Below are 144,179 nucleotides of genomic sequence, written 5' to 3'. Positions count from 1 at the left end.
AAATTTACCAGCGATAATAGCTCCAATTTTGCACCCGAGTTAAACATATAAGTAACACTGTTAACGTCATTATACCAGACCACATAGTTGTATCGGCATTTGAAGAATTACCAAAATAACGAGGTTATTTTACATTCTTTTGTTGACTAGTAAGCAAACATACAAAAATTTGTGAATTACCAATTCATGAGTTATAATATTATCCATCCAACCTTTGAATAAGACTTACATATTAAGAAAAGGGAGAAAATAACTGAAATATCCCAAGACTTTAATATACTAATATCGAGACTAATCACAAGAGATCAGAAATGTAATTTTGAATATTTAAGGTGGCTCATGGAATCCAGTGGCAAGTTACAGCGGTTTTAGTCCCAGCAAGTCAAGTAAAATTCAATAGACTCAACAATTTGATAGGTCGAAGATCATTATAGTTTACACATTCTTTTACATGTAATACTAGCATTCTTCCACACATCACATAATTCCACAGGACAGTACAGATACCAGAAAGATCGTTAAGACCAAGAGCAGGAAAGATAAATGAACAGGGTGTACAGGGAGGTAACAGAGCAAAAAGATATTACTAAATGGAGGCAGCAGAGCACATACTGACAAACCATGTACAGAAAACAGGTAGCCCAGAACATGAAGATTAAGAAAACAGGAGACGCAGAGGCAGAAACTTTCACAATAAACACAACCATCCGCAACCATAACGTAGCAATCACATGGATAATCGACCCAGAATAAGAAGCAACGATGGCAATAACTGGAGACTTCGCATGCATTATAACAGATGGTGGGGTGTACACAATGTGTGTCCGCAAGAGATCACCATGCAACCATTACCGAGGCCAACAACCACATGACAGCCAACAATTACAGTCAGGACGATTAAGAACAACTGAGAAAAACATGGAAAAGATATTACGTCCACCAGAACCAGCTCAACGCAGCATAACAAGGGCCAAAATTCAGGGAAAGTTACCTCTCCATATAAATAATCTTTGAGTATACTGAGCACAGGTGTATTACCACAACCATCAAGTGTTCAGAAGAACCTCTGGATAACCCAGGACTAATAATATGGTGGCAAAACAACAGTCCACCCTGTGTGATTAGGCCAATCACCACAGACACCCTACCAGCCAGTCGGAATACACGGGATATAATAAAATATAAACGATGAAGAAGTGATAGGTTACACGATGATAAAGCGCATAAGTTGATGGAGAAGAACCTTCAGTCAATCAGTTGGGTCCCATACCCCAACGACGGACAAGGAATTTTAGCGACAGTGCCGGATTTATCCCAAATGATCCCATACTCACTGGAATAGAACCCAGAACAGCCAGATGACAACCAGGCAACAATATAGTGTTGCAAAAATCATGCAGGGTAGAGCCAGAAGCGACAGAGTTACAAGGGGTTACCTTACTAAACCAGATGAGGAACTACGGAAGGCACGAACAAAGGAATACCATATGTAAATAAGATAAATCGGAAGACGTTACACAGTGACAAGCACCAGGTACAAGGAAAACTTCTTGTACACAAATTTTTCACAATAACAGCAGATCACATACAGCATCTGATCCACGGATACAAATCAAAAGCGACATAAGCTCTCATACCACTAGACATCAAATGAAGACATGATCAGGACAGTGTACATTCACAAAATGACAACATTTACCAAATACACTCCCATAACCCACAGAAAATAAACAGGAAGGAAGATTTACTACAGAAGGTTAATTTCAGGACAAATTCCACAATAATTAGATAAAGAACGGCACCAGTAACAACACAACAATTGCGAAACTCACAACCAAAATCCCAACATGAAGACACAGTAAAAACGAAGGGTCGTTTAGCTATAAGCTAGCTGTACTCCACACCAGAACTCAGAAATGAACCCACACAACTGCCATGAAGTACCAGTAACAACACACAGGTAAAACGACAACAGACAAGGGCAACTAAGAATCGACACATGCAGCAACCAACCAGAACTAGCAATGAAAAATCAGGAAGAATGAAAATTCACTCAAGCACATGGCCAAAACTGATATCATTAACCAGCACCAGAAGATCACACACATGCGTGACACTAGTCACACATAGAGCAGCAGAGAATGAAACCCAGAGCAAGAGTTTAGTACACAGACACCTGACAGAAAATATGCAAGGGGAAGAAGCTAATACACAATGACTACAATTAACCAGGTCAAATAAACCACAGATTCACAAATAAATTAAGACCACACCCCATTACAACAAGACCACATGAGTGAAGTACATGCACACAGCAGAAGAAGGTGAATAAAAGGTGATGAGTAGTACCAAAAGGACAAGACATGAATAACATCAGGTACTGAAATTAATCACTCCACAACAGAACAGACAGAGCTACCTGACATGGACACATCAAATTACAAAGATAATACCATCTCAGATGAACCATACAGACGTAGCCTATCACCGTTCAATCAGGAAAAGCTTTTCAAAGTATATGACAATAAGAAGACTGCCCAAGGTTACACAAATAGCATTAAACACAACAAATTCAAGTGAGATTCCCATCAATACACCATAATCACATGACATAATCATCCACGAGTTCAATACAGACCTACAACAACACCATATCAAGAACGGGAACATGCACAAGACCACACAAGGTAAAATAGGAAGAAATCCCACAGCACATGACCCAGATATGAACCAATATAGGCCTACATAAGAAAGAATCACCATCACATGAGAACTCACCACATTAAATAAACTCAGAATAATAACACATGACACATGGACAAGGCAGAACGGTAAAAATAAAAGTGGAAGGAGAAAGTCACCATGGGTCAAGATTGTAAATCAATTTCGCATGTTCAGGCCAAACAGCGAGGTGGGTACACAGTCACTGCAAGAGAAAATTTTATTACAATACAATTTCATATCACACACTCTGGACCATGGATGAAACTGGAATAAAAACCTCACTTAGAATTTAAATCAGGGTCACCACAGCAGTTGCAAAACCCAACACAAATTAATCCAAGTAAATCCCACCAAGGACAGGCACAGCAATTTCAGCAAGACCTATAGTATACCAAGAAGCTGCAGATAACAAGGTCAAAGAACATCACATCATTAAGGTAAAATGTGGAAGAAACTTTCAATTATTAAATCAGAAAGCAGATTAAGTAAATATTTCAAATTAATTATTAATAAAAGTGAGAATGGTCTTCAACTTACCCCTACATGGCAGGTATAGAATAAGCAGACCCCAAAACCAACAGGATTCCATGACCACAGAACATGGTAAATAAAACAAGCAGCAAGTGCACAAATGCAGAGCCACGCCATACTCCAAGTACAAGAGGGCAGCAACAAGCAAGTCTCGGACAAACATGAAACATACATAGGAAGGAATTACTTTGTTCCATTTCAGTTTTACAATTTTTAAGTTTAAAAGGTTGGTCACTTTTAGCAGCCAGCAACATTGACCTGGGCAACTTATCAAGTTGTTAGAACAACAACAACAACAACCACAGCGAATGCTACCACAACACTACTGCAACCCGACAAAGATAAAAACAGGAATGATAATAAAACCCCATAAATATAACCAAATGTGCACAAGAAGCAAAATACTTACCATCGAGCAGGAGCAGTATTAACAAAACCAGCGTGGAGGGCACAGAACATAAGGGAAAGGACTGGATCGAGCTAACTACTTGAGGGGTTGCCAGGTCAAGATTGCTAAATGAAAGCAAGATTAATGTTTAAATAACTTGAACTTTACTTAAAATTATGAAAAATATAAACAGAATTTACGAATGAAAACTGCAGAGCAAAAAATAAATCTGTAAATAATGTCTTTAAATTATAGATAAAAATCAATTTTTAAAGCAAAATATACTATGAGTGCGCACTCGGATAACAACGTAAAATAATTTTTATGTAGTAATAAATAAGTAAATAGAAGAAAGATAAAAATTGTAATAATTCAACTCATTAAATTAGGAGACAAATGTCTATTTTTAGGATAAATAAAATCGTGAAAACACACTCAGATTACAAGCTACAGTTTGCCTTAGAATCAATGAATGACAAATGTTAAAACGGATCCGTGCATTAAATATTAATTACATAACTGGCCAGCTCTTCTTTGTGAGTAAGTATACTACAATCAATCACAATAAACTGGAATTTGCTTCCGGAACCAGTACACAAGGATTTCAATCACCCCGAAACACGGAAACACACTCAATATTTAAGGCAACGATAGCAGACCCAAAAAAAGGTTCCACACGTAAATAATTGAAAGGACACAAGAGAAAATCGCACGAACCCGAATAAAAATATGTGTCAAATAAACTACAAATTACGAAGGGAAACACTTAAAATTTCACAGACAACAAAACAATGGTACACACGAAGCATACAGCTTCCCAAAATCGAAGCCAACATCCGACTTAAAGAGACAATAGGCAAAGCCCACACAAAATTAGCGTACAGGAGATAAGATAAAAACATGGCACGCAATAATGAAAGAAGAAGGAAAGAAAAACGGACGCGAATAATCTGAGGAGGGCAAAAGTATCATCAAGAAATAGGGAACAAATTCCAGTTTATTATAACCAGAATATTACAATAATTATGTATAGTCTTTTAAATTTAACATTTCTTCCAACCAAAATATTAATAAAGGATTTAAATGCCGGTTACACAATTTTAATTTTAGGAGGCCTTGGAAAACGGTAATGGCCGAATAAGACCGGAAATAAACTATCCCATTAAGTAATTAAACAATGAGCCATTACGAAAACAATACTAGTACATAACGTCTTTCAAAACGTTGTCAACAGTCCATCGGATGCCACAAATATGAACCAAGAAATGTAAAAAGTAATCCACCAACAAAATTAATAATAATAATTTTAAGAAACAGAAAAAGGCAGCACAACGATAATCTCAGTTAAGTTAAAGTAATGGAATAATAGGTCTCCCACCCGCGCATATGCCATGTTCCAGAATTACTCCATAAGAATAATTTGGATATAGAACATTACCAAAATCACGTTAAGTTACATTTTAATATTTAGCAGATACAATTTATATCATTAAAATGTCCGATGAAGAAGAAAGTCCAGCTTAATTTAATGAATAAACGGTGGTCGCCAGGTCCATAAACTATAGGCCTAATTTCAATTACAGTAGCGGAGTAGAGACGAAGTAATATTAACAGCGTTGCCAAAACATTTCTTCTAATATAATAGTTGTCGCAGATAGCTTGATACACACGTTCTTCTCCAAATAATCCGGCAGCAGAACAGTTTCGAAACAATTAAGTAGATACTTGTACTTACATTTTTGGGTGTCCAATTTAATATACTGTAATCCAATAGCTTACATTCTAGCTCATTTTGTAATGAAGAACCCTCCTTCAGATAGTTCGGTCACACTAATATTAAAAAAACTGTAAATATGAAACACACAACATTATCGCGCTTCAATTAAGGCAATGCCTTAATTAACGAGGCTATTATCCTGGTTTATCAAACTCCACTCCAACAACTTTCAATTGCATTTTGTACACAACTTCTCCAAACGCGTCCATCTTGGCGATCTGCCGGGAACAGACTGGCGTTCAGTCCAGTCAAGCCGCGCGTCGCTCAGTTGAACATCGACACTGCGCACGCTCAAGTCAAAAATTTGGTTATTGAGCCAATCAGAATTTCGAAGCAACCGACGTAACAATGGCAAGAAGATACATTTAAATCGCCACAGTTTCAGGCACATAATTTAACGGCAATGCAAACAATGGCCGAGAATTGCAGATAAAAGTCCTCACACACAAATGTACATGTCCAACAAATGAGGGTATGGTAAATTATTGTCTCACATTACCATAGCCACTGTGACGAGTGAAATCATCGGAACATTAAGTAATATTCATTCATTTGAATGACTGGTGCGGTCAGCATCTTAGAAGAAAATAACAGTCAGATGAGTTCGTGACTGTATTGCTCTGTGCAAATAGTATTGTCTAGATATGATAGGGTGTCTTCTCTTTCAGGAGTGTATTAAATGGCAGAAATAGGATAACAAATGCTTAGCTGATTCTTTCTCGTGTCATTTAATTAGTTTCATGGTCAACCCACACTGCAATGTAAATATGAGGTCAGCAACCTTAGAGGAGAAAGGCACCTTGGGCCCTTTCAGAACAACATCTTGCTTACAGTATCCAAGCAAATTGCAACTGAGTAATTAAATCACTGAAAAGACCTCTGTAAAGTGTAATTAAATAAGATTGCAAATGTAAAACCTTAGACTGTAAGGCATTTATTTAGTAGCTGGGGTAAAATATCTGCGAATCATGCAGACCCGATCGGATTAAAAACTTTGGTGTGTAAAATGCTAATATGTAAATGTTAGGCTGGTCTGTTCATCTGATCTAGAGGAAATATTAAAAATAAATTGACACACAGAATCCATGTATACAACACAGTGTTTATAAGTGCACATAAGTGTTCATAACTTGCTCATATACAAATCATTTAGGCTGTGATAGCTCGTATTCAGTTCATATCCAACTCAGGTCGATTATGTATCGTAATAAGTTGATGTGATTTTGTTCGAGTATCCATCCGATACCAGGTCATTAAAGGTCAGTTCAGGCCATATGTTATTTTATCCTAATTTAGATAAGGAAGATATAACAGGGAGCAGTGAACTACCAAATTGATGTGTGTTCTGAAGGATCTGCTGACATTTATTGGAGCAGTTTCAATTCATACATTTCAGTGTAACATTTATTTTTATTTTATTTTTATTATTTTTGTTTTGGTAACTTTCAATTTAATTAAAGATAACTTTAACCCTGCTCAGAGTTACCTTATGTAACTAATGATGCATTTGACGTTTTAAAATGAAATATAGCTAAGGTTACGTCATACTTAATCAATAAACTAGCAATAAATTTCAAATTAGGTAACCATTATAATTGATGGTGATCTAGTAAGAGTATTCAGTTAAAGGATTTATGGAGAATTGTTGCTTATGGAGTAATCTAACTATTGGTTGTTGTTCTACAATTTGAGTAAGTTTAACGTTTTTTGTCCACTTAAACTTTCAGCATTTAATTGATTTCAGATTATAATAAATGTAATTAGTTAAAAATTTAATCTGGCCCACTTTCATTTAGTAGCGATAGTACCAGTAGGATTTAATCCCTCGCGAACTGATCACGTCCCAATCAGATGAGAGTCTCCGAGTGGTAAGTATATTTTATTACAGAGCGCCGTGGCACAAACCTAGGCAGATTACGGCCGATTCAACGTTTCCAACGATACAGTACTTCGATCACATTTTCGGACAAATGTATCGGCTTTAACGTGCAGCGTTGACCTTCTGTTTGTTACGTAATTGGGGATTACTGACAATAATGTAACACTTAATGATTTAGATTTCAAATCATTCTGTTGTATAGTCAAGGCAGGCATCGCTGTGAAGATGTCACAAAGGAAAATGAAACTGCTAATATTGAAGGAAATTACACGCATATAGCGATTATGAGTTGTGGAAACAAATGTCAGCTTCGGAAAATTGTAGATTGTATCACACTGAACGATTTCTAAAATTTGGAAGGACAAAGAGAAAAAACAGTCTCTTTTCGAGAAAGAATCTGTAAAAATCAAGCAGTCCATACCTTCTGAGTACCGTAACTTTCCTAAGTCGCTGACTAACTTTTGAAACATATATAAATCTGAATATCTGCATTTAAAATGGAAAATCTGAAAATTAACATTCATTAAATAAAATACACACTCGTCAGACCTTGTACTCACACTTACTTGTTACCTGCTTACTTACACATACGTTATTTGAAGGGCGCCAGCTGCCACTCAGTGCAGCAATAATAGAATGAGACTCTTGACTATCTCTAGGGTGTGGGGTAATAAGCTTACTTTTGACAACATACCATATAAGTTCTGGGAAAAGGAGATTGGCGTTCGGTTTCCCCATTAATTTTGAGGTTAAGATATTTTACTGTCAAAGAAATGAAACTATGAATTCGTTTGATAGAACAATATATATTCTTTAAATAATATATCAAAAAATAGTGAGTCTTGTTGCGATAAAACAGATGAGAATATGAAATTATGACATTGCAAATGAAAGAAACTAGGCATGAATTTGAATTCTTCTTGACCGGACATTTAACAATTTATACGAAATATTTCCCTCACTGATTCACTTGACTGTACCTTCAACACTTTGAGTGTAATTACGACGTATTCCTTTGATCTGGTGTTTACTGTAGATGTGTCACGCCTAACTTGGTGATGCATCCTTGTGACTGCTTCCTCTCCATATCATCTGACTTCTTTGTAAGTCAGTATGGTATTACCTCTTGGCAGGTCCAGGGTTGCCCTCTCTGACTTCATGGTAAGCCCTTGCGTCCGTGTCTTCCACTAAGTGACGGACCAACTAACTTTTGGCCTCACTCTCTCAATGACCAATGATTAATGGCTCACTGAGTCTTCTCCATCTCTCGTTCATACTCGTTCACTGACCAACTAAGGCCTCTTGATCTAGTAGACTTCTTCACTGTACTGCATCCGTATAACTAATGACTGACGCTACAATATGCACCCACCTTTTATAGACGTTGGTTGACACAGCTACGTAATCTCCAGAAATAACAATGACATACTCCCACCTACGCGAAAGATATTACAGACAGTGGTGAAATAGCCCGGAGCGGCTGACTCTCTGAGCGCATATTCTAAATAAATACGATGACATAGCCATGGAGTGGCGATGACTTGGCAGAATCGCCAACAATATTGCACAATGCCCCAACGTCACATCCAATCTCTGATATATGCAACTATTCTCACTGTACAGGTATTGAGTGTTATTCTACACATACGTATATATGCCTACATCTAAGTACAATCTTGCAAGCAACAGGCAATTGCAAAATCGAATTGAATAAAACGGATAATTACAATAATAGTTACAATATCACAGATAACATAATAATACGGACATAATAATAATAATAATAATAATAATAATAATAATAATAATAATAATAATAATAATAATACAGATAAAATCATACAATAATAAAAATACAGATATCATCTTGTAACGGGATTTGAACCGTTACAGTACAAAGATATTGAAGAATCTTTACTTATATGGTTTAAGAAGCAATGAACAAATGATGTCTCGATTAACGGATCTACTCTTCAAGCGAAAGCCATTTAAATTCCTCACAGTCCTACTCCACTAATACTGTACTGTAAAATAAGTACTTATTTCAGTTACCAGTATGCGTTTTGAAGTTTTAACTTAATTCGGTTTTAACTATGTAAGTGTGCAGTCTAAAATTTACGTATATGACACTTGTAGCAAAATATAAAAAATCGGTCTGTGTGGCTTTCGCCTATAATGATCGTTGATTGGTGGCCCCTTTGCGGTTGTTATAACCGATTTCTACTGTACATACTTTATTCAAACATACAGCAAAAATAATCGCCCAAACGGCATTAATTGTTAATGTGTTCACTGAAATATTTTGTTCCTTTGTGGCACTCAAACTTTAAAGTACAAGTGTTACAGGAAGGTGCATGGGAATAGTTTATACATGAAATTCCTTTAGCTGATCGTTAGATGATACTTCGTACAGCTTTGAGAACAAGTACAAGTGTTATAGGATGGTTCAAGAGAATAGTTTACATGTTAAATTACTTTAGCTGATCGTTAGATGATACTTGATACACCTTTGATAACAAGTACAAGTGTTAGAGGATGGTGCAAGAAAAAATAGTTTATACATGAAATTCCTTTAGTTGATCGTTAGGTGATACTTGGTACACCTTTGACAACAAGTACAAGTGTTAGAGGATGGTGCAAGAAAAAATAGTTTATACATGAAATTCCTTTAGTTGATCGTTAGGTGATACTTGGTACACCTTTGACAACAAGTACAAGTGTTAGAGGCTGGTGCAAGAAAAAATAGTTTATACATGAAATTCCTTCAGCTGATCGTTAGGTGATACTTGGTACACCTCTGATAACAAGTACAAGTGTTAGAGGATGGTGCGAGAAAAAATAGTTCATACATGAAATTCCTTCAGCTGATCGTTAGGTGATACTTGGTACACCTTTGACAACAAGTACAAGTGCTAGAGGATGGTGCAAGAGAATATTTGGTATATGATATTCCTTTAACTGATCTTTAGATGATACTTGCTGCATCTTTGATAACAAAGTACCCATTTGTTACTCGGGTTGTGGAATGTTCTGACTGAACATATTGTTGAAACCATGAACGCTGTGTCTCGTTATTTTTTAGTTACGATCTTGACTCTCGTTGGTCCACGTTCTGTCCATCATGGCGTTAATAATGTCAAAGTATGGATCGATTTCTCTTCTCTTTGCTTGTCTTCACTCTAATAGGTGTGTAGATGGTCCTGTAGTTGGCAATGATAATTTAATACTAACGTCCTCTATGTAGAAGGATTCTTTTGCTAGCTCGTAAACAAATCTTGTAGGGGCCACTTTATCAAATCATTGCGCACATTTTAAGCAACGTGACTTGACTCTCCCTATTATTTCTAGATCATTGATTGTCAGGTGATCCCAAATTATTTCTATAGCATATGTCACAATGGGTGATATGGACGTATAGAAATAGTGTCAAAGCTGTTGTGAGAGATAGGGCTGTTATATTTTTGCTCTTATAGGTGTTTCTGATGGCTTTTGCTGCTGACCGCTCTTTTACGTAATAGCTGAATGATCTTGCCAAGTCTGTAGTGTTCTAATGGCTAATGTTTTAATTTTTGTTTTTACAATAACGATATTGAGCTAGGTGTTTTAAACTATTATTAATTTCTTACTCGAACTTAATAAATTATCTTTATTCCTTCGACTGTTTGTAGTATATTCTTCATAGCTATTACTGATTAGTGACCTTTGCTGAATGATTGTGTGATAGGGAGTTGGTATGTTGAACGGATTTGCTAGCCCCTTCCTATTTAATCAATGTCAAAACTGTTCAGATTAAAACGTTGTATCTCTGAAACATGACCAGTAGAAACTTCGAAATAGATCTGTGCGTACATTTCTTATACGTTTATTGATCTAGAATAAAGTGACATTTACGATATTGTTAAGATTGTTGATTTCCTTATTAAGAGAGAGAACAAAGGATACAAAACTCTATAGCACAACAGCTCTGACGGGCTTTAGCCTACCAATCTCGGATTTTATTCTTGATTTCTACACCGGGGTCACCGTCAGATGACATCCCAATTGTTCTCATGCTGATTGAGTGAACCTCAAACCATCTCTCTGATCCACGGAAAGATCCCTAAACTGGTCGGCAACAGGACCCGGGGCCTCCGGGCAAGACACACACATGGTACCCATTGACCACGCAGACGGAGATTTCTTTATATGTAGAGCTTTATTTTGAAAGGAACATGTGTTATATAGATATGTATAATTCAGGTGATGAGTGTTCCCGATACAAATTTGGTTCAGTGGTTATCTTATATATCATCCGGAACTGATTCGTTTTCTAATACTCTCCATTCGTAAGTTTGTTTGTTGTATTTACGAGCCATATATTCGTTTTCTCCCTGGAGATATTATTTGTTCGTATCGGCCCACTAAGGACTACGTTATTCCAGCAGTCTTCTCTGGGCTCTGATCTTTTCCCTGTGCACATTAATTAGTTGCCAGTGTTGCTCTTTTCTTTCCTCTATCCACGTATTTCCCGTCTTTAAATTTGGAATTTCTTGAAAATTCTGGTGGTATTTAAGTTTCTTCCTGAGTGTGTTGCGTTCTTGTGTATCTTCATAAGTGATCCCTATCTACTGTAGGACTCTTTCCGTCTTCTTGACCGAAGTTGGAAGGGTCTTCCTACCTTTAAAATAGGTAAAAATCTGGTTCGATAATCGTGTTGGCTTCAAACTTAGCAAGTGGCCACAAAATGCAATTCTCCTTCTCCGCATGACATCAGAGACCTTCTTGAGATGAATATAAAGCTCATGGTTATGCCGAAGTCTGTATTCATCCTTGTCTTCAAATGAGCTAAGAATTTCCCTCAAAATCTTCCTTTCCAATTATCTTTCAAGTGTTTCTCGTTCATAGCAAGGCATTCCGATACATACAAAGCCTCTGGTCTTATGACAGTACAATAATGTCTGAAATTATTAATAATAATAATGTTATTTGCTTTACGTCCCACTAACTACTTTTACGGTTTCCGGAGACGCCGAGGTGCCGGAATTTAGTCCCGCAAGAGTTCTTTTACGTGCCAATAAATCTACCGACACGAGGCTGTCGTATTCTAGCACCTTCAAATACCACTGGACTGAGCCAGGATCGAACCTGCCAAATTGGGGTCAGAAGGCCAGCGCCTCAACCGTCTGAGCCACTCAGCCCGGCTCCGAAATTATTATTATTGTTATTATTATTATTATTATTATTATTATTATTATTATTTTTATTATTATTATTGAGTCTTCTAGGAACCACTTGATAATTCCAATGCTTTATTCTTTGTTGTTCTTTCTTCTTCTTCCAATACTCCTTCATCTGCTTACTATATCTCCTTTTCCTCCCCTCAGATCATTTTGAACATGTTCTTTACTTCCCTTCCGACCTTGGAATCATTCAATTTTTGACACTTTCTTCCTAAAATTCTCTCTCTCTCTCTCTCTCTCTCTCTCTCGCTCTCTGTTGCTACTTCTTCCATTAAATTGTTTCTTTCCAAATATTTCTTGACTTCATGAATCTAGGCTATTGTTCACTTCATGTTCCAAAGATATTTGAAGATCTGTTTGGTTAACCTGTTGTCATTCATTCTGTATAATGTCCAAAAAATATCTATCGCCTCTTCCGCATTGTTTTTGTTATGTTGTATATGTTCCGGCATATTTCATCATTAGTTCTTGATTTCTATAGTTCTGTAGTTCTTAGAGCACCGATTATTTTCCGTGCCTATACTTTTTCTTTTCAGTACTTCTAATGTATTCAGCTTCTAATTCAGTACTAGACATTCACTCACGTATAGGCAGTCTGGTTTGACAATTGTCATATAGTGTATTCTTCTTCTTCTTATTCTTCTTCTCCTTCTTCTTCTTCTGCTTCTTCTTCTTGCGTTCCGGCCTTCTAAGGACCACGTTACAATTTCAATTGTTCCTCCTTAGTTGTTCTTTTCTTTTCTTCCAGTATTCTTTCATTTTTTCACCGTGTTTCTTTTTCCTGTCTTCAGTCCACTTTGTGCCTGTTTTCTTTTCCTTCCTCCCTTGGAATCCTTCCATTTGTAAGACTTTCTTCCTAAAAATCTTTCTTTCCAATAATTCTTCTTTTCGTATGTTGTTCCTTTCCAGGTCTTTCTTGACTTCTTGAATCCAGGTGGTAGTTGATTTCTTTTCCCAAAGGTACTTGAAGATTCGTTTAGTTAGTCTATTGTCATCCATTCTGTAAATGTGTCCAAGAAATAGCAATCTCCTTTTTCTTATTGTTTCTGATATGTTTTCTACGTTCTGGTAAATTTCATTGTTACTTCTTAATTTCCAAAACTCTGCAATTCTTGGAGGACCTAATATTTTCCTTATAATTCTTCTTTCTAATATTTCTAATTTATCAAGCTTGTAGTTCAGTGCTAGACATTCGCTGGCATAAAGGCATTCTGGTTTCACTACTGTGTTGTAGTGCTTTATTTTAAGTTTTCTTGATAAGCACTTTTTGTTGTAAGTATTCTTAGTTATACCGTATGCTCTTTCCATCTTTTGTATCCTCTCCTCTATAGCAGATTTTTCTAAACCATTTTCTTGAATTGTCTCACCCAAATATTTGAATTTCTTTACCTTTTCTATTCGACCGATATCCGTTGCTAAAAACTTTTGGGCACTTTTTATATTCGTCAAAAATTTTGTTTTCTCGGCAGAAATTCTCAAGCCTGTCATGTTGGCTATCTTTTCAAGGAGATTGACTTGCATTGCTGCATCTGTAAGGCTTTCTGAAAGTATGGCAAAGTCATCTGCAAATGCTAGGCAATTTATTGCAACACCTTTGTTCTTCTTCCCCAGCATTAGTGGCAATATTTTAGATTCTTTCAGTTTTTCATTCCAAATTCTTACAATTTTCTCCATGACACAATTGAAAAGGAGTGGAGATAGACCATCGCCCTGCCTGACACCTGTATTTATTTTGAAAGGTCGAGATACTTCACCCATAAATTTTACTTTCGAGATAGTGGCTGTAAGTGTTTCAGGAATTAGGTTTGCCAATTTAGTTTTAACTCCAAATTCACGGATTACTTTATCTAGGGTTTCCCTATCAACAGAGTCAAAGGCTTTTTTAAAGTCAATAAATGTTACAACTATGTCTTTGGAGTTTATTAATCTGTGTCGAATTATAGATTTCAGGTTGGAAATCTGTTCGGAGCAAGATCTTCCTTCTCTAAATCCTCCTTGATATTAACCCAATTGACTGTCCAGTGTCGATTTTACTCTATTTAGTAGTATTGTTGAGAATATCTTGTAAGCAACTGGCAAGAGAGATATACCTCTGTAGTTGTTGACATCCTGCTTGTTACCCTTCTTGTGTAATGGGTGTATTAGAGCCACTTTCCAATCTCTGCGATCTTTTCTGTTTCCCAAATTTCTTCAAAGATTATTTGTACATCTTCTATAATTTTTGGTTCAGCCCATTTTAAAAGTTCAGCTGTTATGGAGTCTTCCCCACTAGCTTTTTTATTTTTAAGATTTTTTATTGCTTCCTTTATTTCTTCCGCTGTTGGAGGTGAATCAGCTTCTAGATTTTCCTGAATTTCTGAAAATTCTAATTTATGATTTGGCTCAGGGCAGTTCAGCAGGTGTTCGAAGTGTTTTGCCAGAATCTCACAATTCTCGGTATTGTTAAGGCCAATATTACCATTTGCATCTCTGAAACAAATGCTCCGGGACTGATAACCTTTCAGGTTATTCTTAAAGGTCTGATAGAAATTTCGGGAGTTATTCCTTACAAAGTTATTCTCAATTTCTACTAGCTGCGATTTTTCAAAAGATCATTTAACCTGCCTTATTATTCTTGTTGTTTCCTTTCTTTGTTGTTTAAATAGCTCATAGTGTTCATTCTTTCCGGAACATTTCCATTTTTTCCACTTTTTCACTCTTTCCACGAGTGCTTCCTCACATACGTTATTCCACCATACATTCTTTTTAGTTTTAACTGATCCAAATACTTTCTTCGCTGCACTATTAATCTGTTTAGATAATTCTGGCCATTTGCCATGCTGAGTTATTTTAATTTCTTACTGAAAGTTTTCTATAGTTGCTTGTGTAATGTTGAGCCTATCTATGTTGTATTTCATTAATTTTCTCGGCCTTCTTTGATTCCTGCGAGGTAGAAGCTTTAGCTTAATTTTAGAGAGGCAATGATCGGAGTCAAACTCCCCACTTCTTATTACTTTAACATTCATAATTTCCTTAATACTTTCTGGAGAAATAGCTACATGGTGCAACTGAAACTCACCTAACATCGGATTTGGGGACACCCATGTTTTAGCCTTTCTTGGAAGTTTCTTAAAGAAGGTCGACATTAATTTTAGGTGAAAGGATTTACAGAGATTAATTAGTCTCATGCCATTTTTGTTTGTTCTTTTGTGTGCAGGATATGCCCCTACTGTTTTGTTGAAAACTTTTTCTTTGCCTACCTGTGCATTAAAATCACCGAGTAGAATAATAACATTTGATTTTGGAATTTTTGACATTTCATCATCTAGAAGACTCCAGAATTTTCAGTTTTACTTGGGTTCTTGCTATTATCTTCATTTATTGGTGCATGACAGTTAACAAATGTATACTTTTTGTTCTTGCATTTAAGTGTGAGAAGAGATAACCTTTCTGAACTAGATTTGAATTCCATAACATTATCAACTATCGCTTTATGGATATAAAAGGCGGTACCTAGTAGTGGCATTCCTTTCATAATTTTGATTGCTGGTTTACCTTTAAACATTCTATAATTTTTGGTTTCTGTTACATTCTCATCCATAAACCGTCTCTCGAGCTGCTAAGATCTGGATTTCATGTCTATCTAAGAAAATTTCCAGTTCTTTCTGTTTGCCGGTTTTTAGTAAGGAATTTACATTAAGTGTGCCTGCAAAGAATTTCCTCTCAAATTTAAGTCTGAAAGGATTCCAAGGATGCTCCGACTCACCCTTATTGCAGATGTTGGGACTCCCCAGAACCCTAGGTCCCGATGCATTGCATAACGCAATGGTGGATTTCTCTTCCGAGCTACCATCTGGGGTAGTGCTTTCATTCAGCGGACTTTCCATTCTGCAATTGAAATTGTACATTGTACAAGGTAGAAAATTAATTCCAAGATAAGATCGGATTGTTAGTCCGAAATGATTTTTTATTCGTGCTTTACTCCACTAGGTTCTTCCGCTCTCTCCGCCGTTGGGACATTAAATTCCTCATCCGCCTTCGAGACCGTTGACCAGGTTTCACCTGTAACCCTAGGCAGGGGCCCTTACAGGGTGCTACCATCCGGAGCCAGATGGACCCAGGTTTTTTTACGAGGTTGTTACTCCTCCCCCTCCTCCTTCCCCATCACTTGCAAGATGGGGCCCCGGGCTTGGGACCAGCAATGGCGGAGTTATAGTGAATTATTATTATTATTATTATTATTATTATTATTATTATTATTATTATTATTATTATTAATCGGATCCATGTATAAATGGTTTGCGTACTGGCTTTTGGTCCAAACGGTCCCAGGGTTCGATTCCTGGCCAGGTCGAGGATTTTAACCTTTATCGGTTAATGCCATTGGCTCGGTGGCTCGGTGTGTGTGTGTGTGTGTGTGTGTGTGTGTGTGTGTGTGTGTGTGTGTGTGGTTTTCATCATTATAATTCATCGTAGGTAGGGCCCCATTCTCACAGATGCGCAGGTCGCCTGTACGGCGTCTACTCAAAAGATCTGCACCAAGACTCTTCGGAGGATGCACGCCATTACTATTATTATGATTATTATTATTATTATTATTATTATTATTATTATTATTATTATTATTATTATTATTATTATTATTATTATTATTATTATTATTATTTAACTTATGGCTTCTGTCGTGTCGGGAGTGTCCGAGCATACGTTGGGTTTGCCTTAGGCGGGTCTTTCTATTTGACTCCCATGGGTGACCTGCGCCTCTGAGTGTGGGAAGATGATGATCTTGATGGCAACGAGACAAGGAAAGGGTGAAACTGCTGTCAGAACAATCCAAGGATTTTGCTCAAGGCTTAAATTTTCCATCCTAAGGACGAATCATCATCAAGAGCAACAAATGCTCCCCTACTACATGAGTAGGCCTACTGTGCAGAGATTTGATATCACTCTATGATTTTGGCGTGCAATCTGATGATTAGACATTTTGTACCACCATCTCTCCTAGCTTAACGGCAACATTCTGTTGGTGACAATTTCTTCCACCAACAGGACTCAAACTGGCTAACCTCGGGGTCATATCGTATCGAGTCCAGTTTTTAACGATCATGGCTACCACTTGTGTTTTGGGATCGGTGCTTCATGTGGCTTTAGTCGGTTGACCTTGCTAAAAAATGCAGACAATGACGTCTGTTGCGTATACTATTTCCACGGTGATTGTAGTGCGTTGAGATGTGTTATGAGAGTCCTTAAAACTTCAATGCGCAGAGCGATAGCGTGTTTTACTATCCACTAAATTTATTCAACTACTATATACATTTACTTCCAAGTTCATTCGCGTTCGAAACAGTCCTTACTCGCACACACAGTCGAACACCCAGCCTTCTGTCAAGTCGAACTCCTGCTCTTCATATGATCTCCACAGCACAGTGTCATTCCAGAACTTTTCAGTTCTGAACGAACAAGCCGCACAAGTAATTATTAAAAAATACGTATAGAAAATGTAAAGTGTGGAAGCTTCCCACGGGTTTAGTAATCTGCGAACTCATGTCTTCAGATTCGGCTTCTTAAAATCGAATACACCGATATTATCAGCGAATTATGAATAAATTGGTAAGATGGAAATTTAAAGCTTTATAAATGATTGAAAATGAAAACCTACAACCTGTTTTTCAGTCAATGACCGGGTGAGAGATGGAATGAATGAAGCCCCCATCTTTCGGCGAGGATATTAATTGTGCTGGCTGCCGTGGCCTGCCTCACTCCTCTGGGGCAGTAATTAATGACTGACAGATGAAATGAAATCATAATGGAGAGCGTTTCTGGAATGAAAGATGACAGGGAAAACAGGAGTACCCGGAGGAAACCCTTTCCTGCCTCCGCTATGTCCAGCACAAATCTCACATGAAGTAGCCGGAACCCAGCGGTGAGAGGCCGACGCGCTGCCGCCTGAGCCACGGAGGCTACTTAGAAATGATTATTTATTTATTTATTCAGGATCAGCAACAGCATAACGCCGAATTACAACGATCCGAACAATGCACGAGTGTTGTTAAACTAACATAAAAGATACATAAATATTTACGAAGGACACAATTATAACACTCGCAAACCTCCGTGGTTCAGACAGCAGCGCGTCGGCCTCTCACCGCTGGATACCGTGGTTCATATCCCGGTCACTCCATATGAGATTTGTGCTGGACAAAGCGGAGGCGGGACAGGTTTTCCTGCGGGTACTCCGGTTTTCCCTGTCATCTTTCATTCCAGCAACACTCTCCATTATCATTTAATAGCATCTATCAGTCATTAATAAATCACTTTGGGAGTGGCGACCCCATCGTACTAATAGCCTATATATGAATCATTCATTACATCCCTGACCCGGTCAAAGACTGGAAAACAGGTTGTAGGTTTTCACAGTTATAACACAATAAAAACTCTACAATCCTCTAGAATACATATTTATATAAACAACGATATAAACAAAGGAAAATATATTTAAATACAAGAGCAGAGAAAGGAAAGATCAAGAAAGAAAAATAATGTTAGAAATATCATAACAGAAGAAACGAAGATGGTACGAAGATAGCTAGGTTCTTGTTGAGAGATAAATTATTAAACTTGCTGTAATACGTGCAGAAAAGGACTTAGGTGGGAAAAAGTCGGGAGAACGGAACAAGGAATAGGGTATTCATTCTGATACTACAAAATGGGACGTGGAATGGGAACAAGGAAACATGGAGTAATTCTGGAGACCTAAATAAACCATTAGCTGCTCTGTATAGCAGCTCTAGGTCGGCTACTTTCCTCCGCACAAAAAAGTGTGAAAACGGAAAACCACGGAAAACCACCTTCTGCAATGCCGTCGGTGAGATTCGAACCCACCTTCTTCCTAATGTAAGTTCACAGCTAGGTGACACTAACAACACGGCCAACTCTCTCAGTGAAGTAGAATTTACTGATGTCACCCCGCAGTATGCCGCTCAATGATTACAAAGTTAACACTGAACATTTAGGGCATATTGATTGGATTATGATGAATATATATGCCGGGCTGTGTGGCTCAGACAGTTCAGGCGCTGGCCTTCTAACCCCAACTTGGCAAGTGCGATCCTGGCTCAGTCCGGTGGTATTTGAAGGTGCTCAAATACGAGAGCCTCGTGTCGGTAGATTTACTGGCACGTAAAAAGAACTCCTGCGGGACTAAATTCCGGCACCTCGGCGTCTCCGAAGACCGAAAAAGTAGTTAGTGGGACGTAAAGCAAATAGCATTATTATTATTATTATTATTATTAAGATGAATATGTGGGTATTTGTTTAGAATTTTCCAGATATCAAACGACCGACCTGGATAGCTGCAGTCGGTTAAGTGCGGGCAGTATCCAGTATTCGGGAAATAGTTGGTTCGAGCCCCACTGTCGTCAGCCCTGAATATGGTTTTCAATGGTTTCCCATTTTTACACTTTTCCATTTCAATTATTGAGACGGTCGCTTCGGTCCAACAAAAAACAGCCATTTCCTATCCCATCGTCGCCATAAGATCTATCTGTGTCGGTCCGACGTAAAACAGCTTATAAATAATACTTTCACTGATATGAATGCACTTACTAGAATTTAAAAAAAACAGTTTTAGTTGTTCATGAAGATTTTCATTTGTCTGTGAGGCAGACTCATTTTGTTTAGCACTGCTCTCTTTTTCTCAAACTTTAAATGATTTTTAAATTGGTCTATGTATGTACCATGTACTACCTTTAGTAATTAGTCGCAGCTTCTATAAAGGAAAATGTTGAAATAAATAATTAAATAAATAAATGATCAAAGTACTAATGGTCAAATAAAGCAATGAGCTACTTTCGTTTTTATTTTAATATATTTTAATCATATGAATATGAAGAATGGAGATGTTATTGTAACTGCAGCGATTCATCCAATAACATTCCAGATTTGATATTCCTTCGACATCATGAAAGTTTCAGATTCACCAGTGGCCGTAAAATCTCTCAGAAAATTAGAGAAATGTCTGATATATACTTCCACCAATAAATTACTGCTTCAGAGGGAGCAAAAAACAATTATAAAACGCTCTGGGTTGTAAAGAATTCTACCATTTGAGCAAGTTCCAAATAATTCCGGGCTTAAAAGGAACAATACACTGTGCCAGTTATAGAAGCTTCGATTGTAAGCCCATTCCACCCTTCCTCCACAACTGAGTTGTTTAAAACATATGAACAAGAGGAAAGAGCCCGAGAATTCGACACGACCCAATTAAAACGGAACGAATTTCTCTAAGTCCTATTGATCGTTACGTTTGTAGAGCCTCACATCGTACGAACCGCTTTATTGGAAAGTGGACCGCATTCTGCGTGCTACTTGTGAAATTCTAAAATAACCACTGCCACATATCCATTGTTATAACGTCGCAGTCGTTCGCCGCACGTACTGTATTCTAATATAAATTATTAACCATAATAAATTGTCCGCCTCTGTGGTGTAGTGGTTAGTGTAATTAGCTGCCATCCCCGGAGGCCCGGGTTCGATTCCCGGCTCTGCCACGAAATTTGAAAAGTGGTACGAGGGCTGGAACGGGGTCCACTCGGCCTCGGGAGGTCAACTGAGTAGAGGTGGGTTCGATTCCCTGGAAGTGGTTTTCCGTGGTATCCCAATTCTCCTCCAGGCAAATGCCGGGATGGTACCTAACTTAAGGCCACGGCCGCTTCCTTCCCTCTTCCTTGTCTAACCCATCCAATCTTCCCATACTCCCGCAAGGCCCCTGTTCAGCGAGGCCGCCTATGCGAGGTACTGGTCATCTTCCCCGGTTGTATCCCCGACCCAGAGTCTGAAGCTCCAGGACACTGCCCTTGAGGCGTAGAGGTGGGATCCCTCACTGAGTCCGAGGGAAAAACCGACCCTGGAAGTTAAACAGATAAAGAAGGAGAAGAAGAAGAAGAAGTAGTTTCAACCGTGTGTTCTTTATACGTAGACAACAAAGTAGGTTATACCAATTTGGGTCTGAAAATGTCTACTTTCCCAGTTAATTGTGTTTCATGAATGATTTAGTGTATTAAAATAGGGTTATTAGGTTATTACCTAAAATTATAGTACATTCTTTAGCCATTCTTTAAATCCAGTATCGTCTCCGAAGACCGTAAAAGTAGTTAGTGTGACGTAAAGCAAATAACATTATTATTATTATTACTATTATTATTATTATTATTATTATTATTATTATTATTATTATTATTATTATTATTATTATTATTAAATCCAGTATTCAAAGTATCTACTACCTGTCAGTATACAGTCTTCGGTTATCACCCTGTAGATGTCCGTTTTCGTAGCGTAACGGTTAGTGTTATTAGCTGCCCTCCTCGGAGACCTGGGTTTGATCCCCGATACTGTCACAAATTTAAGAATGTCAGGAGGGCTGGTATGTGGTTGAAATTGTACATGCAGATCACCTCCATTGGGGGTGTGCCTGAAAAGGGATGAGGACACGAGTTTACTTCCTCTACTTTTTTTTTTCGCATTATAGATTTGTCAACAATCTTCCACATTCCTCACAGAGTCCTTACGGTCTGATGGACTTGACAATTCGCTTCCAGACAGCTAACTTAGCGTTGCTCATTTCGACCAAGATTGATAATTGATAACACATTAGTGACTCCGATGCAGTTCAAGACAATAAATGTATAGCAGACACCATAAGTACATTAACTTATACGTTTAGGCCTTAGTTCTGTGTCTTAACACGGGGCCGGAGATGAGGTGAGATGAAATGATATGGCATTTTACCGCCGGATACCCTTCCTGACGCCAAACTCAGTTGAGAAGCTAATGGAGGTGAAATGAATGATGGTGAAATGGTGAATGAAATTGAGTAAGGAAATTGAAGGAATCGGCTGTGGCCTATGAGTAGAATCTGTTCCGGCATTTGCTTAGAAGTGAAAATGGGAAACTACAGAAAAACATTCTCAGGACAGTCGACGTTGGGGTTCGAACTCACGATCTCCCGAATGCAGAGCTTAGCTCCGCAGCCGTAGGGCGGTACACGAATTTCATACTAGACAAACTATTAATTCAATAATGAAGCATTTCATCGCCATATTAATAAGACTCAGTTTTCCTTACTAAATGTGAGGAACCTATTCCGGAAAGTTTGCCCGGGAGCTTTGTTATGATTACATAACTAATGAAAGATTTCACCAGTACCTATGTGAAGTCCATACCGAAGAACTGTAAAACACATAACAAGACAAATGATTAGGTCAGTCTGAGGCTGATGTAATGACCTGCTGCTGAACGTCAAGAGGAATTTGGCGGGTTCGATCGCCGCTCACTACGGCGATATTAAAAGGTGTTCAAATACACCAGCTTCGTGAAAGTAGATTTCGTGGTACGTGGAGGAACTCCTTGGCAGCAAGATATCTTGGAAAATCGTAAATAAATTGTGTGGAACGTAGGGCCAACCGTTTCATTATTTGAGAACGTAATAATATTGTTGCGATGGAAGATTTCAGTGGGAGGATTGCAGACCGAATCCTATTGAAAAAAAAAAAAAACAGAAGAAGTTAGGTTAGGTTAGGTTAGATTAGGTGAGGTTTGGCTAGGCTACAATGGGCAGGTCATTACATCAGCTTAGTCTGCGACCAGTTAGATATACTGTGCTTCAAAGAGGTACAGGAAAAGAATAAATCACTGGAGTCAATGGGGTCTAGTGTTTGAGGCCGGGTGCCCTTCCTGACTTTTGAGGTGAAAATATCAGTGTAGTATCGACTGGGATTCGAACTTCCACCTTCCGGATGGTAAGCCAGCAATTAGGCCTCCGGGATAAGTGCCACATCACTCTCAGTTGTAATTTTCTTACATGTACGCCTATAGATTTTTGTGTGTGATCGTCTCCAGCAAGCTAGTAAACAATCCATAATCTGAAGCAGTAAAATAATAATACTCTAGAAAATGGCTGACATAACGAATTCATAGATAACTGAAAATATGGTTGTTAAAGTAGAAGATTCGCTTGTGGAAAGAAACCAGTCATATTGGAATTTGTTACCAGAATATCATAGTTGTAAACTGACTGTAGTAAACGAGAGTAAGAACAAGATAATCAACTATGAAACATTAAAAGACTGCTGTCTGGGTTTCTATTGTTTTCGGGCAGCCAAGATTGATAGTAGAATGTTATAATGCATCCATTAACTATGAAATAATTACTACTCATTATTAGTAATTTTATGAGCATGCTCTCAAAATATCAGGTAAACTGCTCTTATCATATCTGAATTACTGAATATTTAAATGAAATACGGTATATTGCTACGTTACTCAAAAATTTCCTGGTGTAACAATTTTTATTGTAATTTCCTCATATCTCCGGCTCCTTGGCTGAATGTTCAGCGTACTAGCCTTCTGTTCAAAGGATCCGAGTTTGTTTCCCGGCCATGTACGTGATTGTAACTACATATAGTTTATTACTCTGACCCGGGGACTGGGTGTTTGTATTTATGCCAAAATGCATCTTTATCTACACACAACCCATCACATTACATAACACCACAAAAACATGCAGTGGTGAATACTACCCTCTACATAGGTTTGGCGTCAGAATGCATCCGGCCGTAAAACTGTGCTGAATCTATGCAATGTGCCGACCGCAGGTAAATAGGAGAAGGACATGAAGAAAACTGAATTTGAAATATTTTGCCCAAAAGTTCACATTTCATATCAGTTTGCAATTTTCATTTGGCTAATTATTGTTATTCGTTCGGTACCGACCATCTAATGACCACTTTAAACAAATATGTTAGTTTTCTTCTACCTCCACCAATCCTTTATTCTTTCACTTGCTAGTCTTTTCCTCCTCTCATTCAAGATGTTGTTTCTATCTGCAGTCTTCTGGAAACCCTTTCACACGTTGAGTTGTTGTGAACAATTATGATGATGATGATGATTATTATTATTATTATTATTATTATTATTATTAATAATAATAATAATAATAATAATAATATACCAAACTCCATGGCACGGCAGGCCCGATGATCGGTGGTTTGCCAAGTGACTGCTGCTCAGCCCGAAGGCCTGCAAATTAAGAAGTGTCGTGTGGTCAGTACGACGAATTCTCTCGGCCCTTATTCTTGGCTTTCTAGACCGGAGCCCCCATCTCAACGTCAAATAGCTCCTCAATTGTAATAATGTAGGCTGAGTAGACGCTGAACCAGCACTCAGGTCCGGGTAAAAATCCCCGTTGTGGCCCGGATTCGAAACCGGGTCCTCCGCGTAACAGGCAGGCACTCTACGCCTACACCTTGGGACCGGCTATTATTTATTGTTATTATTACTATTATTATTATCTGTTGCCTGGGGCCATCGAAGAAAACATTGTTACAACATTGACAGTAATGAAATGGCGTATGGCTTTTAGTGCCGGGAGTGTCCGAGGACAAGTTCGGCTCGCCAGATGCAGGTCTTTTGATTTGACGGAGGTAGGCGAGCTGCGCGTCGTGATGAAGATGAAATGATGATGAAGACGGCACACATACCCAGCCCCCGTGCCAGCGAAATTAACCAATTAAGGTTAAAATTCCCGACCCTGCCGGGAATCGAACCTGGGACCCTTGTGGCCAAAGGCCAGCACGTTAACCGTTTAGCCATGGAGCCTGACGATATTGACAGTTATACTTGCTTTCATTCAAGCCCAAAATTCCCTAATTTTTTTTGTGAGTGGGCCTGCTTGCGCTCCTCTGTCCAAGGGACACATTGTCTTCTTTTCGGTTGTTCATCTCGGTTCATCCCGTTTTTCGTCACTGTCTTTCTTCAGAAAAGATCTCCATCAAAGGCGTCTTCGGACTGATTTGTAGCATTTGGAAGTCTTCTTTGGATTTTCTAAACCAAGGCATCGTGGTTTTGGGTTTGGAAACAGAAAGTGAAAGATCTCATTGGCCAACCAGTATCCATCCATTCGTTTGAGGCGACTACAAAGCCGTGGTTGTTATTTCTTCATATTTTTTTCTTCTTATTATTATTATATAAAGTGACCGGGGGTGACAAATAAGCACACTACATATAAGAGTATTTATTTACTTAAAAGCTATGATAAAATTATTTACAACTAGGCCTATATACATATCTGTGTAGTCTTAAAACGTACAGAATGAAACTTAGATCTCATGATTTAGCAGTGTCAGTGTTGAATGTCCAACATGCTTAACCAATTTACAGCTTCGCCAGTGATCACGGATGTCCTGAATTGTTCTTTTGAACCTTTTGAGAGGGTATTCCATATTGTTTTATTCAAATCAAAACATAGCCTTAAATGCAAGGGTTATCTATATTCATAGCAACTGATTTTCTCTGTATGTTGATCGACATCTGTACCGAATTTTCAATCTTACAATACTAGAGCAGAGACTCAAGGAACTATTCGAAATAAGGGAAACGTACGTTTTGTTTTGGATATTTTGTAGCCGTATGTCATTTTTGAAACTACCCGGGCGCAAACTTGGGCATTTCTGCTGCGCTTTTCACTCAGATAGTTGTGATAAACATTTATGCAAACCCAACGTGGACTACTAGGTGATATCAGTATAAGGAAATCATCAAATCCACCCTAGACACAAGTAGGTGTGACCTCATATAGACAAAGGTGTTATCCTCGTGTGGATCATAAAATATACCCCCATTCTATCCAAACATTTGAAATTAACGCAAAGTGAAGAAATTAACATATTTCTTGGGAAGAAAGGTGTGCGGAATTTGTTTTACAAGCTGCTTTACGTCGCACCGACATAGGTAGGTGTTATGGTAACGATGGGACAGAAAAGGGCTAGGAGTGCGAAGGAGGCGGACGTGGATATAATTAAGGTACAGCCCCAGCATTTGCCTGGTGTGAAAATGAGGAAACCACGGAAAACCATCCTCAGGTTTGCCGACAGTGGGGTTCAAACCCACTATCTCCCGAATACTGGATACTGGCAGCACTTAAAGCGACTATCAAGGTCGGTCTAGGAAGGTCTGGTCACGCTACCACAATCATTTGCGGTGACGACCATATTGAGTCTTAAGCAAGATGCATTCAATGTTTGACAGTATGCTGGGTTAACCTTTCAGAAACGTGGTACCGGTAACTACTCTCTTAATAAAGGATTTTTTTTTTACATCTTGCTTTACGTCGCATCGACTCAGAGGGGCCTTATGGTGACGATGGGATAGGGAGGGCCTAGGGGTGGGAAGGAATCGGCCGTGGCCTTAATTAAGGTACAGCCCAAGCATTTTGCCTGAAGAATGCTGGAGGTGAGATGGATTGATAAAATCACGAATGTAGAGATAATGAATCGAAGAAGTGAAAGGGGATCGATTTCGCTAAATTTGATCACAAGAAGAGATAGAATCATAGGACACATCTTAAGACATGCAGGACTTGTTCAGTTGGTTTTTGAGGGAAGTGTAGGTGGTATGAACGGCAGGGGTAGACCATGATATGAATATGACAAGTGAACATCAATTTTATTTTGGACATTTTGTAGCAGTATATCACTTTTGAAACTACCTGAACGCAAACTTGGGTCTTTCGGCTGCTGTTTTCACTCAGTGAGTTATGATAAACATTCATGTAAAGCAGAGCAGATGCAGGATGCAGCAGTTACATAGAAATGAAAAGGTTAGCACAGGATAGGGTAGCATGGAGGCCTGCATCAAACCAATATATGGATTGATGATTCATACAACTATGTACATCTATAGGATACCCAATAAACGTGACCATATTGAAAGTCATGGGGATATTATCAACTACGAGTTTCGTGAGTGCCGGGCTGAGTGGCTCAGACGGTTAAGGCGCTGGACTTCTGACCCCAACTTGGCAGGTTCGATCCTGGCTCAGTCCGGTGGTATTTGAAGGTGCTCAAATACGACAGCCTCGTGTCGGTAGATTTACTGGCACGTAAAAGAACTCCTGCGGGACTAAATTCTGGCACCTCGGCGTCTCCGAGGACCGTAAAAGTAGTTAGTGGGACGTAAAGCAAATAACATTATTATTATTATATTATTAGATTCGTGAGTCTTCAGGGGCAGTGCCGCGCCATTGTTGAGGGAATTGCAGAAGCCTGTGTAACTGAGAGACGGAGACAATTTCGAACGAATTTGGACAAGGGAATGTACCGTACTCTAAATTCGGAAATCTTCATCATTCTCTCTCGACATTGCTCAGTTTTATCGTACTTCGCATTATTTCCGCGTTCTTCCTGAGAATAACATCAGTTTAACATATGGTATTAGTTGAATAGAGCCACAAAATTTCTCATAAATTCATATAGAAGATTTAAAATCCATTGCGAAATGCCATCCGAAGAACTAGTACAAATCCTAGTCTTTAATAAATGTGTAAATGATAGAAGAGTATCTCCATTGCTACGTATGAGCGAGTGAAACATTGCCGCGTATAACAGTCCAGATGAGCCTTGCCGGAGAGTAGGAAATGTGATAAGGACCACAGCGAGACAGCTGATTCAAATCTTGATATCCAGCGTTACAGAGGTCATGTGTGGGGTTAAACTGTGTCAGTCTGAACCTCGGAGAGACAGGAATATTCCAGATAATGTGAAGGATAGTGTGTTCAGCGATAATAGAATAGAAAAGATAGAAGAGAGCCATGGTAGTGAATGTAAATCTATGCACACGTAAGAAGAACGTTACTTCGGTCATGAGCCTATTCCTGTTTAAAATGTTTAGGGTAACATAGTACTTCATGGTTAATTTTAAAATCACAGTATGTTAACACTCTGAATATAGCCAGATATTGATTATTATAAGGAGAAGTTCATACAGAGAAATACGACCTAAAGAAAGGTCACAACAGGAACAAACGTTACGTAGCTTCTATACGTTCGTATATCAGATCAGTTCATAAAATGCTCTAGCGGAAGAGAACAGACGTGTTATGCTTGCTGTGAAGTCGAGGCGTTTAATTCTTTTCATCCATGGACAGTACCGTTCCGGTAACTTTCTCCATCTGCAATTATACAGAAATCTCTCTTATGAACTAAGACCGAATGTACGGTGTTTGTACTCTGTGCTACGTTGCGAGACAAATCCAGTCTTAATCCTTCCTTAACGAATTAACATGGCAATGGTCACGAATTGCGGTGTTGCCGGATTCGTATTTTTTCGGATATTCGGTCAGTAAATCGAAGCCAGTTGATCGGGGTTTAGGTTTCGTGGAAAAACTTCAAAGTGGTAGTGAGACAGGAATCAGCTGATGGTGTTCTGCGACAGCAGAATAATAGCGGTTTCGAGTCTTTGTTTTAATTTGGTTTTCTACAAAATGAGTGATATATCCACCAAAGAGGCGAGAGGGCCTAATTTTTCATTGAATTAAGGGCCCTATGACATATAATAGTAGAGGGATACATTGATATTATTAAAAACAATAAACATATGCTGTGTGGGCAATGCAGAAAGGGGGAACATGGAAGAAAATGGTTTGCGACTTCAGTGAAGCCAGTTGCGAATAATTGACAACACAAAACGCACGAGTCCTTACCTAACTTAAAACTTTTGAAAAATTTAGTTTCATTATACGTCAGAGAACAGTTCATGTCTATCATGAAAATTTCTTCTTAGTATTATTTCTTCATATTGTTAGAAGGTTCCTTCATCAGAAGAATCCATATTAATAAATTACTCTACTTTAGTTTATGAAGTACTTACTCTCAAGGAGAGGCTGCGTTGCGACAAAGTATACTTTTTGCAAAAAATTTTAGAAAGGAAATAGATATATTTGAGAAATGATCAATCAGACTGGCAAACAGGCCGTGGAACACTGCACGCAACGATCGGATTGCTGTATGAGAATGACACAAGTGAAAACAAGCATGCTTCAGACAAATTAGTTTCATGTTTTGTCACGTTGGCTTATTAATGTGTAATTCATTTCAAGATTGCGAGTAATTTCGTTGATAAAAAAAATTCTATTTCCTTCAAGCCAATTTAAGATTGAGGTTATATGTGAGACTAATGATTGCATAAATCATAATGCTATGTCATTCAAATCACACCTTCTGCACGAGCAACAATTTATTATCATTGAATCCATTGATCTTGCTGGTCAAATCTTATGGAAGATTGATCGTCGATCAAACACCGATTGCTGTTTCTACAACTCAAATAGAATGATTGCCACTCGAACCAACACTGAATGCTCGCGAATCAACAAGTAACATTAATCTCCTTCGCTGTCTGTCCGAGTACGTACCCGGGCTTGTGCAGCTTTGCCTTAATTGCTTAGATTGCAGCCAAAAAATGAACACAAGTGCCATCGTCTCACATCATAGGAATCACGAAGATATTCTCTTTTCAATAGTCCTGCTCTAAATTTGACCGACCTAGAGACAAAAGAATGACGCTAGGCGCCGTTTGTTTACACGATAACTTCCTCATGGCTTGGTGTTTCTTTTTCTTTGGTATATGATGATATTGAAAGAGAATTGTGTCGGGATAATGATTTATTTAGCGAAAGTGAGAGTTCGAGTGAACCTAGTAATGATGACAATACCAATCGTGATGAGGACGACTGAGGTATTCTCGATACTTTTATATCGACAACATTTGGTGGTGACGGAATTTCACGCTACCGTAAATGAGTCGCCTAAAAGCAAAACGGATATAAAGTCCACTTTTTACAAAAAATGAGATAATGGTAGAAATATATCGGTAAAAGATGTGTCTACTGAAGCATGAAATAATATACTAGCAAAATCCATAACATCCCTAAGTATTTCGCCTTTAAAAACTCAGGTTAGATGCAAAACAGATAAAGTCCACTGCGTTTTAAAAGCAAAATGAGTAAAGGGCACTTCAACCAACCAGAACCTGACTTCTATGGCATGTGACAACAACATATAACATAGCTACGATTATGCTAAAGCTGTATGCTTTCTACTAGTGCTTTATTCCTAGTTTTATATCAGAGATTGCCTGATTTCCATTTTTGAAAATGGAAGTATCACCTTCTGCAGTGTCTCCATCAAAGGTGAGAAAGAAAAGAGTCAATCTCAGTGCGACTAAGAGAGCTTTCGTACAAGAGAACACACTAATGTTGACGATAGGACGATGATAGCTATGCTCCGAAGGTGGCTTCTGCAAGCACCAAGAGACGTAGAGGAGGTACAGTTAATTTTTCCAGTAAGAGGTCATTCCTTCATTCCCCCTGATCGGGTATTCGGTCTCTCTGAAAAAAATTCAAGAAGAGAGAAGAATCGAAGATTCACAAACCTACATTAACATCATTGAAAGATTTTTAACCATTCGTCAACCAGGGATTGACATGAATATATTTAACTGGAAACAAGAGGCAACAGAGCACATGAAACCTATTCAACAATGGCACTTTAAATGCATGCCTTGCAAGTGCTACTTTTTCAGACGATTAAAAACGTCTCATCACATGGTCCTTGTGGATGGGGAGCCGTTTTACTATCATAGAACTGGAACCTACAGATCCCTGATGAAAAGTAAGAAGAATGTGTTGGCTATAAACCCTTCACCTGTTATAAAGAACACTACTTCAGTCAACAAGAATAAAGTGTCAGATGTGAAAAGGTTTATTGAATTGCACTTTGGCTCTGACTGGAAGTTGAGCCCATCACTGAAATTCTATTTTGACTTCTTCGACTCTTGGGAGTGTCATCAGTCGTCAACGAAAATGCTGATAATGAACTTTGCAGTGCAAAAGAGGAAGCTCCTGAACTGTGTGTTTAAATATCTACCCAGGGCACTCTTAAACCATAGTGAATGAAACATGGATATTATGTCTTCTTGTATTTTGTGCTTTTAATAAATAATACCAAAACGAGTAAAATCCATACTGCTAACATGCAAAATGAATAAAGTCCACTTCTTAGAAGCAAAATCAATAAAGTCCACTTTTAAAACAACAATAACAGTCTAAATAATAACACTACGAGTATTATTACTTGCTCTAGTAATCAGTGAACGTTTTTGTGATTTTATGCTTAATTTTTGTAAGCAACTGCCTTAATGGATGGTGGTAGTGGTTTTTTGCCATTTTCTCAAAATGTGCTGGAGTGGACTTTATCCGTTTTGCTTTTAGGCGACTCAAATTGTCCCGAATTTATATATTCTGGTCCTTTTTTCGAATGACTTTTATAGTATTTAAGGAAACAAATTTATATCTATATCTTCACTTCTTGATTATGTGCAGTAGCGTTTAGAACACTGTGGAGAAAGCAAGGCAATATGACTATGACAGTGAAGAAGATACGAATAGTGCCTGGATACATCTACGAGCCATTTTCATAGGGAAAATGCGAGAACAGCTCCAGGTACCTGACATTCCACTTGGTGAGCTAAATACGTATTTCACGTAAGAGATATTTCAAACTAATCCGCTTAGCAGACCACGTGAAGATAATAGCCCATCACTTAACACACAAAATGGCCCCTGCATTGCTCTCGTACCAATGAAATTAATATTAGTACTGTACTAAATACAGGAGAACTGGTGTAAATGATATTTGTGAACTTCCCTACACAATAATAGTGGCCCTATTGTCCCTATTCTCATCCATATTTCAAATGATTGCCTCAAGAATGACAAGTAACCAACATTTTGGAAGAAACCTAATGTAATTTCACTTTCTAAAAACTGAGGTTCCAAACTCCTATCAACTTAAACACTTTACATTCTGCGTGCCTTTTCCTAACCGCAGAAACTGATGGTACGTGCTCACATACTGGAACACTTGCACACTCATTCTCTTCTGGATCCGTTGTAGTCTGGTTCCAAGAAGGGTCATAGCACAATGACTGCCTGACTCAAAGTGGCCGAGGAAATCGGACAGACAGTGGACGACAGCCAAGTGACAACACTCACGTTACTTGTTATCAGCAGTGCGTTTGACACAATAAATATTCAGCAAACATTTGAATCCCATTTATAAAGAGAGGCTTTGACATTTTTAACTACATATCTTACAGATCGTATGTAGATCTTTCCTACGGATTTTATTTTTACTTATGGATCTTAGTTCTTAAACTCAGGCCAAGTGAATATGAAACACATGCATTAATGGGCCGTCTAAAACCCAAGATCGCTTCGACAGGTGGTCCATAAAAGTCAAAGGAGATATAATTTCTGGTGTGGGATGATTGTTGATAAAGTTATAGCCTTTATTTTGTTTGTGGTAAAGAAAACGGTAAGGGAGGATAACAACTTCATACTAAGAATTATTTCTGATCTTCTTAAGGAGATACCCCTTAGGAACATAATCATTCTGTGGTACAAGCGGGATAGATACCCAGTGCATAATGCAGTGAATGCACGCCGTGCATCACAATGAATACATCTCATAACATGAACATTAAATACGACTAAAAATAATGTGTACTGCCCGTGTGTGGTACTATCCCTAATAGTACTGCCAGGAGTACAACATTCACCTTAAATGTTCAATGTGCTGACCATTGGCAGTGATATACATGTTCTGTCATCGCCATCCATCGCCTTCTAAGGTCATCCTCAACACCCTTCCGTAGCGGAAGCAGTCCAGTCCTCTTACTCTCACACATTGTAGACCTCTTCTCTAAACGTCACCATACAACCTGAGCCCTGCTTCTTTGATTTTATTAGCAAATATCACCAAGCTAAGTCTGCTCCTACACACTTTATTTCTCTCTTTATCAAATCGTGTATATCCTTGTGCCTACATAAGAATTCGTATTCCTGCCACGTCAATATTTCTGTCCATCTTCTTGTTACTTGCCAAATTCATACCAAATAGCTGATCTCACCATGGACTCATTTACCCCTCGTATTAACTTTTCAGCTACTTCCTTGCCGTAGAGTAATTTCGTTTCCTTTCTCCAGTACAGCCATTGAAACTACATTCTACTATTTACCTCCTCCTCTTCCCAGCCATCTTGTTGGTTAACTCTACCAAGGTATTTGTCTCAGGAATAAAAAAGTATGTAACTGAAATAAATACATAAATACGCATCAGAAACCCTCACCATTAGAGGCACATCACTAAGAAAAATTTTGAAAAACAAGAAAGAATATTCTTGAGAAAATATTTGGCCCTGTATGCATAGGAGTATGGATGAAAACAAGTCTCCTGAGTTATACCATCTTTCTGAGAATATACCAGAATATATTACAAAAAGTCGATTGAAAATGTATGCTTAATTTCAAAGAACGAACAATGAAAGGCTCAGGAATAGAATGAATGAAGCCCCACCTAGCGGCGGGGATAGGAATTTTGCCAGCTGCCGAAGCTTGCCGAACTCCTCTGGGGCAATGATTACTGAATGACAGATAAAATAAAATGATACTGGAGAGTATTGCTGGGATGAAATATGACATGGAAGACTGGAGTACACGGAGAGAAACCTGTCCCGCCTCCGCTTTGTCCAGCACTAATCCCACATGGAGTGACCGGGATTTGAACCACGGAGCCCAGCGGTAAGAGGCCGGCGCGCTGCCGCCTGAGCCACGGAGGCTTAATGAAAGGCCATTTAATTATGCCTTGCCACGACAAGTAAAGACTAACTGGGTAATCTAAACTGAAAAGACCTTCAAGAAATCATCATAAATCATGCCTCGTCGTTAAAACTCAAGAATAGTTGGAAAATAAAAATTGAAAAATTAGCATAGCTTTACAACATTTGTGAACAAACATTATTTTACTGAAAAATCCAAGATGAGAACTAACATTGCATGGACGGAAGAACGAAAGAAAAATCATAGCGAGTTGATGAAGTGTTTCTGGGATGAGAATAAAGTGAATTAATCTACTAAATAAGTTAAATCACGAACCTTTTTCAGCATAACGTTGTGAAAAAGTATTTTAAATAAATAAATAAACATATTATCTTATTAGGTCTAGCAAATATAACCATGCGGTATGCATATCTCTCCTCTTTTTCAATGTGTGAAGGATAATAGACGGGAAATGAAATCAAAGAGGAATTTGGAAATGGAATCACAATCCAAGGAGTGGAAACCAAACTCTGAAATTTTCCGATGAATCGTTATTTTATATGAGTTTGTAGAAGATCTACATAAATCGCTGAATGGCATGGAGATATTCTTGGAGAAGGAGCACAAGATGGAAATAAACAAATCCAAAACAAAATTAATGGAGTGCAGTCAAATGAAGTCAGATGATGTAGTAAATATTAGATTAGGAAATGAAGTATTAAAGAAAGTAATTGAATGCTGTTACTTGGGTAGTAAAACAACTAACAATGGAAGAAGTAAAGAGGACATAACGTGCAAGCTAGGCCAAGCAAGGAAGGCCTTTCTTCAGAAAAGAATTTCCTCAATTCGAAAATTGATTAAATAATTAGAAAGATGATTTGGAAGACATTACTCTAGAGAGTGGCATTCAATGGAACTGAAACATGGACGATAGCTAGCTGAGAAAGAAAGAGAATAGAAGCTTTCGAATTGTGGAGTAGCAGAAGACTGCTGAAGATGAGATGGGTAGATCGTATCACGAATTAAAAGATAGTGAACAGAATTGGTGAAAGGTGATTGGTTTCACTAAATTTGACGAGAAGAATAGATAGAATAACAGGACTCATCTTTAGACACTCAGGACTTCTTCAGTTAATTTTTTAGAGAAGTGTAGGCGGTAAGAACGTTGGGGGGGGGGGTGAATAACTCAAGCAGGTCAGAGCAGATGTAGCATGAAGTATAGTTATGTAGAAATGAGAATATTAGCACAGGCTAGAGTGGCATGCAGAACTGTATCAAAACCAGTCTCTGGACTGATCGCTCAAATAACAACGATCATGGAGATCCCCAGACTTCATAGAGACCAGTCAGAGAGACGGAAATCCTATATGGACATTGCTACACAAACGTGATTATTCAGTTACGTTTGAGTACTTATGTGTACATTTCCGGTACATACGATCTAGTGTATGAGCTAACATATTTCTGCACCTTGTCCAACGTGCTCTAATTTCCAGTTCGGTGCAGACAATCTAAACACAAGAATCCAATGATCCCATGTAAATTAATGGTGCACATTTACCGCGGTGCAGTGTAGAACACAACAAAGCGCATTTAAGCATCAGTGATTCACCGCTAAAATAAACAAGCACATCAGTCGCCATAGAATGGAATATAAGAGACGCTGTAACGCATAACTTCTCTGACTGAATTTCACGAGCATACAACTGGATCATTTCCGTACTAACTGTAGCAATATCCGTGCTGCATTGTGAGGAATATCTTGTGGTCTGAGTTCAATAAGACTTTTGTAAGCTACCTCAGTGGATAATTTTTGTGGGTCCTATTAATGACGTAAATTTTGCTCGTTCGAACCAGGCTAAAGTAGGAAATTTTGGAAGACCAGACCAGACCCCAGACCCCATGGCGCAACAGCCCCGAAGGGCCATGGCCTACCAAGCGACCGCTGCTCAGCCCTAAGGCCTACAGATTACGAGATGTCGTGTGATCAGCACAATTTATTTTATTTATTTATTAATGTCTTTCTGTACATGGCGGGGCTCAGGCTATGAAGCCTGCTATTATGCCAAACCATATAATTATGCACCTGCATAAACATAATATACTGAACATTATAACTACTTAAAAAATAAGTTAATTATAATTTAAAGTTAATGTGAAATGTAATTTGTATGAAATGTAAAGCATCATAAAAATCATTTTAACATTTTAAAATTAATTTATAATATTTACTATTATTAAAGCTATATCTCGAAAAATATAAACTATAATGTTTCTAACCTTACATTGACATTTTATTCATTTAACTTAATAATCTAAAATTTAAGGGTACTTCTAAGAGTAAATCAATCTGAGTGTAGGTAAAATTTCCAGCACATTCTTCTGAATAGCTTTAGGTTGCTTATGTCTCTAATTTCAGCCGGGAGAGAATTCCAGGAACGTATGGTCCCCAGTACAAATGACTTGTTATACGTACTACTGTGATGAGTGGGGATGGACAGCAGGGTTTGTACTGATGACCTTGAGGGTGTTCTGCCTGAGGGAGAGAGGTAGTTGAAATCTATTCTCAGATAATGTGGTTTACCTGTTCGCAGTATTTTGTGAAGAAGAGAAACAGCATGGTATTTACGTCTATCACATAATCTTAACCAGGACAGCTGATGGAGGAATGGGCTGATGTGGGAATGGAGCGGAACATTTAGAATGAATCGAATGCAGGCATTATGCGCCTGTTGAAGTTTAGAACCAAGTGAACAACTTATGTTATTATAGACTACATCACCATAATCAAATATTGGTAGTATTAGTCCTTGAATGAGCAGTTTTCTGGTTTTGACAGGTAGAAAATCTCTCAGTTTGTATAGTGAGTGTAATGAACCGAATACACGTTGACAAATTTTTGTTACGTGCTCTGACCAACTTAAATAGCCTACTTATCAAAAATTATTCCAAGGTTCTTAACGGAGTCTTTCAGTGCTATAGGTGTTTCATTGATCTTGACAACCGGTACATTGATGCTTTCAAACTTGGCATGCGCTTTTCTAGATCCTATTATGATGGCTTGCGATTTTAATGGGTTTACTTTCAGGCAGTGGCTACTAGTCCATTCGTTAATGTTAAATAAGTCATCGTTTAATTTCATGGTTGCTTCTTGTATGTCATTCGGCTTGGAATGAATAAACAATTGGATATCGTCAGCGTATAAGTGATATTTACAGTTCGTCAGTTGTTCTGATAGGTCATTCATGTATAGGGAGAACAGAAGTGGTGATAACACCCCACCCTGTGCTACCCCCATCTCAGTATTTCGCCACCTAGACACATTGTCTCCCACTGACACACATTGTTTACGTCCACTGAGATAGGAACGTACCCAGCATAATACATTATTAGAAAATTTCATCATTTCTAATTTAGCTAGTAAAATGTCTTTATCTACGCAATCAAATGCCTTTGTAAGGTCGAGAAGAATAAGAATTGTCATTTGTCCGTTATCCATTGCTAGCTGAATGTCGTTAGTTACTTTTACTAATGCTGTGCTGGTACTGTAGTTCGATCTAAACCCTGATTGATATCTGTCGAGTAAGTTATGATGTAAGAGATAGGCTGTCATTTGTTTGTGTACTAGTTTCTCCAGTACTTTTCCTAGTACAGGGAGAATACTAATAGGGCGGTAATCGTCAAGGGTTGTGGGGGTACTGTTTTTCTGCAAGGGTCGGATGATGGAATTTTTCCAGTTCCCAGGAAAGATTCCCGTCATAAGAGAGGTGTTAATAATATGCGTTATTGTAGGAAGAATGATGTCTAGAATTCTTGTTAAAAGGGACAGGTTTATTCCATCGTGTCCAGTAGACTTTGATTTTATGTCATTAAGGGCGCTCTTTACATCACCTGGAGTCACGTGAGAAAAGTAGAATGTTTCACCACCATGCTTTCCCTTTGAAGATATTTTGTCAATAGTGGCTCTCTTGGTATTTCCGTTCGTCTGGACGTTTCTTGAGCTAAAATACTCATTCAGATCATCCAAAGGTACATTACAGTTACTGTCCTTTGTCTTCGTTTTACTTAGACCCATATCTCGGAGAGTCTTCCATGCAACAGCAGAGTCATGTGTATTAAAAATTTCGTACGAGTAGCGTATTTTAGCGTTTCTTATCATCTGCGTGGTTTTATTTCGAAGTTTTTTATAATTCTCAAAATTTTCCTGCGCTGGATGTTTCACATAGTAGCTATAGGCTGAGTCCCTATCTTTCATTTTATCACGAATTTCTTGATTGAGCCACGGGTTAGAGGGTCGCTTTACTCGAGCAGTACGTAATGGGGCATGTCTGTCGTATAAAGTTAAGAGAAGTTCGTTAAAATGAGATACTTTGTCGTCAATGTCCTTTATATACTGAATTGTGTGCCATGGTGTGCTCAGAGCGTCCTCAATGAGAGCTTCGTCGTTCAAATTTTTGAAATCCCTGTATTTGATTATCTTAGGCCAGTATTTTGGACATTTTAAAGAGTATGCAGCGTAAATCATGTCATGGCGGGAAAGGCCTGGCACAGGCATCTGTCCATGTGTCAATATACGGTCATTATTGTTTGCAATGATTAGGTCGAGGAGTGTGTGCGAGGTTGCAACATGGTGTGTGGGTTGCAAGGGCAGAATTGTCATATTAATTGATTCAAACGTGCATGTTAGTCGCCTAGTCTCAGTGGTTTCATTTTTCAGGTCAGTGTTGAAGTCTCCCATTAAAATCATATGTTCATACCTGAATATTAAATCCTGTAGCGCTTCTTCTAAATCTGTGATGTTTCCAGTCTTCGGTGGGCGGTACACTACACCGAGTAAACACTTCGTACCACGAATTTCAATTTCTACAAACAACAACTCCGCTCTGTGAGAGTATTCACTTGGCGATTTAAATATTACCTTGTATTTCAAATCATCGCGTATAAATATTCCGACTCCGCCTCCAGGCTTTCCCTCTCTGTCGTTCCTAATTAAAGTGTATCCACTCATTTTAACCAGCGCTGAAGGTATAGATTGACGCAGCCATGACTCTGAAATCATTATAGCATGCAGATTACAGGTTGAAAATATTTCGGAGAATTCTGAGAAATGTGGGACAATGCTCTGTGTATTGACATGTGCTATTTGTAGAGAAGTAGGGTAGGGCGCAAGAATGTCTTTGAGACGGTTAGCGGTATTCTGCGAGGGGGCTGGCACGACGGGGTAATGACCTGCCTGGGACAGTGGTGAAAGGAGGCTGAAATTAGAGACATTTGTTACCTGGTTGCTAAATGTTGCCAACTTGAAAGTTAAATGATGACAACTGATAGTAAGAAGTACCAACTACAACTATAAGATTATCACCTAATCAAAACTACAACTATGAGGAAAATTAACTTAAGTGAACTAAAATAACTATGGCGGTCCTTATATTACACAGAGTCTGCTCGTGACTAGCGAATACTGTTCAAATCTGAACGATTAGTTATGGCTATTTTATGGTTCCCTTGTTTTACGTATATGATCCCATCTCTAGACCATACGTTCTGGACGGTCAATTTTGCGACAGCGTCCTGAAGAAGTCGGAGTCTTGCTGGAGTTAGGTCCTCGCGGATGGTTTTATTCGTGCCCTTAAGTTTCTTTTTGTTCGTGAACATAGCGTTCCTCTTACGGTATGACACAAACTTGACGATTATAGGTCGCGGACGCCCATTCTGGTTTTTCCCAACCCTGTGAGACCTATCAATGTCATCCACAGAAAGACTGGCCCCGATTTCTTTCGCAATGTCAAGAACTAAATTGTCAGTGTTCTCGTCCGCAGTTTCCGGTATACCGAACACACGTAGGCACTGCCTTCTCTGATACTGTTCTAAACAGTCAGTTTTATCCGGCAGTTCAGTTCTTAAATCACTGCTTGTTTTGTTCCGCTCCTCTAGAGCCCTCCTAAGTTCTTCAATTACACTCGTATTAAAATTGATAGTTTCTTTTAATTGGTCAACAACTGACTTTGTTACCTGGTCCTAGATAAGGTTGGCAAGCGTGCCAAGTGTCTCCTTGCTGCTCAGCGCTTCCTGTACGGCCTGCTTAACTATGGCTTCCATTGGCACTTGCTTCACCTTGCGTGGCATTATTAATTTATTGGATTTCTTGCCTTTTACTTTCACCAATCACTTCACTAACACTCACTCAGAACCACTGCACTGGTAGAGATAATGTTATACACTCTGAGCTGCCACACTACGAATATTCACCTGCTAAATCCACGTTCGCCACGAGCCTCGTATTCTGCGTCTATGCACTGTCCGCCATTATCGACGGATCCTCTCGGCCGTTATTCTTGGCTTTTTAGTCCGGGGCCACTATCTTACCGGCAGGTACCTCCTCAATTTTAATCACGTAGGCTGACTGGACCTCGAACCACCCCTCATATGCAGTTAAAAATCCCTGACCTGGCCAGGAATCGAACCCGGGGACTCCGGGTAAGCGGTAGACACGCTACCCCTATACCGCGAGGCCGGCTCAAATTTGGAAGGGCGGATGAAAATCTTGGCATTCCATGCCATTATTGTTGACATAAACCTTTGACAGACGGTAGTGGTATATCGTAATACTAGACCTGCTGGATCTTGAGTCGACACCAGGCTGTAGCTTGCATAACGGCATTGTCTTATTTTAAGATATCTGGTTACGTAACCTAACTAACAGGTATCATTTGCCAATAGTGCCCATTGCCATAGTTCTAGAGTTTCTATTTAGTTTGTGCTAACGGACCCGAGCCTTATTTTGTTCTTTAGACACTCATTCTGATTTTGGTTCGTTTTTTCCTTATAGTTTATACTAAACGATTGTTCAGTTCATTGGCTTTGAGAACATGTAATTTGGGCGAAGAGCCTGTAATGTTCGATGTTTAAATAAATAAATAAATAAATAAATAAATAAATAAATAAATAAATAAATAAATAAATAAATAAATAAATAAATAAATAAATAAAAATCTCTGGCAGTGTACTCAGTGTTCGGCTCAATGGCTAAATGCATATTCATTTTTTATTACCGTCTTGTTTTCTATGGCGTGTCTTAGTCTATAGAGTCTGTTGTTATGCCCACCCAGAATACACTGTTTAATTTATGCTACATTCACAACTACTACAATTTGTGTAACTAATAGGATAACTTGAAAAACTTATCGTCTAGTTCCTACGATTAATATTTGCATGAAGAAAGTACATTATCGTAATGTTTGCAACACCTCCCTTTGAAGTACTAGGAATGTCTCTAATTTCAGCCAGCAGGGAATTCCACAGGCGGATAGTAACGGGGATGAATGGATCACTGTAACTAGTAGTGTGATGGGTAGGGAAACTTTGCAGGGAGTTAGTTACTGACTTTGTTTGGTGATTATATTTCTGGATGATGCCTTTGCTGGCGAGATGTAGTGTTTACAGTGCACTATGTCTTCTGTTATGGGCTGTATCAAATTTGTTACTTTCATTGACCTGCCTCAGTCTCATCCTTGGCTTTGACAATATGAAAGTGACTGAGGTGTGAGTGATGCTAGTAATACCATTGCTTATGCAGACAGTCCCTGTTATGAATGGTGTGAAAATATCGCTCATAGGGTCGGTTGGTGCATGCATTTCAGTGGGCTTGGCAGACTGATATGTAATAGCCGCGGCTGGCTGATTGAGGAAAGCAACGGGAAACTACCTCACTCCTCATTTCCCTAGTACGCCTCTTCAGTGACGCCTAGGCTATTTATGACAGCTGTTGGCGGAGCTGCAGAGGATCAAACCAGCCGTTGGGCTGAATACCGAACATACACACACATATATTTCTGGATGATAGGTACTGAAGATAATCCCTCGTGTAAACAGGTGTTTATTTAGTTCTTTTTCCGAGTTGAACCATGTTGTTGTTTTCTGTACGTTCTGGTGTTTGGTCCATAAACACTAAGAATACAGAGAGTGCAGATTTCGTCTCCTTTAAATATAGCCAAGATAACTGACTGAGGTAGGGTGAGATATGGCAATATCTCGGGCTTTAGGCCCAAGATGTCCCAGGTTCGATTCCCGGCTGGGTCGGGGGTTTTAACCTTCATTGGTAAATTCCAATGGCTTGGAGGCTGTGTGTGTGTGTCTTCATCAGCATTAGAATTTATCATAGGTAGACCTCCATATTCACAGACACGCAGATAGCCTATACGGTGTCAACTTGAAACACCTGCACCAGGCCACACCGGAGGCTACACGCCATGAAGTACAATCAGTGTCTCCCCCTTCAAAATTATTTTTTTGCTATTTTGCTTTACGTCGCACCGACACAGATAGGCCTCACGGCGACGGTGGGATAGTAAAGGCCTAGGAATGGGAAGGAAGCCTTAATTAAGGTACAGCCCCAGCATTTGCCTGGTGTGAAAATGGGAAATCACGGAAAAACATCTTCCGGGCTGTCGATAGTGGCATTCGAACCCACTATCTCTCGGATGCAAGCTCACAGCTGCGCGCTCCGAATTAAGTTAACTCAGCCATAGAAGCCATCAGCCGGCCCCGTGGTGTATGGGTAGAGTGCCTGCCTCTCGCTCGAAGGCCTCGGTTTCGATTCCCGCCCAGGTTACGGATTTTTCTCTCGAACTGAGGGCTGGTTCGAGGTCCACTCAGCCTACGTGATTAGAATTGAGGAGCTATCTGACAGTGAGATGGCGGCCCCGGTCTCGAAAGCCCAGAATAATGACCGAGAGAATGCGTCGTGCTGACCACACAACCCCTCGTAATCTGCAGGCCGGGGGGATAGAAGCCATCCAATAGATTGCGGTTTCATTGTTAGATAGGAGCACATTCAGAAAGTTGAAATGGGTAGGCAGGCCGCCTAAATCGCACTGGTTGAGAAGGTTTTCCACATTGGTGGGTGAGTCCACACGTTTATTGTTTATTATTCATGTGCAATATCCACAGATAACTAACTACGAAAAAGTGATGTCGAGAGACCTGAAACAATGTGCAACCATCTTCCTTAAGTTCACAGAGAACGTGAGTTCTGACATGTGTCTATCCAGGGTCAACTCAGTCTTCGAGTTCTCCACTACGCTAACCTAAGGCTGGCGCCTATTTAGAGAACATTAGCATATCTCCCCTATTACTGCCGATGTTGCAAAAAGACCTCGAAAATGTTGTGAGATGGACAGCAGGCAACGGTACCCTGGTAAACGGGGTTAAAAGTTAGGTTATGAGTTTCATTAATAGGAAATATCCTCTCAATTACAGCTTATATGGGGGTGAAATTTCTTTATTGGAATCAATATAATTTCCTTCGTGTTAATATAAGTGAAAGATCTTCAATGGGGTAAACACATAGGCAGGACCTTAAATAAAGGGTATGTATCTATATACATAGTTATGAGAATATGTAGGGGTTGTAGTAAGACTGTAAAGGAGAGAGCATATAAGTCTTCGGTAAAACCCCAACTAGAGTATGGGACCCCTCACTAGAATGGCTTGATTCGAGAACTGCAAAATAATCCAAAGAAAAGCAGCTCGATTTGTGCCGGGTGATTTCCATAAGAAAGAGTACCGTAGCGAAAATATTACAAAGTTTAGGCTGGGAAGAATTTGGAGAAAGCAAATGAGCTCCTCGACTAAGTGGTTTGTTCCGAGCTGTCACTGGAGAAATGGCATGGAATGACATTAGTAGTCGAATACGTTTGAATGGTATTTTTAAAAGTAGGAAAGATCACAATATGAAAATGAATTTGGAATTGATGAGGACAAATTGGGCAAATATTCGTTTACAGGAAGAGGGGTTAAGGATTGGAATAATTTTCCAATGGAGATGTTCAATAGGTTTCCAAAATTATTTTCAACTATTTAAGAAATATCCAGATAAAACACAGATAGGGAATCAGCCACCTGGGCGACTGCCTTAAATACATATCGCTGGTGACTGATTGAGTGATTGGTAGGTTGATTGACTGTTGACGATTTGCAGTTATTTTATGATAATTGAGCAGCGTTTCTACGTTTCCACTTGCGGTAGGTGGAAGTACTGTGGGTTAGAACAGTTAATGGATTGTGATCTAACCTGATTTAAATAGGCAGAATTCAGTTATATTATTAACTTAATACCATATTTTAAATAATGAGAAAGTAAGCAATAATAATAATAATAATAATAATAATAATAATAATAATAATAATAATAATAATAATAAACAATAAGCAGAGTTCGAGAAGTGTGCAGAAACGCAAATAATTCAAAATTAGGATGTGAAAAGAATCGATAACAAGATCAATATCAATTGTATTTTGAATTAATTACAAACAACAAGTAAGAAGATCTATATACTAACGTAGCAACAAGAACCTCAATTAAGACTTGAGAAAAGTATAAAATATCAGTAACTTGAACTGGCCACAAAACCTTGATTACAATAATGATATTTCAGATGAAATGAGATAACGAAATACAATCAGACAATATAAAGCTCCTAGAAAGAAGAAAAAGAAAGTCAAAAATTTTAAGAAACCATATTTTTAATTCACAGGGTGCACATGGCCCTGAGGTACACTCAGCCTACACCACAAATGAGTACCAGATTAATTACTGAGATCAAAGGCATATAAAGGTAAAGGTGGCCACGCGTAGAGCTGACAACTCTACCCCACTTAATGCTGAGGTTACGGATAGTGTTAGCCTTTACCTTCCTCCCCTCCCAGGGCCTTTATGGCCTGTATGGAGATGACTTTAATTTGCTTGAATAAATTACCGCACTAGTGTTGATTTTCGGTCCCAGCCACCCATCACGCTTATATGCGATCTTCCGTCGTATTGTTCCAGTTTTGAGCAGCGTGCCCTTGAAGCTTCTGCACAGTAACTGAAAGAGCTCATATGGTAAATACTGAGTACATTTTTTTTTTAATTTTTAGATCATCATCTTCTAAATACTATCACTTAAGATTGTGAAAAATCGTCTTGGTCTTATGTAACATGCAGCAAGTTTGAGATGTAGATCAAGTCCTGGGATTAGTAATTATCTAATGGGTTAAGCTTGTACAAGACAAACACATAGGTTTCCTTTAAACTTGTCGCTTCCGTGAGATCATGAGTGAGGGCTGTTATTTAAAGTTTGCTGTGCTCAGTGGCTGAAATAATTGAGCACTGGTTCTCTGAGCACAAGGTGATGTGTTTGATCCCGTCTCAGTTCGGTGGTATTTGAACTGACCGGTAGATTTACCGGCGCGTAAATCAACTCGCGCGGAGTAAAGTAATGGAAGCTTCATTATGTAGGCTAGCGTGACATCTTGGTCATCTGTATGTGTATGTGCATGCTATTATTATAATATTTTACTGACACAAACGAGGTAACTTCCGTATTCCTGTTCAGAATCACTCAAATCGCCATCTGATGACAGCAGGTGTAACATCGCCGAGCGTGCAGCGGTTTTCTGATCTCATAGCTGAACAATCCACTAAGTTTCGTTGCAAATGACTCTAAAATATCCAACGTTCCATTTCAAAACTGCAGCAAGAAATACTAATTTTTAAGAATTTATAACTATAATTTTAGAGCAGAATTTCTACAGGGTGGGCCCGATTCATTCAGCAGTTTGTTTTTTGGTTTTATTTTTACTGATAAGTGTTAACAATTCCTATGGCTAACAGAATGGAATTGCAAGTGCATAAGTCATCGATGTTCAAGATTGTGCTCAACCTGAGCACCATCTAAATCAACAAAGGCTTGCAGACGCAAGGCAATATTTTCACACGCCTTTCTACACAATATTCACCGGAAAATCATTGAACTCCTGCACAATCACCCCACACAGATGTTGTACGTTGGTAATGGGGTTAGTGTACACTTTGTCTTTGTGATAACTCCAAAGGAAAAGTCAGGTGTGTTAGGGCTGGCTACTCCACAGGCCCTCGACGGCCACTCCAGCGTTGAAGAACAATGTAGGCTAAATGTGGTGGGACACCCTCCTGTCTCCACCAGAGTTCATCAAATTTCTACCTCCTCTGAAGTTCTTGGATGACACCTTCAGCAACTTCACGTAGGTTTCCCCCGTGATGCCACCTTCAGGGATGATTGGGCCAATCAGTCTTTCATATGTCACGCCGTCCGACACCATCGCACCCGGAAACTAGAAATCATATGCAATGGTGACATTGGGGTCCTCTGGCCAGTGAAATACGCATTTTTGTATCTTGACTGAACCTGATATTTGAAATTTGGACTCATCAGTCCAGGGTTCTCCTGAAACTTGGTCATAATCAAGTCGGCAGTCTCAATTTTCCCGACGAAATCTTCCTCCTTAAGAGCATGAATAACCCGTGAATGATATACCATCAAGCTCATGCCACTCACAACTTTCCCCAAACTTGTCCTTGAAATGTCAAGTAGGGCCGACAAACGGCGGGTAGACTTCGATTCTGAGGTGTTTCATCGCCACACGCAGCAACACGCGCTTATGTGTCGGCAGTTCGGACAGTTGTCGGCTGACCAGTGTGCTTGGAACTCAGAGCAATGGCAGTTTCATTAAACGGTTCATTTAATCTAGCGTTGTGTCCCTGTGGACTGCTGGCGGTCTAAACTCTTCCAGCTTCCTGCGTTGGACTTCTGATACGTTATTAGTAACTGAGAAAAGGCGCACACATTTTATACGCTGCTCGATAGTCAACCGTCTTCCAGCCATAATGTTTCCTCAATGCGCACTAAGCAGGCAAAGTATACATCTCGTTCGCAGCATACCTTATGATGCTGCGATCTATCAGCAACGAAAGTTACTTTCCAATTTTTTCGTTTGATGTTGAGTTGATTGGTTATTAAAGATCAAAAACTGCTTAATTGTGTCTGATCCACCCCGTATGACGATTAACGTTACGATGTCTTAATTGATCATCACCATGTTTCATCGCAGTTTGTCGGGTTTAACTTGCAACCGCATTCTGTTTGGCCAGTGACGTTGTTCTCGTCGTGGGTGCCATTGTATAGGGAGCGTGCATGGCCGCTCTCAGCGCCTCTAGCGGAAGAAATCGGTAACGTTTCGGTGATCTTGTCTTGAGCGGTCAGTCCAGGCTGTGTAACTGTGGGTGTGAAATTGTGGTAGTAGTAGTGTATCAAAATGCCTAAATCAAATAGAAACTGTTGTGCAGTGAACTGCCACAACACACAAAGAAACACGCATGGAAAAGGAATTACATTTCCTGGTCGTCCATATGAATCGGGCAGATGCAGGAAGTGGATTTCGGCTGTGGGAAAGATACAGTAAGTACGGTAGGCTACCTTATTTCATTTGTGACGTAAATCACACATTTCACATCACACATTTCAAACATACCAGGTATGCCAAGTCAAGAACACGTTAATTTAAGTACACTTTGAAATAGTACATTTCATTTCAATTATGCATTGCAGCAGGTTCGTTTGTTTACATTCATGTCCTTCCAAGTGCACGTGTCTTGACTACTCCGAATAATAATAATAATAATAATAATAATAATAATAATAATAATAATAATAATAATAATAATAATAATAATAATAATAATAATAATAATAATAATAATAAAGGTTTTCCTGCTTTTCAGTGCAGATGGAACTCTATCGGAACCCACCAAATGCTCCGTTATTTGCAGTGAACATTTTGTTGGAGGAAAGCCAAGTCATATTGAAAATCATCCATCATAGATACCATCTGTGTTTCATGAGAGCTATAAGAAGAAACCGAAAAGAGAATGTGATATATCCCGGTTTTAAGAGCGAGTAAACGAATGAAATGCTCAAATATACATACGTCTTCTAATCAGGAAACTCATGAATTTATTGTTAAAAATGAGTGTGTGAAAAACTACACAAGTCGGTGCAAGCAGCATTTGAGATTGAAGTGGGAATGATGCAGGCACACAGTACAACTCAAGCACAGTACCTCCAAGTATTTAGGAGAAGGTGGATGAAAGTTGTGGTCCCAACACTCCCTGGACATATGCAGAGGATTTCATGGATACCAGCGCATAAAAAGTGAGGCACAGTTGAAGGATTTAACAAGTGTTTCATTTGTAACATTCAGTTTTTTACTTTCTTTATTTATTTCTAAAGTGTCTATAAATTTAAGTAATAACGATGTTTGTTTACTCTTTTTAATGAAAATGAAATTGGACCTTTGCTTCATTGGTAGTCATATTTGGTATACATCGGACTACTGGTGCGCGAATATTTTTTACTCCTCTTGGAGTAGTCAAGCAACTCACTTCAAATTTTATTTTCTGGCCTAGCAAACTATCTGTGCAAAATACTTTGCCTCGCGCTTTTAAAATATTTTATCCTGACGCACGAGTTATAATAGATTGCACAGAAATGAAATCAGAAACGCCAGCAAGAATAGATGAGAGATGTTACATGTATTCTTCATACAAGTCATGTTATACAATTAAATTTTTATTACCTGTGGCCCCAAACGGAACTATTGTTTTTGTTTCCCCTTGTTATGGTGGAAGAACTAGTGATACTTTTATTGTTAACAATTCAGGCTTCCTAAATCTTTTGAGTGAAGGGAACGTTATATTAGCCGACAAAGGATTCTCAGGTTTTAAAACACAGTCAGCTCATTCTTTACTTGTTATGCCGCCTTTTCTTCACAATGGGAGATTTACAGAAGATGAAGTGTTACAAACTCAGAATGTAGCAAGTGTGCGAATTCATGTTGAAAGATGCATGCAGAGGGTGAAATTTTTCAAAATCTTGAAAAATATTCCGTATATCAGCGACATTGTTTACGTAGCTTCTGTGGTAGCAAATTTCTTGCCACCAATAATAAAGAACATAACCCACTGGTATAAATCTATCTTATCAGAACTTGACGTGTTATCTACTTAATCCAACTGAACTCCTGTTTATTCGCTTACCGGATGCTGCCTGTCGATAGCTTGTCAAAAGCACAGTCAATTTCACCGGAAATCTCACTCGCGAAATTTGAGTTTTCACAGATTCATAGATATGAGGTAGTTACAATATTGTTATTAATTTCGCCCTGTGACAACTATATCAGGTTTAAATGTATTTTTATATGTACAGCACTACAACTTCCATAGTATTACTTCATATTTATTATGACGACGAGATGCAACGATATTTTTTTGCCGTAACTATGAAGCAAGTCTTCCAGCGGAACGCACCCTCACCCTATTAATTCTCGGAACTCCGCCAGAGCGCTCTGTTACTAGTACCGTGCACGCTCCCTATAGTAAGTTCGAACACTGTCCGGAGTCATATAATGTTTTCCATGTAGGCAATTGGCATGGATACAACTCTCAACATTCTCGTAATTGGAGCATGCTGAGTTAAGAAGTGTTTAAATATATATTTGAGTCTTCCTTAATTTGTTCTGCACCGGGCGAGTTGGCCGTGCGCGTAGAGGCGCGCGGCTGTGAAGCTTGCATCCGGGAGATAGTAGGTTCGAATCCCACTATCGGCAGCCCTGAAAATGGCTTTCCATGGTTTCCCATTTTCACACCAGGCAAATGCTGGGGCTGTACCTTAATTAAGGCCACGGCCGCTTCCTTCCAACTCCTAGGCCTTTCCTATCCCATCGTCGCCATAAGACCTATCGGTGTCGGTGCGACGTAAAGCCCATAGCAAAAAAAAAAATTGTTCTGCATCTTTCGCCGACTTATTTATATCTGAACTCCTCAACATGAACTAAGCCACGGCGAAAGTTATGTTGTTATGAGAGTCATCATGTTATCGCTACAAGGAAACGGAATTTTTCAACCAGCAACAGAACAGAAAACATGGTAGGGAACGTGAATGTAGACGGCACATAGGAAGATAAGAACCAAGGACAATAGAGTGACGTGATTAGTAGAAAATATACACGACACAACTATTCTGGAAATATACACGACACAACTATTCTGTCTTGTCGAAGAAAGGCATTGGTATGAGTACAATAAAACTGTTTTTAATGAGCGTTACATTTCATAATGTCCCAATTGATTTATTTTATCGTAGTATAAATTACATCAAATATTGCACCATATAAAACCTTCCGTAGTAGCCATAGTTCATGCGCCTACCCAGTTTTTATCGATGTTAAGGTGTTGTAGGTAAGGCTTACTTAAAATAATAATATATCTGTAGCTTTTGTACTCGAAATAGGAAGAGTAATTTCAAGTTTTTACCATTCATAAATATTATTATTTCAGTTTTTACAAAATATTTGAGGAATTCTTTGATGAACTCTTGGCGCCCATTTACCAGGAATTTTGGAAACCTATTAATACTATCATTTATATAATTTTCAATAAAGTAAATTTCGATTAAATTACTATGAGAAATTGATAACCTCGACTAGTTACAATTATTACCAAACTGTGGGACAAGTATGCTCATAAAATTAGAATTAACGCAAGAGCGTGGGGTGAATTTAATATTAGTATGTACTTAAAATCTCAAGGTGATGATGATTTCGATTATGATAATGATGATGATGCTGATGTTGATAAACGTGCTCAGGAAACGGAAACTCAGTTCTTATACCTTGCTTCCCTTGATACTTAACGAGATCAATGATCTACTACCCACCAGTACCTAACCAACACAGTCTTATTGTAGCAGATACACACAAACAACAGAAGGAAATAGAGGCCTGCATAAACTGGTTTAGACTTGTTTAGTCTTCGACCAGTCAGTGTATAATGTGCACTAGTTTTACTGGGCCAAACATTGCATAGCTGATCGGCCTGGCCTCTGAGTAAACTACCGCTTAAGGTAAAAACCAATGTAATTAATATAATACAATCAAATGCAGTGTTTCATTATCATGTACAGTACGTACATGAATGATGTCATTTTCTCTTACTTACTGACAATCTTTTCAGTTTATAATGTTGCTTTTCTCCCCATAAACTTCAATCAATCAATCAATCAATCAATCAATCAATCAATCAATCAATCAATCAATCAATCAATCAATCAATCAATCAATCAATCAATCAATCAATCAATCAATCAATCAATCAATCAATCAATCAATCAATCAATCAATCAATCAATCAATCAATCAATCAATCAATCAATCAATCAATCAATCAATCAATCAATCAATCAATCAATCAATCAATCAATCAATCAATCAATCAATCAATCAATCAATCAATCAATCAATCAATCAATCAATCAATCAATTACGTATCTGCATTTAGGGCAGTCGCCTAAGTGGAAGATTTCCTATTAGTTGTTTAACTAGCCTCTTAAAGAATTTCACAGAATTTAGAAAATGCTCTTTTAGTAGGAATATAAATCTAAGTCCATTGACGGGAACTTTGACTTTCCAAAAGAAAAATCACGGAAGGAATAGTCCCTCGAGCTCTTATTATTAATCCTATCACTTTAACGTCCTTCAGTACAAATTTTCCTTTATAATCATTTATGGCCGGTTCACAGACAAGCTTGTTTTCCCTATCAACGTCTTCTGGCTGGTCTGTGGAGATTTCCAAACGAACTGTGGGGTATATTATATATCCAAACCTTTGATTCTTTGTAGGCTATGATGTCAATTCTCCTACTGCTACCGTTATCGCAAGTCTGGATACCTGTTCAGCAACCGTATATTTTTTTTTTCTATCTGAGGCAATTTGCTGTAAAGGGCCGAGTCCTGCTATGCCTGGTGTTCCGCAGCATCTCTCCATGAGAGCAAGGTACCAAAATATGAGCAAGTGTTTCTATCTCTCTTCGACAATGCCGACAGAAATTTCCGTTCTGGGACCTGCCAGCACACATATAAGCAGTAATTTTTATTCCCTCACCCCATTCACTGACTGATAAAGCAGTATGACTTCTAATGCAGTTATTTGCGGTTTTACATTGTTCAAATAGCGCCACACCTTTTCATTTATCAGATAATTTACACCATCTCTTGAAGTCATGATTTCTACGCTCAACTCTGATTTTGGAAGCCAAAAGTAAATGGGTACGTTTATCCAAAAGGTTTTCTTGTTTCTCTAATCCGAGCTCTGTGAGACATTTGTTGTATTCTTTAACGACATCTCTTGTTACAGATATGTATGTGTTCCGTTTCTGTGCAAGCAATTTACGATTATTGATATGTTGTAATTTTGATTGCTAAGATGCGTAAAATGACCTTGACTTTCTTTCTAGAATAAACAATGAAATTTATGGCATCTAATCAACCACATAGCTTTTAAAAATGAAATTGGTATTCAGGATAGACAAAATAAATTCTTTATGATCATACCACAATGTTTTAGAAATTCTCTCCTTTTTTTTGTTCGACATTAAATTGTAATTTTATTTACGCTTAGTTGTAACACCATTATTTTTATGTTTAAATAACTGGGGGTATATATTAAGATAATTATTTTACGGAGATTAACCGGGCAATAAAGCAGACGCGTTGGTATGAATCATTTGATGTCAATGATTGTTCCACGGCTTGTTAAAAAGCAGAATGCATTTTATCTGAAGTGCACTTGGCTCACTCCATGGGCGTTATAATCCCTTCCAAGGGGATGTTAATACTAGTTTCATTAGTTGTAGCTCCATTGATAGTAATGGCGACAAACAATGGTTAACATACACAGCACATTCACTGTTACACCATTGGTCATTTCAACTTTGTTCGTTCAACTCGTCATGGGATGAGATGAAAACAATAAAATGGCAAACTCTCAAATGCTTGTTAACATTGATGCTTTCACGGCTCGTACTTGTAGACATAATATGGGCTTTTCGGCTTATGCCATGTCAAGAAAACAAGGTGAAACACTTTACGTTTCGCAGGGAACTTTGCTTCGCGTCTTCAGAATAAAATGTCGACTGTACACGAGGAAGACTTCTACAATAATGAGGGTCTGAATTTAAGGAGGCTTTACCGTTAGAGCTGTAGTGGTACGCTCATCCGTCACCAGGTGGCTCGCTGTATGCCGACACAGCGCTCCAAGCGGGAGCTGACGACAACATTGGGCTCCAATTAAGATGTTCTATCACACCGAGTGTGCGTAAGAAGTAACAGAGAGGTCATCAGACAGATCAGGGACGAATGTGGTAGCAGAAATAATGGACACTAGTAAAATAAAATGCAACGAAAACACCAGGATAGAATAAACTGAGGTGAATAATGGAAATAAAGGGTGTTGAGAAAACCAGAGGATATTAATGTTGTCAGACAGTGTGAGAGGCGGGGGGGGGGGGGGGGGAGGGAGGGAATAACAGACGTACACTCGCTATGAAAGTACGATACATAGTACATGGCTTGGAATGAACTATCTGGTGATGACTAACGTACGAATTTGGAAAACACCGAAAGGAAATGACAATAGAGAAAGGACAAGGAATAGAACTATCTACGTAAATCCTTAATGGCTGGCAACCCAGTATTACCAGTAATGAGTGTACCACTACAGCTCCAACGGTAAAGCATTCTTGAATTTAAGCCCTCATCATTGTAGAAGTCTTTCTCGTGAACAGTCGAGATTTTCCTCTGAGGACGCGGAGCAAATTTCTCTGCGAAGCGTAAAGAGCTTCACCTCGTTTTCTTGACACGGCTTAAGCCCCAAAGCCCACATCATATCTATTTCAAATGCTTATCTCAGACTTAGTTTTATTATATAACACCATGTATTGTGTTGAGACGGCGCTGGTATAAGGCCCGTAGGAAGGCATAGATCAGAGGAATAAGTGGGGGCGGATCGAAGGTAGGAACAACCAAAAGGCAATTTACCATCTCTGATTTCAGAAGGCATCGATCAATCACCATTGATCTGCATTTAGGTCTGTACTCAAAGTGGCAGATTCACTGTCAGTTCCTTACCTAGTCTATTAAATTATTTCTAATAACTTGAAAATGTATCAATCATCTCCTTCTATAAATTATCCCATTCCCTAATTCCTGCTCCTATAAACGACTATTTGCCCAAGTTTGTCCTGTTGAATTTCAACTTTATCTTCATTGTATGGGCTTTCCTACTTTTAAATACTCCACTCCAGGTTATTTGTCTATTAATAGATTCTCTTTACTGACAAATCGAAACATTCCGCTTAGGCCAGCAGCTCGTCGGCTTACACCCAACTCTTTCCAGGCCAACATTCTGCAACATTTTCGTAACATTACTCATTTGTCGGAAATCACCAAGAAAAAAATCGTGTTGCTTTCCTTTACCGTAACCCAATTATAATTTCAAAGACTTTACAAACAGCAAAACTTGTTACAAACGTAACTTTATCTGGTAAACCACATAACAACAAATAAAATACAAATATAACTCTTCTGAGTTCACAACGAAGCTATAGCGCATACATGTAAGGAGTATAGAAGATGAAACCCATGTTCCCAAGGAAAATTCTCTAACAAGAGATTATCGCTTCAACCAAATACATAACACATGTCCACGGTGTTTCTACCATTTTGAATTTTTGAGTAATTTTGAAGTAAAATGCATGTCCTGATGCCAAATATGATATCCGTTTACTTGTATCACACACTACTTTTTTAAGCCTTAGTCTTAATTTTTTGTCTTAGTAACGTTATTGCATACTACACACTTAGTTTTAAAATAATCTTTTGTTCCAGGAATGCTATTTATTGGACCTAAACACCTGCAGAATGTTGTTGAACTCTTTGCCAGATGGCAGCACTTAATCCTTTGTGATGTGAATTCAGTTGAAAGCTCTAAGTGACCAACTAGATTTCCAAACGAAGAAGTTTACTTTGAATACGTGTGCATTTATTATTAGTTTCTGTTTTGTGATTCCGTAAGTACGGAAAAGCGACAGTGTTTGAACAATCCAAATGTGTTTTGTTTCATTTGTGGTAGTTTTGTAGTGAAAAAGCAGAGACAAAGCATAACCTCATTTGTCGCTAAAGCTTATAAAGCTTATTTTGGAATAAAGTTAGGAGATCAAAACAAATCATGCGCGGCTAGTTCAGTGTGCAAAATTTGTGTTAAAGATTTGAGAAAATGGACAAAATGGAAGAAAAAAGCGCTTCGTTTTGGTGTACCGATGGTTTAGCGTGGACCAGAAAACCACATCAGTGACTGCTACCTTTGTACTTGTAAGGTCAAAGTTTTCAATGCTAAGAATAAAAAAGTCATAACATACCCCAACATTGAATCTGCCAGGAGACCAGTGCCTCATGGCCCTGATATTCCAGTTCCCACACCTCCTAAAGACGATATTGAAGTTTCTGTTTCTTCAAGTAGTGAAACCTCGGAAACATCTGACATTGACTTTACCCCTGAAAAATCTAATGTATCAGTACTCTTCACACAATCCATGTTGAATGACTTAATGAGAGATTTGAAACTCCCCTAAAATGCAGATGAACTTTTTAGTTCCAAGTTAAAGGAACAAAATCTTCTTGCTGATGGTACTTCAGTGACTTCCTACAGAAATAGAGAAAAAGATCTTGCGCAGTACTATAGTCATGAAGAGAGACTGGTTTATTGCAACAACATTCCAGACCTAATGAACAAGGTAGGTGCTACCACGTATGACCCAAACGATTGGAGGTTATTTATTGACTCTAGTAAGAGAAGTATGAAAGCTGTGTTACTGAACAATGGCTACCAGTTGGCATCAATTCCAATAGCACACTCAGTTCACTTAACAAAGAATTCTGATAACATGAAGCTTATCTTGGATAAAATACAATATAACAGACATCAGTGGACGGTCTGTGGAGATCTTAAAGTAATCGGTACTTTGTTAGGTCAGCAACAGGGATATACGAAATTCCCATGTCGCTTGTGTGAATGGGATAACCGAGCAAGAGGTGAGCATTTGTCTTGGAAAAATGGCCTGATCGAACCACCTAACTCCAGGATGTAAATATGTTGTTCAGAAAATCTTAGTGGATCGTAAGGAAATACTATTACCACCTTCCCACATCAAGTTGGGTCTGATGAAGCAGTATGTGAAAGCTCTTGACAAAGAGGGCAATTATTTTCAATATAATTACAACAAGCTCTCACAAGCAAAAATAAAAGAAGGTGTTTTGTTGGACCATAAATCAGAAGTCTAATGAAAGATGATTAGTTTGAATATACAATGATTCCTGAACAAACAGAAGCCTGGCAAGCTTTCAGAGATGTAACCAAGAAGTTTTTAGTAAACACCGAAGTACAGAAGTAGTAGCCACAATGCTTGAGAAATTCAGAATTATGAGTTGCAAAATGTGTCTTAAGCTAAACTTTCTTTTTTCACATTTGGATGTATTTCCTGAGAATTCGGAGACTGTGAGCGAGGAACAAGGCGAACGCCTCCATCAGGATATTCGGAAGATGGAACGACGGTACCAAGGACGATGGGGTATATCAATGATAGCCGATTACTGCCGGATGCTTCAAAGAGAAGACTCTGCAGCAGCTCATAAGAGAATTTCCAACATAAGATCACTGGAAGGCAAACGAAAACGTTATTATTGATTAAATAGCATTCTAGTGAATAGTGAAAGCACAATATTGAAGGTCTAAAAATGAGGAATTGCAAGAGAAATACAAAAAGAAAATGGCTGAATCTTTGGAAATAAAAAGGGAATTATGGGAGAAAGGAGAAGTGGAACATAAATGGGAGATACTGAAAACAACTATCAGTGAAGTTGCAGATAGTACCCTAGGAAAGAAGAAATTGGTAAAGAGAGCAGAATGGTTTGATGATGAATGTTCAACATTAATCCAAGAGAGGAATGATGCTAGGAACAGAATGCTTCAAAGGAGAACAAGACAAACAGTAGAAGAGTATAGAGAGAAAGGAAGAAGAGCAGATAAGATATGTAGATATAAGAAAAGAGCTTTTGAAAGAAAGAGAATCGAAGAACTGGATGAAATGAAGGATAGAAACGAGGTACGGAAGTTCTATGAAAGAACAAAAGACCTTAAGAGAGGATTTCAGCCAAGAGCTGTTTTCTTCAAGGATAAAGATGGAAACCTTCTGGGTGATAAAAGCAAAGTGCTTGGAAGATGGCAGGAGTATTTTTACGAGTTACTCAATGGAAATAATGAAGATGATAGAGAGGAGGAAAATATAAATGTTGATGGGGAAGAAAGAGAATTGGAAGAGGAATCAGTAAAACAGAAGTGTTCGTGGGCGTTCTATTCCACCACAGACTCTCCAAGACCTCGAAGAGACTCTCATTGAAGAGTGGGACTTGTTACCGCAATATGATCTCCGTCGACTTATACGGAGCATGCCACGTAGGTGCCAAACTGTGATAAATGCTCGTGGAGGACATATACTACAAACTCTCCAACTGTGATACAAATCCACCCTGGAGGACTGTCATAACTTTTTTGACCAAATTTGGACATTTCCGTTTGTGTTCTGAAAATGAACCCGAATCCTTCGATGTTCTTTCGAATACTGAAACGGTAAAGAATAAATATTTAGTTGGTAATATACCTGGGTGTGAGGTAATTTTTAGTGGAGCATGGCATATGTTCAAAAATATGTTCCCCTAATTGTTTTGAACTGTGTATAAATTTGCACAGTAGCCCCACATTTTTCTACTCATTACTTCAAAGTTTCTATTGTAATCTGCAAATTTCGAATATAAGAACAATATCCACTACATTAAGTGACCGTCGGTTCATGTGAATCATCCTAACATGTTGCAAGGATTATGAACTTAATTTCAATTTTTGTAGAGTAGTGAGTTCTCCTACGGCATCAAACAGCTTACAGATGAATTTGCAGGTCATAATTTAACTTATAACCCGAAATTAGTAAGTGGTTCTATGAATTACATACATATTTATTCACCTCGAACGCCAGTTCTGTTCTTCCAAACAAGTGGGATTTAATAGATGCTCCTACTTACTTCATAAATCCGTGTTTAATATTCCCAGTACGTCTCCTAGCTGAACGGTCAGCGTAGTGTTATTTTATTCAGAGGGCCCCGGTTTCGATGTCCAGCCTTTTCGGGAATTTTAACTTTATATGGTTGATTTAATTGGCCCGGTTGCTGGGTATTTGTATTGACTCTGCAACCCACACACCACATACAATGCTATCCTCCATTACAATAAACGGCAGTTGCTCCCCCCCCCCTCCTCGTCGGAAAGTCTGCCTTACAAGGGCTGCACCAGATAGGAAAGAGCCACATGAAATAAAGTATTATAATTTTCCCTGCCATTCCTAGTGAGAGTGCGATACGATACGATGCGTTGGCATGCTCCCTTCAAGGACGCAACCCGTCCTGCAGAACATGCAGATGATTTGCCTATATGCGCCATATCACGGGGAACAGCTCGTTCAAAATGTGAATTCATCGAATCGCATTATCTGTGTATTAACATAAGCAATTCTAATTACTGGAATATTTTGATTTTGGTTTTATAAAACTTCTAAAATCCTACACTATTCGTTATATAGATATACGTCCACACAAACGACATCAGAATAGATAATCGTCTCTTAATTTTATCTTAATATTCATTCTATACCATTTTTGTTAATAGCTGAACAAGTTTTTAGTTTCATCTCACTCATAAGGTAGTGATTTTTAGCTATCATACCTGTACTAATAATATATGATTTTTTAATTTCAAGAATCCTGCATGCATTTGCCAATATTATAACCTTAGCTACCTTCGTGAGAAACCAGAGACTTTGTCACTCGTTTCATTTTTAGACGCTGGACAAATTGGTTTGACAAGTTTTCAGGAATTCATAAACAGATGTTGGTTTTTGGATTCGAATGTAGTACTCTCGTGTCGGAATGTGAAATGCTTCTCTGTTATATCATCTCACAGCTACCGGCATGAACTGTAAGTCCCAGTAGGAGTGTGTTCAGGGCAACGTGGCTGTTCGACTGCATGTTGACGTAGTATTCAGTGTAGAGATTGCACATATGATAACGAATATTAAAAATTTAACATTTCAAATGATAATGCACGCGTTCATCTTGAATGAATCTCCAGGGAAGCGTTGCGATATATTACAACATTACAACAGTCAGCAGCTCCACGGACATAAGCCCTAGGGAATATGTGCGGGAAACGTATCAATTCCAGTTGCAGAAAATCTGTTCAAGAATCCTGAACCATGATTGCACAGACAGAAAGCCATCATCCTTTTAACTCAGTGTGGCCACATGTTGTACTGAACTTTGTCCAAATAATAGCTCCGGAGAATTTAAAAATGTTATCATGTATAATTGCCCAGTCTTCATAGTGCAAATTCAATTGTTACTTTGCGGGCCTACCCTTCATAATGTTGCAGTTTCCACTTTGATTAGTGTAAATTATTATCACAATTTCCCTTAAACTATTCTAGAAGAGATCTGAAGGACGTCCTAAAGTTTAACTTTAAGAAGTGTCAAACTGACATCGGCAGCTGGGAGGATGCAGCACCAATTGATGGTAATGAAGTGTAGTGCAGGATGGTCCACAACATAGTGAACAACAGCCTGATTAAATTTTTCGTGGAAATGAACCTGAGAATCAGTATGAAAGGACTACAACGCAACACAAAATTAATAAGTATTAGTGGATTTTGATGTTCGTTGAGTGCAGTAGAGCTTCAAGTTCCAGAATTGTTCTTTTCTTCTATCTAAGCTTAATCAGCAGTAATGATGCATTTGGAGGCTAGTCGCTATGGTATAGGGTTAACGTCCCTACTTCTCATCTGGAGGCCCCCAGTTTATTTTCCGACCACTCCACTGATTGTAATTCTGGACTGGGCGAAGGAACAGAATTCACTCTACCTTGTGAGATGTCGAGTACGAGGTAAGCGTATCCAGTTAAGAGTTCCAAATAATAAAGCTAAGGACGTAGTAACGCTGGTAAATGACCACGTGGACTCTGTAGAACATCTGAATGGGAGCCAATCGTATTGGCAGCCTATGTTCTGAGAAGGCTGTTCGTTTGATGCATTCGGAAAACAATCCCTATACTCACCAGCAAGTGAATTACTGTGATGGTGATTATGATGATGATATTAATCTAGAAGGGAGTTACCCTTGTGAACTGATCCACTGTTAACACTATAAAGTCAAATGAACCCCTAAGGTTAACATATCACCCGTGGGCTACAGAGGACACAACAGAAATAAATATGAACTGATACTTTGAACAATATTAAAAATGGTACACACCAGGCGAGTTGGCCATGCGGTTAGGGGCGTGCGGCTGTGAGCTCACATACGGGAGATAGTGGGTTCGAATCCCACTGTCGGCATCCCTGAAGATGGTTTTCCGTGGTTTCCCATTTTCACACCAGGAAAATGATGGGGTGTACCTTAATTAAGGTCAAGGCAGCTTTATTCCAACTCCTAGGCCTTTCCTTTCCCATCGTCGCCATAAGACCTAACTGTGTCGGTGCGACACAAAAGCCACTAGTAAAAGCAATGGTACATATATCGCTATTTAAGCCACGGAGGGAACATAATGGGACTACAGTGATATAATGAATTCAATTCGTGAAATTACGATTGAATATCAATACTTTACGTAATATTTCATGGAACAAGATTTGTACCTACAATGCGATTTGATACGGTTCTACCACCGACTGTCATATATCATCACAGTGATACAAGTGGTCCTTGCGTGCCAAACGAGTTACTTCAAATACAACTGGGTATATTCGCTTTAAGTTGAAGCTCTTTCATTTATTTGTGAATCTATTCTCATGGAGCAAGATAATGTGCAGTCAAGGAACATAATTTAATGTTTCTACAGATGAAATATGACTCAGTTGGTTTAAATAGGGCAAGAAATCTCATGGTAATTTAGTTAGCGCTTTAATTTGTTTTATAGCGTCTGGTCTTGGGTTCATAACCTTTCCGGCACTTTATAGCTATTACACTTTATCTTGTTGACACCAAAAGTAGGTGCTATTTATAATCCTTTGGCTGTCACGTTATTTCTTGCTTTCGCAAATAGTTCACCTAAACATCTTTGCAAAAGTGTTTAGTTATGCAGTGCGTTATAATAGCGCAAGTGTGAATAATATATAGTGAAATCGAAGATAGCACGCGAATATATTATTATTTCTTAGGTCAATATATACAAATGAGTTGATTAACGAAACGTAAATCGACTTTCACAGAGGGATGCATTAATTCTTACACCATGAGAGAACTCACTAATTCGCGTATATGTATAGCATTGGGGAGACCTGAAAGTCAAACTATCCCGAACTACCTGCTATCCTGGGTGCGTTCGTTCCCGAGTTTGTCTCCATACACACCTAGGAGTGTTATGATATTTTAAATTCTAAAGTATTTCTCTAACTAAACCTGCCAACGGCCGTAGCCGTGTTGAAACACTGGATCCCGTGAGATCTCCGAAGTTAAGCAACAATGGGCGTGGTCAGGAGTTGGATGGGTTGCCACGCGCTGTTGGTGGGGGGTAAGGGAATGGAGGAGCGGAAAGGAACTGGCCACCCTACCGCACGTAAACTTCGGCTCAGGAACACCTCTGCGGAGGTTCGGACCTGCCTTCGGGCAGAATAACCCTTACCTACCTAACTAAACCTGGTGATTCTGTTCATCTGCTGATTTTCTCACACCCTGATAAAATTACCACACGTGATCTTGGCCCACTTTTACAACCAGATGCCCGTCCTGACTCAAAACCTATATGAATAATATTGTGTGTTTGATAGTGCGCTTTAGCCGCTGTTACAGTGAACTGATGTCACCACAAGCCTCTCAACAAGGCGGCCATGATTCTAATCCCAATCAAAATTAGCGAGATTTTTGAAATAAAATGTCACGTCGCTATGGTTCGGAATTCAATCTAACAATGGAGAACCCGTGGCTATGAACATGATATCAACACTCATGTAAAGATTCATCATCTTGTAGAGTGTTGTGTATTGTGTTAGACTAAGAGTTTTATATTACGGCAGACATAAATAGCATGACTCCCGTGCCAGAATAATTAAGCAGACGCAGCTAAAATCACAGATGCGTTCTGAAATCGAACCTGGGACCATCCTAACTGAAGACCGCGGCGCTGTGTTTCACTGAAGAAGCCGGAGTTTTTCCTATATCTAAACAATAATAATGTCATTCATTTTAACACCCATTCTATTTTATCAACTGTTCGATCCACACACTGATAACCAAGAGTGGAATCCCGCTAACTGTACGAGATGGAATTTACACTCGTCAAACACATAATTATAGACCGAACTAGTCGACCGCGTGGTTGGAGTCGTATAGCTGTTAGTATTCACTTGATAAATGGTGGGCTCTAACTTCACAATCGTCATTTTTGAAGATGGGTTCTAGTGGTTTCGCATCTTACTAGGAAAAGTCCTAGGCATTTCTGATCTCAACGTCGTCACGGACGTTAAACTGCAAAGAATAAATCGGGAAAGATTCCCTGCTTTAAATTAATGTTCAGTACCACAAACAATCTAGGGATAAGGTGAGTTTCCTTTTTTGCCTTTTAATACCTCATAATTAATTATTTTTCTTAAATATCCATTCGATTGCTATTATGGAAACGTTCATGTTGCTAGAATTCTGGTTCACATGCTTTCTCAAATAGGTCACTTTTATACACCCTAAAACACCAACATCCTCAACCGGAATTAAGTCATCAGCTGTTTTCCACAATGACTTCGGGATGACAAATGTATATTTTGTAAGCTTTCAAGGGGAGTCGATATGATATCGCCAGCCAGTCTTTCGCGTCTTAACCTATGTACAAATCTATTTTCCGAAATATGCCAAATTAATTCCAATAAATTACGACATACTCCGTGACCTACCACGTTAGACGTTCCTCGTATGATCAATGATGTCACACCGGATCGGATGACGACCTAAAGTGCTTAGTACAAGTACATTTACAGGCACATTACATAGCTTTACAGTGAAAAACACCAGCATCTCTTAATACTGATCTCTTTTGGAAGAACACAAAATACAAAGTATAATTATTTTGTAGGAACATACTGAGGTTTTGGCGACCCCTCTTCGATTAGTCGTTAGGTGTCGGCCGCTGAATCACATAAACTCATGTTCAATTTTTAAGTATGGGGAAAATTTCACTAGAAACTCCAAGTCGTTTGTTGCTGGCATGTAAAATACCTCTGGTGCTATAATGAATTCAAAAAATAGCTATTTACGCACCTCATACGGAAATGGATCTTCTACGTTACGACTGAGATGTTTACGGAATTTGGAATCGTGTAACGTAAACTTAACGTTTTAGAGGCTGTTGTGTAAAATATTTTATTTCATACTGTGGTGAGTTTACTTAAATTAAATGAAATGAATTATGAATAATTTTGATTCGTCGCAAAGGAAATCCTCCACGTTTGGTCGATGCATTGACGTTTTTCTTGTTTTGTTGCTATGAGAGATATAAGAGGTGTGTACTTGGCGTTAACTTGTACTAAAACATCTATATATATTAAGAGTTTTATCTTTACATTACTCAGAACTAAAAAAGGATTGTATTTCTGTACAGGACGTGTCCACAGTAACGAGGAAATGCACTTTTTCATTTTCCGTATTTCTGTCTGTCTGTATGTATGTCTGTATCCATGCATGTATGTATACGTACAACGAGAAAATAGCTGAAGAAATTTTAATGAAAATCGGGATATAGAGTCGGGGAATAAGAAACTACAGTCTAGGCTACAAATAATTTTATTCAGTCTGGATGAAATGGTAATTTAGGGGAAGGCGCCTACAATGTACTTTTTTTGTTGATTTGTAATTGATATTATATGAAAATTAGCCTCTCGAAGACTAAATTGATGTCAGTAGGTAAGAAATTCAACAGAATTGAATGTCAGATTGGTGATACAAAGCTAGAACAGGTCGATAATTTCAAGTATTTAGGTTGTGTGTTCTCCCAGGATGGTAATATAGTAAGTGAGATTGAATCAAGGTGTAGTAAAGCTAATACAGTGAGCTCGCAGTTGCGATCAACAGTATTCTGTAAGAAGGAAGTCAGCTCCCAGACGAAACTATCTTTACATCGGTCTGTTTTCAGACCAACTTTGCTTTACGGGAGCGAAAGCTGGGTGGACTCAGGATATCTTATTCATAAGTTAGAAGTAACAGACATGAAAGTAGCGAGAATGATTGCTGGTACAAACCGGTGGGAACAATGGGAGGAGGGTACTCGGAATGAGGAGATAAAGGCTAATTTAGGAATGAACTCGATGGATGAAGCTGTACGCATAAACCGGCTTCGGTGGTGGGGTCATGTGAGGCGAATGGAGGAGGATAGGTTACCTAGGAGAATAATGGACTCTGTTATGGAGGGTAAGAGAAGTAGAGGTAGACCAAGACGACGATGGTTAGACTCGGTTTCTAACGATTTAAAGATAAGAGGTATAGAACAAAATGAGTCCACAACACTAGTTGCAAATCGAGGATTGTGGAGACGTTTAGTAAATTCTCAGAGGCTTGCAGACTGAACGCTGAAAGGCATAACAGTCTATAATGATAATGTATGTATGTATTATGGTCCTATCGAAAAGTACTACGTAACAAAGGTTATAGAGAACGGCATTTCCGATCATTTATGTTTTATTCAGTTTTAACGTACCGATTATAATAATAGTAGTATTTCGGAGTTGGAAGGAAACTAGATCTGAAAGCCTGCAATATCGAAATCTCATAAAATTTATCACCAATAACATTACCTGGATCATTGTTTGTTGTGAGGTTTTGTCTCTTATGCTGCCACTCATCTCAGATATATGGGGTTACTGCTGCGTACCGAGTAAAATAGCCTGCCTGAACATTGGCAGGAAGTAGCTGGGGAGATAGATAACTTTCTTCTTTAGCGAACCATTCCTCTGGTTCATACATTTTCTTATACACTTGTACGTAGCACACTGATTCATCACATTATTCCAGCTATTCGATCCCTAGCCTGAAGCGCTGAATGGCATGAGCAGTGTGCAAACTTAAGAGAATAATAGCGTAGAGTGGCAGCGTAGTACGGGCCTATTGTTCGTTAAACATGTGTTTTTGCATTTAGTCGCAACATTCATAGTAATGACCTGTGCTGATTTCAGTTTTGTAAACCAAACTTTCAGAGGTTGGAGAGTGAGTGTCTGTCATTATAATGAAAATTATCCAACTTGATTGTGACTGATGGTAGGCAAGAGGACCTACCATTTCAAGGAAAATCTCCTAACCCAGTCTTCACCAGAGAAAAGACGTATGGTGACTTCCCCGTCTCGTTTCTGGGGTAATGTTAAGGACTATGCAATTTAATAGAATCTCACTCACAACTTGCACACTACCTGATCTAGAATTCCGTAGCGAAGCACGGGTACATCAGCTAGTAACAAATAAAGTAACGTTATTTGAAGTAGCGAACAGTCCTTTAAGTTACCATATTCGTAAACATGGCCCTTTGGTCCTGGAGTAATGAAGGGCTGTGGATTTAGACCCGGATTTCGAGATCCGTTTATGAATATAAATGGCTCGTACTAGCTTTCTGAAAATGAGGAAACTTCTGTGTGACAGAAACCTCATCTTGAAGGCACATCACAACCTGGTCAGATGCTATGTATATTCAGTGCTTCTGTACGGAGCTGAAACATGAACTCTGAAATGTAGCACCATTACAGAATAAACGCCTTTGAGGAATGGATGTTCCGAAGGATGTTACGGATCTCGTGAACTAACCACATCTCCAATACTGCCGTGCTCAAACGCACGAAAATGGAACAAATGTTGATGTGTACAATCAAGAAAAAGTCAGCCTACCTCGGGATTATCATGAGGAATGAAAAGTACAACCTAATTAAATAGATCATGCACGGTAAAATTGTTGGAGGTAGTAGTCGCGGTTGAAGGAAACAGTCTTGGCTGAGGAACTTACGGGATTGAACAGGGCTGGATTCTAGTAGACTGATGTGGACAGCTGATCATCGTGCAGAAATCACTGTGATGCGGCCACCCTTCAGTAATGGAGAAGGCACTACCTATTGTGATATATACCATGTGTACTTGTTGGAGATGTATTAACCTATACATTAGTCAGTATTGCGATGGCGACAGATTATTTGTGCTAGGAATACAGATAAACTAGTTTTTATGTAGATGGGTATAGAATCAGGGTGCTGCAATCTAGGTGGAGAAACAATCGAACTAGGTTAAACTTGGTGTTCCTTGAGTTATGATCTCTATGATGCGGAGTTCAAACAATCAGAGAAGATTTGTAATAGAACTTCAGGGAAAGTAATTACAGTACGGTAAAGTGTCGCTTTCCGTACTCTTTTGAGACTAAAAGAAGGCAATTACGTTATCGCATAAAATTGAGAAATTACAAAATTTGGTAAGTCACCAAATATAGTTCTTGTTTCTCAGCATCTAATGACGTAAACCAGAAATTTGAAATTGACGTGCAAGCTATCGAAGTGACGTGAAACAGTACACACTAGAAGATATAATACGATTATTATTCGAAACCGACTTTCAACCTATTAGGTCGCGTTACGTACATTTAATACGTGTTGAAGAGATGTTAAGTACAGAACAAAAATGGCCAACCAGACACCAGTGGGGTCCAAATCCACAACCTCTCGATTTCGCGTCGTTTGCTCTACCGATTGTGCTATGGTGGCCTAGGCCATCTTTGTTCTGTTGGAAAGGATCTAAGCTACAGGTCTGGTACTACTACCATCACACTGTAGAGTGCGTTTTTGAATTGCCCGTTGAGGGCCAAGTCAATGAATATTGAATTTTCACGACCGCGTTGTAATCGAAACCGACTTTCAACCTATTAGGTCGTGTTACGTACATTTAGTACGTGTTGAAGAGATGTTGAGTACAGAACAAAAAAACCATCAAGTAAAATAATAATAATAATAATAATAATAATAATAATAATAATAATAATAATAATAATAATAATAATAATAATAATAATAATAGCAAAGCAAAAAAGCAAATTCATCTCCGTACAGGCAACGACGGCCCTTGGAGGGGTGGAAGGTAGATGCTTCCACTGGTGTCTGGTTGGCCATTTTTGTTCTGTACTTAACATCTCTGTCCGCCTCTGTGGTGTAGTGGTTAGCGTGATTAGCTGCCACCCCCGGAGGTCCGGGTTCGATTCCCGGCTCTGCCACGAAATTTGAAAAGTGGTACGAGGGCTGGAACGGGGTCCACTCAGCCTCGGGAGGTCAACTGAGTAGAGGTGGGTTCGATTCCCACCTCAGCCATCCTGGAAGTGGTTTTCCGTGGTTTCCCACTTCTCCTCCAGGCAAATGCCGGGATGGTACCTAACTTAAGGCCACGGCCGCTTCCTTCCCTCTTCCTTGTCTATCCCTTCCAATCTTCCCCATCCGCCGCAAGGCCCCTGTTCAGCATAGCAGGTGAGGCCACCTGGGCGAGGTACTGGTCATTCTCCCCAGTTGTATCCCCCGACCAAGAGTCTGAAGCTCCAGGACACTGCCCTTGAGGCGGTAGAGGTGGGATCTCTCGCTGAGTCCGAGGGAAAAACCGAACCTGGAGGGTAAACAGATGATGATGATGATGATGACTTAACATCTCTTCAACACGTACTAAAGTATTGGTGCGGTTGAAAGTCGATTTCGATTACAACGCGGTCGTGAAAATTCAATATTCAACGATTATTATTATTATTATTATTATTATTATTATTATTATTATTATTATTATTATTATTATTATTATTATTATTATTATTATTATTTCCGACTCGTTGGCTGAACGGTCGGCGTCCTGGCCTTCGGTTCAGAGGGTCCCGAGTTCGATTCCCGGCCGGGTCGGGGATTTTAACCTTAATTGGTTGATTCCAATGGCACGGGGGCTGGGTGTATGTGTTGTCTTCATCATCATTTCATCCTCATCAAGACGCGCAGGTCGCCTACGGCAGTCAAATAGAAAGGCCTGCACCTGGCGAGCCGAACCCGTCCTGGGATATCCCGGAACTAAAAGCCATACGACATTTCACATTTCATTATTATTATTATTATTATTATTATTATTATTATTATTATTATTAGGGGCTGCCTGGCCGAGGCGGTAAGGGCGTGCTCGGTTCGCCCGGATGGACGTGGGTTCGAATCCCGTTCAGGAAGTCGTGAGATTTAAGAAAAGAGATTTCCACTTCCGGAGGTGCACATGGCCCTGAGGTTCACTCAGCCTACACCAAAAATGAGTACCAGGTTAATTCCTGGGGGCAAAGGTGGCCGGGCGTAGAGCTAACCACTCTACCCGAAGAAATGCCGAGGTTACGGATAGTGGAAGCATCTACCTTCCACCCCTCCAAGGGCCTTCGTTGCCTGTACGGAGATGAATTTGCTTTTTTGATTTGCTATTATTATTATTACTATTATTATTATTCAGGCTTATTTTACTTGATGCTTAGTGATGGAAACTCCTTTCTAGCGAATGATTTTGGTAGATTTATCGGTTCGCAGAATTAGGACGAGATATATCTCATTCTATTCACCATGTGAGGGTGAAGATGATGATGATGATGATGATGATGATGATAATGATAATGATACTGAAGTTGAACATTTTTATGAATCACTCAGTGACATCGTAATCGAGGTCAAAAGCACGGAGAGGTTAGGATATGAAAAGGTGATGGGTAAATCAGTGGAAGATATGGAAGCTAATAGGAATGGGAATCGCTTAGTCGGATTCTGTGCTAGTATGGGATTAGCATAAGACTATCCACCGCTACACGTGCGACTGACCTTAAATTCAGGAAATGCCAAACATCAGACAGGCTCAGGATACAGAAAGAGAATGTGTGGCATACGGGGATGTTGTAATAGAAACAGCAAGGGAATGCCTGGGAACATCTGGTTGTATGAAAGGGAAAAAGAGAATATGCCAGTATTTCTATGATAAAGACAACTGATATGATCTATAGGTCTTAAACCAGAAACAGCCAAACCCCACGGCACTTAACGCTCTTGAAAGGGCTCTGGCCTGCCCAGCGACCGCTGCTCAGCCCGAAGGCCTGCAGATTACGAGGGGCCGTGTGGTCAGCACGACGCATCCTCTCGGCCGTTATTCTGGGCTTTCGAGACCGGGTCCACCATCTCACCGTCTGATACCTCCTCAATTCTAATCACGTAGGCTGAGAGGACCTCGAACCAGCCCTCAGGTCAAGAGAAAAATCCCTGACCTAGCCGGGAATCGAACCCGGGGCCTCCAGACGAGTGGAACACACGCTACCCCTTCACCACGGGGCCGGCTTATGTATAGGTCTAGGATAGAGGAAATGAAATCATTCTGTAGACGAACAAGGTTAGGGAATCTCTGGGATGAGGAAGTTAGACAAATATACATGAATATTATTAGTGAAAAATGCCAAACATCAGACAGTAAAGAGGTTCAGGATATAGAAAGAAAATGGGTGGCATACGGGGATGTTGTAGTATAAACAGCAAGTGAATGCCTGAGAACATCTGGGTGTATGAATGGGAAAAATAGAACAACGTAATGGAATTATTAATTGAGGGCAGCTTGTAAACCTAAAAAGAAGGCGTAACCTAAATTGCTTCAATAAAGCTCTGATACAAATACAGACAGGGAATTGTGCGTAGAAGAAAAAAAAAACAGAGACAAAGAAATAATTGCTGGATCCAAGAAGAAGTCATGGAATGATTTCGGTACTGACCCGCAAAGGCTTGGTCAAGCGGGCGGTGAAACCATTCTGATCGGTTAAAGAGATTCTTAGAAAGCCAGGAAGAAATGAAATGAATAGTGTTTTGGGTAGTGGAACCCAACGAATCTCTGGATAGTTGGGAGGAATTTTTGAAAATCTTCTCAACATTAAAGGAACACTCTCTGTAATAGACAGAAAAATAGAGTTCATAGAAAGGAGAGCTATTGATGGCAGTGAAATATCTCTCAAGCAAGTAGAAACGATAATAAATAAACGACTTTATCAAAAGGCGGCATTAGTAGATAGTAGTAGTAGAGGGTATATAGTGGGAAGGCATGGATTAAATGGGTACGAGGGATAATAGTATTAGTGCGGAATGTGAGCAAGGTGCCTTCTCTTTGGTCGAAATCAGTACCCCAGTAACGCCCCAAATTATTATACCGGGTTGTCCAGTGACCAGTGTCTTCCTTTGAGGATACTTAGATTACAACAACAATTATTCAACAACAATGGGGAAATAAAAGGAAACAGTGGGTTTACAACAAACTAAATGATTTGTCTGCAAGAATCTAGCTGAATAGAAATCGCACAGGGAAATAATAGAAAACAATACCTTAATTTATGAGAACGTGTAAAACACTGCAGACCATGAAAAAACTTCATTGATAATTTTAAGTGTTCGGATATCTCAATATTTACTTCAAAATTATTGAAAGAAGTTACCATAATCTGCCAACTCCACCCACCCTCGTTGAGGTAAACCTGGTAATATGTTTCTATAACAAGAGTACTGAGGTGTCGAATGCAGTTAATTTTAATCACAAAATCTTGGTGTTCTCATATGAGGACACTGGGCGTTAATGGGGTAATTGCCTCTATAAGGGAACTGGAAGAATTGTAACAGCCATCATTGATTTCTACATCAAATAGATGTTGACAGGCATTTTGTAAAGGATGGGATGATCAGTAGTGGAGGGTAAGTTGGATGAGAACCAGTGTGGTTTCAGACCACAGAGAGGCTGTCAGGATAATATATTCAATATGCGTGAAATAATAAAAAATGCTATGAGAGCTGTAGACAGTTTTTTTTTTTTGTTTCATAGATCTGGAGAAAGTGTATGACGAAGTCGAAATGAAAATATCATAGCCGTACTCTAGGATTATGGCGACCAGGCGAGTTGGCCGTGCGTTAAGGGCGCGCAGCTGTGAGCTCGCATCCGGGAGATAGTGGGTTCGAATCCCACTGTCGGCAGCCCTGAAGATGGTTTTCCGTGCTTTCCCATTTTCACACCAGGCAAATGCTGGGGCTGTACCCTAATTAAGGCCACGGCCGCTTCCTTCCCATTCCTAAGCCTTTCCTGTCCCATCGTCGCCATAAGACCTATTTGTGTCGGTGCGACGTAAACCAAATAGCAAAAAAAAAAATAATAATAATAATAATGGAATATGACGAAATTACTTTTTTCCTAAAATGGCTTTTCTTTCTAGCGTTAGTTTACCTTCTTCTACCATGATTGGTTATTCAGTTTTTATTTACTTTCATGTCCACCGCCCTAGCTAAATGGCCAGAGTTTTGGCTTCCGTTGGTCAGGGTCCCAAGTTCGATTTCGAGCCTGGTCGAGGAATTATCATCACAAACGGTTAATTTTTTTATGTTCATTGACAAGGTATTTGTGCTCTCTACAACATCCATTTAACCCATACACCACATACAACACTATTCTCCATCGCAATAACACGGATTTCCAAAATTCTGCCGGTTCTGCCTACAATCGTTGAGTAAAACCGGGCTAGCAATAGCCACATGACATTCATATGACGGTATTTCCCAAACTGTTGAAAAGAATGAAAATCCACAGCCTGCTTCCAGTCATTCGACTGGGCCAGCAATAGAATAACTGAAGTACCCTTCTAGTGGCGGGGATAGGAATTGTGCCGGCTGCCGAAGACTGTCGCATTCTTCTGGGGCAATGATTAATGACTGACAGATGAATGAAATGGCAGTCCGTCTCGCTGGCTGAATCGTCAGTGCACTGGATTTCGGTTCAGAGGGTCCCGGGTTCGATTCCCGACCGGTTCGGTGATTTTAATCCCTTCTGATTAATTCTTCTGGCTTGGGGACTGGGTATATGTGTCCGTCCCGGCACTCTCCTCATCATATTCAGACAACATACCACACTACTAACCGTCACAGAAACAGGCAATAGTGATTATATAGCTCCAGATTGGGTTGGCGTCAGGAAGGGCACCTGGCCGTAAAATAGGGCCAAATCCACATGTGCGGCGCAGTTCGTACCCACGACCCCACAGGAGAAGGAAAAGCGGTTGGAATAGACGAAGATTAAATGAAATGGCGTTGTTGCTGGAATGGATGATGAAAGGGAAAACCAGAGTACCTGGAGAAAAACCTATTCCACCTGCGCTTTGACCAGCATAAATCTCACATGGAGTGACCGGGATTTGAACCACGGAACCTAGCGGTGAGAGGCCGGCACACTGCTGTCTGAGCCACGAAGGATTCCAAATCTGGTACTAGTTTCATTGCCTGACTTATGTCAGGCTCCTTGGCTGAATGATCGGTTCAGAGGGCCCCGGGTTTGATTCTTGGCCGGGGCGGAGCCTTTAACGTGATGACTAATAGTGGACTACATTCAGTAATACATTATGCTGACTTCCACATTGTGGTGTTAGTTTACTTGCAATGACTCCCAAGAAGACAGTAGCATGTTTTCTAGAATTATACTGTTCCTTTGATGTGCAGGTCATGCAAACAAAGAAATGAAACTAATGAACCTCTGTACCTGAGGAGGACGGATAATTAACAACAGAGTAGCTCATTACCTACTGCTCGAGTATGGCGACCTGAAACCATAGACAACTATGAAAGACTTCCAGCAGACAGGAGTATATTCGCCAGATTACTTGTCAACGTCAGAAGGGCGTGCCCGGAATAAAGCAAGGAAGTACATAAGTAAGAATATGGTTATGAACACAGGTCCTTACATTTTTCTAATTAGAACTGTGAAATTTATGGATTATACTGTTATTATAACTCAATGTAATGCGGATTTGGAGACAATGCTGCTGATTTATATAGACCAGAATTCGAGAGACGTGCTATATACAGGGTGATCGGAAATAACTTTAACCGGGTATATGAGCGTTAGATGGTTGTCATGATGATTAATAATTTGAAAGAAATAATTCGATATCTTGCAACGTTGTCATTTTATCAGTCCCTCAAATTGGCCAATCATGTCGCTTCGTGGGTGAATTAAGATGCGAGGCGGTGTTGCTAAGTCTGTACGTGTCTTAAGACCGGCATGAGAGTACCAATCGAATAATGAAACCGCCAGAGAAGGGGTATGAATATAGACCTCCGAGCTGACGGAATCGCGCCAAAGAGGGTACGCTACGATGGCAGTTGGATAAAACCAACAGTGTGTTGAGTTTGATTCTGAGGTCTTGTTTGGGACCTGACCATGACCGATCTAGTATTGTATTCGTGGCGTAAAATTCCGGCAATATTGTTTTCCTCTTCTCCCGTCTTTCTTGTACAACTTTTACCTAGTTAGTAAGAAATCAAGTTCCAGGTGACGAAGGTATTTAGTTTTTTGTTGTTGTCTGAATATCTATTCAAATTTACTATTCTAAAGAACTGGGGACTTGATAACATACGAAAATAGCTTTTTTCGATTATTAGCAGCTGGATGAACACTTCAGTTTCTCCCTCGGGGAGTAGGGATCATCAGGTTAGCGTGGGGAATAACTGCAGTAGTATTCTATTGAATGTTCCGAATGGATAAAGTGGGATGTAATTTCTTATTTTTGGAAATAAATGCAGTCGATGTAGAAACGGTATTGGTTCACAATCGAGTACCATAAAGCTGCATTTGCTTTGGATGCGAGTTTTACAAATCCTTTTATTCTAATAATGTTGTCTTCTGTCGAAGCTATTGAACAACACTTACAGGAATATATATGTAAAATCCTTTATTTACCAAGCTAAGCCTCAAGAGGATTGACATAAGTCACAGTATTTTAAAAAATATATGTCTTGGAATATAAAAGGTTCCTAAAAAGAAGCACGGGCCCACGCAGTGCCGCCTCGGCAATCGTGGCTAGGTAGCTTTCCTTGAGGGCAAATCTGTTCTAAAACTCGGCTATCACCCACGGTATGGTAACTTTTCACCCACTAAAATTCCATAAATGGTGACTGAGATTACATTTTATTTCTCCATGATGTAATTTGATCCTGGAACGTAGATTGCCTACTTCTCGTGCGGCTGTTGTTCACCTTATTCTATATGTACTGTTGGGTCTATTGTTACAAAACGATCTCTCTGTTTATCGATGGCTAGAATATCTACTGTTTTCATGCTTCCATTTTCCGCTAATCAGTTCATTTCGACATTTGCATACCATCCGTTTTAGGGTATTGTTCCACCGATTTGCAATCCTCTCCGAGCATCCTTAATTTTCACAAAAGCGTACTTTGTAATTTATGATGCATCTGATCCAGAAAAGTATCATTATTGGACATAATTTAGACTCAGTATTTTGTGAATTCATTGAATCCATACTTTTTTGAAGGTAGAAATTTCTTTGTTGTTATGAATTTTACGAAGGCATCTTGTTGCAATCCCTTACGTATTTCTTTAAGTATGCAGTAGGACAGGGCCTCACAGGGTGCATGCACCGGTGCGTTGCACAATGCAAGGTGCAAAGGACGATTTTGCTAGGTTGACCAGAATGCAGACCCCCACTCCTCTATTTTGTGCAATAGCGCTGTCTCTCCCTATCCCTACGCCTGCCTCGTTCGTTCATTCCTTCTACCCCTTCCTCACTGGCTCGGCAGCGCTCCATCATCCGAGTAGAATTGAGCCGAGCTTAGCCGAGTCGCCCCGAGACAAAACGCTGGTTTGGACCGAGCCCTCTCGGACTGATGCACGGTGCACACAACCTCTCTGCCTCAGTTTACACGCGTAAGACTTTGGACCTATGAGAGGCCCTTTACCAGGACTAAGACAGTTGTTACAAATTCTGGTGTCTTTATACAATTTTAAATCTATCGCTAGTATTTTTTTTTTAATTCATGGCATTTAAACATGTTATGTTCCTAATGATATAAGGAGTACTGACTGGCAGTAACCAAGTAGATTTGGTGTCGTTTTAATACGTTTCATATTAAAATGGGATGGTTGTACTAATTTTATCATGATATACCGGCTACATAACTGAAACATTTGTCTCTAGTGTTGATAAACTATTGATAAACATTGTAGTGAGACTTAAACAATGTAGTGAGATGGACAGCAGACAATGGTATCAATGTAAGTGGAATGAAAACTCAAGTTGTAAGTTTCACCAAGTAGAAAAGCCTACTCAGTTTTAATTATTGTGGTGGTGGGCTAGTAGTAGCTCATGGGGAACAAATGCATGTAAACATCTAGGTGTTAACATCAGTAATGACCTTCATTGGAGTTATCATATTGAGGAGGTAGTTAAGAAATGTTGCAGTTCTGTTCGCGTGCCTAGGCACTGTAGTAAGGATGTAAAGGAGAGGGCATATAAATTTCTGGAAAATGGCAGTTAGAGTGTGACTTTAGTGTACGGAACACTCACCAGGACAACTTGACATAACGATTTGTTCTGGGTGATTTTCGACAAAAGAGTAGCGTTACGAAATGGTTGCAAATTGTTGCCAGGGAAGACTTGGAAGTAAGTAGACGAACTTTTGAATTATTTTATATCATTTAAGATAGACAAACGGTAGGAAACCTGCCGCGTGAGCAAAGTAGTGGTGATTGATTGGTATGTATGTATTTTCTAAAACAATGGGTGCTGGGTAAGCATTTTATCACGAGGTCTTTGACCCCTAGTTGAGTAGTGAGGCTATATACATTCCAACGTGAGGTCATCGACCCCTACTTGAGTAGTGAGGCTATGTACGTTTAAAACCATTAAACGCGGAATTACGTCATAACCATGCGTACGAAAGCAAGCCTAGACACACACACACACACTCCATTCGAGGGGCCTAATTGGTCAGAAAATGACCTGGGATGCTTTCGACCCTCCTAGGTGAGGTCATGACGTCATACGCATATGTATGATGGCAATGCTAACCTCACCGGCGGACCTGGAGGGTTTTTGACCACTACGTGAGATTATGACGTCATGCCCTTGGGTATGAAAGAAATGCTCACGTCACGGGCCACTTTGGAGGAGACAAATCGGACGGGCCCAATTGGGGGAGCCGATTCGGAAAGGTCACGGACCCCTTTGGAGGATCCGAATCGATCGGGCGCCCATGGAGGAGCCACAAATCGGTTAGGTGACCTGCAGATGAGGTTAAGACGTCATTATGACGTGTTAATCAAACTAACCCTGCGCACGAACGCTAAACTAACCACACACGCATGCACCCCTTGGAGCAGACCTATCGGTTAGGTGACTGGTAGTTGAGGTTATGACGTGTTAACCTAACCTTGCTACGAGGAACGCCAACCTAACCTCAGACGGATTCCCCTTGGAGGTGCCGAAATTTTAGTGAAAAATAGAAGGGTATGTATAGGAATTCTAAGGCAGAAACAGTGTCCAAGAAGGACATTCCAGGAATAATTAATGAACAAGGAGAGTGTGTATGTGAGGATCTTCAAAAGGCAGAAGTATTCGGTCAGCGGTATGTAAAGTTTGTTGGTTACAAGGATAATGTCCAGGTAGAGGAGGAGACTAAGGCCAAAGAAGTATTAAAATTTACATATGATAATAATGACATTTACAATAAGATACGAAATTTGAAAACTAGAAAAGCAGCTGGAATTAATCAGATTTCTGGGGATATACTAAAGACTATGAGTTGAGATATAGTACCATATCTGAAGTACTTATTTGATTATTGTTTGCTCAGAGGAGCTATACCAGATGAATGGAGAGTTGCTATAGTAAAACCTGTGTATAGGAAAGGGTGATAGACATAAAGCTGAAAATTACAGGCCAGTAAGTTTGACGTGCATTGTATGTAAGCTTTGGGAAGGCATTCTTTCTGATTATATTAGACATGTTTGTGAAATTAATAATTGGTTCGATAGAAGGCAGTTCGATTTTAGGAAAGGTTATTCCACTGAAGCTCAACTTGTACGATTCCAGCAATATACAGCAGATATCTTGGATTCTGGAGGTCAAATGGACTGTATCGCAATTGACCTGTCTAAAGCATTTGATAGGGTGGATCATGGGAGAATACTGGTAAAAATGAGTGCAATTGGACTAGACAAAGGAGTGATCGAATGGGTTGCTATATTTCTAGAAAATAGATCTCAAAGAATTAGAGTAGGCGAAGCTGTATCTGACCCTGTAATAATTAAGAAGGGAATTCCTCAAGGCAGTATTATCGGACCTTTATGTTTTCTTATATATATATATCAATGATATGAGTAAAGGAGTGGAATCGGAGGTAAGGCCTTTTGCGGATGATGTTACTCTGTATAGAGTAATAAATAAGTTACAAGATTGTGAGCAACTGCAGTGTGACATCGAAAATGTTGTGAGATGGACAGCAGGTAATGGTATGATGATAAACGGGGTTAAAAGTCGAGTTTCACAATTAGGAAAAGTCCTCTCAGTTTTAATTACTGCTTTGATGGGGTGAAAGTTCATTTTAGGGATCATTGTAAGTATCTAGGTGTTAATATAAGGAAAGATCTTCATTGGGGTAATCACATAAATTGGATTGTAAATAAAGGGTACAGATCTCTCCACATGGTTATGAGGGTGTTTAGGGGTTGTAGTAAGGATGTAAAGGAGAGGGCATATAAGTCTCTGGTAAGACCCCAACTAGATTATGGTTCCAGTGTATGGGACCCTCACCAGGATTACCTGATTCAAGAACTGGAAAAAATCCAAAGAAAAGCAGCTCGATTTGTTCTGGGCAATTTCCGACAAAAGAGTAGCGTTACAAAAATGTTGCAAAGTTTGGATTTGGTGGAATTGATAGAAAGAAGAAGAGCTGCTCGACTAAGTGGTATGTTCCGAGCTGTCGGCGGAGAGAAGGCGTGAAATGGCATTAGTAGACGAATAAGTTTGTGTGGCGTTTACAAAAGTAGGAAAGATCACAATATGAAGATAAAGTTGGAATTCAAGAGGACAAATTGGGGCAAATATTCATTTATAGGAAAGGGAGTTATGGATTGGAATAACTTACAAAGGGAGTCGTTCAATAAATTTCCAATTTCTTTGAAATCATTTAGGAAAAGGCTAGGAAAACAACAGATAGGGAATCTGCCACCTGGGCGACTGCCCTAAATGCAGATCAGTATTGATTGATTGATTGATTGACTGATAGTGAGGTGACTTGTAGGTGTGGTTAACACGTGTGTTAATCTAACTTCGGCCACGAACCGTAAGCTAACCTCACACATGCTGTTCGTCGTATCCCCCATGGAGTAGTGACAGAGCTATCACGTAATTAGCGTGAGTGATTTAAACATGCATGCTTCTCTTTACATAACCGAACGCGCAGGCCTTTTCCTGACAGATCTCTGACGTCAGAGCGTGACACATGACTATCAGATCCCACAACAGACATGTCAGTGTGCTCTCACGGAGACTTCTTGAATTACTGTAATCAAAAGACTATCAGATCCCTCTAGAGACATAACTGTGAACTCTCGCCGCGACTTCGTGAGTTACTGTAAACAAATTACTAATAGATCCCGCTGGAGACGTATACACGGGGGAATAGCTAGTGCGCATGTGTGCATACTCAGAGGGTCCCCGGGCTCGATTCGCAGCCTGGTCGGGGATTCCAATCATCTCAGCAGTGCTCATATGGAGAGAGTGCATATAACGCTGTTGATGGTGATATGTCCGTCGGATGGATACTTAAAGCCTTGAAAAGACCTCTCGATGCTATTCGACAGGAGAAGGCTATGTGCCGCTACCGGTCTTTACTTTTTCCCTTCCTAATCATGTCATTAATTTCATCGTATTACCTTCGCTGACGAGGAAGGGCAACCGGTTACAAACATCCATATTAACAGATTCATCTCACCACAAACCTGACACCGTAGGGAAACGGAACAAGGAATGGACACACGCAGAAAATATTTCAAATCACTCACGCTGTAACGTCACAGCTCTGTCAGGAGAAAGCCTGCGCATTCGGTTATGTAAAGATACATATGCATATTTAATTTGCCCGCGCTTATTACGTCATAGCTCCGTCACTACTCCAAGGGGGGACGAAAAAGAGCGTGTGTGAGGTTACCGTTCGTGGCTAAGTTTAGGTTAACACACGTGTTAACCACACCTACAATTCATCCCACTAGTTCGGCTCCTCCAAGGGGAACCCGTCTGGGGTTATGTTAGCATTCCTCGTAGCGGGGTTAGGTTAACACGTCATAACCTCAACTACCAGTCAGCTAACCGATTGGTCCCCTGCAAGGGGAGCATGTGTGTGAGGATAGGTTAACGTTCGTGCTCAAAGTTAGGTCATAATGACGTCTTAACCTCATCTGCACGTCACCTAACCAATTTGTTTCTCTTTCATGGGCGCCAGATCGATTCGGTTCCTCCAAAGGGGCCCGTGAGCTTTCCGGCTCGGCTCCTCCAAGGGGGCCTATCCGATTCGGCTCCTTCAAAGTGGCCCGTCAGGTGAGCATTGCCCTCTTGCGTAAGGGTATGACCTCATAACCTCACCTAGATGTCAAAGACACTCCAGGTAGGCCAGTGAGGTTAGCATTGCCCTCGAACGTAAGCCTATGACGCCATAACCTCACCTAGGGGAGTCAAAAGCAACCCCAGATCATTGCCTGACCAGTTAGGCCCCTCGAATGGAGTCTGTGCGATTAGGATTGCCCTCGTACGCAAGGTTATGACGTTATTCCGCGTTCAATGGTTTAAAACATTCATATTCTTACTACTCAAGTAGGGGTCAATAACCTCGCGTTAGAACGTACATAACCTTACAGCTCAATTGGCGGTCAATGACTTCGTGGGACAATGTTGACTCAGCACCCGTAGTTTTAGAACATGTATAGCTCATACTACTTTGCAAGTATGTTGAGGACAGTACAAGCACACAGACACCGAGCCAGTGGAAATAATCATTCATGTTTATCATCTTTAACACAGCCGAGAATCGAACCCTGGGCCCTGTGAATCGAATGTGAATACACTGATCATTCAGCGAAGGAGCCGGACGTGTTGATGAACTTAATGATTTCTTTAACATCACAATTGGTTGTTGCGTATGTTTATTCTTGAAATTCAACTGGATATTTCTATCTCGTCTTGAAATAAATAGCTTGGTTAGATGAATGTCTGAGCCTTTTATTTCCTGATCAATTCTTCATAAAACATCTAATATTTAAAGTCCTATATTATTTATTACCTGTCACAATTCTAGCTGAGAGGAACACAAGTTAATTCGATAATTCACTTCACATATTTGGAAGCAATTAACTTACAGGAGGCCAGGGAAGGCGAATCTATGACACGCGTCCCAGTAGGTGACACGCCAACACGACCTCCGTGGTACGGCGCAAAACATACTTTAATGTTTTTAACATGTAATAAATATGTCGAAAATCTAGTAATGTAGAATATTTTAACATTACGCTTTTATAAAGAAGTATGACACAATTAATTGTGTGGTCATAATTTTCACAGATTCCATAACGTTGAAGCAAGAATACAGTATAACTTATTCCTAAAATTGACCATTTTTGAAATGTAGTTTTCAGTGATGTTTGCAAATTAAAATCATGAATTATGAGAAGGTGCAAGCATTAGGGCCTAGGGAAACAGGAACATGCCCAGAGAGGAAGCTAGGTGGACCGATGTTAGGGAGCCTTCCATCCGTAAATTCATCCATCTTTTATTCAATGGTAACAACATATTTACAACATTATAACTGAAGCACTCTTTCAAAAGTAAACAAATAAACTTTTATTGGCCTCGTACATACAAGAGAGAACAGAAGGTCTATTACCCCCAGGAAATATTAAAGAAAAGCAAGTAGTACTAGAATGTAATATTAAACGTTAACATTAAAGAAAAGGAAACGGCCTTCAACTGGCCATTGGCCCCTGGGCTACGAACCCCGCACATCCACACAGCATAGCACACACAGAAGTACAACTCAAACCCAATTACACACCCGTTCGCGGCCACAAGCATTAACCTTTCACTCAATATACACATGCAACATTCACTCACGACTTACGCTCCGATATTCGCAGCCCAGCAGCCTCGGGTTCGAAAGGAACCCCAAAGTAGATGCTCTGGTAGAGCGACAAACAAATAATGAGGACCAAACGCTGGATACAACCAGCCACCAATACTACGTTTGAGAAGGGAAGGGGAAGGGACAGGAGGGGGATCAACCAATGCCGAAACAGAAAATACACTCTATTCATAGCGCAGGCGCACTTCAAGTGTCTGCAAGAGTATTTTGAGTCTGAGAGCGTAATTAGAAGTTTCTCGTTAAACAATTTTTAAAAACATGAAGAACATCTGTGATAATCCCTCAGTCAAATGGATTTATATCAAATACAGTCTGATACTTAAATGAAGTCAAATGAGGTGTTTCATGACGATTTTAAAGGAAAATCACAAAGGATACACTAGACAGTAAAACGTAATAAGAAAGACCTTAAATGACACGCTAGTCGGAAACGATTTGCCATCCCTGCAGTAGGATAATGGTAATAATAGTGAAGTACTGCAGAAATGTTTGTTTACGCGATAACGATGATTTTTACGGTGTCCTTGGCTTCACACTACAAAGACGAAGTAAGATAATGAAAGTTTTCCATCTGTGGTAGATCTTCATTTTCTTTATAAGATTCTAGAATGTGTTGCTAAAAGTTGGTAGATTTAATTTTGGGAGTCTTACATTCTTCTTGTAGTTTGCTTGCGCCAAGTCAGTCGAATTTTAATGATATTTTCGTCCGTAAGATGATATGGAATTTATGACCGTCACAAATTTCGCCGATGGGCATTATAGAGAAAAATGTGCATCAGGCGAACCGGATATGTCCTTGGAAAGTCCAGGCACTAAAAGGCGCATGCTAAATTAATAAGGAAATCCGTTCGTATCGTCATTTAGAATGCCTGGAAATTGTGCAGTGACAACTAACGGTGTGGATGGGCAAGTTGCTGGCTTCACTCCTAGCCATTCCAGTGCAAGGACACTTGTGTTATCGCTGCTGCAGAGCGGGCCCAGCCTGAATATTCCTGCTGTATGGTTTACAATGCTAACTGTCTTACGTCCCCACAAGATATATTCTCAAACTCTTCACATTTTTTTGACAAAATAATAGTTACTAATAGTAATTACGACTGATGGATGCATGGTAACTGTTTAATTGCAGATAATCCAATATGCTTCTATATTACAACATTAATTATATTGTAACCGGAGTGCATATAACAACTAAATATAAATACATAGGTTTTAATAATGCACCTTCTTCATAAAATCGTCGTGGCCCCCAGAAAAACATCTATGTCGTAATATTTCAGCTTAGAATTCTGAGCAGAAATGTTATGCCATTTAAGATTCAGTATTGCATGAACTATATCAATGAATCTTCGTTCTAAGTGAGAGATGTGCTGGGAGTCAGTATTTCTGCTATCAGAAATGTCACAACAACGATATATATTTTAACTTTTTCGTATTAGCGTTACTGTTATCACTTTAATATCCGTTCTTTTGTCCGTTGTGTTGTATTTCACCTTAATATTTCGTGACAGGCATCGCTTGTTGTAGGTGTTTAATGCACTTGACAGACCAGTTCCACCTTGTTAACTCGCGCGATGAGGGCCGCTTACCCTCACAAGTTGGGTTCAATCCAGTCACTGAGCTACTTAAATTTCTCCACGCGCTTGATTTTACCCTCTTCTAGTTTATCTCTATGTTAGCCTCTTTGATGTTGGTGAAGAACTTGTTCTTCTTCAGCGGCATTTGGAATCCCCCTTTGGCTGCTTGTCTTCCGACTCATTTATCATTTATTATATTAGTTTTGCTTCTTTAAGTCACTAGTGGTACGTGCTATTGCAATTTGTTTACAATTTCAATCTAACAATCCTCGTGATTCCAAGTTCGTGAAATAATGTTTAACTTGCTGTAGTCATTGCGGTGCTATCTGGTATCAGCTTCCGGAACTAAAAACTTCCAGTGCAAATTTTGTTGAGAATATAACAGAATAGAATACTCTCATCAGTTTCAGACCATCTAAAACTGTGAAGAGAGTAATCATTTACTGTATTCCAAATTGTATTTTATTTTTATTAGAGTTTTTATTTTATTACAGTTGTTTATCTATTACTACATTAAACATTGCAATCTATCCTAAGAACTATTTACACCAAATCTCTATATTTTAGCTTTTAAATGTATCAGGGCCATTGAGAAAGAAACAGACAAGAGGCTATAAAATGTAAACCTGTACCGTTATTACAAAAGTATTGCTCGGTACTGTTGAGGCACTTGTTACAATGTGACACAAGGGGGGTGAGTCACCATCTCGTGGGGCGGCGTTGTGAAGCAGTTCCGTACGTATAGTTTGAAGTCATCGTCCTAGGTGAACCGTTTGCCGCTCAGAGCCTTCTTTATCTCCTCAAGAATTGTATAATCACAGAGAGACAGTTTTAGACTGTATGGTGGGTGAGCCAGGACCTCCCATTTCAATTTCTGCAAAAGCTCCTTGACCACGTTTGCTGTACGGGGCCTTGCAATGTAGTGGGGCAGAATGACTTGTCTTGGTCGTTTCGATTTGATCGCTTTGCAGAGGATGGTCAAAGTTTGTGGATATCGCTACGCATTAAGCGTTGCCCTATACTACAGGAAATACATAAGAACGGGGTACTTTTGGTCAAAGGAGAGGCTGAGCATAACCTTTTCCGAACTGGTGTTGACAGCCTTAGATTTTTTGGGTGGTGGTGAACTTGCATGCTTCCAGTGGAGACTTTGCCATTTACACTCGGGTTTGAAGTGTTGACACCATGTCTCGTCTCCAGCGTACACTCGTGAGAGCAACTAATTCCCTTCCTTGGCATAGTGAAGCAAATGTTCAAAAGAGAGCCCCATTCGACGTGCTTCTTGTGCTGGTTGAAGACTGTGAGGCGCCCATTGGACGCACATTTTGCGAAATTTCAATCTGTCCTAAATAATGGCGTGAAAATTTCCGATGTTCACTCCGACCTCTGCGGCCATGGTTGTTACTGTAACTCGCCGGTCTTGTGTAACGAGGGCATCCACCTGCTGGATACTTTCATCGATAGTGAGATGCGGCGTTCCAGACCATGCATCATCGGCTAACGACATCCGTCCTTCCCTGAAATGCTTGTGCCGCGTGTTTGCCCTTGTAATTGACATGCAGTGCTTTCCGTACACTTGTGCATTGTCCTGTAAATTTCCTTTTATCGCGCTCCTTCCGCTGTCAGAAAACGCACTATATCCCTTTGCTCTTCTTTTGGATCCTCCGTTCCACTGTTTTCAGCACGACTGAGTGCAGTGGACGGGTGCGCTTGCTCACTCTGCCGTCACGTGGATGTGCGGCCGTGTCCCTCTAGCAGCGAGGTTCGGTCCTCAGTGCTCTTATAGGGACAGAACCTTCTTCCGTAGGCAAGGACATTACGAGCCTTCAGCGGTTTTCATTTTATACACTCCGGCTCATTTCTTTTCGAACCAACCTCATATTTGCTTATTTTTGTCCTAGAGGTATATAGTCTAGGACAACATGTGTCTTACCCTTCATAAGAATTAATGATTACTTTTGTGTCACAAGTCTTTACGGAGTTATATTACAATTACAACATACATTACGAATGAATTGAAGAATGAATGACTGCATGAATGGATGAATGAATAATTTCATAATTTAATAGTATTCTTGCATGCATGAATGAATAAACACTTTTCTCTCCCTGTTATGGATAACCACCCACTGGAGACAAATAGTTCATTAATGAATGCGTCACTAATTGAACGACTGAATGAAGTGAACGCTTTCAGCCTACAGCTACGGAACCCCAATAGCTAAGGAGAGAACAGCTGATGTTAGTGGTGATTTGATCATAGCATCCTTGCTTTCCGCTTAGTCGCTATAACCCCATCCCAGCCTGTGTGTCAGTTTTGACATTCCGTTTTACTCTACCAGATGAAAGGAGAAATAGAAATGTAGTGGGTGACCTATTATCTTAAGGTAATCTTCAAATATGTCATCAGAAATGTATATTGTGCTGACCTTTTACGACATGAAGAGTTGTTCACCTTTCAGAAATCCGACTACCTCTGCCACGTTTGAGCCCGTGCTCTTGGGATCTGCAGAGCCACTCTCTCCCACTGATCAACAGAAGGAGCTGTAATAACATACGTGTTTTGAGTGTTTGCAAGTCTTCTTTCTCAGAAAAAATCACTCATTAATCTCCTCACAAAGTGTTCAATAAAAACTCACCTTCGGCCAATGAAATAACAGAATTCTAATCAACAACAAATATGCACATTGCATTGCTAATGTGTGACGATCTGTATGCCTTTCAACTGGCTAATCGGATTTAACGCTACTAATTGAACTAATACACTTAATGAATAAACAATTGCGTAATTAATAAATAATGCCAGTTATATTATTGTTATTAAAGGTAAAGTGAACGGAAATTAAACTACAGCTTATCATCCTGCAGATGAAATAATTCCAGATATACTTGTGGATCTGTATGAATTGTTCAAGTATGTATACGTGCGTTGCAAATAAAACATTGGCAACACACATATTACCAAGAGCTTATTACACTCATCAGAAAAAAAAAATCCTTTACTTCAGCATCATCCTTGATGATGTTATGGACCTTCTGCCGAATGTGTGACAGCTTAAGGATTCCGTCAACGAGGTGGTGTCGGTTGATTACAAAGATAGAGCGCCCTACTGCTCGCAGCGCTGGTGGAATATTGGGAAACCAGATGCCTCGGAGATGTTCATTCAGGCGAGGGAACTGATATAAGTCCCAAGGACTCATGTCAAGATATCAGAAGGATCTTCCAAGACTTACTGCTACCTGTGCAACGCGGTAGTCACTGCTTCGCCACTTGGCAACGCGGACTGTCATGCACGATGCAAGGTGGTATATCCCACAATAAGTGTGGACGTATCGCACCGTCGGTAGCCCTCAAGATGTTTTCCCGTGTTATCCAATTTTTACACCAGGAAAAGGCTGGGGCTGTACCTCAATTAAGGCCATCCCTTTCCAAGTCTCCCGTCGCCGAAAATATTCAATATGTTAGTGCGGATTTAAACAAGTACGAAAGAAAAGGAAGAAAGGTGGAAATGGGTGTTTACGTGGCATATCCGGACACAAGAGTTGTTTATGGAAACTACGATAGAACTCTGCGTTAACAGTTCAACTCGGTGTACAACATGACTTATGATGGCACCTTCGGTCACTATCCACATGACACACTGTTCGGTTCCTGTCGACATACTGTATATTTCTTTTTTCTTGGAGCAGTGGTCAAGGGTGGTTCATTTGATTGACTCTTCAATTTGGGATCATACACCCGTGCCATTGTTTCATCAGGGGCGAAAATATTCTGCTAAAATGCACCCAATTCATCACAGTATCTGTCGAGGTAGGCACCATGTACAATGTTCTGGTGGCATTCCTTTACCCTGTGAAGTGGTGGGAATGTTTTCTTCGGGTTGAGAATGTCCTTCAGCACGAACCACAGCGATTGATGACTTCTACGCAGTCGGTCAGTCCTTCGGTGATCTGGGGAAGTGAGGTCTAGCACTAAGTCTGCCTGGCCATGCCATGGACGGCCAACCAGTGCGGAATAAATCTACGGACACTTCTGCGTCCTTCACGGAACACATTTTCCCTTCGTTAAACAGTCCGGTGTGGTAATGCAGTGTTGCTACCGGCTACACCTAATCATTGATGACATTCACGTGCAATTATGCCATGGGTGACCTGTATTGTAGATATACTGCACGTTAGGGTGGTGTACAACACGTTGCACACTTCAGCGTCTCACACAGACAACACTTGCTTCCCCGACTTCTACTGCATTCTACGTGACTGTATATGCTCCGGTTACTATCGGCGTGCTACGAGAAGTCGTGGCAGCTTATAGATACAGCAAGAGTAACAGGTACTTCACTCGTAGCTACAAACATTAGTCGTGACTGACAATGTGGACTCCCCATATTCTTTATTAAACTGTTCATTAAGCGTACTTATAGCAAATGTGTAATTAACATTGAAAGTTCATAAGAACAACTCAATTCAGAAGAGTCATCGCGGACGGAGCCGATTTATTGTCAAGCCTTGAGACTTGAGATGGCGCATATTTGGCAGCCATGTTCACCCCCTACATTTCTTACCCAGCATCGACGCCACTTCACGTCAGACGACTACAGTAATTCTCTTCACAGCCTGCTAGCAATAATGGCGTGTGACCTCCGAAGAGGCCAGGTGTAGGTCTTCGGAGTTGACGCCGTATAGGTACCTGAGTGTCTATGGACATAACTATGATGAATTGTAATGATGAAGACGGCAACACACCCCAGCCCTCGAGCCATCGAAACTAATTAATGAAGGTTAAAATCCCGGACTCACCCTAAAATCGAAACCGGAATCAGCTAGGCAAAAGGACAGTACGCTAACCATTTAGCCATTGAGGCGGGCAGCCTTCTAGTGAATATGCGGTGTAGTGACGTCGTCCGAACAGAGTAGCTGCTATTCTATTAACAACACACTTACAGATATGTGAAAATTATTAGACTCAAAGGAGAAGAGGAAGAATTATATTTGCTTAGATTTTGCCATCATTTGCTTCCTAATTTGTTCCATGGAACTCCCTATCTTTCAGTCAAATATTCATCCGACTTACTAAACTTTGTTAAATACTGTATTATTCCAAATATTTGGAAGTACATTTCGATACAGTTTTAAAATATTATCTTTAGATTAAATATTTCTGTTTGATTCATTGCCAATCCTAAAACATCAGTTTCCAAGAGTTTTAATTGTAAATAATACAAAGCAGAGCGAACTACGAGCGCTAAAGTAAAGCAAAACATCACAGGAACACTTCATGAATTCCGTTTTATCTAATTACACAAAAAAAAATTAAAAGCCCTCAATTTTGATTTTTTTTTTGCTATTTTGCTTTACGTCGCACCGACACAGATATGTCTTATGCGACGATGGGAGAGGAAAGGCATAGGAAATGGAACGAAGTGGTCGTGGCCTTAATCAAGGTACAGCCCCGGCATTTGACTGGAGTGAAAATGGGAAACCATGGAAAACCATCTTCAGGCCTGCCGACAGTGGAACTCGAACCCACTATCTCCCGATTACTGGACACTGGCCTCACTTAAGCGACTGCAGCTATCGAGCTCGGTAATTTTGAAATTTAATATTGATAGACGAGTCTAAAATCTATAATATTGTCACGTATGTAAATGAAAGAAAAGTTAACTTGAGTTCTATAATTTACTTTAAACAGACAAGTAATATGTAAAGGAGCTCCACTCCAGCACAATTTGTTTTTATGGTAAGGCAAGTAATAGGTAATTCGACAATGGAAATAAGAAAAGAATTGGTACTGAGTCTAATAATTTTATATATCAAGCGAGTTCACAGAATTTCTCCGACAAATAAGGAGAAGAGAAGATTGTTAAGAAATATGTAATCTAGAAGACCTAAATTAATAGTGCACATACTCTGATTTCAATCTTTATATAGAACAGGTGGTAAAGGAAATCAAGGAGGTATTTGGAAAGGGAATCCCACTTTAAGGAAAGCAATGCTTTTCTTGGTTTTCGCGAGTAATTTGAAGAAGATAAACTGCCGGGTAGACCGCTTCCTCTCTCTCTTTAACTGAATGTGATAACAGGTTCCTGTAAATGAATCTCATATTGACACTATTCAGATCAATTTATTAATATAAAGAACCATTCACTCATGCATGTAAAAAATAGTAGGATGTCCTCTCACCAATCTCAAGTCGGACAGATATGTTGATCCTATGGCTCCTGCAAGAGCAAAATTTCGGTTGGGATACAAACAGCAAACAGTGATCGAGAGGTGAAGAGGGAGCACCTGGAGATGGGAGCTCCTGTAAGATACAGTTTTTGAAGAAGTTCGGGTGAGAATCATTTCTCTTGTCCTAAATAAAAACACTGTTTCCAGGTCAGCTTGAGGATTTAAAAGGCAATGATTTTGATAATCAGGTAATGTTTTCCAATGAATCAGTATTTCTTCCCTCCGGTCATGTCAATCTCCACAATATCAGAATTTGAGCGACTGAAAATGTTTGCATAATCGTCCAACATGCATGTTAAAAAAACTGTTTGTTTCCTTAGCTTCAAGAAGTGTAGCATGACTTCATGTTCGTGCAGGACTGTGCCCTGCGATTTACATCTATGAGGATACAAAAATAAAGGGTATTTTTCCCATTCCTGCTTGATACCCTTCAAGATTTGAGACACCGAATTGTTGAAATCGTAAGCTTGATGACTAGAGACTGGTTGATTCGTGCGTGGCAAGACCCGGACTACTCTTCTGATGTTAACTGGGCAACACATGTTCCTCATGTTGAGTGCATGCAACCTTAAGGACAATAAAACATTCAGATTTCCTCTATCAAATGATGTAGATAAAATGTTTCAGTCTTATACAATTCATTTGAAATAATTATTGAATAATAGTGTTGGACTCTTCCAGGAATACACGCCAGGGAACAAATGGATAAGAGATCACCGAGGCTTATCCTGTGCGGAATGGAGAGAGGCCATCAAGATGACAGCGAATGTGTGCGTCGTTCGCTCCGTGCCGGGAAGGTCCCAGGACAACACCCTCTGTCGGCGTTGCCACAGAGAGCACGAAACTCTTGCCCATGTCCTGGGAGCCTGCCCTCACGGGGAGGTATTGAGAAATTCCCGCCATCATACAATACGACACATGATTGCGACCTGAGGGATCACGGTTTCACGGTGCACGAAGAGGTCTCTGGCCTAGCTTCCGACGGGAGTAACAGGCGTATTGACATGATAGCTTTTCAACCTGCTAGCAAGCAAGGACTAATCTTAGATCCCACAATACGCTTCGAGTCGCACGTTGGCCAGGCCGAAGAGGTGGACGCCGAAAAGAAGTCAGTTTATCAGCCAACTGTAAACTACTATAAAGATAAATATCACCTAGACAATATTTCCGTCCATGGACTCATGATCGGAGCTCGAGGCACAATCCCTAAATTTGTTGTACAGCTATGGGATTCTCTCGGCCTCAGCCGGACACGACGTCACGACATCGCTATCGCCGCAATACGAGGTTCAGTGACCATACTCCACAATCATCTATATAGCATTTGAACAACAATATTGCAAATTTATTCCTGAGCCTTGTGATTTTTCTACCTGGCACAGTAGCAAAGTCAACAGTAACTTAGAAAACAAAATACCGTGCAGTCGACATACTTTGTCCTTGTGGCAGCCTCCGTATGGGGGAAGTTTGTAATAATATTAATAATAATAATAATAATTACTCTTCCTAAACCTATAGAAGTTAAAGGGAAGTTGAAAATATGCAGCGTTACATTGATGTGGAACAGTTGATGACATCTCCACCCAGTCATGTGTGTATGAAGTCAGGCTGGAGAAGTTCAATAGATTTCCATCTTACTCAGCATGTCATCTGCCATTTAGGAGAATCTGGCAACGATCTCTAGGAATTTCACCTGAATTACTGTGCTGGAAACTACCCGAATTCCTTGTATTCTATCTCCCAGACTAATCTTTTCGGTTGATTTAGGTATCAGTTTGAAAACTTTTAGCCATTATCCTTATTTTTCTTTATGATGTGTAATGGGAACGGGCTCCTTTTAGTTTCTATTGCTCTACGTTAAATAAGCAGGAACAAAAGCATTCAAATTAGATATAACGTTTGAGTTGAATCTTACACAATTTGTTGAGCTACAATTATATTTTCATCTATGTACAGGTTGCGTAAATTGCGAATAAAAATAGATTATTCTTCATCAACGTGACTGGTGTTCCCTACTCAAACCGAGGTGATCAGTCAATACTTCAGATCGTGGGAAGACAGACTGCCTGATATAGAGGAAGGCTACATGACTCGTCTTGATAAAGAACACTGCAATGTATTCAAAACATAGTCAAATGGTTATTTATTTATTTATTTATTTATTTATTTATTTATTTATTTATTTATTTATTTATTTATTTATTTATTTATTTATTTATTTATTTATTTATTTATTTATTTATTTATTTATTTATTTATTTATTTATTTATTTATTTATTTATTTATTTATTTATTTATTTATTTTGCCTAGGAGAATACAAATGAATATGCAAGTTATATAAGAATGCTCTGCCTGCTGTCATTTCTTAATGGTTACAGTACATTTGCATCCATCTCTTGGCACAGGCCAGAGCAAAGTGTAGCTTCCACTGAAGTCCCAGTCTTACCCATGGCTGTGACAATATGGAAGCTGCTGGGGTATGGGTGGTGCTGATTAATGACATTCAGAGCACAACCAGTGTGTCTGAGTGTCATGAAAGGTGTTGCTCATAGGGTTAGTTGTGCTACAATAGCACTGTCTAGCCCAGTGAGGAAAGCAATGGCAAACTACCTCACTCCTCATCTTGCCTAGTACGCCTCATTTTGGTACTGCCATTGGTTTTTGTGGTTTCGCTATAACTGCATAGCCTTTGGTGATGCTATTTGAGGATCCAACCAGCCTCTGGGCTGATGACCTAACAGACAGGCATACGAAGGCTATGTTTTAAATACGATGGGCTATATAAAACAGACACTTTGATATAACAACGTTATTTCATCACTAAACGTTTAGTAGATTCATACCTATTTTAAACATAATCACGAAAATGATTTAGGCATTTGTCGTATCGTGATACCAGCTTTCCGTTGTCCTCTGCAAAGAAGTCTGCCGCCAGTGTGGTAATGTGCGTCTCGACAGCTTCGTTCTCCATAAAGCCCACCAACAATACATATTTATGATCCCCAAAAACGGCAGCTATTGTTTTTCTGTTCCTCAGTGTCATTTTAAAGTCATTGGCTTGTTTGAAGAAGAATGTATCCACTGCTTAGGCTGTTCTATGGTTTCTCTAGTGTCATACAGAACCCAAGTTTCATTACCAGTAACGATAGACTTTAAAAACTCTTCCCCATCACTATGGTAACACGTGAGGAACATCACGTCTCACTCCATTCGCTGAGTTTTGTGATCGTCAGTCAACACTGTTGGCACCTAACGTGACCAAAGTTTCCAGTATCCTTAGTGTTGAGTCACAATTGTGTACAGGGAAGACATTAAAATGTCTGCGATTGCTGTAGGAAGTTCACTGATCGTAGACCTTCATTTGTGGCACACAAACGAAGAACTTCAGGAGGCAGTCCAGACGCACATTGCCTCACTGGCGGGAGACTTCTTTGCAGAGGGCAGCGGAAAACTGGTGTAACGATACGACAAATACTTAAATCGTTTTGGTGATTACGTCGAAAAATAAATATGAAACTACTAAGCTTCTAGTGTCAAAAGCATTTTGTTATGTCAATGTGTCTTTTTTATAGCCCATCGGAGGTTGAAAGACAAAACCCTCTTAGATTATGGAAGAGAGATATTTCGAGGCAACAAGATCGGAACATCGGTTTAAATCCAAGTCCAGATTGGAAATCCAGTGGACTGCTTCAGTGGATGTGAGACGAAACTTCGTCTAAGTGTCCTAGAAAGAAACAAGCGGGACACTCAAAGGCAATATATATAGGACTGTATGTCATTGCTCATACAGTCACAATTAGGCGAAGTCCATCATGCCCATTTGGCGAGTGTAGTATTCACATCTGGCTGGATCAGTCCTTATTCGACTGAGTATTCTCCACTGACGTCTGTGAAGGTGGAAACCAGTTGGATGAACACATGGATTTTGAACAATGTCATGGTATGACAGAGAAGAACATTCTTTCCACTGATGTTTCCAGGCCTCTGAGATGTTGAAAGAGTTCCAGGAAAGGTTTTCTTCCGTGCGCCATGATGGTTGCCGAGATTTCAGTCTCTTTCTTGCAATTCTTAACGTATTTTTGTGGATTTGTAAGCACAGATTGATTGAAATGAAACGAAATGGCGTATGGCTTTTAGTGCCGAGATTGTCCGAAGACAAGTTCCGCTCGCCAGGTGTAGGTCTTTTGCTTTGACTCCCGTAAGCGACCTATGAGTCGTGATGAGGAGGAAATAATGATGAAGACAACACACACACACACACACAGCTCCCGTGTCAGCGAAATTAACCACTGATGGTTTAAACCCCCCGACCCTGCTGGGAAACGAACCCGGGACCACTCTTACCAAAGGCCAGCACGCTAACCATTTAGCCATGGAGCCGAACACAGATTGATTGATAGATTATTTTCTTCCGTTTCTCCAGTAGCGATTCTTTTCTTCTACAAGTTTTATTACGTCGCACCGACACAGGTAGGTCTTGATGGGACAGAAAAGGGGTAACAGTGGGAAGGAAGTGACCGTGGTCTTAATTAAGGTACAACCCCAGCATTTGCCTAATGTAAAAATCGGAATCTACGGAAAACCATCTTCAGGGCTGCCGACAGCGGGGACTAGCGATTCTCATCTGCTTAGTGATAGTGTTGCTATGTTGATTACGGCAGGTCGTCAAGGTGTGTTGATAGCACGAATACAACCAGTAATGAGGTGCATTGTCTGATTTAGTTAGGTATCTATTATTTTGGTATGAGCACTGTTTAACCAGTCGAGGTAAATGGTACTACGGCACGATCGAACACAGACGAAGAACGTAATATACGTTCAAGGGAATAGGTTTATTTCTGCCATAAATATACAGACTGATCGGAATCTACGTGAGCCGGGTATATGAGCACTAGACGGTTGGTCATGCTCATAAATAATTTGATAAAGCTAAGCGATATCACATACCATTGTCATTTTATCAGTGGCTGAAGTTACGCAATCAGATCGCTTCGCGGGCGAATTCAAATGGGCTTTGCGCGGTGATGTTACTAAATCTGTACGTGGCTTGGGCCGGCTTGAAAACCATGCTGAGAACACTAAAACACACCGTGGGTTCCAGTCAGTGTCACCGTAGCGCACCTGCTAAGGCGCTGTCGTGTCAACTCAGAGGTCCGTGATCAAATCCCTCCCTTGACAAACTTCCTTTCTTTCTTTCTTTCTTTCTTTCTTTCTTTCGATTGGTGCTGCCAAGCCGGTCTAGCGCTCCTAAACCCAGTTCACGTTGCTTCCGATCACCCTAAATATGTACAAACACAAGAAAAAACGTACTAACACACAAAAGTGAAGGCAAATCGCAAAGTCCTTCCTACTACATTACTTCAACTTGTGTCTCAGATAGTACATTGTTCATCAGTCTTAATGTTGTTACCGAACTAGTTAGCCATGCCGTTTGGGTGACATAGTTGTGAGCTTACATTCAGGAAATGGTGGCTTCGAACCCGATTGTTACCATCACTGGATATAGCATTCGGTGGTTTCCAATTTTCACTTCAGGTAAATGCTGGGGCTGTACCTCAATTAAGACCACGGTCGCTTCCTTCCCGTTCTAGGTCTTTCCAATTCCATTGTTTCCATAAAACCTGTCTGTGTAGGTGTGACGGGAAACGAATAGTAAATGAAAGTAAATTTGGTCAGCAGGAACGGAATCATTGCCGCACTTTGTGGGTGGTCGGGAAAGGAAGTTGTTAACTCTCATTCTATTTATCTGGCTAGAAAGTGTATAGACATCCACTGATGCGACGTGTAGACACCTCTGATATTACCAAAAATTAGGCTTCCGATTGAGATAGCTAAGTAAAATTCAGGAAACTCAACCATCAAAAATTACCAGTATTTCGCCCCAGTGCGGCATACTGCAATACATGCCCAACTGTGGAGATGCAATTCTATCCTAGTACATCGGAACTGCATTGTGCTTATCACATCTATAGCTTGCAGTGGGGTCGCTACCGGCGTGCGAGCCGGCCAATGTCTCAGGAAGGTGCGGTATCCAACCGATGAGCCCATGCTGCACTGCGGCGAAACATTGGTAACTTTTGAGGATTGAGTTTCCCCAATTTTATTTAGCTATCTCAATCGGAAGCCATATTTTTGGACATGTTATCTCGGGAGGGTATATATATCTACTCTCTCTGTTCCTTTGTCCGTTATTGTAATGAAAGGTTCATAGTCTGAATGTCAGCAAACACGGCCATTAGACACTATTAGTAAAAGATAAACAGAATATTCCTTGTAGACATAAAAATAAGTATGCAATGAGAACAACTGGCTCACAGTTAAAGATAAACACTTGGGTTGATATTATTACATCATGAGATAAGGAGATACAACTTGAGGCAAAAAGTGTTTGAAATACCCGCAGAAACGTGATAACGCGGAAGATTCGGGAGAATAGTCCTGAAGAAAAATTAATTTCTAAGTGGGAACTTGTTTGACTTTGACGTGCCTGCCCAACACAATCCACTCTGGAGATACGAATACTAGCTTTGAATGTTTGTCAATCGTGCTGCTGTAGTCCAAACCTTATGTTCTGTGGACTTATCGCTGGTAAACATTTCACTTGCTATAGACCTAAGTGTTTTCAGGTCACATTAATGTCCTTGAACAGCGAGTTTGTGCATAGAGAACCTTTACAAAATTCTGAATGTCCGCATTTATTTGCACACAATATCGAACAAAGCACATTTTTCTGACCAGTTTAAAAAATACCAGACTTCTGACCCAAAATACAAGTTGTTTTGCATTTTTGACATCTTGGCGTATACGTACCCCATTTTGAAGAAAAGTACTTTTTTGAAAATGAGGTAATTTGTGAATCCAAAAACTTTGTATACAAATCAATTACCTTCGCTGTGGGGACATTGCTGACACATTCAAGACGTAGTTCGAGCTTGTAATGCCCTTGTAATGTAGAAAGTGACAGTTCTGAGCCACCAGTCATCTTATCTCCAACCTGTAAGATAACTTAAAGTGACATGAGGTGTAGTATCCAGTATTCTGATACAAACGTAAAATGTCAAACTTGTACGATGGAAGAAACGGAGTTTAGATAAATTACTCTCACTCTACATCTTCCTAAATGTCTCCGTACATTATTGGGCTTCCTGAAGTGTAAATCGTCAATTTTCCCTTTAAAATTTTGAACAATATAGAAACATCCAGGTAGCAATATTAATCCTTCGATTATTAAACGGCCGGGCTGAGTGGCTCAGACAGTTAAGGCACTGGCCTTCTAACCCCAACTTGGCAGGTTCGATCCTGGCTCAGTCCGGTGGTATTTGAAGGTGCTCAAATACGACAGCCCCGTGTCGGTAGATTTACTGGCACGTAAAAGAACTCCTGTGGGACTAAATTCCGGCACCTCGACGTCTCCGAAGACCTTGAAAATTAGTTAGTGGGACGTAAAGCAAATAACATTATTACGATTATTAAACGAGAATGGCTCATACTACTTATCTTCACAACTGAAATTCCTATTCCCTTTCCGCCAGCATGACACAGACTCCGGCAGCATACTTTCTATCCCTCTCAGTTGATCAGCACCATATAGTCGTTCCTTTGTTGAGAATGGAGATAGAACTTGGAACTCTCGCTCTCAAAACATTAGAGCCATAAAAAGTTTAAATTCCTTTGCGTCGTCTTGCCATGAGCATCTCCTCGATGTGTGTCACCAGGCTGACTGAATCTTGTGGAGTGAATGTGTCTGTGAGTCTACGTTTACTCTGCTTCAGTTATTTTGTGCCCTGTTACTTCTAGTTTGTAACATTAGCTTATGAATATTTTTCTCATATGTACAAAGAAGAGAGGACTATAAGTCTTAACTTCGCCACTGCGAATAAAGGCAAATATAATAATAATAATAATAATAATAATAATAATAATAATAATAATAATAATAATAATAATTGTTACCGTGTTTTTGCGGTAGTTAGAGGTGAAAGAAGGTGCGGGGTGGTGAACAGGTCTCAAGCTACGAAAGTAAAATTAATTTAAAATTTAACAAGGTTATATTTTCTTTTCAAAATAAAGAAATAACAAGCATGGCAGGTACAGAGTAGCAAGTCAAAAAAGGTAGTTACTATATTTACAGGATTTGGGCTTCGCGCCCCGATTTCACAATGCTTGGGCAATCAGCCCAACCTTACTTCAAAATAAGTATTAACAGAGGGGCAGAAAACCCTATTCATGTTCAGGAGCACTTACTCCAAATTACACCGAAAAGCCTCCACGAGGCATACAACACTCAATTTTCGAAAAAGAGCCACTCGCTCTCAACTTTAAGCCTCTCAAAGGCCACACCAAACTCCACCTTCAAGTTGTCCTCTCTGGACATAGACACAAGGGTAAAATACCCAACCTACTGAGGTCTATTAAGTGAGAAAAGATTAATTACATGACCTCTAGAATAACAATTTGAGGGGAGGCGAACTTGCGCTCCTAATACGCTTAGTTTAAAACCTACTTTGCACTAGGCCGTTAATACAAGGGCTAATCCCATACTAAAGAGGTGACTTAAGAAGGAAACAATTTACATTAAGTTAAAGAAGAATAGGTTGAGAAAAAAAAAAGTTCACCTCAAAACAATATGAGTGGGAGCTCGAGAGGGTTAAGCACTCTCTATCCCGATATGCAGTTTAAAGATAGAATAGATACAAGTTTCTTTACATTTTAAGGAAGGTTACATAATGGAAAAACGTCGGACCCGCCCCGAGAGTTAAACTGCTGAGCAAGCAAGAAAAGAAGTAATTAATCGGCCATTACCTTGTTGTTGACCGCTGCCGGAGAAAAATGCGCTTCCCGCCCCCTGCTATGTACTTTACACACTGAAAGATGGAACAGAAGTGGCACAGAGACCCAAAAATCAGCAGTTTATATACTCTCGCGGAAAGTTCGAGGCGTTTTAGGGAAGAAAACACCCGCCCACAATCACTTTATTGGGTAGGGTACAGCAACATATCCCAGTTGGGGGAAGATACATCGGATTGGTCAGAAATTAATTAAAGAAATTCGGGATTGGCTAAATACAAAACAAGGGGAAAGAGAGGGGTATACAGCCAACTTAAACAATAACAGAAAGAAATTTAACAAGAAACAAACTTTTGAAATAAAAATTTCTCCAAAAAAAACCTGTTCTTTCACTCCGCACTAGGGTGCACTATTGTTGATCTTCAGTAGTGTCCTCTAGAAGAGAAAGTTCACACTTCTTACTACAAGCAAAACAAAAATACGTCGAAAATGACACAGTTCAAAAACTCCAAAATTTCCAGGTAGTGACATCTTCTGAGAAACTTGAAAATTAATACCGTCAATAAAGTTCAGACTTCCTCCAGCAGAGGAGTTTCAATTGGCGCACATTTTAAATTAGCGGCGTGGAGGTGTACCGCCCGGTACAGACCTCCCCCCCCCCCCCCCCAAAAGTTCCTCCAGGGGTGACACATGAAATCTGTTTGAAAACAAGGTCCAAGTTATGATGTGGATATGAAGATTGATTGCAGAAGCATTTATAAGATTTTCTTAATTTGCTTTGATTCAGTTTCAAAAAATCTTGTAGTAACAGCGGAAGTACTGTCTTAATGTTTGTAGAAGGTTGAATTGAGAAGGAAAACTTTAGTTTTAAAGTTGAGGAAAAATTTCCTAAGTCCACCAGATATAGTTGTTGAATTCTCAGGTGTAGTAATTGCTGATAGTAATAGTCCATGTAGTTAATGTTGATTAAGTTGGATGGCCAGACCGGCCGCTGCAGCTCGTGTCCAGAGGAGGCCGCTCGGACCCCTCAAGTACCCTGAGATACCGCTCGCCCGCACAATGAGGGGAGCAGTGGTGTTGAAGCACGCCGCGCCCGCGGTGAACATATACAGGCTGCGGGCAAGTAGCAGGTCGTGCGCCGCACATCAGCCTTGGCCGGGAGGAGGGCTCCGGCTCGCCGTACACTGGTCGACCTCGCTGGCAGAGAGGGGGCCCTTCCTCAATTCCAGGAGCGGTACAGCGCCGCGCGGCTGCGGGGGCACTGGAACATAAAAGCTAGGCGGCAGAATTTTGTTCGACCATCATCATTTTTTGAGGGCACAGGCTTTGTGGTGTGGTTGAGGGGCCAGCGGCGTGCAGAAATTCCTTTCAGAAGCGAGCCACTGTGTGTAGTGGAGCAGGAGACGGGAGCGTGGTAATGGCCGTGGCAAGGATAGGACGGCAGTTTAACCGTGCGGGAAAGGTTTACAAAAATGATTAAATATAAAAAAAATATTATAGAAGGGGCAGAATGCCTTAAAAGTGAAAACTCAAAAAAATATAACCTTTATATTCCTTTCACGATTATATGAAGCAAGTTAACCCAGAAATTACACCGGTTTTACCTGTGACAGGTGAACCCTAAATATCCTCTCGGTGGCTGGATTGCTTAATAATAATGTGACCGGCATAAGGAAATCTAGAATGATACACGGCCCATGACATCTGGGGGCAAGCTTCCCCGCGGGAACAAAATTCTTGACCATCACCTGGTCACCTACCTTCAAATGGGTGGGTCTCCGTCCACGATCATATCTTTCCCTAACCTTTTCATGAGAGACTTTAAGATTGGCTTTAGCCTTCTTCCAAAGATCTTTAATATTATCCGGATCTATTGTCTCGGGTAGAATGTCACTCAGGGATCAGAGGTTAGAGAGCGGCCCGTTGGGAACAAACTTGAACATCAAAGAGGCTGGAGTAAATTTATGTGATTCATGAACCGCCGAATTCAAAGCAAAAGCTAACCAATGCAGGGACGTGTCCCACCTGGAATGATCTTCATGATGATAGGCAATAAGCGCGGACCTGAGATTACGGTTAACCCGTTCAGCCAGGGATGGTTGAGGGTAATAAGCCGAAGTAGTTACATGAGAGATGGACAAGTCAAAACAGAATTTACGAAAAAGATTTGATGTGAACGCCTTAGCATTATCAGACACAATATATTGGCACGGACCAAAAGAGGCAAAAATAGAATTTAAGCAAGTAATGGTGGACTGAGCGGTAGCCAGCTTAGTCGGAAATAACCAGGAAAATCTTGTAAAACCATCTACGCATACAAAGATGAACTTGTTGGCGTTTCCCTTTGACTGGGGGAATGGTCCTACATAATCAATATACAGGCGTTCCATGGGGCGCGACGCTTGATGAGAAGACAAAAGGCCTACCTTGGTGGACATGGTGGGTTTACTGAGCAAACAAGATTTACAAGCTTTTACTAGTTCACGGATTTCACCGTCCATACCCTTCCAGATGAACCTTTCACGAATCTTTTCACGAGTTTTAAAGATTCCAAGATGCCCTCCTAATGGGGTCTCATGATAATACTTGAAGATCATAGGCACAAGCACAGCTGGAACGACAACCTTCATCATCTTATCATGCCTCGAAGGGCAACATAAAACACCATTCCTCAGTACATAAGGGACAACCTGTTCCCCAGAAGAAAGGGTTTCCATTATCGGAGCCAGCGTCGGATCTTCACGTTGGTATTTCTCGATATCCCTAAAGAGCATGGGAGCATCTGTTAAGATGGCATTAACATCAGATAGCATGGACTCGGGAGGAGATGAACTATCGACCGTTTCATGGGTCTCGACGTCGTTGGAAAACATACGGCTGAGTCCATCAGCAACAACGTTTTCGGTACCTCTGATATGCCTGACATCGAATTGGAAGGCAGAAATACGGATGGCCCAACGGGCTATACGGCCGGTACGACGCGGCCTACCTAAGACCCAGCTTAAGGCTTGATTATCTGTCTCCAGGTCGAATTTGACATGTTCAAGATAGAGACGGAACTTTTCTAAGGCAAATAAGACTGCCAAACCTTCGAGCTCATAGATAGAATACTTGGCTTCTTGAGCCGACAAGGTCCTAGATGCATAGGCGATGGGTCGCCTCCCTAGTTCAGTCTCTTGAAGAAGGACTGCAGCTAATGCTGACGACGACGCGTCGGTTTGGACGATGAATTTCTTCGAGAAATCAGGCATAGCAAGTACAGGGGCATTACAGAGAGCTAATTTAAGATCTTCAAAAGCGGCTTGTTGAGAAGGTCCCCACTCGAATTTGATGCCTTTCCTACGAAGAATGTTTAAGGGCGCAGCTCTATTAGCGAAGTTAGGAATAAACTTCCTGGAGAAATTCACCATACCAATGAACCTGGCGATACCTTTAATGTCCTTGGGAGGTTTAAAATCACGGATGGCCTGTGTTCTAGAATGATCGACTGCAACACCATCAGGTGACACAATATGCCCTAGGAATGATATAGAGTGCTTAGCAAAGGCAACCTTGGACAACTTGACAGTTAACCCAGCCTTACGAAGGCGATTGAGAACTTCTCGCAGATGATCTAGATGTACCTCAAAAGTCTCTGAAAATACGACGACATCATCCAAGTAGTGGTACAAGTACTCAAATTTGATGTCGGAGAAGACCCTATCTAGCAGCCTAGTGAGTACAGCTGCTCCCGTGGGGAGCCCGAAAGGCACGCGGTTGTATTCGTATAAGTTCCAGTCCGTGGCAAACGCTGTAAGATGTTTAGACTCTTCGGCAAGGGGAATTTGATTATAGGCCTGATTCAAGTCCAAGATAGTAAAGAACTTGGCCTTACGAAACCATGAAAAACAAGAATGAAGGTCAGGAAGGGGCACGGATTGCAACACCACCTTCCGATTGAGAGCCCTATAATCAATGACAGGCCTGAAGCCTCCTTGGGGTTTCGGGACTAGAAAAATAGGCGAAGAATACGCCGACTTAGAGGGTCTAATAATACCATCCTTTAACATTTGATCGATGATTTCTTTCAATGCCTTCATTTTAGGTGGAGATAGCCTATATGGTGGAAAACGGACAGAAATCGAATCCGTGACCTCAATTTTGTATTCAATAAGGTCAGTAACGCCAAGAGTATCAGAAAACACCTCTGGAAATGACTGACATAATTTACGAATTCTATCAGCCTGCTCCTCAGGTAGATGTCTAAGGTCTAACAACATCTCATCCTGGGTAGGCGAAATAGATGAACATGATACAGAATTACACTTTAACAAGGGAATTTTACAATTGGACGCAAATTTGAATGTGCACGACCTACTCTGGACATCGAGCACAAGACCAGTGTAAGAAATGAAGTCAGCTCCCAATATAATGGGGCAAGACAAGTGCTTAGCCACAAACAATTTGATTTTCCATGTAAATTTAAAAATACGAATTTTGACATTTACAGAACCTAGGATTTCCAATGGAGATGAATTAGCCGAAACATATTTAACAGGAGATGAGATATAGTCAGGTAGTTTACAAACAGATTTCAATTTTGAATACCATTGGTCCGAAATATTTGAACAAACACTGCCTGAATCTAATAGAGCTGTTATAGGCTCGTTATTTAACTCAATCTTAAGAAAAGGAACAGGTGCGGGGGTATCCGCCGCAATCCTAAGACATTCTTTGGGGCATTCGAAAGATGAATTTGAAGATAGAACATTCCCTGAATTTTCGACCTGTTTACCAGGGGCTGAGCCTCGGGAAGAGGGATTAGTCGACTCAGCCGAAGCCACTAGTCATTTTGTATTATTGGCATAGGTGGAGTTTGCACCACAAGTTGAGCAGGAGGGGGTGCTATTTGAATTTGGGCAATTTTTGGCGATATGTGAGAAAGCCCCACATTTAAAACAGCCTTGTGATGAACCAGCCCCATTCCTTGTCCCACTCGGCTTGATCAGTGGACACTTATTGCGCAGATGGTCGGGCGACCCGCAAGCATAACATTTACGGGGTGTGACTGGTCGGCGAGGTGGAGGCCGAAAATTACTAAAAGAGGGAGGGGGTTCTTTCGCGACACGCAAAGAGTCGGCGTATCTAACTCCTTCCGCTGAGACGGCTAATGCTTCAAGTTCAGAGAAGGTTTGTGGGCACGCCGCGAAACACAAATATGACCTATAGGATGGTGAAATTCCTTCTACAATAGCCTGCACAATCTGATCTTCAGGAAAATGAAGGGCAAACACCCTAGTATAGAATTTAATATCTTGAATGAAATCAGCCAGATTTTCATCCAATCTCTGTACTCGATAATAGTACTTCTGAATCAGAGATGACCTCGCGCGGGCAGGAATAAAATTTGCAAGCAAGTGTGCATGAAAATCTTCAATAGATGACTGTTCAGCTATGGCTCTTACTATTTTGTCTGAGAGAATACCAGTTGCATAGGGATAGATGATTTGCAAAATCTGACATGGGGACAGAGGAAACACCAGGGCATGATCCTGAAATTCAACTAAAAATCTTAAAAATGAAATTACCTCACAGGTGGTATTAACGGAAAACTTAGAGATACCTCTCAGCAACATTGCCAATGGATGAGGCAAGCTGCTAAACCTGGGTGACATAGTAGGTAAAGGTTTCAATGGCAAGGAAGTTAATTCCGAACGTATATTATTCAACGATGCACGGCCTCCAGACTCGTTGTCCAATGGGGCAGAGATAGTTTGAGCAGCAACGGTTATCCTATTAACTTCTCCCTTAGGAGTCTCTTCCTCGGAACCTGCATTCATCGTGGTGGGTTGATCAATTTTGGGAGGAATTTCCCCAGTTAACAATTGAGTGACCTTGCTAGATAACTCAGAAATATTTTCATGCAGCGTACTAGCTTCCTTCTTCTGAACGTCATTCAACTTTAGAGACAACAGATCGTTAACTCTATTTGAAAAATGAAACAGCCTGGCTTGCACACGCTTAATTTGATTAGGAGAAGGATCATTTTCATCAAAAAACTAACTACAGATGCTAGCCCAGTAATATTCTCGACGATCGTGGAAAGAGAGTCGTCAATTTCTTTCTCTCCCAAGGTGGGGATGGAAATGGGCAAATCAAGGGACTCTCTAAGCTTATTTGTGTCTACTGCAACCGTGCCTCCAGATTGCACATTTCTGATAGTTAACTCATAGATCAACTCCTCTTTGCGCAAATAGTTAAGATGGAGAACATCGCGAGGGCCAGGCATGATGACAGAACAATTTTGAAAAAATCAGAAGATTCCAGCAACTGAGAAAATTGTTAGAGTTTGAATCAAAGCAATGTTTAGCCGTCAAAATGGGCTAAATTGAGACCCATTCAACCACGCTCTGCTACCACTTGTTACCGTGTTTTTGCGGTAGTTAGAGGTGAAAGAAGGTGCGGGGTGGTGAACAGGTCTCAAGCTACGAAAGTAAAATTAATTTAAAATTTAACAAGGTTATATTTTCTTTTCAAAATAAAGAAATAACAAGCATGGCAGGTACAGAGTAGCAAGTCAAAAAAGGTAGTTACTATATTTACAGGATTTGGGCTTCGCGCCCCGATTTCACAATGCTTGGGCAATCAGCCCAACCTTACTTCAAAATAAGTATTAACAGAGGGGCAGAAAACCCTATTCATGCTCAGGAGCACTTGCTCCAAATTACACCGAAAAGCCTCCACGAGGCATACAACACTCAATTTTCGAAAAAGAGCCACTCGCTCTCAACTATAAGCCTCTCAAAGGCCACACCAAACTCCACCTTCAAGTTGTCCTCTCTGGACATAGACACAAGGGTAAAATACCCAACCTACTGAGGTCTATTAAGTGAGAAAAGATTAATTACATGACCTCTAGAATAACAATTTGAGGGGAGGCGAACTTGCGCTCCTAATACGCTTAGTTTAAAACCTACTTGGCACTAGGCCGTTAATACAAGGGCTAATCCCATACTAAAGAGGTGACTTAAGAAGGAAACAATTTACATTAAGTTAAAGAAGAATAGGTTGAGAAAAAAAATAAGTTCACCTCAAAACAATATGAGTGGGAGCTCGAGAGGGTTAAGCACTCTCTATCCCGATATGCAGTTTAAAGATAGAATAGATACAAGTTTCTTTACATTTTAAGGAAGGTTACATAATGGAAAAACTTCGGACCTGCCCCGAGAGTTAAACTGCTGAGCAAGCAAGAAAAGAAGTAATTAATCGGCCATTACCTTGTTGTTGACCGCTGCCGGAGAAAGAGGCGCTTCCCGCCCCCTGCTATGTACTTTACACACTGAAAGATGGAACAGAAGTGGCACAGAGACCCAAAAATCAGCAGTTTATATACTCTCGCGGAAAGTTCGAGGCGTTTTAGGGAAGAAAACACCCGCCCACAATCGCTTTATTGGGTAGGGTACAGCAACATATCCCAGTTGGGGGAAGATACATCGGATTGGTCAGAAATTAATTAAAGAAATTCGGGATTGGCTAAATACAAAACAAGGGGAAAGAGAGGGGTATACAGCCAACTTAAACAATAACAGAAAGAAATTTAACAAGAAACAAACTTTTGAAATAAAAATTTCTCCAAAAAAAACCTGTTCTTTCACTCCGCACTAGGGTGCACTATTGTTGATCTTCAGTAGTGTCCTCTAGAAGAGAAAGTTCACACTTCTTACTACAAGCAAAACAAAAATACGTCGAAAATGACACAGTTCAAAAACTCCAAAATTTCCAGGTAGTGACATCTTCTGAGAAACTTGAAAATTAATACCGTCAATAAAGTTCAGACTTCCTCCAGCAGAGGAGTTTCAATTGGCGCACATTTTAAATTAGCGGCGTGGAGGTGTACCGCCCGGTACAATAATAATAATAATAATAATAATAATAATAATAATAATAATAATAATAATAATAATAATAATAATAATAATAATAGTAATAATAATAATAATAATTGTACCGGAGATACATCCGCCCCGTTCATTTAAATTAAGCACCTTGGATAAGGTCCTCTGTAAAGTAAACTTTGAAATGACTATTGCAAGAAGTTTGAACATTTCCCAACAGATGTCGCTACTATTAAATTATGTCGTGCCATCTGGTGTGAAGATGAACTATTAAAATTCTAGAGTAATTTTGTATGTTAAGGATTCCTAAACTGAATTGTTTATACTTTGTTTTCAGTGTGCTAAAGTTTACAATACATCTCTTTCCGCCAATTTAAGATGATGGCCAATGAAAAATATTTTACATTTATTTTTCGGCCAATCAAAACCTTCTGGTATTTATTTCATTATCCAATGAGAATTGGGGATGTGCCAGGGCCTCAGCCCAGAGTTATCTGGAACTTTCTTCTCAGCTATAAAAGCTGATACAATTTCGGGCCAGGTTGTGTAAGTGATCGCTCCAGTGTGGAGTGTGTTCGTAACGGAAGCGGGGGGCACCTTGTCCATCTTCGGGTGGTCCACCAGCTCAAGGTAATTGCAGATCCAGTTTAAAATTTGATAGTCTTTATAAGCTAGCTCGAAGGGAAGGTTTCAATCATTAGTAATAGAACTTCATTTTATAAAATGTAAATTTCAAAATTTAAAAGTAAATTTTAAACAAGCCGAAAGAACATACCTGAAATCAGGGATTAGAGAATGAGATACCCTCTCGTATTCCCTCTCAGCTTGATTTTGAGGTGACTATGATTTTGTAACATTTTCTACCTTGTAATTTCTGTAACTTAAATCTCTTTCTCCATCTAGTCACCTCCGTAGTATAGGCTTAGCCTCTGTAACGTCTGGCCATAAGCCCAAACAGGATTTTATGATTTTAATGTACATTTATAGATTTGCAAGAGATCGCCTCCTTACCATTTTGGCTTTTGGGTCTGTTCTTTAACCTTTTGATTTTTCAAAGGCCCTGTAGAATGGATACATGTTACAACCTGTTTAACTTCATTTATTTCATGTTAAAGGTATCAGAATGTTGAGCATCTACTGTAAGACAGTGAATATTGTTTAATTTGTTAAATGTAGGTCGTGCTTTTGATAGGGCTGTGAAGTGAGAATATTTTGGAAGTAGATTCCTAAGTGTTAATTGATAGAGCAAAGATGCTTTTACTTTTGGTGTAAAAACTGGGATATTCGACCCCTTAACTGTTGATTGAACGGAGCAGTAGTGCTCAAGGAACATTTATAATTGGGAGTTCCAATCTCAGCTTGTAAAATTGTTATTTGATTATTCTAGATTGTATTTCTAGGCCAAGAGCTAAAAATTGTACCTGGTTTTTTCATTCTATTTTAAAAGACTAGAAAGGGGAAGGGTTACGAAAAGAAATAAAACTGCAAATTTTAAGGATTTCATTCAATCTTTCGATTTTCGTAAATCCATCCCTTCATGCCCTCACCTTCTTTCACCTCTGTAAACCACGGTATCCCAGGAACTACAACAACAACAACAACAACAACAACAACGACAACAACTTCTTTCTTGCTAGGGGCTTTACGTCGCACCGACACAGATAGGTCTTATGGCGACGATGGGATAGGAAAGGCCTAGGAGTTGGAAGGAAGCGGCCGTGGCCTTAATTAAGGTACAGCCCCAGCATTTGCCTGGTGTGAAAATGGGAAACCACGGAAAACCATCTTCAGGGCTGCCGATAGTGGGATTCGAACCTACTATCTCCCGGATGCAAGCTCACAGCCGCGCGCCTCTACGCGCACGGCCATCTCGCCCGGTAACAACAACAACAACAACAACAACAACAATAATAATAATAATAATAATAATAATAATAATAATAATAATAATAATAATAATAATAATAATAATAATAATAATAATAAATTGCCAAGCAGGCATATTAAAACGTGTCAAATCAAAATACCTTCACTGTGTGATTATTATTATTATTATTATTATTATTATTATTATTATTATTATTATTATTATTATTATTATTATTATTATTATTATTATTATTATTGCTTGTGGTTGTAACTAGCCTGCTGAAGGCTTTAAAAGGAAGACCCTTCAACGGAGTTGTGCGGTGGAGTTTGGCAGTGTGCATGATGTATTGCTTAAATGCATTACGGGGACAGCACATCAAGTCTGTCCTTGGGCCAGCCTGGAATCAAACCAAGAGCACTGAAGCCTCAAAGCTATGAAGCTGGCTCATCACTGACGTATTCAAGGAGAGCCCTTGCTGTGAGATCGTTCTAGCCACTTGTTATGGAGTATAGGGAAGCTCATTGTATATGGTTTTCGCCTACCTACAGAGGTATCGATCTTGAACAAAGAACACCTCTTTAAAACAAATACTTCCTCGACCCTTTTCTAAACGCACCAACTGTTTTACTGCTCTTTATTCTGTTGTAGCGAAGTCTATCCTTGATTAATACCTCTAAACATGTTGGCGGACAGCTGAAGATTAATGGAGTGATTGATGGGCAGGGAGGCTAATAATGAATGAACCAAATGTCAGAATAATATGTGAGGTGCGCATAAGAGAACACCAGTTCAAGAATTGATGAATGGAGAGATAACAGTGAAAAAAGAAAATGCTGCCGGCGAGTGACAGGAATTGATAGGCAGGTAGCATCAAGATTGAATGTCGGGACTGTGCGAATAAAGATACTGAGTTATATATACCTGTCGCAACGAACTGATTTGTGAACATATGGGTAGCGATACACCAGGGATGGATGGGTGACAATGACGTACGGATAGATGGAAGGGCGAAGGGCAGCAGATAAAGGTGAAGCAACTTCAATTCATCATGTCTTTGGGAAAGTATGCAAAAACTAAGGTACAAGTACTGTGTGGAGATGAGAAGAATGCAAGCATGAGGAATGTGGCCTGCAACCACGAACTTCCTGTTCTGCCCAGACAGTTCGGCTCTTATCTGCTACACGGAAACATTGACTCACACTTTGCAGTTTGCTGGAGTACAACTGACAAGAGCGAATAGCTGCCAGTAAAAAATAATATAAAGTCGCCTGGGTAGTAGTGGAGTTGCTATGGTAACCATTGCGTCACTGGCTCTGCTGGTGAAAATCCCTTTGCCCCGTGCCTCACCGGTCATGTGCATTCTTGTGATCTCCCAACAATAGGCCTATTTAGATGTGACACGTCAGTCAGGGATCTCTGGCGAAAATTCTACATGATGCTTTTCTTGTAAAGCAAGTGATTACGGATAGAGTATTAAATGTGTAGGAGTATTTTTACACAGAGTATATTAGAAATATTCCCACAAAAAAATCATGGATGCTTTTCGTGTTATGTAAAGAACGATGATGCAATCGAGAAAATGAGGTTACTTTATTACTCTCGGGTGCGCGATTCGAATTGACGAACTCGTCGTATTTGCTCTGCTAGAACACAAGCCGTTGCAGTCAACGTACCAATTTTCAAATTTCGTGGCAGAGCTAGGAACCGACCCTGGACCACCGGAAATGGCAGATAATCACTAATTAGCAAATTAGCAAATAGGTTCAATCCCAGGGTGCCTGGGTTCGTTTCCCGGCTCTGCCACGAAATTTGAAAAGTTGTACGAGGAATGTAACGGTGTCCACTCATCCTTGGCAGGTCAACTGAGATGAGGGAGTTCGATTCCCACCTTAACCATCCTCGAAGTGGTTTATCGTGATTTCCCACTTATTTTCCAGGCCAATATCGGCGTGGTACATAACGTAAGGCCACGACCACTTCCTTTCCTCTTTCTTCCCATCCCCCACAACGCCCCTGTTCAACCTAACAGGTGAGGCCATCTGGGCGATGTAGTGGGCCTCCTCCCCAGTTGTATCCCCGACCAAATGGCTCATGCACCAGGACAATGCCCTTGAGGTGTTAGAGGTGGGATCATTCACTCTGACCGCGGGAAACATTGAAGAGTAAACGGATAAAATAAAATCATAAAAAACTACGTAATATTTATTAAGCCAAAGAAGGATTTTTTTTAAAAATTTCACCTTCATCTATACTATATTGCGCTAATTACATGTCACGTAATTGTATCATAATGATGTATGTTAAAGTACTGTTATTCTACCAATTAACGATTTCCAACTAGCCATATTCGGCATCGATTAATATCGCACGTGGATCAACATATAGAATGTCTATGTTTGTAAATATGTCATCTCTTTTAATAACGCGAGCTAAAAATAGGCTCTCGTGTGTTGGGGGATACAGGAGAGAGTGATCGCTCATGACGACGCCACCATGCTCAAGATGACCTCATACCCAAGGGCGGACACTTTGCCGCCCGAGGGGCTGTGCACATCCCATATACGGGCTCGGCACTATAATTAAACCTATCACTAATTGCTGATTAGCACAGCTCACATGTATGCATACCATAATACTGAACCACGGGTCCCCACGTCTTCGTCACCCGCCATAACACGTAGGCTAATGCAGTTTACTATCTCATGTGCTTACTGTAAACAGGATTAGTTGCAGAGGTAAGCTAGAAATTGTTTACAACCAAAAAGAAGTGCAATACTTTTATTATTATTATTATTATTATTATTATTATTATTATTATTATTATTATTATTATTATTATTATTATTATTATTATTATTATATAGTTGTATTATAGGTGTTAACTAATTACATTCATGTATGTATTTATTCATTTGGCCACCGATGACTTCGATCAGCAGATAGAGTGGTACGGAAGAAGGAACACATGAATTCGAGCTCGGCTAGTGGTTGTGTACCTATCCAGGTCAAATCAAACGTGATTAGTAAGAGGAGACAAATTAGTGAAAATGAAAACCTACAACCTGTTTTCCAGTCATTGACCGGGTCAGGGATGTAATGAATGAAGCAGATATAGGCTGTTATTACAATGGGGTGGCCACTCCCAAGGTGATTTTTTAATGGGTGATAAATGCTATTAAATGATAATGGAGAGTGTTGCTGGAATGATAGATGACAGGGAAAACTGGAGTACCCGCAGAAAACCTGTCCCGCCTCCGCTTTTTCCAGTACAAATCTCACATGGAGTCACAGGGATTTGAACCACGGTATCCAGCGGTGAGAGGCCGACGCGCTGCCGTCTGAGCCACGGAGACTCAGACAAATTAGTAAGAAGAAATAAATTCATTCTAGTGTCGAATGTGTAAAGTTTAAGGCACCGGTCTAAAAGGCGAGATATATTTGTTTCGATTGTATAAGCACGTCTTCGGTCTCTCATATATAACAATCCCCATTATTTCTTAGAAATGGGACATAATCGAAATGACTATTACAAAACTGAAATATCTGTAATCACTGGCATTATGACACATTAAAAGGTTAGGCCTATTATTTATTTACTTATTCAGTTATTCATACGTTCGTTCATTTACGTTGTTTCGACCAACTAAGGACCACGTAATTTCAACGTTCTCCTTTCCCGGACTTCAACATTTGCCCAGAAGTCCCGCATTCGTTGCCGGTGTCGTTCAATTAATGCTTCGTTCCACGCTTTACCTGTTTTCAGATTCATCCTTTCTTGGAAACGCGTGTGGTCTTAAAGTTTCTTCGTAAGTGGAATGCGCTCCAGCTTATCGTCATATGTGATGCCCATCTCTTGTAGATCTCTTTCTACCTCATTGGACGAGGCACTTTTTGTCTTCTTATCTTGGAATTAGGAGAACATCCGCTTGATTGACTTTACAGGGCTCATTCTTGTCACGTGACCATAGAAAGCAATTAATTATTTTTATATTTCGGGCTGAGTGGCTGAGACAGTTGAGGCGCTGGCCTTCTGACCCCAACTTGGCGGGTTCGATCCTGGCCCAGTCCGATGGTATTTAGAGATGCTCAAATACGTCAGTCTCTTGTCAGTAGATTTACTGGCACGTAAAAGAACTCCTCCAGGACAAAATTCCGGCACCTCGGTGTCTCCGAAACCATAAAAAGTACTTTCTGAGACATAGAGCAAATAACATTATTATTTATAACTAGCTGTAGTACCCGGCGTTGCCCGGATAGTTTTTGAATGTTTACCTTTAATATTTGTATTACGAGTTAGTTAAGTGTGAAGTGAATGCTTATAGAATTCTTTTTGAGATGTTGATTTTACGACTTATTTTATAGTTTTAGAGTTCTTTAGATGTATCTGATTTCAAGTTTTACATTATTTAATTAATCGAGTAAACACTAATCTCGGTCATTTCATACAATTTACTTTTAAGCTCTTCTCAGCTCCTGCCTCATGGAGGCTGAACGTGGACTTAAACGGTGTCCACAGCGTCACAGTTCGTATCAGCGACACATAAACAATGGATTTCGACATTAATATTGGTTATTTTCCTTATTTTTACACGTCAGCCCCTCTCATTCCCCAACACCAGCGGGGGCTATGTGTATCTGACCTCCACAGTAATGTTTTCTATATATAGTAAGTCATGTGTATACCAAGTTTGATTGAGAGATATGCTAGAACATACACACATACATCCTTAAACTCTGTCCCTTTAGACGTTTTCAATTTTTTTCCAGTTCTCATCCGCCTGCCGAGTAGGACTGAGCTTTATCTTAAACGGCATCCAGAGTGTTACAGTTCATCTCAGCGACCTCGAAAACTATGGATTAGACACAAATTTCGGTTGTTTTCGGTTAATTTTTACCTTTCGCCCCTACTTTAGAGGTTAGGAGTCTCTTATTCCTATGGTATATTTTTCCAGACAGTATGTCCTGTACACACATGTGTCCATTCTCTCGGTCATTTTCGAAATTTTGTTTTCACTTTTTCTCACCGCATTGCAAAAGGAGGCAGAAATTGGACTTCTATTCATCTATAATTTTATATATCACGCCCCCTACCCCGAAGGAGGCTGAACTTGGTTTAAAAGATTCCGTAGTGTCACTGTTCATCTCAGTGACCCCGAAAAGTATGGATTGGGCAATACTTTCGACGATTTTTATATATCAGCCCCATCGCCCCCCCCCCTGCCCCTAAGGGCGCCTGGGGTGCCTTACCCTCACATGGTTTGTCTCATGATATCAAAACTCCGGACTGCCGCTATTCATCTCAGCGATCCCAAAAATTGTGGATTCCACACTAATTACGATTTTTTAAATTATCACTCCCCCTTGCCCCCCACCCTAAAGGGGGTTGAACTTGGAATTAAAAAATTCCCGGGATGTCACTGTTCATCTAAGTGACCCCCAAAAGTATGGATTCGACACTATTTTCGTTTATTTTTATGTATGACCCCCTTGCCCCCCGCCCCTAATGGTTCATGGGGTGTCCTATCCCCACATGGTTTGTCTTCCGATATTAAAATTGCGGAGTGTTACTATTCACCTCGGCGACCTCGGAAACTATATATTCGACACTAAATACGATTATTTTTATATCTCACTCCCCTTGCTCCCAACCCCAAAGGGGTCTGAACTTGGACTTTTAAAAAAATTGGAGTGTCACTATTCATCTCAGCGACCCCGAAAGTATGCATTCGACACTACTTTCGATGATTTTTATATCTCACCCCTTCGCCCCCCGCTCCTAAGGGTTCCAGCGGTGCCCTACCCCAAACGTGGTTTGTCTCCTGATAGTAAAAATCCGGAGTGTCACTATTCATTTCAGCGACCCCAAAGAGTACTCCACACTCTTTTCGATTATTTTAATATATCACTCCCCCTTGCCCCCACCCTAAAGGGGGATGAACTTGGAATTAAAAAATTCCCGGGATGTCACTATTCATCTAAGCGACCACGAAAAGTATGGATTCGACACTATTTTCGATTATGTGTATATATCACTCCCCCCACACCCCCCCCAAAGGGGGCTGAACTTGGACTTTAAAAATTTCGGAGTGTCACTATTCATCTCAGCGATCCCGAAAAGTATGGATTCGACACTATTTTCATTATTTTTATATATGACCCCCTCGCCCCCCGCCCCGATGGGTTACTGGGGTGTCTTACCCCCACGTGGTTTGTCTCCTGATACTAAAAATCTGGAGTGTCGCTATTCACTTTGGCGACCCCGAAAACTATGTATTCGACACTATTTTCCATTATTTGTATATATAATTATTTGTATATATATCAGTCCCCCCTCACCCCCACCCCAAAGGGGGCTGAACTTGGACTTTAAAAAAAATGGGGTGTCACTATTCATTTCAGCGACCCCGAAAAGTATGGATTCCACACTATTTTCGTTTATTTTTATTTATGACCCCCTCGCCCCCGCCCCTAAGGGTTCCTGGGGTGCCTTGCCCCCACGTGGTTTCTCTCCTGATACTAAAAATCCGCAGTGTCGCTATTCACTTTGGCGACCCCGAAAACTATGTATTCGACATTATTTTCAATTATTTGTATATATCAGCCCCCTCGCCCCCACCCCAAAGGGGGCTGAATTTGGACTTTAAAAAAATTGGGGTGTCACTATTAATCTCGGTGACCCCGAAGAGTATGGAATAGACACTATTTTCATTTAATTTCATATATGACCCCCTTGTCCCCCCACCCCAGGGGTGTTTAGGATGTCTTACCCCCACGCGGTTTGTCTCCTGATACCAAGTCGTATGTGTGTCAAATTTGGTTGAAATCGCTCCAATGGTTTGGGAGGAGATGTGGTACAAACCCACCCACCCACATACATACAATGACTTTTATATATATACTAGCTGTAGTACCCGGCGTTGCCCGGATAGTTTTTGAATGTTTACATTTAATATTTGTATTACCAGTTAGTTAAGTGTGAAGTGAATGCTTATAGAATTCTTTTTGAGATGCTGATTTTACGACTTATCATGTAGTTTTAGAGTTATTTAGATGTATCTGACTTCAAGTTTTAGATTATTTAATTATCGAGTAAACACTAATCTCGGTCATTTTATACTATTTACTTTTAAGCCCTTCTCAGCTCCTGCCTCGATGGAGGCTGAATGTGGACTTAAACGCTATCCACAGCGTCACAGTTCGTATCAGCGACACATAAACAATGGATTTCGACATTAATATTGGTTATTTTCCTTATTTTTGCACGTCAGCCCCTCTCATTCTCCAACACCAGCGGCGGCTAGGTGTATCTGACCTCCACAGTAATGTTTTCTACATAGTAAGTCATGTGTATACCAAGTTTGATTGAGAGATATGCTAAAACGTACACACATACATCCTTAAACTCTGTCCCTTTGGACATTTTCAATTTTTTTCCAGTTCTCATCCGCCTGCCGAGTAGGACTGAGCTTTATCTTAAACGGCATCCAGAGTGTTACAGTTCACCTCAGCGACCCCGAAAACTATGGATTAGACACAAATTTCGGTCGTTTTCGGTTAATATTTACATTTCGCCCCTACTTTAGAGGCTAGGAGTCTCTTACCCCTAGGGTATATATCTCCAGACAGCAGGTCCAGTATACACACATGCGTCCATTCTCTCGGTCACTTTCGAAATTTTGTTTTTCACTTTTTCTCACCGCTATGCGAAAGGAGGCAGAAATTGTACTTCTAAAAAAATTGGAGCGTTACTATTCATCTCAGCGACCCCGAAAAGAATGGATTCGACACTATTTTCGATTATTTCTGCACCTCATCCCGTCATAGGTGTGCTAGGGTTGTCATACCTCCACGCACTTTGTCTCCTGATAATAAGTCATAAGTGACCAAGTTTGTTTGAAATTGTTTCCGTAGTCCCGAATTACATTTAATTACATTTCGTACCCTTATCTAAGGCTTCGAGGGGTGTCTTTCCCCCTTAGTATTTTTTGCAGGTAGTAGGCAATATTTGTATCAAGTTCTGCTGACAGTTATACTGGAACGTACAAAAAACATCCTTATCTCGGTCATTTGGATATTTTCTGTTCTTGACTCCTCCTCACCCGCCTGGCAATTGGGGATCAACTTGGACTTAAACGACAACCGCAGTGTCACTCCTCATTTAAGTGACCCCTAAAACCATGGATGTGACATTTTCGATTATTTTATATCTAACTCCCTTCCTAACCACTCACCACAAAAGGGGCCTTAATTTGGACTTTAAAAGTCCAGAGTGCCACTATTCATCTCAGCGACCCAGAAAACTATGGATTCGACGCTATTTTCGATAATTTTATATACCTCCCCCCTTCCCCGATGGGGACTGAACTTGGTTTAAAAGTTTCTGGAGTTATACTGTTCATTTCAATGGCCCCGAAAAGTATGGACTGAACAATACATTCGATGATTTTTATATATCAGCCCCCTCGCCACCCACCCCCCGCTCCTAAGGGCGCCTGGGGTGTCTTACCCTCACGTGGTTTGTCTCATGATACTAAAATTCCGGACTGCCGCTATTCATCTCAGCGACCCTAAAACTGTGGATTCGACACTAATCACGATTATTTTTATATATCACTCCCCCTTGCCCCCCACCCTAAAGGGGGCTGAATTTGAAATTACAAATTTCCAGGGATGTCACTGTTTATCTAAGCGACCCCGAAAAGTATGGATTCGACACTATTTTCGTTTATTTTTATATATGACCCCCCTTGCCCCCCGCCCCTAATGGTTCCTGGGGTGTCTTATCCCCACGTGGTTTGTCTCCTGATACTAAAATTCCGGAGTGTCGCTATTCACTTTGGCGACCCAGAAAACTATATATTCGACACAATTTTCGATTACATGTATAGGCTATATCAATTCCAACTCGCCCCCACGCCAAAGGGTCTGAACTTGGACTTAAAAAAATTGGAGTGTCACTATTCATCTCAGCAACCCCAAAAAGTATGTATTCGACACTACTTTGAAGATTTTTATATCTCAAGCCCCCCGCCTCCCTCCCCTAATGGTTCCTGGGGTGTCTTATTCCCACGTGGTTTGTCTCCCGATATTAAAATACCGGAGTGTTACTATTCACCTCGGCGACCCCGAAAACTGTACATTTGACACTAAATACCATTATTTTTATATCTCACCCCCTTGCTCCCCGCCCCAAAGGGGGATGAACTTGGACTTAAAAAATCACGGTGTGTCACTATTCATCTAAGCGATCCCGAAAGTTTGCATTCGACACTACTTCCGATGAATTTTATATCTCATCCCTTCCCCCCCGCCCCCATGGGTTCCTGGGGTGCCCTACCCCTACGTGGTTTGTCTCCTGGTAGTAAAAATCCGGAGTGTCAGTATTCATCTCAGCGACCCCGAAGAGTACTCGACATTCTTTTCGATTATTTTTATACATCACTCCCCCCTTGTCCCCCACCCTAAAGGGGGCTGAACTTGGAATTTAAAAATTCCCGGGATGTCACTATTCATCTCAGCGACCCCGAAAAGTATGGATTCGACACTATTTTGGTTTATTTTTATATATGACCCGCCTCGCCCCCCGCCCCTAAGGGTTCCTGGGGTGTCTTACCCCCACGTGGTTTGTCTCCTGATACCAAAAATCCGAAGTGTCGCTATTCAATTTGGCGACTCCGAAAACTATGTATTTGACACTATCTTCGATTATTTGTATATATCAATCCCCCTCGCCCCCACCCTAAAAGGGGGCTGAACTTGGACTTTTCAAAAAATCGGAGTGTCACTATTCATCTCAGCGACCCCGAAAAGAGTGGATTCGACACTATTTTCGTTTATTTTTATTTATGACCCCCCTCGCCCTACGTCCCTAAGGGTTCCTGGCGTGTCTTACCCCCACGTGGTTTGTTTCCTGATACTGAAAATCCGGAGTGTCGCTATTCATCTCAGCGACCCTAAAACTGTGGATTCGACACTAATTACGATTATTTTTATATATCACTCCCCCTTGCCCCCCACCCTAAAGGGGATGAATTTGAAATAAAAATTTCCAGGGATGTCACTGTTCATCTACGCGACCCCGAAAAGTATGGATTCGACACTATTTTCGTTTATTTTTATATATGACCCCCCTCGCCCCCCGCCCCTAAGACTTCCTGGGGTGTCTTACTCCCACGTGGTTTGTCTCCTGATACCAAAAATCCGGAGTGTCGCTATTCACTTTGGCGACCCCGAAAACTATGTATCCGAGATTATTTTCGATTATTTATATATATCACTCCCCCACTCGCCCCAACCCCAAAGGGGCTGAACTGGGACTTTAAAAAAATTGGAGTGTCACTATTCATCTCAGCGACCCCGAAAAGTATGGATTCGGCACTATTTTCGTTTATTTTTATTTATGACCCCGTCGCCCCCCGCCGCTAAGGGTTCCTGGGGTGTCTTACCCCCACGTGGTTTGTCTCCTGATACCAAAAATCCGGAGTGTCGCTATTCACTTTGGCGACCCCGAAAACTATGTATTTGACACTATTTTCGATTATTTGTATATATCACTCGCCCTCGCCCCCACACCAACGGGGGCTGAACTTGGACTTAAAAAAAATCGGAGTGTCACTATTCATCTCAGCGACCCCGAAAAGTGTGGGTTCGGCACTATTTTCGTTTATTTTTTTTTATGACCCCCTCGCCCCCCACCCCTAAAGGTTCCTGGCGTGTCTTACCCCCACGTGGTTTGTCTCCTGATACTGAAAATCAGAGTGTCACTATTCATCTCAGCGACCCCGAAAACTATGTATTTGACACTATTTTCGATTATTTGTATATATCACTCCCCCCTCGCCCCCACCCCAAAGGGGGCTGAACTTGGACCAAAAAAAAAGTTGGAGTGTCACTGTTCATCTCAGCGACCCCGAAAAGTATGGATTCGACACTATTTTCATTTATTTTTATATAGGACCCCCCTTGTACCCCCGCCCCAGCGCACAGTGGGTCAAAATCGAAATCTAGGAGGACAAAATTATTTTTTTTTCATAATTAAAAAATCAAAATTTATTACTTCTACAGCATTCTCATATAATTGCCGCGCACTATTCTGGGATATAAACGCATCTTAGTGTAAATCTGTCACTACTGTTCGAGCTGGAATCTTATTCTATCTCCTGCGCTGTGCGTGCGTATCTCGCAGTCTGAATTGGAGAATGAATGTAAGTGGCTGTGGTTTGGTTGTCTTTGAGGTTAGTGTGATGCTTTAAGATGGAACATACAGCTGAAGGTATGATCTTTATATTTGTAACGGGTTTCAGTTATTAATGGGCGTAATTGTAACGTAATTTTAGCTATATTTGCATCATGTAATATTTAACTATTATTTTTAAAATTATATTTTCACTTAGAGTTTTAGTATGTCGCGTCACTCTGCGTCACTGTCTACTTATTGTTAAAATGTAGATAAAGTCCTGTAGTTTACGCGTGTTATAAGAATTTTTGCATCTTTTTGCAACTTGCTTAGTTATTTTACGTTTTAGAAGATGCCGTCGCAACCAGTTCTCACACGTTTACAACTGTTTGAAGCACTGGGTTCGAAGATTGTGTCAAAAGTGGAACTTTGTGACTTTGTCAAAAGTAAATTAAGGATAGACAATTGTTCTGAAGAGATAACTGAATGCCTACAAGGAGATTTAAAGGATTTTGTTCATAATTTTACCAGGCAGTGAAAGCAGGTTCAAAGAAGTAAAGCAAAATTCATTTCCAAATATTCCGATTGGTTAAAAGAGAAGATAACATTTTCGAAAATTATGTATGATTCTGAATTAACAGAAAATTTAAATCCTCCTACTCCATCCGCATCGAAAGTCGGAAGGCCTAGAAAGCTTTTTCATGAAAGTAGTGAAAAATCAAAGAGACGAAAAATTCAACCGCTACTCTCCGCACATTCAGAACAAGAACTTATTCATGGCACACAAGTATCATTGCACATGTCTGGAAAACGAGATGCTGCAAAAATGGTTAAAGAAACTCCCAAGTCTCCACATAGAGCTACTGAAATTAAAAAATCCTATATATCACCAGCTGTGAAATCTGTACCGCTTACCGGTGAAGAGGCTCTATCACTCCTTGTAGATAACAATTACAGCAAAAGCCAATATATGAATATGCGACTTGAATGCAAAAATATGAACTGTAATATTTTCCCACCTTACCACATCATTAGAGAAACAAAACAGAAATGCTACCCACCAAGTGAATCAATAACAATAACAGAAACATCAGCCACAATAACATTGCAATCACTGGTCGACCATACAATTACGCGCCTTGCAGTACAAGAAGATGTTTTGAAACAGTCTATTTCTAGCAGTGATACAGTTCATATTATATTAAAATGGGGGTGTGATGGTTCAAGCGGACATAGTCAGTATAAGCAGAAATTTACAGATGATGACGGCAGTGACACTGATATTTTTGTAGTTTCAGTTGTTCCATTACAAATGTATTCTTTAAATGAAGAAAGCAACAATGAAAAGAAAATTTTATGGCAGAACCCAAGATCTTCTTCGACACGATTTTGCAGACCTCTTAAAATACTGTTTGAAAAGGAGACTGTCAGAGGTTCAGTTAGTTGAAACTGAAATAACGTCCCTCCAACCAAGTAAAATATAAATTGATGATCAATACATATATATTAATCAAACTCTATTGCTGACCATGGTGGATGGAAAAGTCTGCAATTCTATTACAGGTTCATCTGCACAGAGGTGTTATGTGTGTGATGCTGGTCCCAGAGAAATGAATAACGCACTCACAAAAACAGTTTGTCCTGAAGAGAGCTATAAATTTCGATTATCTACCCTCCATTGTTGGATCCGGTTTTTTTAATAATATATAATTGATTTTTGTATTATACCTATCGGGCAATTGTCAGAAGCAGCCCAAGAAACATGTAACAAAGATTTGAGAAAATACAGATTTGGACATTCTAGGAAATCCTCACGAAAACATACAAATTAGGACATATTACATATGCTGCTGATATCTTCGGGCCCAGTAATATCTCATAAAACCAAAATTCAACATAAAACGAGAAGAGCATTATCCAGTGAAGTATTACTACTCCTGAAAGAACCAGATGTACCGGCCCATCATGAACAGCATGAGGCAGTGAATAACGATGATGCTGTATATGACACATGTGATGAGTCATCAAGATCAGGGTCATCGAGTGATTAGTGATGGTGACTGAAGTGCTGTCTGATTGCAGTCTTCCAAATTAAAGGTAAACTGAGTACAATCTATTTTAGTTTATTGTAGTTTAGGCTCCATCCAACTCCTAGTCATAGACAATTTCTTGCATATGTAGACGTAGATGTAGCTTAAAAAAGGTCTTAACTGATGTTTATTATGAAGTAAACAAATTATATACGTTGCTTTCACTCTAAATTCATGATTGAAACGTAAAAATAATTTTGTCCCCCTAGATTTCGATTTTGACCCACTGTGCAGCGGTGTATGGGATGTCTTACCACCACGCGGTTTGTCTGCTGATACTAAAAATTCGCAGTGTCGCTATTCACTTTGGCGACCTCGAAAACTATGTATTCGACACTATTTTCAATTATTTGTGTATATCAACCCCCCTCGCCCCCACCCCAAAGGGGGCTGAACTTGGACTTTAAAAAAATTGGGGTGTCACTATTCATCTCGGCGACTCCGAAAAGTATGGAATAGACACTATTTTCATTTAATTTCATATATGACCCCCTTGTCCCCCACCCCCAGGGGTGTTTAGGATGCCTTACCCCCACGCAGTTTGTCTCCTGATACCAAGTCATAAGTGTATCAAATTTGGTTGAAATCGCTCCAATGGTTTGGGAGGAGATGTGGTACAAACCCACCCACCCACCCACCCACCCACCCACCCACCCACCCACCCACCCACCCACCCACCCACCCACCCACCCACCCACATACATTCAATGACTTTTATATATATAGATAGATAGATAATAATTAATACTGTATGTCCAACTAAGGAGCGGATTTGAACATATTTAGTACAGTATCTCTTTTTTACGCCCCAAGGGTCATTCATTCTCTCACTGGGCACCTTTATACCTTCATACGTTCTTGTTTCCACCCCGTATACTTATATTTACTAGTTACTTTTAGTCACACCGACACAGGCATGTCTTATGGCGATGATCGGATAGTAAAGGGCCCGGAGTGAGAAAAACGCCGCTTTGGCCTAAATTAGGGTACAGCCCCAGCATTTGCCTGGTGTGATAATGGAAAAACACCGCAAACCATATTCGAGGCTGCCGACATTACGGTTCTAACCCACTATCTCACAAATTCAAGCTCACAGCTACGTGCCACCAACCAAACGGCCAACTCGCCCGGCTGTATATTTTCTTTGAGTTTTCTATGCAAATTTATGTTTGCTTACTAAGCTTCTATTTTTTTCTATCTTGAGTCCTGGCGTTGCTTCCACTTACTTGTGCCAGGCTCTTCACTTTCGTCTATCCTATCCTGCTTCCCTTGGTCAACGCTTTTATCCGACCTGTATGGTATTAGAGCACTCGAGGCCAAGGGAGTCTTTCATTTTCATGCTAGGACCCAGGCCATCAGAGGCCCCTTAAAGATGTAAAAGGTATTGCACGCTTTGTGGGCATAAACTTTTTCCGCAAATTTATTCAAATTTTGCCGACGTAGTGTACCGAACCTGTGCTCAAACTATGCCAGACTCAGCGGTAACACGTGGTAACCGTTCATAGAAAATGGGCTAAGCAAACAAAACTAACCTCCAGATGAAGTAAATACCATTGGTATATAGATAGGATCACGGGTACATAACTACGTGAATAAGAGAGAGAAAATACGGACAAAAAGGATTTATTAACTAAAGGCATTATATATTCAAACTACGTAAACAACAATATCACAAAAAGGATTACAACGAAGCCAAATGGCCAACAAACTACTAAATATGTGCCTCGCACATTACGTATTATATTTACATTAGGCGAAAATTACAAAAGGGGGTCACGGCCCGACAAAAATAAAACACATGACTTTGGAGTGACTTGGGATGAGTACTTTACGAAATTGGATCAACGAAAACTTCATTCTCTACGTCCTAATCCCATTGGGATTCGCTCGTTTCAACGTCTTTAAATACCTGCGGTAGTAACTTAATCACACTAGTATTTGATCTATTATTTACATATATACAACATTAATAACTGATATAAAATCGTTAATCAAGGCTAGTCCAAGGCTTCACTAACTTATCCCTAACACAGACTGGAAAGTACGGCCCGTTCGTACGCAAATTGAATAGCACAGAAACCAACAACCAACCTTTAGATTTCGAGCCAATTAAGAACAAAATTACACAACGCAGATAATATTGGCATACACATGGAAGAAATAAAATAAAATACAAACACCAGACACGTAAGTCGATCACAAAAACAGCATAAGAAACACAGATAACGTCTGAAATAAAACACATGCAAATAAGATGACCCGTATGGGAACCTGAAAATAAATATATACATATATATTTTAGAATTGAAACTTCCACGGTGTGAAGAATTATTTAATTTAATTTCCGGGTTGAACCGTGCTGTACTTGTACGCACATCACGTACAGTTTGCCGACGTTCCGAATACATTGCAGTATTCTTTGACAAGGCGACTAAAATACCCCTACTCGATCCGAGGTAATCAGTCTCCCAGGCAGAAATTACACTACTAGTAGCAAATACCAGTATATTCTTATCAAGGAAAGTGTCTCCAAATTTACCAGTAGGACTCGCATAAAATTACTTGTTTTCGTGTGACGACCATTAAAATATGTGAAGGCTGCGTCCGCACATCTTGTGCACATGTCAACAGTGATGGGGGTCTTACGGGACAGCGTATTTACAAACAATGATGGTCTAGCTAATCACATACATGCTTTAAGGAATGACAATTATGTCAATTCAGAAAGTGAACTGGACTTCATAATCGTGTTGAAAATATTCCTAGTGAGTTTATAGTCTGTGAGTGATTCTGAAAACGATTTTGTAAGTGGAACACCGCCAATTGCATATAATTGTGTATAATTGGAAATGTAACGAAGATTTCCGCGGTAACATTGGTATTAACAATATCACACATTGCCATTGTTCAGTGAAGTTATCCAAGATAGTCATTTACCATACCAACCACCTCACCCCTTCCTAGAGTTACCCGGACCGAAACATGCCTTCCTCATACTGCTGAACATGTAGCATACATTCTGATTTTTAAGATATATTATCACTCCAAGTAACATAATTTTACCCGACACGACAGTTAAAAGTCTGTGCTACAAGAAATACCATCAGTTAGTGTGTCATACTGATTTTTGGAACTATATATTTGCCTTAAAATGCGGATTTTCTTCATTTGAATTTATAATGTTTAAATTCACGATTTATTTTAACTATAAATGATTTTAGGTATAAAGTGCCATTAATTGAAAGAATCATTCCTCTTATATAACAGAAAGAAAACACTGAGAACGGTGTAAACTGAGAGAGTGATGAATTTTTTCTTTGTCGCAAATCGGACAAAAAGTGGGTGACACTCTTGGCCAGTACCTAACAAATACGCCTGGTACCGAGAGGGTTAAAACTAAATTGTAATGATCTTTTGGTTAACGCGTTACTTGGTTTGCCTATCTCCGAAGAAATACGGGGCTGGTGAGCCACCCGGTATATTTTGAGTAAGCCGAAAGGCTGTTTCAAACTTTTTGACTCTTGTTAAGACGGCGAACTTCTCAGAATTGTTGGATTCAATCCATTCACCAAGGTACTTCAATCTTTCCGCTTTCAAGATTCATTTCAAAATTCTACCGTAGGTAGTCAGACGATGTGGTGAAGCATGTATGCTGTTAAAAATGAAGTGGGTTTCGAGGCTAATCCTAACTACTCTTTCACGAGGGTAATTGATTTATTGAGTGTCCTGTTCAGGGGAGGAACAGCATCAATTAATTTATTATTATTATTATTATTATTATTATTATTATTATTATTATTATTATTCATCTCTTTACCCTCCAGGGTCGGTTGTTTCCTCAGCGAGAGATCCCACCTCTACCGCCTCAAGGGCAGTGTCCTGGAGCTTCAGACACTGGGTCGGGGATACAACTGGGAGGATGACCAGTACATCGCCCAGGTGGCCTCACCTGCTATGCTGAACAGTGCCCTTGTGGGGGGATAGGAAGGTCGGAAAGGATAGACAAGGAAGAGGGAAGGAAGCAGTCGTGGCCTTAAGTTAGGTACCATCCCGGCATTTGCCTGACGGAGAAGTGAGAATCACGGAAAACCACTTCCAGGATGGCTGAGGTGGGAATCGAACCAACCTGTACTCAGTTTACCTCCCGAGTCTGAGTGGACCCCGTTATAGCCATCGCACCACTTTTCAAATTTTCGTGGCAGAGCCTGGAATCGAACCCAGGACTTCGAGGGTGGCAGCTAAACACACTAACCACTACACCGCAGAGGCGGGCATTATTATTATTATTATTATTATTATTATTATTATTATTATTATTATTATTATAGGAACTTCGCTGTACTTTCATTTCATTCAACATAAAATTTCATCCGGTAATAATACACATCCCATATACTTGAGACGTTTCATATGTTCCAGTTTTGTATTGCCAGCCTCTGCGGTTTCCTTTGTACTGACGTCCCTAGCATCTTAGAAAAACTAATTATAATACCTTATTCACTACACTTCATTTCGGAGGCGTGTTCAGATCAGTGCCTTAGCTGATGGCTTCCCAACCGGAATGCCGAGGTTCGAATCGTGGTCGTTCCTGGTTTAAGAGTTTTATCTCTAGAACCACGTGGCGTCAGGAATGGCTTCCGGTCTTAAAACTCCGGCCAAAACCAAAATAAACCTGGGAGGCTCCAGCGGTTGCAGAAAATAACTGAGACAAGCTGAAGAAAAATTTTCACTCACTACACATCTAAATCTACCATAATGAGCAAGTCGTCAACATAGACCAACTTTTTCACCACATTTCCACCCGTTTGAAACCCTTACTGGCACATCTGAAGAAGAATATGGAGAATAAAACCAGCAGTTCAGCTTGTGTGTATCTGACTGGCATGAATCGGTATTGAAAACAGTTTTCACATTAATTCACACTTTTCATTACGATCATTTTACTCTGCTTACTGAATATTCATCTGATGCTACAATATAGTACATGTTTATAAATGCTATGAGTTCATTACGAATGTATCAATTACTGCTAGTATTTTATTCTTGATATTTATCGTGATGTTCAGCTGTTACTGTCCCAAAACTCTCACAGCCAGCAGGATCCTCTTGTCGAAATCAAAATTATAATAAGTACACAATTACCCGAGTCTAATTTGAAATTCGTCGGTACATTGGTACTTTTATTTGTCGAGTTGAATATTTGCATGGAAGTGAATCACGATCATATTTCATTAAATAATATTTTTCGGGTCTTTGTTCGATTAAATAACTTTTAGAAAAGAAATCCTTCCTGAAGGTAATGAAAGGAACATATTCTTTAGAACATACGGCAAAGGAGGGAATCATTGGAAACAACTTGCAGAACGAAATGCAATTTGGTGGGGAGCTACCATGTTTAATGGGGTATTTGGCAGAAAGAAAGTAGAAATGGTTGAGTCAGAAAAGGGGATGAAGCTTGTTGTAAGGGGAGATGATGAGGAAGATATTATAATTTGTACTTGACGGGTTATAAAAAGGAAAAGGCAGATTCTGGGGCAGGACAATTGCTCGCTACATGTGTTCCGCTAGGCATGTACATGAGCGAATGGTATGGGTTGATTTGGTAGTTGGAAGAATTAGAACGAGAATTGTCTCAGTGTATTCATCATGTGAGGGTGTAGCCCAGAAATAAGTTTTATAAAGCATTGAGTGACATCGTAGTCAGGTCTGACGTCAAGGTTAGGCTAGTGCTAATGGGAGATTTCAATGCGTGAATTACAAATAAAAATCAAGGGCACAAAATGGTGATTGGTAAATTTGGTAAAATGGGAAACGTTTACTGTAATTCTGTGAAAGTATGGGATTAGAAGTTACGAACATATTCTTCAATAATGAAGGTATTTTCCTACACACATAGGAGGGTAGTGGCACCGGTTCCATAATAGAATTCATCTTAACCGACTTTGAATTCAGGAAATCTGTTAGGAATGTACGGGCTTTCGGGTTTTGTTTCGGTGATACGGACCACTATCTGATCTGTAGTAAACTAAATACCTCTAGACCTAGGATACAGAAAATGAAATCTGTCTGCAGGCGAGTAAGGGTAGAAAATTTCCACGACGGAAGAATTAGGCAGAAGTTTATGAATATGATTAGTGAAACGTTCCACATTATTCATATCCAGGATATAGAAGGAAAATAGGTGGCATACAGGGACGCTATAGTAGAAAAAGCAAGGGAATGTCTAGGAACAATTATGTTTAAAGACGGGAGGAATTGGACATCTTGGTGATTGATGTGAACGTAAAAAGTAAGCTTATCAGAAAGGGCTATAAATAAGTATTGATGGAGACAGAAAATTGTACGTAGCTGAAAGCAAAAGAAGGAAAGAAATATGTGTTGAATCCGAAAAGAAGTCGAGGGAATATTTGGTAATAACCTGGAAGGGATATGTCAAGCAGCATGAAATTCATTCTGGCCAGTATTAAAGAATCTTAAAAAGGGAGGGGAAAAATAAGTGAAAAGTGTTTCGGCTGACGGCGGTGAACTCATAACAGAACCCAGGAAGGACAGCTGGAAGGTATATTCTGAACACTTATTCTCAATGTAAACGTCGCGAACAACCGATCTCATGGAATGGAGGACAATGATGTTGGTGAAATTACACTAAAGGAAGTGGATAGGATGATAAATACATTGTCACAATGCAGCAGGAACAGATTAAATTAAACATGAAATGCTGAAATACAGTATATTGGGTATTCTGATACGAAATGGCTTCATATAGTTGTTACCGTGTTTTTGCGGTAGGTAGAGGTGAAAGAAGGTGCGGGCTTGAACGGGTCTCAAACTATGAAATTAAAGTTAATGTAAAATTTAACAAGGTTATATTTTCTTTTCAAAATTAAGAAATAACATGAATGGCAGGTACAGAGTAGCAAGGTAACAAATTACAAATACAGTATTCACAAGATTTGGGCTTCGAGCCCCTAACTCACAATTCTTGGGCAATCAGCCCACCCTTACTCCAAAATAAGTTTTAACAGAGGGGCAGAAAACCCCATTCATGCTCAGGAGCACTTGCTCCTCGAGGCATACAACACTCAATTTTCAAAAGGAGCCACTCGCTCTCAACCTTAAGCCTGTCAAAGGCCACACCAAACTCCACCTTCAAGTTGTCCTCTCTGGACATAGACACAGGGGTAAAATACCCAACCTACTGAGGTCTATTAAGTGAGAAAAAGATTAATTACATGACCTCTAAAATAACAATTGAGAGGAGGCGACCTGCACTCCTAATACATTTGTTTAAAACCTACTTGGCACTAGGCCATTAATGCAAGGGCTAATCCCATACTAAAGAGGTGACTTTAGAAAGGAACAATTTACATTACGCTAAAGAAGAATAAGTTGAGAAAGAATAAGTTCACCTCAAAACAATATGAGTGGGAGCTCGAGAGTGTTAAGCACTCTCTATCCCGATATGCAGTTTAAAAGATAGAATAGATACTAAGTGTCTTTACATTTTAAGGAAGGTTACATTATGGAAAAACTTCGGACCCGCCCCGAGAGTTAAACTGCTGAGCTAGCAAGGAAAGAAGTTATTAATCGGCCATTACCTTGTTGTTGACTGCTGCCGAAGAAAGAGGCGCTTCCCGCCCCCTGCTATGTACTTTACACACTAAAAGATGGAACAGAAGTGGCCCAGAGACCCAAAAATCAGCAGTTTATATACTCTCGCGGAAAATTCGAGACGTTTTTGGAATGAGAACACCCTCCCACCAAAACTTTATTGGTTAGGGATAAGCAGCATATTCAAGTTGGGGGAAGATACATCAGATTGGTCAGAAATTAATTAAAGAAATTCGGGATTGGCTAAATACAAAGCAAGGAGAAAGAGAGGGGTATACAGCCAACTTAAACAATAACAGAAAAAAAATTAACAAGAAACAAAATTTGAAATAAAAATTTCTCCAAAAAACAGTTCTTTCACATCGCACTAGGGTGCACCATTGTAGTTTTTCAGTAGTGTCCACTAGAAGAGAAAGTTCACACTTCTTACTACAGGTAAAACAAAAATACATCAAAAATGACACAGTTCAAAAACTCCAAAATTTCCAAGTAGTGACATCTTCTGAGAAACTTGAAAATTCATACCGTAGATAAAGTTCAGACTTCCTCCAGCAGAGGAGTTTCAACTGGCGCAAATTTTAAATTAGCGGCGTGGAGGTGTACCGCCCGGTACAGACATCCCCCCCCCCCCAAAAGTTCCTCCAGGAGTGACACATGAAATTTGTTTGGAAACCAGGTCCAAGTTATGATGTTGATATGGAGATTAATTGCAAAAGCATTTATCAAAATTGTTGAAATTTGATTTGATCCAGTTTAAGAAATTCTCGTAGTAACAGCTGAAGTAATGTCTTTATGTTTGTAGAGGTTAAATTCAGAAGGAAATCTTTAGTTTTTAAAGTTGAGGAAAAATTTTCTAAGTCCACCAGGTATTGAAGAAAAATCCAAGAAAAGGTAGTAATGTTGAACTGGAATGTCCATATAGCTGGATATGTACTTCAAACGTTGATGATTTTAACGGCCAGATCAGCCGCCACAGCTTGCGTTCAGAGGAGGCCGCCCGGACCCCTCAAGTACCCTGAGATACCGCTCGCCCGCACTATGAGGGGGGGGAGCAGAGGTGTTGACGCACGCCGCGCCCGCGGTGAACATATACAGGCTGCGGGCCAGTAGCAGGTCGTGCGCCGCACATCAGCCTTGGCCGGGAGGAGAGCTCCGGCTCGCCGTGCGCATGTCGTCCTCGCTGGGGTCGAGGAGGCCCTTCCTCTATCCCAGTGGCGGCACAGCGCCGCGCGGCTGCGGGGGCACTGAAACATTAAAGCTAGGCGGCAGAATATTTGTTGGACCAGAATAATAGTAGGGTACATGCTTGTGGAGAGGTTGAGGGGCCAGCGGCTTGCAGATATCCATGGCATTAAATAAGCCACTGTGTAGAGTGGAGCAGGAGACGGAAGCGTGGTAATGGCCGTGGTAAGGACAGAATGGCAGTTTAACGGTTCGGGACAGGTTTTACAAAAATGCTTACATATAAAACAAAATATTATAGAAGGGGCAGAATTCCTTAAAAGTGAAAACTCAAAAAAAAAAAATATATATATATAACCTTCATATTCCTTTCAAGATAATATGAGGCAAGTTAGCACAGAAATTATACAGGTTTCACCTGCGACAGGTGGACCCTAAATATCCTCTCGGTGGCTGGATTGCTTAATAACAACGTAACCGGCGTAAGGAAATCGAGAATGACACAAGGCCCATGAAATCTGGGGGCAAGCTTGCCCGCGGGAACAAAATTCTTGACCATTACCTGGTCACCTACCTTCAAATGGGTGGGTCTCCGTCCACGACCATACCTTTCCCTAACCTTTTCATGAGACACTTTAAGATTGGCTTTAGCCTTCTTCCAAAGATCTTTAATGTTGTCCGGATCTATTGTCTCAGTTAGAATGTCACTCAGAGACCAGAGGTTAGAGAGCGGCGTGTTGGGAACGAACTTGAACATCAAAGAAGCTGGAGTAAACTTGTGAGATTCATGAACCGCCGAATTCAAAGCAAAAGCTAACCAATGCAGGGACGTGTCCCACCTAGAATGATCTTCATGATGATAGGCAATAAGCGCGGACCTTAGATTACGATTAACCCGTTCAGCCAGAGATGGTTGTGGGTAATAAGCAGAAGTCGTCACATGAGAGATGGACAAGTCAAAACAGAATTTACGAAAAAGATTTGATGTAAACGCCTTAGCATTATCAGACACAATATATTGGCACGGACCAAAAGAAGCAAAAATAGAATTTAAGCAAGTAATGGTGGACTGAGCGGTAGCCAGCTTAGTCGGAAATAACCAGGAAAATCTAGTAAAACCATCTACACATACAAAGATGAACTTGTTGGCATTTCCCTTCGACTGGGGAAAGGGTCCTACATAATCAATATACAGGCGTTCCATGGGGCGCGACGCTTGATGAGAAGACAAAAGGCCTACCTTGGTGGACATGGTGGGTTTACTGAGCAAACAAGATTTACAAGCTTTTACTAGTTCACGGATTTCACCGTCCATACCCTTCCAGATGAACCATTCACGAATCTTTTCACGAGTTTTAAAGATTCCAAGATGCCCCCCTAATGGGGTCTCATGATAGTACTTGAAGATCATAGGCACAAGAACAGCTGGAACGACAACCTTCATCAACTTATCATGCCTCGAAGGGCAACATAGAACACCATTCCTCAGAACATAAGGGACAACATGTTCCCCAGAAGAAAGGGTTTCCATTATCGGAGCCAGCGTCGGATCTTCACGTTGGTATTTCTCGATATCCCTAAAGAGCATGGGAGCATCTGTTAAGATGGCATTAACACCAGATAGTATGGACTCGGGAGGTGATGACCTGTCGACCGGTTCCTGGGTCTCGACGTCGTTGGAAAACATACGGCTGAGTCCATCAGCAACAACATTTTCGGTACCTCTGATATGCCGGACATCGAATTGGAAGGCAGAAATACGGATGGCCCAACGGGCTATACGACCAGTACGACGCGGCCTACCTAAGACCCAGCTTAAGGCTTGATTATCTGTCTCCAGGTCGAATTTGACATGTTCCAGATAGAGACGGAACTTTTCTAAGGCAAATAAGACTGCCAACCCTTCGAGCTCATAGACAGAATACTTGGCTTCTTGAGCCGATAGAGTCCTAGATGCATAGGCGATGGGTCACCTCCCTAGTTCAGTCTCTTGAAGAAGGACTGCAGCAGCTGCTGACGACGACGCGTCTGTTTGGACGATGAATTTCTTCGAGAAATCAGGCATAGCAAGTACAGGGGCATTACAGAGAGCTAATTTAAGATCTTCAAAAGCGGCTTGTTGAGAAGGTCCCCACTCGAATTTGATGCCTTTCCTACGAAGAAGGTTCAAGGGCGCCGCTCTATTAGCGAAGTTAGGAATAAACTTTCTGAAGAAATTCACCATACCAATGAACCTGGCGATACCTTTGATGTCCTTAGGGGGTTTAAAATCACGGATGGCCTGTGTTCTCGAATGATCGACTGCAACACCATCAGGTGACACAATATGCCCTAGGAATGACATAGAGGGCTTAGCAAAGGCAACCTTGGACAACTTAACAGTTAACCCAGCCTTACGAAGGCGAGTGAGAACTTCTCGCAGATGCTCTAGATGTTCTTCAAAGGTCTCCGAAAATACGACGACATCATACAAGTAGTGATACAAGTACTCAAATTTGATGTCGGAGAAGACCCTATCCAGCAGCCTAGTGAGTACAGCTGCTCCCGTGGGGAGCCCGAAAGGCACGCGGTTGTATTCGTATAAATTCCAGTCCGTGGCAAACGCTGTAAGATGTTTAGACTCTTCCGCTAGGGGAATTTGAGTGTAGGCCTGATTCAAGTCCAAGATGGTGAAGAACTTGGCCTTACGGAACCATGAAAAACAAGAATGAAGGTCGGGAAGGGGCACAGATTGTAACACCACCTTCCGATTGAGAGCCATATAATCAATGACAGGCCTGAAGCCCCCTTGGGGTTTCGGGACTAGAAAAATAGGTGACGAATACGCCGACTTAGAGGGCCTAATAATACCATCCTTCAACATCTGATCGATGATTTCTTTCAGAGCCTTCATTTTAGGTGAAGATAGCCTATAAGGTGGAAGACGGACAGGAATTGAATCCGTGACCTCAATTTTGTATTCAATAAGGTCAGTAACACCACGAGTATCAGAGAACACCTCTGGAAATGACTGACATAATTTACGAATACTATCAGCCTGCTCCTCAGGTAGATGTCTAAGGTCTAACAACATCTCATCCTGGGTAGGCGAAATAGATGAACATGATACAGAATTACACTTTAACTAGGGGATTTTACAATTGGACGCAAATTTGAATGTGCACGACTTACTCTGAAGATCGAGCACAAGACCAGTGTGACAAATAAAGTCAGCTCCCAATATGATGGGGCAAGACAGGTGCTTAGCCACAAACAATTTGATTTACCATGTAAATTTAAAAATACGAATTTTGACATTTACAGAACCTAGAATTTCCAATGGAGATGAATTAGCAGAAAGATATTGAACAGGAGATGAGTCATACTCAGGTAGTTTACAAACAGATTTCAATTTAGAATACCATTCAGCCGAAATAATCGAACAAACACTGCGAGAATCTAAAAGAGCTGTTACGGGTTCATTATTTAACTCAAGTTTGAGAAAAGGGACCGGTGCGGGGTTATCCGCCGCAATTCTAAGACACTCTTTGGGGCATTCAAAAGATAGATTTCCAGATTGAACATTCCCTGAATTTACGACCTGTTTGCCAGGGGCTGAGCCTCGGGAAGATGGATTAGTCGACTCAGCCGAAGCCACTAGTCACTTTTGAGTGTTGTTGGAAGTTGCACCTGAAGTTGAGCAGGAGGGGGTGCTATTCGAATTGGGACAATTCTTGGCGATATGTGAGAAAGCCCCACATTTAAAACAGCCTTGTGATGAACCAGCTCCATTCCTTGTCCCACTAGACTTGAGCAATGGGCACTTTTTCCGAAGATGGTCGGGCGACCCGCAAGCATAGCATTTACGAGGTGTGACTGGTCGGCGAGGAGGAGGCCGAGGATTACCAAAAGAAGGAGGGGGTTCTTTCGCGACACGCAAAGAATCGGCGTATATAACTCCTTCCGCTGAGACGGCCAATGCTTCGAGTTCAGAGAAAGTTTGCGGGCACGCCGCGAAACACAAATATGACCTATACGATGGTGAAATACCTTCCACTATAGCTTGTACAATCTGATCCTCAGGGAAGTGAAGAGCAAACACCCTAGTATAGAATTTAATATCTTGGATGAAGTCTGCCAAGTTTTCATCCAAACGCTGTACACGATAATAGTACTTCTGAATAAGGGAGGACCTGGCCCTAGCCGGGATGAAGTAAGCTAGCAAGTGGGCGTGGAAATCCTCAACAGATGATTGCTCGGCAATGGCTCTTACGATTTTGTCTGAGAGAATACCAATAGCATAGGGATAGATGACTTGCAAAATCTGACATGGGGAAAGAGAAAACACAAGGGCATGATCCTGAAATTCAACTAAAAATCTTAAAAATGAAATTACGTCACTGGTGGTATTAACGGAAAACTTAGAGATACCTGTGAGCAACATTGCCAATGGATGAGGCAAGCTGCTAAACCCGGGTGACATAGTAGGTAAAGGTTTCAGTGGCAAGGAAGTTAATTCAGAACGTATATTATTCAATGAGTTACGGCGTTCAGACTCGTTGTCCAATGGGGCAGAGATAGTTTGAGCAGCAACGGTTATCCTATTGACTTCTCCCTTAGGAGGCTCTTCCTCGCTACCTACATTCATCGTGGTGGGTTGATCAATTTTGGGAGGAACTTCCCCAGTTAACAATTGAGTGACCTTACTAGATAATTCAGAAATACTTTCAAGCAACGTACTAGCTTCCTTCCTCTGAACGTCATTCAACTTCAGAGACAACAGATCGTTAACTCTATTTGAAAAATAATATAGCCTGGCTTGCACACGCTTAATTTGATTAGGAGAAGGATCATTTTCATCAAAAAAACTGACTACAGATGCTAGCCCAGTAATATTCTCGATGATCGTGGAAAGAGAGTCGTCAATTTCTTTGTCTCCCAAAGTGGGGATGGAAATGGGCAAATCAAGAGACTCTCTAAGCTTGTTGGTGTCGATCGCAACCGTGCCTCCAGATTGCACATTTCTGATAGTTAACTCATAGATCAACTCCTCCTTGCGCAAATAGTTAAGATGGAGAACATCGCGAGGGCCGGGCATGATGACAGAACAATTTTGAAACAGGAAAGATCAAAAATTCCAGCAACAGAGAAAATTGTTAGAGTTTGAATCAAAACAATGTTTAGCCGTCAAAAGGGGCTAAATTGAGACCCATTCAACCACGCCCTGCTACCACTTGTTACCGTGTTTTTGCGGTAGGTAGAGGTGAAAGAAGGTGCGGGCTTGAACGGGTCTCGAACTATGAAATTAAAGTTAATGTAAAATTTAACAAGGTTATATTTTCTTTTCAAAATTAAGAAATAACATGAATGGCAGGTACAGAGTAGCAAGGTAACAAATTACAAATACAGTATTCACAAGATTTGGGCTTCGAGCCCCTAACTCACAATTCTTGGGCAATCAGCCCACCCTTACTCCAAAATAAGTTTTTTTTTTTTTGCTAGGGGCTTTACGTCGCACCGACACACATAGGTCTTATGGCGACGATGGGATAGGAAAAGCCTAGGAGTTGGAAGGAAGCGGCCGTGGCCTTAATTAAGGTACAGCCCCAGCATTTGCCTGGTGTGAAAATGGGAAACCGCGGAAAACCATTTTCAGGGCTGCCGATAGTGGGATTCGAACCTACTATCTCCCGGATGCAAGCTCACAGCCGCACGCCTCTACGCGCACGGCCAACTCGCCCGGTAAAATAAGTTTTAACAGAGGGGCAGAAAACCCCATTCATGCTCAGGAGCACTTGCTCCAAATTACCCAGAAAAGCCTCCTCGAGGCATACAACACTCAATTTTCAAAAGGAGCCACTCGCTCTCAACCTTAAGCCTGTCAAAGGCCACACCAAACTCCACCTTCAAGTTGTCCTCTCTGGACACAGACACAGGGGTAAAATACCCAACCTACTGAGGTCTATTAAGTGAGAAAAAGATTAATTACATGACCTCTAAAATAACAATTGAGAGGAGGCGACCTGCACTCCTAATACATTTGTTTAAAACCTACTTGGCACTAGGCCATTAATGCAAGGGCTAATCCCATACTAAAGAGGTGAATTTAGAAAGGAACAATTTACATTACGTTAAAGAAGAATAAGTTGAGAAAGAATAAGTTCACCTCAAAACAATATGAGTGGGAGCTCGAGAGGGTTAAGCACTCTCTATCCCGATATGCAGTTTAAAAGATAGAATAGATACTAAGTGTCTTTACATTTTAAGGAAGGTTACATTATGGAAAAACTTCGGACCCGCCCCGAGAGTTAAACTGCTGAGCTAGCAAGGAAAGAAGTTATTAATCGGCCATTACCTTGTTGTTGACTGCTGCCGAAGAAAGAGGCGCTTCCCGCCCCCTGCTATGTACTTTACACACTAAAAGATGGAACAGAAGTGGCCCAGAGACCCAAAAATCAGCAGTTTATATACTCTCGCGGAAAATTCGAGACGTTTTTGGAATGAGAACACCCTCCCACCAAAACTTTATTGGTTAGGGATAAGCAGCATATTCAAGTTGGGGGAAGATACATCAGATTGGTCAGAAATTAATTAAAGAAATTCGGGATTGGCTAAATACAAAGCAAGGGGAAAGAGAGGGGTCAAAGAAATTTAACAAGAAACAAAATTTGAAATAAAAATTTCTCCAAAAAAAAAACAGTTCTTTCACATCGCACTAGGGTGCACTATTGTAGTTTTTCAGTAGTGTCCTCTAGAAGAGAAAGTTCACACTTCTTACTACAGGTAAAACAAAAATACATCAAAAATGACACAGTTCAAAAACTCCAAAATTTCCAAGTAGTGACATCTTCTGAGAAACTTGAAAATTCATACCGTAGATAAAGTTCAGACTTCCTCCAGCAGAGGAGTTTCTACTGGCGCAAATTTTAAATTAGCGGCGTGGAGGTGTACCGCCCGGTACAATTGTAACAAAATTATTATGGATATGTAGTAAAGTAGCGTGTGAATGGACAAACGCAGTAACTGAACATATATACAAGCAAGGGAACAGGAACGATTGCAACAAGCATCGCGGTATCTCATTGATCAGTATACCAGCAATGTGTTCACTGTGTTTCTGGAATGGGGAGCGATATCAGTGGTTGAATGGATGAAAATTAGTGCGCTTACAGAAAACAGAGGAGCTGTCTGGGTCAGATTTTCAATATAGGCCGGGTAAATGAAAAATGCTACGAGAGGAATAGACCATTATATTTATGTTTCGTACATACGGAGTCCGCATATGACAGAGTAGCGAGGAAAAGGATGTTCGCTGTACTGGGGAAATATGGGATTAAGGAAAAATTATTAAAATCAATCAAAGGCATTTATGTTGGATTGGGCTGCAGTGAGAATTAATGGTGCAATGAGTTCTTGTTTCAAGTTACCTACTGAGGTTAGACAAGGCTGTACTCTATCACCTTTGTTGTTCAGTTTACATGGTCATATCCTAAAGGGAATTAAGTGACATGGATAGATTCAGTTAGGAGAATATATAGTGAGCAGTTTCGCCTATGCTGACGACTTGGTCTTAATGGAAGATTGTGCTTAATACCTGCAATCTTATATCTTGGAACTTGAAAATAGATGCAATGAATATGGTATGATAATTAGTCTTTCCAAGATTAAACTGATGTTAGTGTGTAAAAAATCCAAGAGAACTGAATGTCGGATTAGGGATACAAATTTGGAACAGAAAAGTAGACGGTTAATTTCAAGTGTTTAGGATGTGTATTATCCCAGGATGGTAGTATAGTAAGCGATATTGAATCAAGGGGCAGAAAATATAATACTGTGAGCACGAATTTGCAATCAACTTTATCCTGTACGTTGAAAGCCAGCTTCCGGACGAAGCTATCTTTACAACGGTCTGTTTCCAAAACCAACTTTTCTTTGCGGTATTGAAAGCTGGTTTGAATCCGGTTATCTAATTCATAAGCTAGAAGTAACAGACATGAAAGTAGCGAGAATAATTTCTGGTAAACACAGGTGGGAAAAATGCAGTAGAATACACGGAATTAGGAGATAAATATTAAGTTAGGAATGAATTCCACGAATGAAGCTGTATGCATAAACTAGCTTCGTTGGTGAGGTGATGTGAAGCGAATGGAAGAGGCAGGTTACGTAGCAGAATAATGGACTTTAGAAAATTAGAGGGGGACCAAGACGACGATGGTTAGACGATTTAAAGATAAGAGGTATAGAACTAAATGAGGCCAAAGAACTAGTTACAAACAGAGGATTGTGGTGGCCGTTAATACACTCACAGACGCTTGCAGATTAAACACTGAATGGCATAACAACCTATAAGGGACGATCAAAAATTTTCCATTCGACGGCCGTAGGGTCCTGAACCGCGATGCCAATCAGGCAAAATCGCCGTGAACATTAAGGACTCATTCCACCGAGGATCTCCGTGTGGTAAAACACCGACCGTGTCCTGCTCCGCGAAGAGTCCGTACACGCCTGCTGCACATCCTCGTCCGTCAAGAAGCGTCGAACCTTCAAGGCCTTTTTGAGGAGACCGATGGCGTGATAATTGCATGGGGGGGGGGGGGAGGAGATCAAACGGGAGCTCGAGTATCTCATACTTGTTTGTAATGGATGATGCTGGCCTCCCAGATTGACCGACGTCTTCTGACGAACCACGACCCTTACGGAACTTGGTTCACCATTCCACAAGGTGGTTTTCGACAGATATTATGCCCACTACACATGCTTCATTCTGTGCTGGATGTCCACCGGTGTTGGTCTTTTGGCAGCCAAGAAAATAATAACAGCACGTTGGTCCTGTTTGGACGCATTTGATAATAACTTCGCCATAATTCACGTGGCCGCATTTAACGCACGCATTTCGGCACGACACAACTGCCACACCAATCACTTCGCCTACATGTCCGTGGTTATTTATCCTCATCGGTGTCACTCTAGGATGCATATCCGATGCAGCAACACCATCAAACGGAAACTTTCTAATCACGCCTTATATAATGCAAATGTGTTGTATGTTGTATGTACTCATTAACTGAAAATCAACCAGAGCATATCATTCTGCTTTCCTATGGATCATTTTCAGGGTTCGAATCAAGGAATCCTTTGAGGGTCCTATACACTGGAACGATATTTAAAAGCTGGCTTACCTCAGGCTTATACGCCTTCTACTTTTCATCCTTAATACAAATCCTAAATACCCACACAACCATATGAAGACATCTGTAACTTTTATTTACAAAGTCGTTAATGTTATTACATCAATGAAGTTATTTCCTTACGTTAACAGCTGCTATTAGCAGTGATTCTCATGGGGGTTCTTTCACCCCCTCGAAAGAGTAATTAAAACTAAGAGGACGTTTGCTCACTTTGTTCAGTAACACTTGCTATTGTCAAGTGAATTCTAATTATGTTTTAAGATAAACACCTAGTACGTCAACAACATTCCGACATAGTACAACATAGGGTATCCTTTGTTTATTCTACCAAAAATCTAATTACCATTACCGGGTTTGAATTCACAGTGTTGTAATCCGAAGATGACATTCTGCCACTGCATGGGTATTAACGAATATACATTGACTCTCGAATAACGATTCTTAAAATATTAAAAAGTTATAGTAAACATGGGACGACCAGCTGGGGCATGAAAGTGTGCTCAGTTATTTCAGAATGACGTGAGTTCGATTCCTAGAACGGAAGTCGAAATAATTTAGAAAGGATACTTTGATCATAACCAAGACTTACATTTCTGGAGGTAAACGTGGCCCAGCCTAATCCGGATAAAAATATCAGGATAATTTAGGGGCTCGAAGACGACTAAATAGAGATTTAACCAATGTGTCACACTGAACGTTGAGGTAACGAGTTGTGGATTCCCTTAAGTTGCGCACCTCCAGGAGACTTCGTGCCCTGTACGGAGATTGCTTTGCCATAAGTTGTTATAATGTTAATTTCAGTCATATGAGGAACGGAATGTTTTAACGTTATAATCCTGCGTCTGTGGTGTCCCAGTTAAAATTGTTGTTAGACTACCTTGGAACCAAATTAATAACAAAGCTTGATAAGAATTTCTAAATGAAATTCCTCCTAGCACGTTTTTGTCTGTAATATGATTATTAATTTTAACTCTAAATAAATAAATATTTTAGAAATAAGTGAGTAATACTTTGCGACGTCGATTTATGCCTTAGAAATTTCGTTACTAAAATATTTCTCGTCTCGTATCGCATTTCATGCTCTAATAAGTTTATTATTTTAGTCAGATACAAATCATTTTACCTGTTTAGCAGGTAACTTGTCTACAGCTCAGTTTCATAATCGCTGCTTAATGAAGCATACCACTGAATCCAAATTTACTTGGCGAAATCGTAAAACGTAGACTAAATTGTAATACAGAAAATAGGCCTATTTCAGTTTTGTCATGTTCTATTGACCCTAATACTTATATCAATACGGTACTTCCAAACATGATGTATTTGGAGTACGGCAGACAGAAAGTTATAAGATATCGCTGGAAGTTTTGCTCGGACCTTCTGTTATTCTTCTATTTATTCCATTTAAATGTTAAAATGTAGACTTAGTGGCTAATACTAGGATTATTAACATTCAAAATATTCTTCAAGTTTGACTGAGGTTCCATTGTCAGCCAAACTGGGGTTGTAAATTTCAACTGAAAAGCAATGTGCTTTCCGGAAGGGCTGTTGTTCTTGTTTGATTTATCAGTCCGCAGACCAGTTTGCTGCAGTTGTCGATGCCACCCTATTCTGAGATAACATTTCATTTCTACCTAATCGTTCTCCTCCCACAAATTCGATTCAGTATCCCTTCATTCGTGATTCAATATACCTCTCACCTTAGGCTATCTTCTGCGAAACCGAAATTCAAAAGCATCTATTCTTTTTCTGAGCTAGTTATTTTCATGTTTCACTTCCATACATTGCCAGGCTCCAGACGAAAGTCATCAAAAGCATCCTTCTAGTTCCTATACCAATGTTAGAAGTGTAATTTTTTCCTCAAGAAAGGCCTACATTGCATGTATTAGTCTGCATTTTATGTCCTCATTTCTGCCATACCCACGTAACAACATTCATCTACTTCGTTTAAGACTTCACACACTATTTATAACGAATTCCCTTTTGTTTTATATTTATTTATTTTCATATCGTATCCTTCTCCAAGACTCAGTACACACGTTTCAGCAATTTCTACAGATCTTCTGAAGTCTCAAATAAAATAAAATCTTCGTCGGTAAATCTCCGAGTTCTAATTATTATTATTTTCTTCTTCTTATTTATCTGTTTACCCTCCAGGGTCGGTTCCTCGGACTCAGCGAGGGATCCCACCTCTACCAACTTAAGGGCAGTGTCCTGGAGTTTCAGACTCTGGGTCGGGTTATACAACTGGGGAGGATGTCCAATAACTCACCAGGCGGCCTCACCTGCTATGCTGAACAGGGGCCTTGTGGGGGGATAGGAAGATTGGAAGGGATAGACAAGGAAGAGGAAAGGAAGCGGCCGTGGCCAGGAATTTGCCTGGAGGAGAAGTGGGAAACCACGGAAAACCACTTCCAGGTTGGCTGAGGTGGGAATCGAACCCACCTATACTCAGTCGACCTCCCGAGGCTGAGTGGACCCCGTTCCAGCCCTCGCACCAATTTCCAAATTTCGTGGCAGAGCCGGGAATCGAACCCAGGCCTCCGGGGGTGGCAGCTAACCTATTATTTTTTTGCAATTTGATTTACGTCGCACCGACACAGGTAGACATTCTGAAGATGATGGGATAGGGAAGGGCTAGGAGTGAGAAGAAATTGGCCGTGGCTTTAATTAAGGCACAGCCCCAGAACTTCTCTGGTGATAAATTGGGAAACCACGGAAAAACATATTCAGGCCTGCCGACAGCAGGGTTCGAACCCACAATCTCCAGGATGCAAGCTCAGAGCTGCTTGCTCGTAACCACACGGGCAACTAGCACAGTCAGAGTTTTAATTTCTAGTTTCTGGATTGTGATTCCTTTTCCAAATTCCTCTTTGAAATCCCTTACCGCGTTCTCTATATCAACATTGAAGGGGAGAGGGAACGAACTTCAGCGTTACGTAACTCCTTTCTGGATCGCTGCTCCTTTTTCATAGCCTAACGTCTGTAAATATTGTAGATGTTTGTCATTTTTCTCGGGACTTAAACCTCTGGTTGTATGAGTGAGGTGGCTTCAGCGACCCCAGAAATAACTGGAATTAACTGAGGAAAGTTTTTCTATTACAGTAAGATAAATTCAATAAGTGATTACTTCTTCTCATATATACGTATTAAGGTCTGCGTGCAGCGCAGTTGTAAGGACGTCTGATGAGCGAAAGAAAAATTCAAATTTCCTTTAGTGAATAGCTATGCAGTCAACCGCTCAAAGACTGGTACATAATTTTTCATGCAAGGGGAGATCAAAAATTTCCCTTCAACGGCCGTACAGTCCTCAATCGGGATGCCAATCAGGAAGAATCGCGGTGAGCATTGAGGCAGTCATCTCACCGACGCACCAGGTTGAAGATCCCCGTGTCCTGCTGCGTGAAGAAGCCCGTAACCGCCTGCTGCACATCCTCGTCCGACAGGAAGGGTTGAACCTTCAAGGCATTTTTGAGGGTAACAAAGGCGCTTGATAATCGTATTGGGAGAGATTAGGACTGTTGGCCTCATCCACCGCTCGCTTGTTGTTGTCCATAATGGATGGCGCTCGCCTCCCAAATCGATTGGCGTCTTGTGTCGAAATTCCACCCGCACAACGGTAGTTTTCGACAGACATGCTGCCCCAAACACAGTCTCCAGTCTCCGATGGATGTCCACCGGTGTTTGTCCTTCGGCAGCTGAGAACAGAATAACAGCACGTTGGTCCTGTTTGGACGCATTTGATAATAACTTAGCCATAGTTCACGTGACTGCATTTAACGCACGCACCTTGGCACGACACCACTGCCACACTAATCCCTTTGCCTACTTCTTGTTATTATTATTCTTTTCTCCATGGGGCTTCTGAATATTAGTTCCTAATTAGCGTTGACCTCTAAGATATTTCGCTATCATGTTTTTCCTTCATTCCCAACTAGATATACCTGCTCCCTTCACAAAGCTGCAGGTTGTTCTTATTGGGTCTTCTTGGATTTTTTCTCTCTCTTAACCTGGTAGTCCTAGAGTGGACAATCTGATTCTACCCAGCGCCTCACATTCGAATAGTATGTGTTCAGCTGATTCCTCTGCTTCATTGCATTTCCTACATATATTGTCTCTTATTACTCCAATTCTGTGTACATGTTTTTTCAGATGGCAGTGTCCTGTCAACAGTCCTACAACCCATCTTATATTATTTATCTCTGCTGAGTTTCAACAGTTCTTTATTATGCTTCTTGTTTGGTCCTTTTATCAATTCCTTTGCAAGGATCCTTCCCTTTGCCTACATGTCCGCGGTTATATACCCGCATCGGAGTCGCTTTACGCTCCATGTCCGCTACAGCAACACCATCCAACGGAAACGTTTTGATCACGTCTTATACATTCTTGAAACGCGAATCTTCTCCTTCTTCTTGAAGTGCTACATCCGTTCTCTCAGATGTTGGCGACTACCCTGGAGGAAGCACTCCTTTCTTCAGCTAACATGAAGAGTTTTTGGTGATGTGGATGCAAGTCTAGTCTTTGATGCTTTTGAGCCATGGCATCGGTAGTCTTCCAGCTCATCGCTTGCCTTCTACCTTACCTTGTAATATGAGGTATAGAAACCCGTACTTTCTGCCTCAAAGAACATGGCGTAAATAAGTTGTTTCCCTGTCCTTGATGGTGTTTGCCACCTCACGCTGAGCTATAATTAGCCTTAAGGGGATTATATTCGCAAATTTTGGATAGCAGGTGAACGAAATGATAATACTTGAAATCCCACCACCTGCACAGTATGTTCTTGCCATTTAAAACAACTGAATTCAGAAAGAAAGTCATCTCCTGCTCTGGCCAGATTTTGTACAGTTGAGTGTATTACTCGCACACTTTTTAGTGATAGGTGGACCCCCTAGTGCTGAATCGGTCGACCTCGGCAATCTTCGAAATTCGTATTGGAAACCTTTGAATCGCTTATGTGTCGATGTGCGACATCTGGCGTACACTTTACGTACTAGTACTGTTGTTGTTCACACAGCAAAGTCAAACTAAAGAAGTCATGATAGGAAGAAGATTCGAATCGATAAATGTTATATAATGTGTGTGTGACACAGTTGTTGGCTTAAGATAATAAATGTTTAGAAAATTCATTTCGATCGATCATATTATCGATTAAATTCAGATTTCATTTCCATTCAGTTGCCAGTATTACCGTAACCGGGAGAGCTCCCTCCTTACTCCTCAAGCCCGTACACAAATTTATCACTAAAATCTGTGCGAATAATACATGGTACAGGTACGTTTTGTTTTCAGAGTGAAAGAGTTAATTGAGTTCGTTGTTTGACTGGAAAATTTGTGTTCACTTACTAAAAGGAATAGACTATGTTCCTAAAATTACATTTACGTACATGTTAAGGGTCTAGTTACACGCACACTACTACAGTACGAAAATATCAACAGTACTTAATTTAATGTAATCTGTTTTTACGTAACACTAACTGCTTTTACAGTTTTCAGAGCAAAAGTGCTGAGATTGTGGAAAAAGGTACTCATGTCCCCCAGAAACCTGCCGCGGTACTAACAATGTATGCAACATCATGGAAATACATACCATACTGCGACGCGGTAACTTGCCCTTCTGCAACAACACTTTGGAGATATCTTGATTACCCATGGAAAAGGATTCCCGTTATCCTTCCCACTCCCTGGATTTCACGCCACCAGGTACCGACATAATAATAATAATAATAATAATAATAATAATAATAATAATAATAATAATAATAATAATAATAATAATAATAATAATAA

This window comes from Anabrus simplex, chromosome 7, assembly GCF_040414725.1.
Source record: "Anabrus simplex isolate iqAnaSimp1 chromosome 7, ASM4041472v1, whole genome shotgun sequence".
NCBI lineage: Eukaryota > Metazoa > Arthropoda > Insecta > Orthoptera > Tettigoniidae > Anabrus > Anabrus simplex.
This window is presented reverse-complemented; position numbering follows the sequence as displayed.